This window comes from Nicotiana tomentosiformis, chromosome 11, assembly GCF_000390325.3.
Source record: "Nicotiana tomentosiformis chromosome 11, ASM39032v3, whole genome shotgun sequence".
NCBI lineage: Eukaryota > Viridiplantae > Streptophyta > Magnoliopsida > Solanales > Solanaceae > Nicotiana > Nicotiana tomentosiformis.
In genome coordinates, this window is record NC_090822.1 from 113,447,188 (window position 1) to 113,569,431 (window position 122,244).

The 122,244-nt window shown below is 36.2% G+C and overlaps 5 protein-coding genes, 2 long non-coding RNA genes and 1 pseudogene across 7 annotated transcripts; 4 read left to right on the forward strand and 4 right to left on the reverse strand.

The window, feature by feature from the left end:
* The first annotated feature begins 396 nt into the window (after positions 1-396).
* On the forward strand, positions 397-13,907 carry LOC104110165 (V-type proton ATPase subunit a1-like). Its single transcript, XM_009619609.4, has 18 exons — positions 397-810; positions 3,524-3,568; positions 4,725-4,847; positions 4,986-5,093; positions 5,672-5,785; positions 5,883-6,056; positions 6,297-6,434; positions 7,347-7,454; positions 7,577-7,684; positions 7,785-7,933; positions 8,552-8,705; positions 8,806-8,966; positions 9,872-10,078; positions 10,156-10,339; positions 10,974-11,057; positions 11,499-11,695; positions 11,787-11,846; positions 13,251-13,907. The coding sequence occupies exons 1-18, from the start codon at positions 670-672 to the stop codon at positions 13,453-13,455; spliced, it is 2,460 nt and encodes an 819-aa protein (XP_009617904.1). The 5' UTR covers positions 397-669; the 3' UTR covers positions 13,456-13,907.
* A 1,921-nt stretch (positions 13,908-15,828) lies between these two features.
* On the forward strand, positions 15,829-19,602 carry LOC104110164 (uncharacterized). The gene is made up of 5 exons (XM_018775610.3): positions 15,829-16,251; positions 17,516-17,767; positions 18,076-18,219; positions 18,299-18,985; positions 19,075-19,602. The coding sequence occupies exons 1-5, from the start codon at positions 16,141-16,143 to the stop codon at positions 19,300-19,302; spliced, it is 1,422 nt and encodes a 473-aa protein (XP_018631126.1). The 5' UTR covers positions 15,829-16,140; the 3' UTR covers positions 19,303-19,602.
* Positions 19,603-25,132: 5,530 nt separating this feature from the next.
* On the reverse strand, positions 25,133-28,036 carry LOC104091986 (protein NRT1/ PTR FAMILY 2.7-like). The gene is made up of 4 exons (XM_009597451.4): positions 27,737-28,036; positions 26,913-27,130; positions 26,117-26,661; positions 25,133-26,036 (listed from the first exon to the last, which is right to left on the reverse strand). Exons 1-4 carry the CDS (start codon positions 27,828-27,830, stop codon positions 25,202-25,204), a joined length of 1,692 nt encoding a protein of 563 aa, XP_009595746.1. The 5' UTR covers positions 27,831-28,036; the 3' UTR covers positions 25,133-25,201.
* Positions 28,037-34,026: 5,990 nt separating this feature from the next.
* LOC117280354 (uncharacterized) lies at positions 34,027-42,971 on the forward strand. Its single transcript, XR_004510886.2, has 3 exons — positions 34,027-34,199; positions 34,312-34,395; positions 42,778-42,971. It is a non-coding gene; the product is annotated as an uncharacterized lncRNA (long non-coding RNA).
* Positions 42,972-65,982: 23,011 nt separating this feature from the next.
* Positions 65,983-68,925, reverse strand: LOC104111438 (protein NRT1/ PTR FAMILY 2.7-like). The gene is made up of 4 exons (XM_033660058.2): positions 68,823-68,925; positions 68,584-68,705; positions 67,510-67,982; positions 65,983-66,994 (listed from the first exon to the last, which is right to left on the reverse strand). The coding sequence occupies exons 1-4, from the start codon at positions 68,923-68,925 to the stop codon at positions 66,328-66,330; spliced, it is 1,365 nt and encodes a 454-aa protein (XP_033515949.1). The 3' UTR covers positions 65,983-66,327.
* Positions 68,926-69,666: 741 nt separating this feature from the next.
* LOC138902040 (uncharacterized) lies at positions 69,667-72,805 on the forward strand. Its single transcript, XM_070189851.1, has 6 exons — positions 69,667-69,987; positions 70,084-70,650; positions 70,752-70,760; positions 71,099-71,294; positions 71,698-71,759; positions 71,864-72,805. Exons 1-6 carry the CDS (start codon positions 69,667-69,669, stop codon positions 72,803-72,805), a joined length of 2,097 nt encoding a protein of 698 aa, XP_070045952.1.
* An 8,153-nt stretch (positions 72,806-80,958) lies between these two features.
* On the reverse strand, positions 80,959-82,526 carry LOC104111439 (protein NRT1/ PTR FAMILY 2.6-like; annotated as a pseudogene).
* A 1,139-nt stretch (positions 82,527-83,665) lies between these two features.
* LOC117272997 (uncharacterized) lies at positions 83,666-84,942 on the reverse strand. Its single transcript, XR_004510885.2, has 2 exons — positions 84,724-84,942; positions 83,666-84,118 (listed from the first exon to the last, which is right to left on the reverse strand). It is a non-coding gene; the product is annotated as an uncharacterized lncRNA (long non-coding RNA).
* Positions 84,943-122,244: the final 37,302 nt, after the last annotated feature.

The window sequence follows — 122,244 nt, forward strand, 5'->3', positions numbered from 1 at the left end:
TTTTAAGAATTTGTCTCATAGATGTTCAGCTAAAAGTTATTTTGCTCTTCCATAATTTCATTAACACACCAAACTCTCATTTGAATATCGAAAAATGAATCTTTTTCACTTTTTCAATATCACCACCAATCCTTAGTTCAACATTTACTAACATCCAAGAGGCAAAATTCTCATCCATTACATAAGAAAATCAATTTCTACCCTGTTTTCGTGAAGGAAAAAAAAAACTCTCCAAATATAAACCTCACTAGTCATTTTAATTTTCTGCATAGAATAATATCCTTTTTTTTTTCCCCTTTTTAAGATCACATACATATGTGATATGACACCATTTGACCAACGACTAAAAGGTATAGTATATTACAATTTCATTTCTAATAATCTGAATTTTCTAATTTTTACCAGTCCATAGTCCATCCCTCTCTCCTTCTTCAGACTCAAAAAAATAAAAGGAAAAAACCGAATGGCAGTTAGTACCATTTGCCCCCCTGCAAATAAAATACGAATGAACTGAAATTCCAAAATCGGTGCCGCCATTAATAACAAAACTCTGAGAAACGTACAAAGTACGATTTAAAAAAAGTGTGAGTGTGTGTGTTTTCTGTGATCAGATCTGAAGAAGAATTAGATAGGATCTCTCTACACTAATTTTTGTTCAGTGTATGGAAAATGGAGTACATAGACAATTTGCCTCCAATGGATCTGATGCGTTCAGAAAATATGACATTTGTACAGCTCATCATTCCTGTTGAGTCGGCTCACCCTGCTATTACTTACCTTGGCCAACTTGGCCTTCTTCAGTTCCGTGATGTACAGATCTATACCTCTCTCTCGTTTCTTTGTTGATGTGATTATTTAAATTCAATTAATCGCACCAACTTTATTTATTTGTATGCTAATTTTATGTATTAAGCTGGTTATTATTGTTCCTTTGCTATGATCCATTGAGATTCAGTCCTTTGTTCTTCTCATTTGAAATTGAGAAAAATAACATTCTATGTATTTGCTCGGATTTTAGAACATTAGTTATGACATTGATATGAATTTATTCTTTGTTGGTAGTGGCGGAGCTAGCGTCTGAGTTACGGGCGCTGCCAAACCCAGTAACTTTGGTTTAAATCCTGTATTTGTAAATCAATTGAAATGTACATATTGTTAATTTAGAACCCACTTACTTAATAAAACTAGAATCCCCAACCCATAAGTTTCAAATCCTGGCTCCGCCTTTGGTAGTAGAGAGGACTTGTCATGTTGGTGCAATTGGTGATTAAGAATTGATTTAATAATTTTTTTTTTAATATTTAGACTTGATATGTACAATATGTTGTGAGCTTAAATATTGGGATTGGAGTGAGTAAGGGATTGAGGTTGAATAAGTTTTGATCACATTCTGATTTAAATGGCTAGAAATGGTGGCTACTAAGTTTCTTTGCAGTAGTCCTCTAGCTACTAGATCTGGTTGATATTGTGTTTAATAATCTTTTCATCTTTTTCAGAGTCTTCGTCTTCGTCACTACTCCTTCAGTTTTATTTTATATGACGATATTTGATTGGATACTGTTTAAGTTAGTTTGACAGAGAAACTGATAAAAAGAAGTTTCTTTTGATAGAGAAAACATCACATTCAAAGTAAAAAGTTGAATTGCTTAATTAATTGGAATTCTTGAAAGCTATGAAAGTTCTACATAAATAGAATGGTATCGCAATGGAATGAGTTCATATAAATTGGGATGGAGGGGGGAGTATTAGAAGACTGATGATTAGGAGCAAGTGTCTCGGGAGTTATGGATCAATATCTTGACCATTTCCTAGATATTTTAGGAAGAAGCATGTAACGGTCAGATAGTCCGTGCCTTCTTTTTTGGTGTAACTGTTGTACCATCTTGGTACTTTATTAATCAAATTTTACCCCCATCTTATTTAAAAAAAAGTGTCTCAAGAGTTTTTCTTCATCCTTTTTGGGCTGGTAATTAAGTTAACACCCTCCACCCACCTATAACCAGATTTTGATGCTCTCAAAGCCCTTAAATGCTTTAAGCCTCTTCACCATTGCCATTCTTTTAATCTGAACAAGAACTTTCAACCTTCCTAAACATATAACTAATGTTTTAGTGTTCAAAGTCAGCTAGATGGAAACAGCTGTAAATGGTAAAATAAGGTAGTTCTCTTTACCTTTTGCCCTCAGTAAAGTTGAGTTATGGCAGATGATAACATATTAGAGTCCAAAAAGATCTTGTAAGAGAGATCTTTCTCTTTTTCCTCGGTTGTACTCGTGATCAGGCCTCTTAAGTTGGAACAGATTGTTAATTGCTATCTTGCCTGAGCACAAGAGAAGTAGTCAGCATTCTTTTTACTTTGTTTCCTGTGAATTTGGTTTGAAAAAGCGTAGCTGCTTAAAGCTTACGAACCTTCAAGTTGTGATGATTTCTACTGTCACATCTGGAATAGTGACTACATATTGGAACTTTCTTTTGATCTCTAAGCTTGACGAAACACATCCCTATTAGCGTAATACTTATCGTAATTACTGAAATGCATCTCCAAAGGAGATAAATGAATTTTAAATTTCTTGGGTTTGCCTCTGATTATACTAATGAAAAGAGATACCAAGGAATTGGTTTACGCAAAATTTTCATCAAGGAATAAATTGATTTTCTCTCTAACTAACAACTCATTTTTAGATATTAGATGCATTATTTGTATTGCAGGAAGATAATTATGACAGGGTACAAACTTTTGTTCCAAATCGCCCTTACTTCTTTGGCCTCTGCTTCTTCCGAACAAAAAAATGTTGTTGGCAGGGTTGCTTTTTCTTTTGAAGTAGTATTTGAAAGATAGATTCAACTTTAAATCTGGGTATCTATGTGAAACAGACTCTAGTTTTTTTCTGTCTAAATGGTTTGTTGTTAAGAAGTTGCTAACCAAGAAAAGTACATGATAAAACCAACCTTTTAGAAAAAGAAAAGAAAACTACATGATAATAATTTGATCATCTCCCCAGACCCCACTTGTGGGAAACTACTGGGTTTGTTGTTGTTGTTGTTGTTGTTGTTGTTGTCGTTGTTGTTGTTGTTATACGGGTGCTTGTTTCCCTTCATTAATAAAATATTTACTACATAAAGTAAAGGTTTTGATCTTGAAGGGCCAAAATGAAGTGTATTTCAATAAAACAGACTGTAATGTCCTTCTACTGAATTGTCTTGGTGCAACGTCTGTATGGATTTAGTCAATATCTTAAAGTAACGAAAATTTCTCTATGCTTGTTTTTGCTTTTGGAGTTGGGGGGAGGATGGGTAGAATAGCCCTTTCCTTTATTCTTGATGTTTCAGGTTTACTACTAATCACATGATTTAGTCCATAAGTCTGTCATTACTATTCATCTCTCTGACTAGATTTTGGTTGTGGCAAATTGATGTCTTTACTTATGCCTTATAATACAATGTTTGGTATTTTGTGTCTGTTTCACCTTCTTTGTTATTGTTAACTGGGAAACGAACTCACTATCTATGTTTTCCTTTTGCAGTTAAATGATGATAAGAGTCCTTTTCAAAGAACATTTGTAAACCAGGTATACACTAATAGTGAATATCACATCTTTGTGTTGAATATTCTATATGTTGTTACCTCAGTGGAATTTGTCTGTGTCAATAACTTAATTTATTAAATTGTTAATCATTGTTAGCAGTATTTTTGACAAATCATAATCATTATTAACTTTGCTGAAAAACTTTGAGAGTTGATGAAAGTCAATTGCTTTAAGTCAAGATAAGAAGTACCTTTGTCCTATTTCAGCTTGTAATGGTAGTGTAAAGTTACACTGAGGTTATTGTAATAGTAGCATGCAGTGATGTTGAGGTTATATGTAGGATATTGAAAATGTTTGAAGTAAATAATGTTGTTGCTATTCTTTATCTTCAAGATTGACCTGATTTTAAGATAAACTCCTCCATATAATCCTGCATTGATGCTACTATGGTGATTGATAATTCATATTATAAATTCAACCTTAGTTACATGAAACATCTGATTGCTAAAATTCCTTTGGTGCTGAGAAAAGAGTGAAGCTCCCTAGATAGGTGTTTTCACCTTTTTGGTTGCATAATTAGTGCTAAAATATAAACGCCAACCTACCTTGATTCTTCAAGTTCTAACATATATTTGTCCCCATCTCTGCTTCCAGCTTCAACATCTAAGATATAAACTAACATAACGATAAGAGCAACTACATTGATCTCTCCACTTGTTTGACTCCATTCTCCCCTCTTTTGTCTATTATATCCATTTTAGTCTCTTTCTATTTTTTTTTTCTTCAGAAAACTTCTTTTTCAAAATTTGTTAAAAAGGATATGCTTTAAAATTTTGATGTAATATTTTGATTGACCAATTAAAGGTTATTCTGAACATATTCTAGTGTGAATAGTATTCAGATTTTGCACTTAGCAAATATTAAAAAAAGAACTGAATAGTTTTCAAGCAGTTCAAGGGAACTCTACTATTTGAGTTGCCTTCCTAAGGTACTTGACGACTACTAATTTTCCAAAGCAGCGTGATACCTCAGTGTTTCTGCTGGCAAAGAGGAGGTCAATAACTTGGACTCAGAATTTGGCATGTAATTTGGTTAACATATGTATGGAGTTACTGAAGTATCAAAAGCATTTGCAGAATTTTATGGTGCAGTGGTGTATAATTATCTTTTCATTGTAATCGTGGATGATCTTTCATAGGTAAAAAGATGCGCAGAGATGTCAAGAAAACTACGATTTTTCAAAGATCAGATACAAAAAGCTGGGCTGCTGCCTTCTCCGCGTCCTGCTTCACAACCTGATATTGAACTGGAAGAACTGGAGGTGTTTTTCTTCTTGCTGACAAACGAACACCCTACTTTCTTGTCCAAATTGTGTTTATGCTTCTTCTTTTGGATATTTTTCCTTTTTATACTTTTTTTGGTTTTCGTAAATCTCATGCAGACCTATTCTGAATTTCAGATACAACTTGCAGAGCATGAACATGAGTTGATTGAAATGAATGCTAATAGCGAGAAGCTAAGGCAATCATACAATGAGTTGCTTGAGTTTAAGCTGGTATTACAGAAGGTACAATTTAAATTCTCTTTCTTACTGTTGCATTAATGAGCTCCGTTTACATTTTGAGAAATTGGTCCATGTCTGACTAATACTGCTTTCTGGATATTTCATCACTATGTGTACGCCTGTCATGCATATGTATTTGTTATGCATACATGTGCAAGGTATTGGCTTGCATTAATGTCCATCTATTTTGCTTCTTCTATCCTTGCATTGAACTGTTTAGCCATAATTAGGGTGTAATGCTTTTATAGTTCAAAAAGCATGACAGAGGTCTGTTTTTTATTTCTAAATGCTTTAGCTCTAATCAATCAGCATTTATGCGCTAAGCTTTTAATGGCTTCTCAAGTAACGTTGTTAGTTGAGAAATTGGTTTTTCATACTTAATCTGGTGTTATTAATGCCTGACATGGTGCTTGCCAATTATGTTTCCTTCAAGCGTTTGAAACTTCAAACCACTCAACAAACTTTATAGACAAATCTGTTCTAGAATAGGTACCAAAGTCATACTTTTTCTTATGGTCGAGAAATATATGCCTTTTCAGAGCTATTCTCATTTCTGCTCACTATAACCCTGCAAATTTTAGGCTAGTGACTTCCTTGTCTCAAGTAGAAGTCATACAACAGCTCAGGAGACAGAATTAGATGAAAACGTGTACTCCAATCATAACTATTCAGATACAGCATCATTACTTGAGCAGGTAATTGATTCTTTCTTGCTGTTAGACTGATCCGGTGCATGATAATGATTATCTGTATCTATGAAGCATCTGAGATAAGGTTTCTTTCAATCTTCAGGAGATGCAACCAGAACTTTCAAATCAATCTGGAGTAAGATTTATTAGTGGCATTATCTGCAAGTCCAAAGTTCTACAATTTGAAAGAATGCTATTTCGTGCAACAAGGGGCAATATGCTTTTCCACCAGGCAGTTGCTGATGAAGAAATCTTGGATCCTACCTCAAATGAAATGGTTACATTCTTTCTTCTAAATTGTTCTTGTGTTAATGCCAGGAAATAGTTCTGTACACTGGTGCACTAAGAACTTTTTCCTAATAAAGGAAACTGTCCATGAATTATCTTCTCACTTTAGTATGATTTCATCAATACTCTAATTCCCATTCATATTCTTATTTCTTTTTCTCCTTGCTTATTGAAAATGGCTAACTATCAAGTACACTATGTGGTTAACTCTCAATTTTTGCTTCTGTAGGTTGAGAAAATAGTCTTCGTAGTATTCTTTTCGGGCGAGCAGGCGAGAACAAAAATATTGAAAATATGTGAGGCGTTTGGTGCTAATTGCTATCCTGTTCCTGAAGACATGACCAAGAGGAGGCAAATAACTCGAGAAGTATGTTGGTTAACTTTTTAATGCAATCTTTCTGATTACTAGAAGAGAGTTTCATAGACATCATCATTGAACGAACTTGTTTTACTAAACCAGTCAGTGTACCTTGGGATATACTGCTAGCCTAAGTTACTCGGACTCTTCACTTTCAGTGCCGCACCCGTGTCGACACGACGTGGGTGTGGGTATGGGTGTGGGATCCGTGTCGGATCTGGTCAACCGATTTTGGGTACTTTGACCAAAATCAACGGAGAAATTTGGGACAGATACTATGATTTTTGAAAACAAATCAAAAGCTAGGGTGATATGGAAGAAAATGGAATACCTTGTATATATAAATTTCTATGTCAGTCCTTTTCCTTTTATCTCCTAAAATTCTACTCTTGTTCAATATTTTCTCCTTCTCGGAATACCTTGTAAGTTTTTCACATGTCTCATAATTTAAACATATTTTTATAACTCTATTTTTAAATAATTGAATTATAATTAGCCGAATCCCCGCACCCGTATCCGTACTTGGATCCGTACCCCCGAATCTTTAAATTTAGATCATGAAGGATCTGACCTCTAGATCTGCACCCGTATTGGACACCCGCACCCGAGTCCGAGCAACTTAGCTGCTAGCAGGATATGGAACAATTTCTTTTTCTTCTGTCTAGTATCTTTTGTGTTTTAATGTATATCTGAGGTCATATTATGCACCGAACAAAGTATACATGGAAAAATGGCCAATATATTGGTTGTACAATCACTAGCAGTAGCACTATGTGATGTAGCTTTCACATTGCACCAGTTCGATGAGTCTAACCCTAGCTCTCTTTTGTATATTGTTATGTACGTATATTATATCGATTGTAATCATTTTCAACTGCCCTGTCCTAAAGTAAGACTAGTGGGATAACATCTTGAGTGCAGGTTTTGTCTCATCTATCTGAATTGGAAACCACTCTGGATGTTGGATTACGTCATCGAGATAAAGCTTTAACGTCTATTGGATTTCACCTCACAAAATGGATGAACATGGTAAGAGTGACGACAACAGTATAAGTTGTCACTTTTATAATATAGTTTAATTAGTGGCTTGTGAGAGCAAGTCTTTATGTGACCCTGAAATACGAGTTGAATGCTCTAACTCTTTTTTCTAGGTTAGAAGGGAAAAGGCTGTTTATGATACATTAAATATGCTGAATTTTGATGTCACAAAGAAGTGTCTAGTTGGAGAGGGCTGGTGTCCAATATTTGCAAAGACTAAGGTACTCTTCTTTTATGTTATTTATGTTAGCATTTACATATACTGTTTCCATATGCATTATTTATGATAGTATTACCACGTACATGCTTTTGACACGTTAGATACAAGAGGCTTTGCAACGTGCGACAATTGATAGCAACTCACAAGTGGGAATTGTATTTCATGTGATGGGTGCTGTAGATTCACCTCCAACATACTTCAGGACAAACCGTTTCACAAATGCATATCAAGAAATTGTAGATGCGTATGGGTAAGTAAATGTATAGTAGCATTTAGTTATCTGCGAAACTGATTTACAATGTAATGAGTTAGGTGATGCTGTTAAGTTCTGGGGATAGAATCGTTGACATTCTTCTTTACATGATTCCTTGTCGAATCTAGTGGCAGCAGCTTGTCCATCTGAAATTGATTTAACTTGGTTTATGTGTGTCTATATGATTCAGTCATTTATGGACTCATGGGTCACGTCATCTCCTTTAGAGTGTTACTGATTTTGATGCGTATATGGCTGGAATTTTTTTTTCCTCCTTTTCCTTTAGTTCAGACACTGACATTTGAAGTAAGGTGTTTATTATGCCTGAGGCAAAATGATATATACTTAAAACAGAGAGTCCTGTTTTCTCCCCTTTCTTTGTTCTTTTTACGTGTAATGCTATTAATTTGGGATGCTTCAGCTCTTCAAATAAAATTTTCATTTTCATTTGTTTTCCTTAAATCATATATGAAAAATCATTTTCCATCTCTTATACCTTTCTGGCCTGTTTGGTTAAGATCAAGTGTAGAATCTATTTTTTTTTGTCAAATTGAAATATACATGTCTTCTGTTGCTTCTGAAAACAAAAGCACTTACTAATGTCTACATTGACAGTGTTGCTAAATACCAGGAGGCAAATCCTGCTGTTTACACCATTGTTACATTCCCTTTCCTTTTCGCGGTGATGTTTGGAGATTGGGGTCATGGAATTTGCTTGCTGTTGGGAGCATTAGTTCTTATTTCTAAGGAAAGCAAGCTTAGCTCTCAAGTATGTCCTCTCATAGTTTCAACCTCTCTCTTGGAGTACTTAACATCAGTAATTATGCAATTATATATTCCTTATGTGATCAAATAAAATTTTCTGGCAGAAACTGGGCAGCTTTATGGAGATGCTCTTTGGCGGTCGCTATGTACTCCTCTTAATGTCAATATTCTCAATTTACTGTGGCTTGATATATAATGAATTCTTCTCTGTTCCGTTTCGCATATTTGGTGGCTCTGCATACAAATGCCGAGATGCTTCATGCAGGTATGAATTATAACCTTGTTAAATTTCCATTTAGAGTACTTCGCTTTGTGATTTGTCAAAAGTAATGATAATGCAATCTCTTATGTGCTTCTGGTCAAGACTGTGATTTGCATTTTTTAAGCTCCCTCACCCAGACCTTATTACTTGATTAAAAAAAGCCTCCTCGCCCAGACCTTTAAAAGGATAGCAAAGGACATTTTCAACTATGTAAATAAGAGCGAAGAAGTGGTTGCTTTGGCTACACTTTAAGTTATGTTATTAAATCCTAGATGAGAAATAAACTATTCTTTCTTCTTTTATTTATTTGTTTGGGGTTTCGGGGGTTCTAGATGGGGAAGAGTAGCTTTTGTTTCCACTTCTGCGCAGGATTTAAAATCTGTTTTTGATTTTGTGATTAAGCCTTCAATTCATTACGACCATAACAGGTTACTTATAACTACAAGTAGTCGAGGTTCTTTGGATGTTTCTAATAATTTGATCTCAGAGTCAGGTTAATGCCTCAATCGCTTGGATTTTGGGATTTTCTTAGTCAGGCTTCTTATATTGTTATGTACTTACGGTGAAGATTGGCTAAGTTTCTATTTGATTTCTACATATTTTTAAGTAGCCCCACTGCTTTCCGGTCAGGTACAAGACACTGTAGTAATGCAATCAAACAATCATTTTCTCCATATTTCTTGGACATATTCAGATATTGCTCCTCAAATAATGTTTATGATGGTTACTAGATAAAACAAAATAACGTTTATGACGGTTACATATCGTTCGTCTATACTGGCACCTTACTCTTGCCTCCCAATCGTTGAATGCACGTATAGCTTGAGTTAGATTTTAATGCATCGTTTCCAGCTAGCCTTTTTACATTTGCAATTTTTTAACTGGGATTTTGATGTTTGTATTTACAGTGACGCATATACAGTCGGTTTAATAAAATACAGTGATCCTTATCCTTTTGGTGTGGATCCAAGCTGGAGAGGTAGCCGTTCGGAGCTTCCTTTCTTGAACTCCCTTAAGATGAAGATGTCTATTTTGTTGGGTGTGGCACAGATGAACCTCGGAATTATATTAAGTTACTTCAACGCACGTTTCTTCAACAACACACTTGATATTAAGTGCGTATTCCCTTTTCTTCTGTCCCCTTTTGATGGTTTTCTCGTTGAAGTTATTTATTCCATTGATTTGTTATCAGGTATCAGTTTGTGCCACAAGTGATCTTTCTCAACAGCCTTTTTGGGTACCTGTCTCTCCTCATTGTTGTTAAATGGTGCACTGGATCTCAGGCAGATCTCTACCATGTTATGATTTATATGTTCCTAAGTCCTTTCGAGGCTCTTGGTGAAAACCAGTTGTTTTGGGGCCAGAGTGTGCTTCAGGTATGTGCCATTGCATCTCTTTCTAATCTTCTGCTCTTAGGGTTCATTTGATCTGCAGACGTGATAAGGTAAAACTTTAATACCACCGGATTACATTGTAGGATATGATGTTAATTAATGGAATATGGATAAGATTGTAACGCTTGTGTCCCATGTTTGGTACAAGGATTTTAAATCTCTGCGACGAATTTCCTTGGCATAAATGCATTAAATAACTTATAGAATAAGGATTAATTTGAAATGAAGAATTAGTCATGATAATGTATCTCTGTATATTTGTTAAAAGCTATTCGACATTAATTAAAAGCAATACAAACAAGAAAATAAAGAAAAGGTTGGTGGCAGTGTGTGGGTGGAAGGGGAGAGAGAAATCTGTGGAGTAAAAAAAAACCATTTGATATCATAGGATAACTTTTGTTTGCTTCTTCCCTAGGGATAATTTATCCAGTACTTGGGGGTGGGTTGCGGGGGTGGGAGGATTTTATTATTTCATCCATAATCGAACTCTACATAGACAACCAAACAATTGATTATCTTAGCATCCATAATCCCCCCTCACCCACAATCCATAAATGGAACAAACCCTTGAAAATCTCTCGTCCCTTGCTTCTTTGTTTAACAATTATTATTGCAGGTAGTATTGCTGCTTTTAGCACTTGTTGCTGTTCCATGGATGCTTTTCCCAAAACCTTTTATTTTGAAGAGACTTTACACCGAGGTAAGTACATTTGGTTGCTTTTGCTTTCTCACCCTTCACAATGAATTGAATAATGTACTATCTTGATGATCTAGAGGAAAGTATAAAGGAATGGATAATCAATTTTCTTTTAAAAGGGCACAAGTAATGGAATCATTGAGGATGTAATCTTGTTTCTCCTAAGAGTCAGTTTGTGGTCGTTGAGTGGAGGGAATTCTTTTGTAGAGAAGAGGAGAGGTTTGGAATTTAGGGTTCCCAATGGGCAGATTGACTAAATTGAATTAAAACAAGTTGAGTCACTAAAAGGGTCATGATCCAATCCTCCCAAAGTTTACTTGGGCAAGACTGGTTTATTCAATTTTGGCTATATAATAATTTTTTTAATCATCAAACCAGAAGTGTTTGTCTTTTCTTTTGACATTTTTCTTATGGTTATTTGGGCTACCTTATTATGATTCTCAGAGATTTCAAGGCGGAACTTATGGCCTTCTTGGAACATCTGAGGTGGATACTTATGAGGAACCAGACTCTGCGAGGCAACACCACCATGAGGAGTTCAATTTTAGTGAGGTTTTTGTGCATCAAATGATACACTCTATTGAGTTTGTTCTGGGTGCCGTCTCTAACACTGCATCATACCTTCGGCTGTGGGCTTTGAGGTATATCCTTCATTTTTACTTGTTTTTTTTTGTCATTAACAGCAACTTGTTTTACGTTTCTACCAAATTGATATCTGTGATGTTGGTGCAGTTTGGCTCATTCTGAATTGTCTACTGTGTTCTATGAGAAAGTTCTCCTCCTTGCTTGGGGGTAAGATTCCACGACTTTTAGCTTTTTTGCTGTTCAGAATTTCCTTGTTTAGACATCGCTTAGTGTCTTCATGGATGTTAATAGTAAAGTTCGAAGTTTACTTCTGTTAAAATGTCAAGTTGTTGAATCATGAATCTGGTGAATACATTTGGTTACTCAAATTTTCTTTGCAATAGTATGGATTTGGAGGTAGAACAAGTAACTCCCTCGGAACTAGCTCAGTTCTCTTATGCAATGGCTCTATCTGTTTAGCAACATCTCATCCAAACTATTCTTAGTCTTATACTGAAGTATTTTGTGTACAAGAATATCTGCTGTCTTGTACTCATTGAAGGAAGTCACAGAGGAGAGGTAAAATTGGCATTTATTTAGACTATGGTGAAAAGTGGAAGCATGAAAAATGGACAATGCATCATTCGTACGATTAATAAAGCTAGTGTAATTACCATGGTCTCTGCTCAGGTTCTAAATGCATATTTGCTACCATGTTCCACTATAAACTTACAAATCCTAGGGCTAAATTTGTTATTCTGCTTTGGTCTCTACTAAACGCCAGTATCTTAACTTTAACCCGCTATGTCCTAGATATATCTCTTTTCTATTTTGCCTAAAAATAGCTCTTTAAAATATTCTCCGCTTTTAATTATAGCAATATATGTATGCAAACAATTAAAAAATTGTCTAGACAATATGCACAGTCCTGTGCAATGCCATGATATCTGGTGCTTATATATTATTATGATGTGTGGTGACTGGACCAATGCATCAAGGTTCTTTATCTAGACAATATGCATGCTCCTGTATGTGTGTCAGTGCGTGAGGTACTTCTATGCATCAATAGGAAGCACATTTATTCCGTAATTGAGTACTAACTTGATTTGGAATCAAAAGGCTTTCTTATTCTTTTGGTACCTAAAACTAGGTCTCTCTTCTACCATGAATTGATTGATATACAATTTTGTTGAAATCTTTTTCCTTTTTAGGTGAATGTTGTGGCATTTTCTAATGAAATGACATGACAGTGAAGACCACATCAGTGCTTCTTCTTGCCCTTGTGTCTCTCTAATTTTGTTTTTCTTTTGGAAGGGGGGTGGGGCCTATGTTGCTCGGACTCTCCGAAAATGTTGCCGGGTGTATGTCGGATCCTCCAAAAGTAGTATATTGTTGGAGGATCCGACAGGGGTGCGGCAGTATTTTGGAGAGTCCACGCAACATAGGGTGGGGCAAGTTGTGGGAGAATGGGGAGGGCAAGAGCACTTCCTCATGTGTACTATGATGGTAGTGGTTTGTTTTATGCACCATAGCTAAAATATGGCTGTACAAATTGATTGTGTTGTTTAACATTTTGCCCTCGACATCATAGCTATCAAATGTACCTGAGGACTAGATGCTTAATAATTGCAGGTATGATAGCCTGATCATACGGCTAATTGGGCTGGCAGTATTCGCCTTCGCCACAACCTTTATACTACTCATGATGGAGACTCTTAGCGCATTCCTTCATGCATTGCGTCTTCATTGGGTGGAATTCCAAAACAAGTTCTATCACGGCGATGGTTATAAGTTCAAGCCATTCTCTTTTGCTGCATTAGCAGATGATGAGGATTAGTACATAACCTTTATTTTCCCTTATTTTTTTCCGGGGAATTCCACAGAAAAGAGGAGTTTCTATATCCAGGGAAAAGATTTTCGAAGGACCCAATTTTGGCTGACTATTATTGCGCACTTTCTGTTGATGAAGCAGCTGGTTTTAGCATAGAATTGTAAAGTTGGCACACATAATCTTTCAGTATAGTGGTATGAAACTGGGCTCTGCTTATGGCCATAGTTAGTTGTTAAAGAAGAGATCTGTAAATTTTTCTTTATAAATCCTTTACATATTATTTTTCAAACACGAATAAGTTAATTGTAAAGAGGAAGTCTTTATATAGCATTTATCTTAAGGGTGTCTCATTCTTTTGTGGAGGCAAATTTACAGAATCAGCAAATACATGCTCCTTGTATACATTTAGTGAGTCTCTACAGATTGTTGTAATAATAGAATTATCTCTTTGAATTTCCTTTTTTGGAATCGCCAAACTTTGATAAATGAAATGGTCAAATTTAGTAGATTTGAATTAAATAACTACTGTATTAGCTTTTCTTATTTTTCATGGGATCAAACATATTCTAGCTCGCTAATGAGGTCCATGACTCAGAAATTGAAATTTTCTGCTTGTGCATTTAGATTCTCATTTGATACTTCTTCAGAAACTAGATATCTGAATAATAAATGCAGAAATAATAAATTCGATGAATATTCATTTTTTACAGTCTAATTTAACCACCTCTTGTCGAGTTTTTTTTTTTAAAAAAAGAATAGGGGCACAATGGAAATTGACAGGAGTGTGCCACTTTTCTCTCGTAACACGAGTGTGTTTCTGAGAAATAAATTGAGCCAACATACAAAATTGAGCGATTGACCAAAACCAATTGCATTTGTGAATCAAAAAAGTATATATATATATATATATATATATATATATATATATATATATATATATATATATTATTGGCTATTATTTTTCGGAACAACTAAAAATATATATTTCTCAAATAAATTTATCAACTAGGCGTCTCTTTCATTAACTTTCCGAATATTTCACTCTATCTTTTAACTTAAGGATTCTTGAATTAAACGTTCGTAGATGAGACATAGACACGTGATTGATTTGTAAATAGATTTATGATTAACAAATCTAGAGACCGCCGATGTACTTCCCTTTTCTTTCTAAAATGACGTTTTCGCCAAAATGTTCGAAACTGATACTCTCTGGCTTTTTACCACTTTTTCAATGTGAGGAACTTTTAGGGAGTTCAAACTATTTGCCTAAAATCTCATTCTTTATTACGATTTGCATATTTGAACTCTCTAAAATTTTTTCTTAATTTGAATAATCACAACTTCGTTGATATAGAATATAGAGCACAATAGAAGACAAATTTATAAAGGTGATAGTAATTAGTTGTGATTAAGTTTCATTAATGTCGGTACATTATTTTAGGTCCAATATTGTTAGGCGTGCTAAGATTTACATACCGATTTTAAATGTAGCTTATAGTGTTAGAAGCGTCTTATATTGGAGAACTTGAAAAATAATGATTCATTGCTTAGGATTATAAAGTTACTTGAAGGTACTAGTCTACTACATGAAAAATTATGAAACAGAGAATAAAAACAAATGGTAAAACCAAGGCAAAAGCCATGTAAATCATGTTGGTATATATATATATATATATATATATATATATCAAATCATTAGTTGACCTTAAACTAGTTACGAGTTCTCAACTGAATTGTTTAGTTATAGAATTCCATCTTTAGTTAGGGTTTCGATTTAAAAAAAATGTAGTATAGGTTAATCTCTCGATTAATTTAAGTTTAAGGGAGGGTGATCGAAGGGACAAACTTTTGATCTTTTCTCTATTGCGAGAGGTTTATTTCGTATCAAAAATATGTTTGGGAAGGCCAGGAAGATTAATTGGATAAATTCCACTAGGAATCCCACGAAGCAAGTGGAAAGGAAGTGGAGATAGTCCACTTTAAATATTCCATCCTAATCACACTTTAGAAGATTATTTTTTAAATTAATATAATAATGATTTTCTTTTCTTCTGCTTTAAGAGATGCAGGCTACTTTGGATAATTTATTAAAGGAAATAAATTTAAATTTTTCGAGGATATACACCTTGAATTTAATAGCTTTAATTATATAAAAAATTTGTCTAAAATACCTTTATCTCTCTCCCATGCCTCATTTAATTTACAATAAAAAGTATGCTTCTTATTTCTTAACCTTAAATATTGGGAACAAATTAAGTTGATCAAAACCAGTAATATTTGAGATAAGATGAAGTATTAATTAAACAAACAAAAAAAAGAAAGATGGAGAAAGCGTACGACGTCGTATGAAAACTGTTGAATACCCCCGAAAGGCAAACGAAACCAGTGGTATCCTGAAAAACTACACTGAAATTTGGTGTAAAATGGAGATGTTATCTCAAAAATCTAGGCGTGTCTCATACCTGCAAATGCAATGTGTCAATTATCCAAGCGTCCCCTACTGTTACAACTTTTGCTGTTTCTCTTTTTTTTTTTTTTAAAAAGCAAACACTTAACACAAATACATATAATAATTTCCTACTAGCTTTTAAGAAAATGTCATGGTTTTAGTAATTTCTACTCTACCAAATCCCAAAACTTCAATTTCTATAGTAGAAAAGGAGTTATACACAGTAGATTGATTAAGGAGAGATGGAGAAGGTGTACAAGGTTTCTGGTGGAGATGATTTAATGGAGTTTTATAAAAGAGAAATTGGGTTTTCTCAGCCCAGAAAATTCTCTCGCCGAATTTCTGCTTCTGAGGTTTGATTTATTCCCCCACTTTTATTTCAGCTAAAATCATCATATCTTTGGATTTGTTATTTTGGGTCTGATTTTTTTTTGTTATTGGGTCTTATGGGAGCGAAAAAATGTGATTTTTCCCGCTGATTGAACTGTATATGAATACTTTCTCTAGTTTGATCAAATTCTTTTTTTTTAGTATGGTCAGGTAGCACTTGAACTCTACTTACTAATACTACTACTACTACTAACAAAACAACAACTACGACTCAGTCCCAAACAAGTTGGGTCGGCTCTGTACAACAAACAATAACAAACCCAGTCGGCTCTGTACAACAAACAATAACAAACCCAGCTAAATGACACATGTGAGGTCTGGGTAGGTTAGTGTGTACGCAGTCTTACCCCTACCCATAAAGTCAGATGCGGAGAGGTTGTTTCCGATATATCGCTTAAGGAACGGTAAAAATAAAGCAACAAGCAAAACACATTAAATAAAAATCCATTTAAACTCATCTCTTACAGATGACTATTATAACTGATTCAACTAGCTCAGAGATGAGGGCTAACTGATGTAATGGTGACATATTAAGTATTCCATCAAGCATTAAAACTTCAACTAGATTATTACCTACAATTTTTTTTTTGGGGATTGACACTGACAAGTTTATTCTTAGTTGCCACTTTCTAACAACCTAGCATTTAGTAGAATGGACTTAAGGTTTTTTTTTCTCTATGAATTTCAGAATATTTGGGGACTTGGGGACTAGAATTTTGAGTTTGTTTAATCAGTTTCCTTCCCGATAGCGATATCTGATGTGAGATTTTGGTGACTTACAGTATGCCAATATAGATAAATAATGACGCCTTTCATACTCTGTAATGATCTAGTCTCTGTTACTGCTATTTTTCGTATAAAAGTCATACTTTAATATGCAAAGTTTTAACATTTAATGTGAAGGTAATTCAGATCCATGAGGTAATTTATTCGATAAATACTGAAGATAAATATTGATACTATTTATCTTTAAATAACCTTATAAAAAAAAATAAAAATCAAAAGGATAAATAAATAACTATGCCTTTCATATGCTTTAATGACAGTATCTGCTGCTACTTATGTTCGTGTAATGTCGTACTTTTATATGCAAAAAATTTCACGTTGATGTGAAGGTAATTCAAAATCTAGGTGAAATTTTATTCTGCTTTGTCTAAGGTGTTTGCAAATTCATGAACATACATTGTGAGCCACTGAGAGAGTTCCTTTTGTATAATTGTGGGTCAGGCTATGGTCAAGCGACTGGATTTATATGGCAAGTTAACTGGTCATGAAGGATGTGTAAACACAATAGACTTCAATGCCACCGGTGATGTTCTTGTCTCGGGTTCTGATGATAGAAGAGTGATACAATGGGACTGGGCAACGAGAACCTCAAAGTTGTCTTATCCATCAGGTCACATGGACAATATATTCCAGGCAAAGTTCATGCCCTTCACGGATGATCGTAAAATAGTAACTGCATCCGCTGATGGTCAGGTATGTTTGCCATCTTACGCACTATAATATATGGAACATGCGAGACAGGAAACATAGAGCAAATGCTTTATTGAATGGTTCTGGCAATAGTATTTAAATGCGACATTTTCTTTTGTCCAAGTATAATTTTACACACATTTGTTATCTGCATATATATACATTCAGCTGTAGTTTCTGTATAATGAAGCGATACTTTAGACCTGCTGAGTCTGCTGCTTCATATCTCTAATTTGACAAAGGCCAAAGAAGATGATTGTGGCTCTGACTCCTATGTGCTTATTTTCAACGTATTGCAAGCACTGCTGCAGGTGAGGCTTGGTTTATTGCTGGAGAATGGTCGGGTAGAAACAAAAAGAGTAGGAAAGCACCAAGGTCGTGTACATAAGCTTGCTGTGGAACCAGGAAGTCCCTACATACTTTATAGCTGCGGTGAAGATGGTTTTGTTCAACACGTAGGTCGCCACGCGCTTCTTTACTTGTTACATTGTTCTCTTTTCATGTTATTTTGCCGTGACTTGCATTATTGTGCAGTATGATCTGCGCAGTAATTCTTCCTCGAAGCTTTTACGTTGCTCGTCATTTGCGGAAAACAATAAACACTCGAGCAGCATAAGGTTGAATGGCATTGTGATAGACCCAAGAAATCCTAACTACTTTGCTGTAGGAGGTTCCGATGAATATGCGCGTGTATATGACATCAGAATGTACCAAATGGATGCAAGAACCAGTTCGGATAGGCCAATCAACACATTTTGTCCTCATCACCTGATTAAGACAAATGATGTTCATATTACAGCACTGACTTACTCAAACACAAGTGAATTGCTGGTTTCATACAATGACGAACTGATATACTTGTTTCAGAAGAACATGGGATTGAGTCCGGCTCCTTTGTCTTTGCAAGGTGAAGACTTGGACAAGTTGGAAAAACCACAGGTTTATTCAGGACACAGAAATTCACAGACAGTTAAAGGAGTGAGTTTCTTTGGTCCGAATGATGAATATGTATTGACCGGGTCTGATTGTGGGCATATATTTATCTGGAAGAAAAAGGACGCCAAGCTTGTCCGCTTGATGGTCGGTGATAGGCACATTGTAAATCAGCTTAAGCCCCATCCCTGTATCCCTGTTCTTGCTACATGTGGAATAGAAAAGACCATAAAGATTTGGGCTCCCACATCCAAAGATGTTACTCCTTTGCCTCCTGATGTTCAAGAGGTGCAAATCCTAGTACTTCTGTTAAAGTTTTTATGTTTGTCTAATACCTGATGACTTATGATTTCTCCACTTTGTCTTGATCTAAGCAGATAATGGAAGCTAATAGGCGAGGCCGAGAGGACCACTCAAGGGTTACACTCACCCCAGACATGATAATGCATGTTTTACGTCTGCACAGGAGGCAAGCACTGGCTTATATTGAGAGACGAGAAAATTCGGAGGATGTTGATAGTGACGAGGATGAAGGGGGAGGCGCTTTTGTGTTAGGATTCTCAGATGGTGAGGAGGGAGAAAATTCCGAATGCAGCATTAGCTAGTCCATATGTTTCTTATCCGCCAGCACAATTTTCTTTTTCTGTTTTACTTCGTGTCCTCGCTGAGGGCCATTTTTGCTCCTATCATGGCTCGGTCAGTTCATGCATCTTATAGTGGTTGAGCATTCACATGTTCAGGGAAACATCTTTCTTTAAAGTTGGTGCTTGCTGCCATGTTCCAGCAAACATGGTTAATAAGTGGGTGGTGTAATCTGTAGCCACTTAAATCAAATTGAATAGTTCATCTGTAAATTCTTCTATCCTGTCCTGGCCAAAGTATAAGAGAATGGTTTAATCTTGAAAGTTTGTTCCTTTTCAGAATCCATCATTTACTTGGTATATGTGCTTGTAGTTCTGTGGACTTCATTATCTGGAGTCAACTCAAGTCCAAAGCTATTATCTTATCTTGCATTATCTATTTTGACATTGCACAGCAACAAAGTTGCTAACCGATAATTTTGCACCAATTTACGCCCTTTTGCCTGTATTTTCTCACTTATTTAAAGAACTCATTTGCTCTCTTTCCTAAGAGCTTATCAACTCATGTATAACTGAATAAAGCACAATATTTCACACTATGACAGATGTATATGCTTCTTAAATTATACTAATAAGTACTCCTTTCATTTACTGGGCATATCATTTGGTTTGTCGTCCATATTTTTGTACTTGTAAAAGGAAGCAACCACAAGGAAATAAATGAAGAGCCAGAAGACATTGTCCATTCTTCCATCATTGATATTGTCATGGTTGATTGTCTTTGAACCAGATCAATCAACACGTTCCCCAAATAGAACGCGATGCCAATAAACAATGAGACCATTGCAGTAGAGGTGTTCTTCAATGATGTTGGAAAATCTTGGTAAAAAAACGCGATATGTCCTGGAAAATGGAATCCTTCTTCGATTCCATTCAAAGCTAGCTGTGGCAATAGCCAAAAGACTGATAATGGAACAATAGCATCCTTTTGTCCTTGGAGGTGGTGTGATCTACCTATTCTCAGTCGCCAAGACTCCACCATAAGTGATATTCGGCTTAAAGTATGTATATTTATAAGCATATTGCCTCGCATTTTACTCATGTTTCATAAATTTCGGATGTGTAATGTAATAATTTGTTAGTTCGTGGTATTTTTATGTGTAGGAGTCATCCGGAGATAATGTGGGACGAAGGTGCACGATTTGAAGCAAAAAGGGAACAAAGTGAAAAATTTGGACAGTGTAACACCCAGGGTAGTGTGGGGCGTTATCTGTGGCGCAGTTTTCAGAATTCCCAGCGCCAGGGCTAGCGCCGCACGCTACCCTGGGTGCTGGGTGACAGGAACTTGTCCTATTTCGTTCGGGACTTGGTTATTTCGACCCAAGACGCCCCAACTCGTATAAAAGCAAGTTATAAATCTATTTTGGAGGGGGAGACACCACTTTGAGAGAAAAATACAAGTACGAAACCCTCAGGAGCACGATTGTCATCAATTCTTCCATCCTTCATTTAGTATTCATAACTTTTATGTTTGAAAACAATATTTTAATTATTGTTGTGAACATGAGTGGCTAAGAACCTCATTATTCTAGGGTTATGGGTCGTTCTTGACTATAGTAATTTGACGGTTGATTGTTTTGCTTGATTTTATCATACTAATTTGTTTATTCAATCTTGCACTTAATTATTCTATTGCGTAGCTAACAATAGAGTACTATTTACGAATTTATAGTTGAACTTGAAAGTGAAAACTATAGATTGCATATAGGATTGAGTAGAGTAAGTTCTTGAATTCGGACATCGGAGAATAGATTCACGCGCGATTAGGATAGATATATTCTAGTTGTCTGACTTGATTATTTTTTCTAGGAAATATATATGTGTTTTTGTCAAGTTTGATTCTATAGACATATAGTCTTAGGGTGGCTTGAATAGGCGAGCGAAGCGTCGAAAGAACTTTGCGATCATAATAAACTATGTTAATCAACATATTAGATAAGTCAAGTGATTACATCAACCGGAAAAACGCAATAGGAGAGACGTTAATCCCATAATTTTTTCTAAGTGTTGTTTGCTCCACTTGCGATCTTATTTTCTTACTTGCTTATTAGTTCGTAGTAATTTAGTTACAAAAATCACAATCATCTTCTTCACACTCAATTGAGCATTAAATTTATAAATAGCTTGGATTGGACAATAGTTAATCATAAATCCTCGTGGGAATGATACTTTCTTATCACTTTATTACTTGTCGATCACGTATACTTGTGTGTGCGTTTGGACCCAACGCGCTTTTGGCGATGTTGCCGGGGATATAGAAATTAACTATTTGTCTGAAATACGCTTTTATTTATTTTTGTTCGAGTGTTAATTTGTTTGACTGTTTCTGACTCTACAGGTGTTCACCTTGAATGCTAAGAAGAAGCAACAATTTGAACAACCTTCCTCTTCCTGATCCTAAATTTTAAAGACTCTTCCACAAGTTAAGGAGGGAGGCAGAAAAAAGAGCAAGAATTGCAGAGTTGGCATTGTAGTCCAACCACATCCAATCGAGATGGCAGAGAATAAAGAAAGGCCGGTGATTGAAGCCGCACGGTCTAGTCTCACTAACATGACTCAGGCTATCGTGAAGCTTGATATAACTGGGCACTTTGAGCTGAAACATTACATGGTGCAACTGATTCAATCCACAGAGCTATTTGTGGGGTTGTCAAGTGAAGATTCCCAAAGGCATATCCAATTTTTTTTTGGAGATTACGGATACATACAACTATCCGAACATCTCCAAGGACGATGTCAGACTAACTTTGTTTCCCTTTTCTCTAATGGGGGAAGCAAAGGAATGGTTAAACAAAGAGCCCCAAGCTCGATCTACACTTGGGATGATAATGGCATGAAAATTCTTAATCAAGTTTTTTTCACTAAGAAGACAAAGGCACTGAGTTTCAACAATGACATGGTGAGACTCTTCGTCAAGCTTGAGAAAGATACTAGAAACTCCGCAGAGACTGCCCAGAACCTACCTTAATGCAAGTATTAGTAGCTGTTTCTACGACCTGAACCTGTGACTTGTAGATCACACCAATACAACCTATAATAAAGGGAAAGATGTATACATATAATTGACCGTGCCATTCAAGAATATACAAACTCTAAATCCTAAATTCGACTCTTAACCAAAGGACAAAGAGACAATGGGACATACCTATAATAAAGGGGAAAGTTATCCATCCACCGTTCTTTCGACCAGAAGACGACTGCACTGCTACTTCATCAACATGACTTACTGAATTTTCCATAGTTAGCTACAAGTCAACTTGAGAGAAGAAACTATGTTTATTTCTACTTGCTATGAGTTCTTACGTTTTTTAATAGAAGGCAAAGTTTACCTTGACTTACACGCCATATTTTTACCAACCTTTTTAAAATGTTGCAAGATGAGTATATATATTATTTGGAGAATCTGGTTTAATCTGGCATCTGAAAAACGTTGTCAGAGGCGCAGCCATGATTTCAAGCTTATAAATACTGAAGTCTAATTATTCTAAGTTATTGGGCTGCCAGAATTTAAATCTTATAGATACTGAAATCTAATTATTCTAAGTTATTGGGTTGCCGAACCCGTTCTCGGCACTCTAGCTCCGCTCCTGCTTCCAGTGATTCAGTTTCTGCTTCTCCCTATATGTGACTATGATAGGTGATATTATTTGTTTAAACGCAGTCCAAATAAACAAAAAGTTAGGCGTACCTAAAGTTAGAATAAATAAAAGGAGCTGAATGCGAAATACTATATAGAATATTAAAGTGTGTCTGTTTTCAATATTTTTGGAGGACTTAGCATTAAACTATAGAAAGATGAACATGAAGTCATCTCCTAAATACAGTTTACTGTAATATTTTTCCGAGACAATGATGAGAAAATACTATCAAGTTGGGTATTTTCCACCTCATCAATGTTTAGAAAATGCTGGTGCCGTAATACTAAAATGAGTCAATTAATGCATAGAATAATCCTAGATAATTTAGTATCTTAAAGAAGTACCTTTTCAAGCAATGATGAGAAAATGTCAACTCTTTTTTTCTTATTTTTAATGATTGTTGTATCCATAATCCAAGGCGATGACAAGACATAGGCTGGCCAAGATTTAAAGGTTGTGAGTATACTTTTGTATTCAACTAGAAGGGAAAATTGCCAAATATATCTCTCTACTTTCATATATTATTTATATTTAACTTTCGTTATATTATCGGGCCAAATTTACTCTTACAATTAGCAAACTTTTAAAAATACCTGTTGATCAGTTAAGTAATTCAAAATTTCTCAAATTCCTTTTATTTAAATCACTTGTTGTTCTTCTTGATCCACTATTTTTGAAATAATTGACATTTACCTGCTTTCTGAATTAGAGAAAACAAATAAGAGAAAAAAATATTAGATAATACAACTGAATAAACAAAGTATAGTAAATTAAAAAATATAAATTAGGTAGTTTTTTAAAATTCTAAAAGTATTTACAACATTCAAATTTTAATGAATTTATTGAACCAAATGTATGAGACTTTGCAAGTACTAGTGATTGAAGTTGAAGTTCCTCGGAGGCTTTACATTGCCTAATTCAACTTTGCTTTAATTAAATGCTACACATTTTGCACTCTTAAGTTAGTCGATCGAACTCTATACTAACTAGGCAATGACAAAATTTATTTGAATATACATGAACATACATGATGATCTATGCATATAATACATAATAAATAGACCCACTAAATTCTACGGTATGTATATGATTGAAAAATAAATAAAATTTTAAACCAATTTTGTTTATTACAAAAAGAGAAATGGGTGCATTGGTAATAAAAAAAAATTATGAATAATTTGCATTGTCTAGTAACTTTAGCATTCACATTAATAGTAATTTTTGAAATTAAAATAATGGACCAAGAAGAACAACAGGTGATTTAAATAAAAGGAATTTGGGAGATTTTGGATTACTTAACAGATCAAGGGGTATTTTTAAAAGTTTATTGATTGTAGGGGTAAATTTGGCCCGATAGTATAACAGAGGTTAAATGCAGACAATATATTAAAGTAGATGTGTATATTTGGCCTTTTCCCCAACTAAAATCTGTTTGGTATATGTCACTACTAGTATATCACTATTTTTTTTAAAGCCATGTACATATGTTTACATGAAATTTTTGATGAACTTTTTGGGTGCCAGTGACCCTCTCTATACAACATAGGTCCGCCTCTAGATAGGATATACATTCAGAAAGGAGGAGTCCATTACTCAGATGGTCACATAACTATTCAAAATTATCCGGTAAACACAATTAGATTTCTCAAACTTTCGGTGGCCGAAATACCTATTTTACCCTCTAAATTATCAACATTTATCTCTTTTCTTGATTAACAGGTGAAAAAGAAAAACAATCAACTTGGACCTTCTGATAATACAAAGTTCAACCACAACATGTCTCCTGTGTCCTGATTTCAATTCACTAAACCAGGTCTGACTCAAATTCATTCATTTACTTAACATGTTCAGTTGATCTACATTGACAATGCTTAGTGACAAATCTGCTAACTGATAATTTTGTTGCAAAAAAGACACCAATTTACACCTTTTGTTAGTAAGCATTCACTCATTTAAAGGATTCATCTCTTTCTTACGGTCACTCAATGGAGACGTTCGCCTTTGTTTGGAATGAAGATGGAATGAAAACATGGAAGCGGCTTCAATTAGTTTATCAGCCTAAGGCTTCGCTCTGTTACCTGTGTCATTCAGAACCCGCTGGCTCCAGGGGGGGGGGGGGGCAGCTCCAGAGGCGCTGGCGCCTGGCTTATCAATGCTTGTAAGTTGTAACTGAAGAAAGCTATATACCATGACAACTGTACATGCTTCTTCAATTATAACAATGATCATTTACTAGGCACATCATTTGGTTTGTTGTCCATATTTTTATACTTGTACAAGGAGGAAAACACAAGGTAATAAATGAAGTTTGCTGATCCTAAGACACAACAGAGCCAGAAAACATTATCCATTCTTCCGTCGTTGATATTGTCTGGCAACCATCCTGCTAGTCGTTGAACCAGATCAATCAACCCGTTTCCTATATAGTACGCGATACCAATAAACAGCGCAACCATTGCAGTCGAGGTGCTCTTCAAAGATGCTGGAAATTCTTGGTAATAAAACCCCATATGTCCTGGAAAATGGAACCCTTCTCCAATTCCATTTAGAGCTAGCTGTGGCACGAGCCAAAAGACTGACATTGAAACAATGGCGCCATTTTGGCCTTGGAGATGGTGCGATCTAACGAGCCTCAGCCTCCTGGATTCCACCAGCGCGGAGACAGCCATGCTAACTATAGTCAGCACATGGCCTATTCCAATGCGCTGAAGTGGGGTGATAGAAAAGTGGGTGTACTTAGCTAGAAAAGGGTAGAGTAGTCTATCAATGATTGCTATCATTATACAGGTAAATAACATTATGAAGACTAACATAGAACCAGCTGGGATCTCGAAATGAGGTCCCATATGTCGATCCATTTTGAGAGCTTGAAGAATTAGCAGACTTGATTGCATGACTAGTTGTGTGGATATAAGTAAACCACTAGCCCATAGAGGGAAAAGCTTGATCAAACTTTTCAAATCTTCCACTTGCTGCACTGTACATAGTCTCCAGGGGTTCCTAATCGAGCCGTCTGATTTGGTGTCTCCCTCAGTAATAAAAGCTGCATTATTCAAGAACCTGTACAACAGGACTTGATCAGCTAATCAATTTGACAAAGAGTCTAGATAAGCAGAACGATAACGAAAATGGAGGTATACTTGAAGAACTTTGTAGGAACCGGAGAGGTTGTGATTGTGGTTGTATCACTTGGATCATGGTAGTAGCTTTGAGTTTGTTCTGAAAGAGGGACTCTCCATTTCCTAATGGCAGCGACAATACAACGTGCTAAGTTGACGAAAGGGCTGCCTCCTTGTTCCTTAACATGGCGATAGAAACGTTTCCCAATGAGAAACATTGCCAGGCCAAGGATGTTAAAAGCCAAAGAGATACCAAAACCCCATGACCAACTAATATTGTCCTCCACATAAACAATGGCCGTGGTGCTTATAGCAAAGGACGTGTAAAAGGCGAATATGTACCAATCAAAGAAAATTGCTTGATGTTTTGGATTATCAAATTGATTAGCTCCCATGGGCGCAATTGTAAAACGCGTACCTGCAACCCCTAAAGAAGCTAGTCCCATAGCCACATATAATACTGCATACTGGTGTTTTGAGGGGCTTGTACAAAGACTGGATCCATCATCACATGCTGCAGGTCTTAATACATCAATTGCTGCTGTCAATAGTAGAAACAATATACCCTGCAAATGCCATCAAGAAATCAATATGTGGTTATTGGTCTTAATCTATGGTCAAACCTTTCTATAACCATCTCGTTTGTTCCGATATTTTTGGCTGCTATACATATATTATAACATAACATAAAAATCGGTTCCAAGAAAAACTTGGCTTTTATAGTGAATGACTGTTATATATAGATGCTATTATAAAAAGTTCTGACTGTATTTTGAAGAACTGAAGATGAATCTATTGAAAGAGTTAGTTTATGTACCAGCGCGGAGATAAGAGAAGAAATCCAAATGACAGAAAAACAGCCAAGATAAGAGTCAGCAATGATTCCACCAAGAATTGGGAAAAGGGTGGTGCAACCATTGACTACATTGTAAACTTTAGCTGCTTTGATGCTCTTCATGTTGAATTCATTTATCAGAAAAACAATCAGATTGCTATTCCACCCTCCAGACGCAAGCGATAAGCCCGCCATAGTTGCTGAAATTACCAATCAAAACATTCAAGATTATCAATCTAACATATCTCAACCTGTGTCACATGGACTAAAGTATTAACAATACGGGGTAGGCAGCAAGGTAAACTAAAGTAGAGGCGGATTTAGAGTGGATTCGACAAGTTCAACCGAACTCGCTGCTTTCTGCTCGAATCATGTATACATATGTAAAAGATACTAAAAGATGTAAACACATAATAGGTTAGGCCATTGTGAATCCACGAACTCTAAATCCTGAATTCGACTCTTAATAAAAGGGTGAAAAAGGTTACTCCATTGTTTTCCTTGAAACAACCTCTCTATCTTCACAAGGTAAGGGTAAGGTCTGCGACTGCGTACACACTACTAGGGGCGAAGCTCCACTCCGGTAAGGGTGGTCAATTCAGAAAATTACACTGCATATATAGGTAAAATATTATGTTTTAGAGATATATAATATATAAAGAACACCCTTTGCCGGGGATTTTTTTTGCTTCTTTTAAGTTTGAACACCCTTGATAATTGCTGGCTTTGCCACTACACACTACCCTCCCCAAACCCAACTTGTGGTGTCGTTATTGTTATCGTAATAAAAGGGTGAAAAAATATACCTATAATGAAGGGGAAGGTTATCCAGCCACCATTTTTTCGACCAGAAGAGGACTGCATTGCTGCTTCATCAACATCTCTTTTTGATTTTTCCATTTCTAGCTGCAGGTCAACATGAAAGCAATGATATTTGTTTCTTCTTGTTATTTGGATTTGAAGTTTTAATAGCAGGCAAAGTTTATCCAAGACTTGCACGCCATACTTTCACCAGCAATTTTATAATTTGAATGATTGGGATAATGTTATTTTAAAAAAAGTGACCTAAACTAAGGTCTGAGAAGAGGTCATATATTCCATATCTTCAATGATTTAGGTCCTAGACCTACCCGTCTTTGTTCATTGCTAGTCTATTCGTTTCAATTTTTACGACACTCATTATATTTTGAAACAATGAAAAGTGTTTGACACGGTAGAGCGTGCGGGTTCGGGAACACTGTGACTTTTTTCTGGACCCTATATTTGTGTTGAAAAAGTTATTGCAGTTATATATATTTAGTACGCCAAACCTAGTAGCAAAAGAGGTATGGGTTCAGTGGCAAAGGTTCTAGGTTCACAGGATAAATACTTGGGTTCGAATCCTTAGAATTTAACAGCATTCTGTTGAATTATTTTTTTTTTAAAAACTAAATAAAAAATAGAAGAAACGACAAAGCTACAAAGTTCCGAACTACGTATGTTTCCTTCATGCTTTAGAATTACCATTCCTTTTTAATAAATAAAAACACTGTTATGAGATAAAAACAATTTAGTAAAACATGAACAAGAAATAGAGATAGAGAGAAGGAAGATTATTTCTTATTCAATTGTGTGTATTTTCTTATCTATTACAAGGCCTTTATATAGGCATGAAAAGTGAAGAAAAATATGTCATTGAATATGTCATTAATCATAAAAATATGTCATTAAGCATTTGAGAAGATCATGGAGGAAGAGTAGACATCCACCATAATTTAATTTTTCTTATAATACTCCCCCTTGGATGTCCATAGATAATGTGCCTCGTTAAAACCTTATTAAGAAAAAACCCTATGGGAAAAAAATCCTAGTGAAGGAAAAAAAATACACATGTTTAGAAATACGTCTTTTGGTTGCCTCGTTAAAAGACTTGCAAGGAAAACCTAGTGGGACAAAATCTTGTAAGAGAAAAAGAGTACAACACGTATTAACTCCCCCTGATGAGAGCATCAATTCACATCTTTGAGCTTTCGCATCCCAATCTTGTATACTAGTTTCTTGAAGGTTGACGTCAGTAGAGATTTGGTGAACAAATCAGTCATATTATCGCTTGAACGGATCTGTTGTACATTGATATCACCATTCTTTTGAAGATCATGCGTGAAAAATAACTCCAGTGAAATTTGCTTTGTCCTATCCCCTTTTATGAATCCTCCCTTCAATTGGGTTATGCATGATGCATTGTCTTCATACAAAATTGTGGGTAGTTTGTCACACTTCAAACCACATTTGTCTCCAATAAGGTGTATTATAGACCTCAACCATACACATTCTCGACTTACTTCATGAATAGCAATTATCTCAACATGATTAGATGACGTAGCCACAATTGATTGCTTAGTCGATCGCCAAGATATGGAAGTGTCTCCATATGTAAACGCATAGCTTGTTTGAGATCGAGCCTTATGTGGGTCAGATAAATACCCAGTATCGGCATAACCAACAAGATCGGGACTGCAATCATTGCCATAAAATAATCCCATATCGGTAGTCCCTTTTAGATACCGCAATATGTGTTTGATTCCATTCCAATGTCTCCTTGTAGGAGCAGAGCTATATCTTGTTAAGACATTAACTGAAAAAGTTATGTCAAACCTTGTAATGTTAGAAAGATATATTAGTGCACCAATTACACTAAGATATGGTACTTTGGGACCAAGAAGCTCTTCATTATTTTCATGAGGTCGGAATGGATATGCTTTATCCATATAGAATCGCTTTAAAATCTTTTTAGTGTATGTTGATTGATGAACAAAAATTTCATCTTTCATATACTCAATTTGTAGACCAAGACAAAATTTTGTCTTTCTAAGATCTTTCATTTCAAATTCTTTCTTTAAATAGTCTACTGCTTTAGGAAGCTCTACTGCTTTAGGAAGCTCCCTAGAAGTTCCAATGATATTTAAATCATCAACATACACGGTGATTATAACAAATTTAGATCCATATCTTTTTATAAAGACACAAGGACAAATTGAATCATTCTTGTACCCTTCTTTCAACAGGTACTCACTCAAGCGATTATACCACTTGCGTCATGATTGTTTCAATCCGTATAAGGATTTTTGAAGCTTTATTTAATAAATTTCTTGGAAACCTTAATATGCTTCAGAACAATTTAAATCCTTCAATGATTTCCATTTTACTTATATCACGTTTTTCTTATATTGCCAGATTAAAACCTGAAATGACGACATCCACCACAGGAGAACATGTCTCTATATAATCAACGCCATAATATTTACAAATCTTCTTGTGACACAAGTCGTCTTTATGTCTATCGACTTGACCTTTTTTTTCGCACAAGAACACATTTATACCTCCACTGACTTTATACTTTCAGGTATTGGGACTATCCGTCCAACTTCATATTTTTTAGGTGAAATCAATTTTCATTGCGTATTTTTCATTTGGCCAAACTGTCCAAATTTCATGAATAATTTGAGCTCAAGATCCTCGTCAATATTAATAATATTGAGCGCTACATTATATTAACAATATCGTCGACGATCATTTTATATCGACTCTACTATCACCCAATAAAGACATAACTTATTGAGATCTTTTTATCTTATTATTTTCAGGTACCTGAGCCTCTCCCATGAGGTCTTATGAAGTGTTATGTCGTGGTGCTCTTTTAGAGCACTTGGCTCCTTATTATGACCATCTTGAACATTTGCTCCTCTTCTTCTTCAAGGAGTTTTATCTTTGGAACCGATTAGTCTATTATGTTTCATGTATGCCATAGACTCTATTCATTAAGAATTTTATTTTATTTGGAGCATTAACAACGGAATATGATATTTAGCTTTGGGTCAGCAAATACGCCTGGCAATATTTTGCAAATAAATTATCACTTGAACTTCAAGTTCACATTTTCTCGTATGAGGATCTAGATGTACTCATAATAATTTATTATATGCATTACTTTTTCAGCTGCCCATTTTTTCCCTATTCTTGGGATCACCAACACATATCCCTAGCCTTATTTGGGGATCCATCTTTGTGCATTGTGGTGGAACAATTAAATCATATAGCACATTCATATTTCTAGATGAAAATTATTTAGTTCCTGACCCTGAACCGATTGTGATAGGGAGAACTTATCATAACTTGGCTAGATGCGTGCAAGTGCTGTTGTATATTAAATAATACATCACATACCAAATTTTATTTTGGCAGTTTTGTTCTCATAACCAATGATTTAGATATAATTGGAGGCATACAATTTCTGCTAAACCAACTTGGATTTAAACCAGTATTATCAAGATAAATCATCATAATTTATATTCTGAAAATGTGCTCTAATAATTTGAGCAATCAATCTTGCAAAAGCCAAACTGCAAGTTGATAACAAATGCACATGTTACCATGGAATAGATGCATCTATTAAAATCATATAATAGTAAACGGTCCACATGGAAGGTGAGTGGGCCCATATATTTATCACTTTTTATTCGTTCCAGAAATCAAGGGATTCAATCCCAACCTTAACTGGTATATCATGAGAATAAGCAGCACAATTGTTGAAGAATCTTATATTTCTTCAATATATGCCAATGTAATTTTCAATTAATTTTTCGCATCATAATTGAATCGAGATGGTCAACCGGTCATGCCAACCAATATTTATTTTAGTAAACCTCTAGTTTACTTGTGGCTTGTGATTGCATCATCATGCTTATACTTGTGTAGTACAAATAGAAGAAAAGTCAGGTAACCTTTTATATTTACCCGGTATGATTATAGTAATATAAAGATATTCAATATTTTTTTCATTTATAGTCTCAATATGCCAACCACTTTGGCTAATATATTTGTAAATTAAAATATTTCTTTTAAGATTTACTACAATATTAATATCATGAACAATTTGATTCATCTTGATAGTAACAAATTAGTTCTTTCAGAGCTCTTAAATGCTTTTGTACTACAAAATCTTTTGTCACACCATCCATATAATGAATGTCTCCTTCACAAAGAGAATCATATCATAATAATTGTCATGTTCAAAATCATCATAAGCAACATAATTTCTTGCTTTAATTTTGCTTTTAATATCTTTCATAAGGCATGACAAAATATTTTTGGCGTATCACCTGTATGCGACCAATGATATATTCATGTAACTACACAGTAATATTTATTATCTTTCTTTGTCTCAAACCTCCCTTAGAGGTGAGTTGTGGTATGTATCCAATCATGCATTGCACGTCTTTATTCATTACTTTTATTACATACGGCTACATTCACCTTCAGGAATGAGTTTGTATTCTCAATGCTTATCACAAGTCACATTCTCTTAAAAAAATAGAGTATAATTATTGTGACATGCTTTATAATTTTTTCATACCATTTTGATGGTAAATATTTCCTTCACCTTTTTGAAGGATTACATCGAGAACCCTTATTGTTCTCCTTTTATAGTTACCATAATGAATACAAATTATTATTTCGTCCCTTGCCATGTCTTCTTATATTCATACAGTCATGAAAAATTATTTTATCATTTTTCAAACTTATCATATATTGTTGCCACATTCACTTCACTGAATGGAGCATATCAAGTAGGGCGGGCTTCATGATTCTTTCATCGATACTGTGCATTGTGACTCAAATTCAATGCTTTACCCATATAAAGGCATGTTAGGCAAAATGTGTTGGGACTCAAACCCAACTCTTATCATTATAGTGCACCAGAACTTAAATATGTCTTAACTAGTTGCATAATAGGCCAAAGTACAAGATTAAATTATCAATCTTGTGGTCAGAAACATAAACAAAATTAGTTATAACAAGATTTAAAAATATAACTACTTTTTAAGGTTGTAGGACGAAAATATTTCATTCCTTCTAAGTGTTATCACTTTTAGATTTACGTGAATTCAAATAGAAGTGTATTCAAATAAATACTAGATAATCTGTTAGAACACTTACCAATTTTGTAAACTATAAACCAAATCAATAAAGTAAGAATAAAGACTAGAACTTGGAAGCATATATATAATTTATGTAGTACTTCCAGTATCTACATATGCGATCCAGTTCACATCATAATATATGGATTATAGATGATAGTCAAAGGCTAAGATTGACTGTAAATCAGAATATCTATTATGCTTACAACTATCCTGCCACAATATTATGTTTGTTTATGCATGCATTTAACCAACTATGCAGGAATAATACCAGTTTAGTTCTATTCACTAAATATTACCATAGTAACATTCATCTTAGCGTGAAAAGGGTAAAGGGCACATTGGTTGTCTGATATCTGCGCACATATATGTAAGCACTATTCAGCACGTTAAATATAAGTTAAAGAATTGAGTAGAGAGTACCTGTTTCAAAACTTAATTACAAAATATATATTCATGCATTTTGATTTGGTTCATGAATAGATCCCTTGAAGGATAGTCAAACGATAACTAAAAATTCATATCAGACGTCAAGAAAGAATAAGCAAAAACTATACTTGCCAATGCAGGGCTCGTACACTTTCAAGCTATAACAAAATGAAAATAAAATACTGAAAGCTTATTGTGAGTTATCATGGCAAAATAGAAAAATTTTGAGATTAGTGGAAGATAAAAATAAAAATATGAATAAGCTAGAAAGATGAAAACTTATCTTGTATTAGTATCCAGCCCATTGGCTTCTATTTTTATTTTGTTTGATAGCCATAGAATTATTGGTATAAGGATAGCAAACACAAAGCACAGTCTATGCCTATATGGAGGTGTACGAAAATGGGATCACAGTCGTGCTGATAACGTGTTATGAAATAAAAGCAATTTAGTAAAACATGAACAAGAACAAGTTATGAAATAAAAGCAATTTAGTAAAACATGAACAAGAAATAGAGATAGAGAGAAGGAAGAGTATTTCTTCTTCAATTGTGTGTATTTTCTTATCTATTACAAGGCCTTTATATAGGCATGAAAAGTGAAGAAAAATATGTCATTGAATATGTCATTAAACATTTGAAAAGATTATGGAGGAAGAGTAGACATCCACCATAATTTGATTTTTCTTATAATAAATACATCCCTTTTACTTTTTAATAAAGAAAAACACGAATCAAATACACATATCTTCTCTAAAACAAAATAAACAGACATGTTTCCTTCACAATTCAACAGCACTCAAATCAAACAAAGCTAGGGTATTGCCTTTCTGCCCCAATTGCTGATTATCCCCTCTACTGCGTCTTCCTTCTTCTTTTACGCGGTATATTCTTTCTCCTTCTTTCTTCTTCTTTTCTATTCTTTTTTTGCCCTATTAAATTTTATATTTTGTGTAACAATTCATACAAAATCCAATTTTTAATCATTGATTCTAGGGTTGTCCCACATTTTGATCTCTATTCTCTTTGCAACTTGTGCTTTCCAAAATTTCAAAGGCTAAGCCCCAACAAATCGACAAGGTATGTGGTCCTATTTTCTTATTTTTAGTTTCTTAGTGCGGATAATATTCTCAACAGAATGGTGAATTTAGAGATCTTCAGATTATCAACCTTTGTTTTTTAATTGATTGTTGTCATTTTTTTTTTTGATAAAGTAATTGGCTTTGGCTTTGCTAGCATCTAAATTTGGCTATCGGGTAAATTAGCAGATGGCACAATATATAAGGATAACTAAAGTAGCTTGAGTAGCTAGCCAATTAACATATCCATGGGCGAGTTGGATACCCTTTTTTTTTCTTTCTAATTTTGCATTTTTGTGTATCAATACATCTTCATAGGCAGCATATTTTATATTTCTAAGAGGCCGCAAACTTACAGTAAAGGTGGTCAAGAAATTCAAAAGGGAAAAACAGCATGAAATGATATCTCTGTTGAGCCTTAACAACTAAAGATAAATTAATATTTGTTTTAACCAATGTCTTCGAGAGATCGCCAAGCCGTTTCAAATTAATTACTCTACTGGATGCATTCTCTAATTATGTGCGAAACATGGACAATGCATTCTCTAACTTGAAAGGGCTTGGCGATCTCTCGAAGACATTGGTTAAAACAAATATTCACAAGACATAGGGTCTTATTTATTTGCTTGTGAAGTTAAGTTTGATATTACATGTGTCTTCTGCAACAGTAGAAAGTGCTTTTTCTTCAATGAAGTTTAATAAAAGTGACTTGCGAAGCAGGATTGGTGATGACTTTTTGAATGACTATTTAGTTTGTTATATAGAGGATGAAGTATTTGAAGTGTACCTAATGATGCGATTATTGATCGTTTTCAGAACATGACAAGTCGTCGAATGCAATTGAAATAATAATGTTTATATTCAAATATTATGTTTGTGTGGTTCGTTACTTTTTAAATGTATATTAAATATCAATATTCGTTCTTTAGTTTTCTTGTTGTTGTATATTAGTTTTGGGTCACCGTCCTATTTTAAAATTTAGAATCCATACACTTCAAATTCTAGCTCTGCCCTCTGTGTATTAAACTATCCAACTTTATGCGATGCTTCCTTTATCAAACTAATTTTTCTATTATTGCTTTAATATATTTCTTTCACCATCACTACTATAATATATATTGGTCAAACTAATATTGTAAACTCATGTTCAATCAAATACTGACAGATAAAACGAGAGGGACATAATATACCAGAAATTCCATTTCCTTTTTGAAAAGGAAAATTGTTAATTCTTTATCCAATAGCTTGCACATCCATAAATTATACCAAAAGTACAAAATACGGTATTTTAACTTCATAAAAATGTCATCGTGTTTGTCTTTAGCAATGAAGAAAGTCAACAAGATTGTCCAATTTTCAATCGTAAATCACACATAGGACATATATATATATATATATATTGCCTTTCTTTCTATAAACTAGTCTATGATATGATCAGTGAGATTTAAGCACCAAATATATTTTTATTAACTCAGAAGGTAAGCTTACCTAAAACCAGAATAAAGAAAAGGAGGGTGAATGCGAAATGCTATCGAATATCAAGCAAGTTGCACGATTTAGCACGTTCTCAATAATTTTGAATATAAAACATATTTTACGAAAATTTCTTCCTGAGCAATGAATAAAAAATATCAAGTTGGTATTTTACACCTCATCCAAGTCTAGAAAATACTGGCACCCTGATATTAGATGATCCAACTAATGCTTAGAATAATCTTAGATAATTAACTATTCTAAATATCTTTCTAATATATGATGAGAAAATATCAAGTTCGGTTCACTTATTTAATGACGATTCTTGTAAGTACTGCATAAGATGATTATTGGACCATACCTACCAGCGGCATAGGGCTAAATATAGTGTCGATTTATAATCTATTATCACAATTTCAATCTATATGTGAGTTTGAGTCTGGAGCTGTATAAGTTATAACTTATAAGCACTACTTCAAAATTGATATTTACTATTTTCAAGTGTTTTCTACGTTATTTTTTAGAATATATATATATATATATATGATACTCTTCAACGAAACGGTGTACTATAGGATGACACCACTTGTTGAAGGTGTCCCTGTATGGACAAAATCTACCCTAGAATATTAGGGTAATATAGCATTAAGGGAAGAGTCAGCCGAGGTCGGTCAGGGAGCAGCAAGATTCGTGGTCGAGATGTCAACAATGATCGAGGTCGAGCACCGCCGACAGAGTAGTAACAGTTAATTTTTGAAATAGGATATTAAAGAGAATATTTTAGAGAATATTCACTGAAATATTCTCTTTAGTAGTAACAGTTAATTTTTGAAATAGGATATTAAAGAGAATATTTTAGTGAATATTCTCTTTAATATTTTCTGTAAAGAGAATATTTCAGTGAATATTCTCTGCACTTGTACCTTTAGGATTTGTTAGAGGTATGTCTCAAATAAATAAGAAAAGAGAGAAAAAATAAAGGCATGTAATATTCGATTGATAAGAACACTTTTCAGAAAAAGATTTTCTGTCTCTTATAAAGATACAAAGATTATATTTTTATCAAGATTCTTGCCCATATCCGAGAAGAGTTCGAACAAATCTTGGATTTATCTGTCATTCATCATTGTGAGGAGGAACATTCATCCAATCCATCCTTTATTGGATGAATCATTCCTCTTATTTACTTAAATGCCATTTATTGTTATTTATTGCTAGTTACACCTCCATCATTGCTCATTCTTTATGAACGTTTTGTACCTATCATTGTCAACGTTTCATTGGATCTGTCCCATCACAAGCACGTTTTTAAGATTTTCATCTAGAGTTATTATCTTTAACTAGATTTAACCCATTATTACATAAATTTAATAGTTTAGCTAAAGTTACACTTTTTGGTCAAATAATTTGGCGCCGTCTGTAGGGATTATCTAGTTAACTCTTTTAGTTTCTTCTAGATCTACAACTGACACTGGTCACTAACATAAAAAAGAAGAAGAACAAGAGCTCTTTTTCCTCTACATACATAGATCTAACATGGCATATAAAAGAGAAAAAAGAATGAGAATAATGATTGACCTCCCAACCAAGCTCATGAACATCATCCATGAGAGCTCTGAAGCAGTGGACGGGGACACAACGCCCAATATCCACCCCTCCCCAGGCGAGGTGGGTCACCCCTCCCCACTGTAGCATCATAAAATCTCTTGGTAAGACAGCCTCCACATCCGCGGTAGAGGAGGCACCACCAGCAATAAAGAAGCTCCTTGAGGCATGGCTAACTGATACGCTGACCAGCATCCTCCATAAGCCCATTCAGGATACGGCCACAGAAAACGTAAGAACTTGTGTTATCCACCAGCGAACGAGCAACATGGTCAACCTCCTCCTGCCGCAATGACAGATATTACTCACAATGTTTTTAGCAATGCAGGTGACGACGCCCTCACGACCATTCTAAAAAGGATGGAGGAAATGGAAAATGAGAACAAGGTACTTCGAGACCAAATGAGAGAACACCAAAAAATGATCGATAAAATACCGGGCGCTCCTAAGCTCTTGCCGAAGAGGGATGCCGGTCGATCGTCGAGCAGCCATACAGTGACAATGATGCCCCACATTCCATACCAAAGACCTTTAAAATGTCGCCCTATCTAAAAATATACGATGGTATAACCGACCCCGAAGATCATGTGACTCACTATGTCACCGCCGTGAAAGGCAATGACCTCGCTAAAGAACAAGTATTCCATTCCGCTAAAGAAATTCGGCGAGACCCTCACGGGAGGTGCATTGACCTGGTATTCATAACTGTCCGCACGTTCCATTGAAACCTTCGAGGAAATGGTCGATAAGTTCGTAACGTCCTATGCCGGGGCCAAGAAGGCCGAGGCGAGTAAATGACATCTTTGCTATTAAACAGTCTCCGGGAGAAGGGCTGAGGGACTTCCTCGCCCGTTTTAACCGAGTAAGAATGACTTTGTATAACGACCCAGTCGGTCATTTTGAGTATTACAGCCTCGTTTCTATTTACTGCTTAATTTATACCTTACAGTTGATTTATGACTTATCGGATTAGTTGGTTCGGGTCCGGAAGGATTTCGGAGTGAAATGAGACACTTAGTCTCATAATTAAAAACTTAAGTTGGAAAAGTTGACTGGATATTCACTTATATGTAAACAACCTCGGAATTGAATTCTGATAATTCCAATAGCTCTGTATGGTAATTTTGGACTTAGGAGCATGTCCGAAAAATTATTTGGAGGTTCGTAGTGGAATTAGACTTGAAATGGTGAAAGTCGAATTTTTGGAAAGTTTGACCGGAGGATTGACTTTTTGATATCGGGGTCGGAATCTAGTTCTGAAAATTTGCATAGCTCCGTTATGTCACTTATGACTTATGTGCAAAGTTTGAGGTCAATTGGACGTGATTTGATAGGTTCTGGCTTCGTTTATAGAAATTGAAAGTTTCGAAGTTCATTAGACTTGAATCTATGTGTGAATCGTATTTTTAGTGTTGTTGGATGTGATTTGAAGACACGACTAAGTTCGTATGATGTTTTAGAACTTGTTGGTATATTTAGTTGAGGTTCCGGGGGCATCGGGTGAGTTTCGGGTGGCTAACGAATTAATTTTGGACTTGGCATTCCAGCTGAAGAATGCTAGTTTTCTGTCACGGGTTTCCTTCTACTCGATCGCATGAGAATGTCCGCGATTGCGTAGGCTAAGTTGGAGCAGTGAGATTTTGTGTTATACTATCGTGTGAAGGCATCCGCGATCGCGTAAATTTGGCCAGGCTGTGCTACGCAAACGCGTGGGAAATGTCGCGTTCGCATAGGGGAATTGGAGAGGAAGTTCGGCCACGCGTTTGCTCTTTGCGATCGCGTGAAGAGGGCTGCGATCGCGTAGAGCTGGGGACTCTATGCTTCATGATCGCATGAAGGAACCGCGATCGCGTAGGGTCTTTTCTGGGCAGTGAAAAATTGTGCTTCGCGATCGCGTAGAGCAAATGACTGGGCAGAGAGTTTAAGTTCTGAAATCCATTTTTACCGATTTGGAGCTTGAGAATAGGCGATTTTTGGGAATTTTCAAGAAAAACTACGGGGTAAGAGTTCTTAACTTAATATTGGTAAAATTACCCGAATCCATGGTTATTTTTAACATTTAATTGGTGAATTAAGTTGAAAAATTATGAAAACTCTCTTGGTTTAATTTGAAGATTTGAGGGTATATTTGATGTCGGATTTGAGTAAAATTTATATGGTTGGACTCGTGGTTGAAGGGGCGTTCATATTTTGTGACTTTTGTCGGGTTCTGAGACGTGGGTCCCACGGGCGATTTTTGAGTGTAATTTTGGATTTTTGTGGAAAAATTATTATTTGATATGGAATAAATTTCTATAATTTGTGTTGAATAAATCAAATTAATTATGACTAGATTCGAGCCGTTCGAAAGTTGATACGTGCAGAATGGAATTTATGGAGCATTGTTTAACTTGCTCGACATCGGATTCAGCTTGTTCGAGGTAAGTAACTCTTCTAATCTTGGAGCTGAGGGTATGAAGCCTGAATATACGTATTATGTGAATTGTTTGGAGGTGACGCATATGCTAGGTGACGGGTGTGTGAGCGTGCACCATAGAAATTATGATGTAATTGTTCCGTGAAATTTTGTAGTCAAATAATCTTGGCATTTTCCATGCAGTTTTATGTGTTAAAGAGATTGAGCTGAGAATCATATTAAAAATCATGTTGAGGCTATGTGCCAGCATTATTGGGACCCACAAAGGTCATATTGCTGTGAATTATTTGTTTTAAATTAAAAATTTATACTCAGTCATATTCATTACATATCATATCTTAGTCTCTGTTGTTATTTATTGATACATCATATCATCATTTTCGGGCTATTTTCATGATATTGTGAGCCCATGAGAGAGAGATTCGATAGATTGATGACTGAGGGAGGCCGAGGGCCTGATTATGAGGATATTTTTGGGATTAGGCTGCACACCGCAGCATGACATGTTGGTTTATGTGTGTGTGTGTGTGTGTGTGTGTGTGTGTGTGTGTGTGTGTGTGTGTGTGTGTGTGTGTGTGTGTGTGTGTGTGTGTGTGTGTGTGTGTGTGTGTGTGTGTGTGTGTGTGTGTGTGTGTGTGTGTGTGTGTGTGTGTGTGTGTGTGTGTGTGTGTGTGTGTGTGTGTGTGTGTGTGTGTGTGTGTGTGTGTGTGTGTGTGTGTGTGTGTGTGTGTGTGTGTGTGTGTGTGTGTGTGTGTGTGTGTGTGTGTGTGTGTGTGTGTGTGTGTGTGTGTGTGTGTGTGTGTGTGTGTGTGTGTGTGTGTGTGTGTGTGTGTGTGTGTGTGTGTGTGTGTGTGTGTGTGTGTGTGTGTGTGTGTGTGTGTGTGTGTGTGTGTGTGTGTGTGTGTGTGTGTGTGTGTGTGTGTGTGTGTGTGTGTGTGTGTGTGTGTGTGTGTGTGTGTGTGTGTGTGTGTGTGTGTGTGTGTGTGTGTGTGTGTGTGTGTGTGTGTGTGTGTGTGTGTGTGTGTGTGTGTGTGTGTGTGTGTGTGTGTGTGTGTGTGTGTGTGTGTGTGTGTGTGTGTGTGTGTGTGTGTGTGTGTGTGTGTGTGTGTGTGTGTGTGTGTGTGTGTGTGTGTGTGTGTGTGTGTGTGTGTGTGTGTGTGTGTGTGTGTGTGTGTGTGTGTGTGTGTGTGTGTGTGTGTGTGTGTGTGTGTGTGTGTGTGTGTGTGTGTGTGTGTGTGTGTGTGTGTGTGTGTGTGTGTGTGTGTGTGTGTGTGTGTGTGTGTGTGTGTGTGTGTGTGTGTGTGTGTGTGTGTGTGTGTGTGTGTGTGTGTGTGTGTGTGTGTGTGTGTGTGTGTGTGTGTGTGTGTGTGTGTGTGTGTGTGTGTGTGTGTGTGTGTGTGTGTGTGTGTGTGTGTGTGTGTGTGTGTGTGTGTGTGTGTGTGTGTGTGTGTGTGTGTGTGTGTGTGTGTGTGTGTGTGTGTGTGTGTGTGTGTGTGTGTGTGTGTTGCTTATTATCATTTTTTTTTTTGTGTGTGTGTGTGTGTGTGTGTGTGTGTGTGTGTGTGTGTGTGTGTGTGTGTGTGTGTGTGTGTGTGTGTGTGTGTGTGTGTGTGTGTGTGTGTGTGTGTGTGTGTGTGTGTGTGTGTGTGTGTGTGTGTGTGTGTGTGTGTGTGTGTGTGTGTGTGTGTGTGTGTGTGTGTGTGTGTGTGTGTGTGTGTGTGTGTGTGTGTGTGTGTGTGTGTGTGTGTGTGTGTGTGTGTGTGTGTGTGTGTGTGTGTGTGTGTGTGTGTGTTGCTTATTATTATTATTATTATTATTATACTTATTATACTTATACTTAGATGTAAGATCCTTAGTGAATTCAGATGGTATAAAGATACCTTTATGAGTAGAGTTATGGAATTACCAAGATCTATCACATATTTACCATGAAAGTTCCTAGGCTCTAATACCAAGACCATATACTATACTATATATACATCTTAAGATATATACTATACATAATATATACATCTTAAGATATATATATATATATATATATATATATATATATATATATAAAAGCTATATTCGGGGTTGCCCGCCTGCAGCAGGTCTTATAGGTTTTATATAACACGTGAGTTATCCATGCGGATCCAAATATTTATACTATAACACGTGAGTTGTCCTTGCTGATCTAGATATTTATACTATAGCACGTGAGTTGTTCGTGCAACACGTGAGTTGTCCGTGCGGTTTATAGCGCTTGGGCTGAAGGAGCCCTTCCGGAGTCTGTACACACCCCCAGTGAGCGCAGGTACCTACTGAGTGCGAGTGCCGAGCGATTGAGATGACTGAGTGACTGAGAGGACTGAGAAGACTGAGTGAAATGATACTCTGAGAGTATGCATATGGTTTTATCACTGAGTGCATCGCATTGACATGTACATTTGACATACATGCATAGAGATGCATTTTCCTCATGTTGTACGGTATCACGTCATTCATGATTTCTCACACATATTGGCATATGTGCATAGTGATGTATTTTTTTCACTAGCTATCTGGAAAGAAAATGAAACATCTTAATCATTATTGAAAGGACTTTTGGGAAAATTAATGTTTTCAAACTTATTCATATTTTTTGCAATTTCGGTAACGATTTGGGTTTTCATTGATGTACTTGGAAGGCAGAACTATTTTCAGAAATCATGATTAAGCTGAGCATTTTATCTCTGAGTTACTTCTTTTGTTACTTGCTTATGTTGTTATGAATTATTGTTGGTTATTGGTGGTGGACCCGACCTTGGTACAAGCTCGTCACTACTTTCAACCTAAGGTTAGGTTTGTTACTTATTGAGTACGTGAGGTCGGTTGTACTCATACTACATTTCTGCACCTTGCGTGCAGATGTTGGCTGCTGATGTTGCTGTATTTGTTGGGAGCTGGATCTGAAGATGTACCTGCGTTCCGGTTGTTGTCTCTTGTTCATGGTAGCCTTAGATTCATAGAACTCTGTTTATGTACTTTTCAAACAGATGATGTATTTACTTCATACCAACTTTGTAAACTCTGTTCTTAGAAACTCATGATTTGTACTACCAGTCCTTGGGGAATGTATAAGATTTAGATATTTTCTTTTACTTAATTATCTTGTTAAATTACATTGGAATTGGATAGTGGATAGTTGGCTTACCTAACGGGTTGGATTAGGTGCCATCACGACTAGTTAGATTTTGGGTTGTGACAAGTTGGTATCAGAGCTCTAGGATACATAGGTCTCATGACTCATGAGCAAGTTTAGTAGAGTCTTGTGGATCGGTACAGAGATGCCTGGTCTTATCTTCGAGAGGCTTCCGAACCCTTAGAAAAATTCCACTTTCTTGTATTCTATCGTGCGGAATTGATTCAAGTTGAAACATAACTCTTTGAATTCCTTCCACGTATTTGTGAGCGCGCGGTATTAGTTGTGCATCACCGGCTTGTGATTCCATGATCGAGATTCATGATATATATTCTGTGTTTTGGTGATGGGCCAGTCTGGAGGACTTGAGGCTAGGGGTAGATCGCAGCTTAAGTTCGGTAGCTTCAGTTGTGTGAACTTGTACATTTGGACTCATATTTTCGGTAGTGTCCCTATGAGTGGAATTTATGGCTCGATGAGCGGTTGAATGGCTATATGATAAGTATGATGTGATTGCAGGATATGTTCAAATGGGTTGAATGTGACGAATAAAGTTTACTTGTGACTCAAGAGTTTGCTATTGGGTACTTGATTTCTATCATTTGACATATAGTCTCGAATTGTGAGTGTATTGAAGGTTGTTTCACGTTGTTAAATTATGGGATAAATTAAATTCTCATATCTTATTAATAAATTTGTACTCAGAAATATTAAGTGATTGCATAGTAATTGTGGTTGCGAAAGAGTATAACAAGATGCCAATTTGAGTCTAAGCAAGTGGGTTATCCCCTGATGAGTAATCTACGTACGGGTATTCCTTATAATATTGAGTGGAGAGTTTCTTTTTTTTTTTCCAGCGGGGCGTAGGTGTTGAGACTTGAATTTGAATCTGGTTGAGAAAGTTGACTTGAATGTCGAGAGAATGAATGCGAGTTTAGCGGATGATTGAGGTATTTTATGGTTGGCGTTGCATGAGCTTGAGAAGAATTTTTGTTAAACTGACTGCGGTATTATGGATAGAGTATGGGTACTGTGAGTTATCGAGTGTTTTAATTTATGGCTTTGATCCAAGTGGGGTATCCTAGTATTGACGATTTGATTTCATAGTTATGTGTTGTACTGGTTTCGGTTTGAGACATACATGTGATTCGGTTATGACTTGCAAAGATTGATATCGAGGATGACTCGAGTAACAAAATTCCTGGATGTAGGTTATATTGCACTTTATGAGTATATTGAAATTATGGGATGAGTGAGTTGTTATTGTGAAGGATGTAGTACGAACGGAGTATGAATTTGATCGGTGGTGTTAAGGCAGGGTTACTTCTTTGGGTGTTGTTGTGCTAAGGGGGCATGTGTCTTTCGGCCCATTTGGGCGGTACAATTTGGATTTGAGCAAAGTAGGTGAATCTCGAGAGAGTTCTAATGGATTCAAAATGTATATGTGGCAATTGAAAATTTTTCGGATTCGTATATCGCTAGAATCGATTATTTACACTGGATGGTGCCGGGACTTGCGATAATTCTGTATGACTATGGATTCTACATTTCAGTGCAAGAAAGGTAAAAAGGAACAATCTTAAGTTCACATAAGGTCTTTTTAGTGTGAGGGTCTCGGTTGTGGTACTTTTGTGGTGCTTAAGAAGAATACAGTGGCTTATGGGCCTCAGTACGGTATGGTTTTATGTTAGGATGTCTTGTAGTGAGCTTTGGGTAAGGATCGTAGTATTCTGACAAGGAGAAGCGTCGACTTGGGGGTAATTCAGATGAAACTCGAAGTAAATAAGACAATTGGTAGTAGGCTAGACCAGTATGGTAATGGTATGCTCGGTTCTTTTGGGTAATTATGATGTGGCGAGACTTTACAGATATTTTGGTGGCAATATTCTTGGGTTTGGTGACCTGCGTGGCTTGGTCAAGTTAGAGGAATTCAGTTCCGATAGTTTAGTTATGTGCAAATGGTTTCAAAGTGTTCTTGATGGTTTCTACCATGGTTTGAGCCGAATATTTTCTACCGGTGTGGGGAACGTGTTGTGTATTGTGATTTCCTCCTAGAATGAAGCAAGAGGGAGATTTCTAAATAACCGGGTATGTAATTTGCTGGTGACTCAGAGTTGATAATGAGATTCTCGTGCTTGTCACATGATGGCATGATAGATGTGGTGTGTTGTGCGAGATTAAGATTTACATGTACAAGGTGGTAATTTATTCTTGAAGGGAAGGTTACGAATTCTAGACAGAATGGTCAGTTTTAAATATTTAGATTTATGTTATAACTGCTTGGTAATCCCTGAGAAGGGTGCGTATTTCAGAAGGCGCATTGTGTTTTGACTTACAGATATTCATCGGTATTGCGGTACTCACCTGGGTGATAGACTGCTGATATTCCAACTATCGCTATGCGACACAGAAGTATTTTGGAAGTATTCCTAGTGGGATGATCGTGCATGAAGGACGTGATAGTCATTCGAATGTTGGAGTTGTGATTAGTTACGATGGTTCATGTGTTCTATGAATTTGGGGGACTGGGAGTTCTCAGAAGCGAATTGGTTCAGGGTTGCGATCTGGTTGAGGTGAGTATTTTATTTAAACTCAATGGAGGTACTAATGAGTGCGTACATATGGGAGGTTTGAGCCATGTGCGGGCATCGTGGCAAGTATTCGTACTCGGAAAAATGCTTAGGCAAAGATATGCCTAGAGTTGACTGTTAAGCATAAAGTTATAACGTTTCTCGTATTCGTACCTTTGTCGAGAACTATCTGGACTACACTTGAGGTTACAAAGAAGCTAATTCCCTGAATAAATTGGGTAGTTACTATTTCTACGTTAACTTGCTGATTTGAGTAGTGATAGCACACTTTGCACCTGCCTACTCTTTGGCGTGTTATTTGTACCAGTCTAGGAGTATGAGAATCATAATTCATTTATCATATTCATGTGTACTTATTTGATTGCTCATGTATGATATGCTTGGACTGGGGGCCTGTGACCCTACCAGGAGGATTATATTATTGGCACGTGAGTTATCCATGCGGATCCATATACTGATATTATTGGCACGTGAGTTGTCCGTTCGGATCCATATACTGATATTATTGGCACGTGAGTTGTCCGTGCGAGTCCAGATATTGATACTATAGCACGTGAGTTGTCCGTGCGAGTGATGATAATGTGAGCTCTAGAATAGTTGGTTACTCTTATTAAATTCATGTGTCTTGGTTCTACTATATATAATGAGCTTATAGCATTGCAGTTGTGGTGGTGCTTGTTGAACTTGCAATACGGTTCTCTACTTTGAGACATCTTTCATATTTGGGTACACTAATTGCGCAGATGTGATTAGAGTTATATTGATGTGGCGTGTCCGTGGGATAGTTGCATTTAATAATGTAAGGTCATTGGACCTAGAATGGATACTATCATGTTTGATTACAGTATATTCGGAAGGATAATATTAAAAGTCGGCTTAGCAAGTGATTATGGTTCTGGTTGGGGCGGAAAAGCTCCATAACTTGTTGATCTGATAAGGGGTTACGAGATTCTACGTGTTTCTTTTATTATCAATAGTGTACAAAGGTGTTTGGATGATGTTTTGTTCGATATGGAGTTTAATGCTAGTACTTGGTTAGTTTGGAGTAGTTATTGTGATCAGGAATAGTGCTACGAGCGGGCGAGTTGTGTAATATGCTGGGTGGTTATATCCGTGATTATAGTTATAGCTCGATGCAACTTGTTCAGACTCTTACAATGTGTAAATATAAGATTCATGTCTTGAAAAGAAATTCTCAAGGTTGGGAATTGAATTCCAAGGTTTTTGGGCTAAGGTTAAATTAAGGATTTTTAGTTGTATTGTGTTGTCAGGCCTATGTCGAATAAGGTGATGTGGGATCACCCCCTGGTACGTGCGTTGTAAGATAGAATAGTGATTTGATGGCTTGCAAATAACTCTTGGCACGTTCAAGGACGAACGTATGTTTAAGTGGGGGAGAATGTAATGACCCAGCCAGCCGTTTTGAGTATTATAGCCCCGTTCCCCCATTTACTGCTCAATTAATGCCTTACAGTTGATTTATGACTTATCGGGTTAATTGGTTCGGGTCTGAAAGGATTTCGGAGTGAAATGAGAAAATTAGTTTCATAATTAAAAACTTAAGTTGAAAAAGTTGACCGGATATTCACTTATGTGTAAACGACCTCGTAATTGAATTCTGATGATTCCAATAGCTCCGTATGGTAATTTTGGACCTAGGAGCATGTCCGAAAAATTATTTGGAGGTTCGTAGTGGAATTAGGCTTGAAATGACGAAAGCCGAATTTTTGGAAAGTTTGACCGGGGGGTTGACTTTTTGATACTAGAAAGTTTGGTTGAGGTCCCGGGGGCCTCGAGTGAGTTTCGGATGGCTAACGGATCAATTTTGGACTTGGCATTCCAGCTGAAGAATGCTGGTTTTCTGTCACTGGTTTACTTCTACGCGATCGCATGATAATGTTCGTGATCGGGTAGGCTAAGTTGGAGCAGTAAGATTTTGTGTTATACGATCGCATGAAGGCATTCGCGATCGCGTAAGTTTGGCCAGGCTGTGCTACGCGAACGCGTGGGAAATTCCGCGTTTGCATAAGGGAATTGGAGAGGAAGTTGGGCCACGCGTTTTCTCTATGCGATCACGTGAAGAGGTCCCCGATCGCGTAGAGTTGGGATCTTTTCTGGGCAGTGGAAAATTGTGCTTCGCGATCGCGTATGTTTGTCCGCGATCACGTAGAGCAAATGACTGGGCAGAGAGTTTAAATTTTGAAAATGGGACTTCGTCCCATTTTCCAGTTTTACTGATTTGGAGCTCGAGAAGAGGCGATTTTTGTGAGATTTTCAAGGAAAACTACGGGGTAAGTGTTTTTAACTCAATATTGGTGAAATTACCCGAATCCATGGTTGTTTTTAACATTTAATTTGTAAATTAAGTTAAAAAATTGTGAAAACTCTCTTGGTTTATTTTGAATATTTGAGGGTAGATTTGATGTCGGATTTGAGTAAAATTTATATGGTTGGACTCGTGGTTGAATGGGCGTTCATATTTTGTAACTTTTGTCGGATTCCGAGACGTGGGCCCCAAGGGCGATTTTTGAGTGTAATTTCAGATTTTTGTGGAAAAATTAGTATTTGATATGGAATAAATTCCTATAATTTGTGTTGACTGAATCAAATTAATTGTGACTAGATTCGAGCCGTTCGGAAGTTGATACACGCAGAATGGAATTTCTGGAGCATTGTTTAGCTTGCTCGACATTGGATTCGGCTTGTTCGAGGTAAGTAACTCTTCTAATCTTGGAGCAGAGGGTATAAACCCTGAATATACGTATTATGTGAATTGTTTGGAGGTGACGCACATGCTAGGTAACGGGCGTGTAGGCGTTCACCCTAGAAATTGTGACATAATTGTTCTGTGGAATTTTGTAGTCAAATAATCTTGGTATTTTCTATGCAGTTTTATGTGTTAAAGAAATTGAGCTAAGAATCATATTAAAAATCATGTTGAGGCTGTATGCCAGTATTATTGGAACCCAGAGAGCTCATATTGCTGTGAATTATTTGTTTTAAATTAAAATTTATACTCAGTAATATTCATTACATATCATATCTCAGTCTCTGTTGTTATTTATTGATACATCATATCATTATTTTCGGGCTATTTTCATGACGTTGTGAAGACTGAGTGACTGGGATGACTGAGTGACTGGGAGGACTGAGTGAAATGATACTCTGAGAGTATGCATATGATTTTATCACCGAGTGCATCGCATTGACATGCACATATGGCATACATACATAGAGATGCATTTTCCTCATATTGTACGGTATCACGTCATTCGTGCTTTCTCACACATATTGGCATATAGGCATAGTGATGCATTTTTCCACTGGCTATCTGGAAATAAAATGAAACATTTTAATCATTATTGAAAGGACTTTTGGGAAAATTACTGTTTTCAAACTTATTCATATTTTTTGCAATTTCGATAACGATTTGGGTTTTCACTGATGTACTTGGAAGGCAGAACTATTTTTAGAAATCATGATTAAGCTGAGCATTTTATGTCTGAGTTACTTCTTTGTTACTTGCTTATGTTTTTATGAACTGTTGTTGGTTATTGGTGGTGGACCCGACCTTGGTACAAGCTCGTCACTACTTTCAACCTAAGGTTAGGTTTGTTACTTATTGAGTATATGGGGTCGGTTGTACTCATACTACACTTCTGCACCTTGCGTGCAGATGTTGGCTGCTGATGTTGATGTGTTCGTTGGGAGCTAGATCTGAAGATGTACCTGCGTTCCGGTTGTAGCTGCCTCTTGTTCATTGTAGCCTTAGATTCATAAAACTCTATTTATGTACTTCTCAAACAGATGATGTATTTACTTCATACCAGCTTTATAAACTCTGTTCTTAGAAGCTCATGATTTGTACTACCAGTCCTTGGTGAATGTATAAGATTTGGATATTTTTTTACTTAATTGTCTTGTTAAATTACATTGGAATTGGATAGTGGATAGTTGTCTTACCTAACGGATTGGGTTAGGTGCCATCATGACTAGTTGAATTTTGGGGGTCATGACACTTTACCAAATGTATCGGAAGAAATGGCGGTAGCAGCTTTTTAAAACAGGTTGAGCAGAAATGGTTCAAGGGCGACAATTATTCTTGTCTCTGTTCTTTTCTATGCTAGAAAGAGGAAGTAAATCGAGCCGCACGCCATCATTGTGCTATAGTCATACTCGTCCCGCAAAACCATAGGCTCTGATACCAGTTTGTTGGGCCAAACCAGTCCAATAATATACTTAACATTGTATGATATTGTCCGCTATGTACCAATGTTTGCACGGTTGGTCTCACTCCATTAAGCGAATCTCATACCTTATATGTAGCATACCAAATTTTCAACTATCAATATGGGATTTTGTTCGCATACCCAACAAAATACATTCATGTTAGATACATCTAGAAGATCATGCATATAGAATAGATCAAATGGTTATGATCAAGATGTTCCAAGACCTTGTCAAATGGAAAAGAATAAGGTATCATACTAGAGATTTGAGCAGTTTGAGAACGAAACTATTTCCTTATCAGTTGGAAACTAAAAATTATTAAGTCGACTTATGAAGTATCCCCCAACGACTTGGGACGAAATATATAACACATATTGTGCCGAAGTCCAAGCATACGAGGACGACCTCAATGGGGCGACCCATCGGCTAACCTTAGTGCAAGCATAATCCCGAAAGGATCGAAGAAATGATATCATAAGAGATCTCGCGGCCTCACGACCAAACCGGGAACGGAATCTCCCATATGTCAGAACCACCACTGTATCATCATCCCGCCATGAAGAAGGCCCACCTTGATCCTGAACAGGGACTCACCGGAATGAGAGAGGTATGCCCCATTTACTATCCACTCACAATTTTGCGTGTCACATACATAGATAGTCTACGCCTTGGAGAAGCTCGGACCGAAGGTGAAGTGGCCACAAAAGATAAGGTTAGACTCGAATACCAGAAAATCAGATGCCCTCTGCGAGTTCCGTCAAGGGCGAGGACACAAAATCGAAGATTGCATCGCCCTAAGACAGGAGGTCATAATCATGCTGCGACAGGGACATCTCAAAGAATTGTTGAGCGATTGGGGAAGGATGAACTTTGCCAGGGGACGTGAACAACATCAAGGGCCGCCGAAACCGCCCTCGCCAGCCCGCACCATCCACATGATCATCGGTGGTGGGGACGATGCTTCCACCAACAGTGTGAAGTTCACCACAACCCACAAGCTCAAACGATCGATCACCCACCAACGGTATGATGAACTCGAAGAAAGTATCATTTTTGATAAGTCAGATACCTAACAGTTTGGCTTTCACTCACTATGATGCTCTTGTTATCACTTTACGAACTTTAGATACCGACATAAGACGGGTTATGGTAGACGATGGGAGTAGCACGTATATTATCCATCCTCGAGTACTCGCACAAATGAAACTCGAGGACAAGATAGTGCCACGCTGCATCACACTAACAGGCTTTAACAATGCAGTTGATCGAACATCCGGCGAGGTTACACTCCCAGTCCTAGCGGGTGGCCTCACTTTGGAAACCACATTCCACATCATGGACTAGGAGACAACATACAACGCCATAACAGGGCGGCCGTGGATACATACCATAAGAGCTATCCCCTCCAGCTTGTACCAAGCCATCAAATTCCCAACTCCATGAGGAATATTCAGTATACTAGGGAAGCAACGCATGTCCCAGGAATACTACCGCATCGCCTTAGACTGTATGGCCACCCAACAAACAAAGGATAAATAAAAAGAGGCATAACAATCAATAGGGTCGAGGTTGGTATGCGATGGTCGAGGCCGCATGATCGACCATAGAGGACTTCGATTCGGTTCAGTTAGACATCAATGACCACAGCAAGGAAGCTTACATCGACTACAAACTTCAAGAACTGGGTAAGTTTCGTGAAGTTTTAATTGCTAACGCGGACTTATTTGCTTTTAGCCATGCAGATATGCTAGGTATCCCAAAGGAGATCGCCACACACAAATTGAACATCGATCCACTCTACCCCTGGTGAGGTAGTTTAGGCATAAGTTCAACTCCGCAATTAATGACGCAGTACGCTAAGAAGTGAAAAAATTGTTGGAAAATGGCTCCGTTAGGGAGTTGAAGTACCCCTAATGGTTCGCCAACGTAGTCATGGTGAAAAAGAAAAATGGCAAATGGCGGATGTGCGTAGATTTCACTTACCTAAACAAAGCTTGCCCCAAGAATTCATTTCTATTCCCCATATCGACCAACTCATCGACGCAATGGCCGGGCACGAGCTACTAAGTTTCTTGGATGCCTACTCGGGCTATAATCAGATCCTCATGAAGGAAGAGGACCAAGAAAAAACCAACTTCATCACCCACCAGGGGACGTACTGCTACAGGGTCATGCCCTTCACGCTGAAAAATACGGGGGCAACTTACCAAAGGTTGGTGACGAAGATGTTCAAAGACCAACTCGGTAAACCGATGGAAGTCTACATAGACGACATGCTGGTCAAATCCAAAAGGAAAGAAGATCACATCGACCATTTAAGAGAAGCCTTCGGTATACTCAGGCAATACAACATGAAACTAAACCCCGAAAAATGTGCATTCGGCGTGGCCTCAGGAAAATTCTTGGGTTTCCTTGTGTCGCAGCGAAGTATCGAGGTCAATCCCGACTAAACCAGAGCACTTGACCACCAAAAACCAGGTCCAGAAGTTGACTGGTCGTATCGCCGCCCTTTCGAGGTTCATTTCACGATCCTCTGATAGGTGCCATAAGTTCTTCAACGTACTCAAAAAGGAGAACGACCCCCAATGGACCCCTGGTCGTAGCTTGGTCGTAGCTTCATGAAAGCTTAGACCATATTTCCAATGCCACCCTATCTCGGTCGTCATGACTTTCCCCTTAAGAAACATTTTGCATAAACCCGAGATATCGGGCAGGTTGGCCAAATGGGCCATTGAAGTGTTGAACTGAGCGAGCACGATTTTACATATCGGCCGCGAACGACGATAAAGTCATAGTTCCTCGCAGACTTTGTCGCCGACTTCAGTGCAAGAATAATGCCCAAAGTCGAAAAGGAGTCATCCATGCTTCTCCCCAAACACAAGACCTCTGGGTTCTGTACACTGATGGCGCGTCTAACACGCCAGGATCTGGGATGGGACTCGTACTCGAAGTCCCAACAAGCAAAGTGATTTGTCGGTCCATAAGATGCCCGGACATGACTAACAATGAGGCCGAGTATGAGTCCGTAATTGAAGGACCAAGACTAGCGCTCAAATACGGGGCGAAGCGACTAAAACTGCGCCGCGATTCTCAAGTCGTGGTCAACCAAGTCACATGGACTTTCCAAATCAAGGATCAAAGGTTACAAAAGTACCAGACCGAAATCTGCAAGCTGCTACTCGAGTTCGACGAATGTCAACTCGACCAGATCCCCCGAGCACAGAACACTGAGGCGGACGGCCTCGCCAAACTAGTCGCAGCCACCAAAAACATTACAACTAGAGAAAGAAATATGGTCCACCTCCTCAACTCATTGATAGATCAAATTGAGGTAAGAACCATAAACCTGTCTTGGGACTAGCGCAATCGTATTGTTACATATTTGCAGGATGGCGTACTCCCCAACGATAAAAAAGAGGCCAAGAAACTGCGAATACAAACAGCTAGATACAACATTATTCATAACGACATGTATAAGAGGACATATAGCGGACCTCTAGCGAAATGCTTAGGCCCAAATCAGACGCGGCGCGTCCTTGAAGAAGTACACGAAGGCCACTGTGGAGCTCACTCCAGCAATCGAGCTTTGGTTAGATGCCTCATACTAGCAGGGTATTACTGGCCTACCATAAAAAATGAGGCCTAAGATTTTGTAAAAAAATGCGAGCTATGCTAGAAGTATGCCCCAATGATCCACCAAGCAGGTGAACACCTACACTCAGTAACTTCCCCTTGGCCGTTCATCAAATGGGGAATGGACATCATGGGCCCCATCCCGGCAGGACGAGGTAACGTACAATTTCTTTTAGTTTTAACTGACTATTTGTCTAAATGGGTAGAAGTAGGAGCATTCGCCAAAATACGCGAACATGAAGTGATCGCCTTCATATGGAAAAACATCATATGCCGTTTCAGTCTCCCCAAAGAGATCAGCTGTGACAACAGACCCCAGTTTGTTGGAAAAAAGGTCGCTCAACTTTTTGAAAAATGGCACATCAAAAGAATACTCTCAACATCGTACCAACCCGCAGGCAATGGGCAAGTGGAATCCTCCAATAAGTCAGTACTTCCTCCAATAAGTCGATACTAAACATCATGAAGAAGAAACTCGAAGACGCCAAAGGATTGTGGCCGGAAATATTACCAGAAGTACTCTAGGCCTACTGAACAATGCCAAAGACAAGCACAGGAGAGACACCATACTCATTAGTCTATGGGACTGATGCAGTAATACCAGTCGAGGTCGGGGAGTCCAGCCTAAGATACTCCACAAAAGCGGACCTTGAAACGACGACAACAGAAGGCAGGAGCTCGACGAAGTCGAGGAATGAAGAGATATGGCCTACGTAAGAATGGTCGCCCAAAAGCAACAAGAAGAACACTATTATAACAAAAAGGCAAAGATTAGGCCACTCAAAGTCAGGGACTATGTGCTTAAAGCTAAAACACAAGCGAGCAAAGACCCACGGGATGGCAAACTAGGAACAAATTGGGACGGCCCGTACAAAATCACGGCAATAATGAATAAAGGGTCATTCCAACTAGAAACGATAGAAGGAAAACGACTACCAAATAACTGGAATATTACACACCTCAAGTACTTCAACTTCTAAAAGACGAAGTGCCCCCAAAGTCGTACTCTTTTTTCCTCACTTGAGTTTTGTCCCAATTGAGTTTTCTCGAGGAGGTTTTTAATGAGGCGACGAAGGGAACACTTCGGGACTAAAGTGCGCACAGGGCGGTTAGTTCATTGATCGACCTCTCAATACCTCACCAGCTCGACCAATGAAGGGACTAGATAGACTGGGACTAGGATTGAAATGCCAGCCAACGCCCGAAAAATATGTAAATTTCTCCAAGTGTATGAACAAAGCACAAATACATGAAGTTTATTTCTATTTCCTCCGAACGTACAACCAAAGCAACGCCGCCTTAAAATCATACCGCCGACAAGTGTAACACCTAATCGGCCCTCGTCCATAATCAAGCATAGGTGATATTCGACCTCGTTCTAATCAACACCTAATCGGCCCTCGGACATAATCAAGCATAGTTGATATTTGACCTCATTTGAATCAACACCTAATCAGACCTCGGCCATAATCAAGCATAGTTGATATTCGACCTCGTTTGAATTAACACCTAATAGGCCCTCAACCATAATCAAGCTGTAACGACCTGGGCGGTCGTTTCGAGAGTTATAACCCAGTTTTCTCCATTTCTGATTCCTTTTGTACTTTTTAGTTATATTATGATATATCGGGTTAGTTGGTTTGGGCTCGTAGTGGTTTTGGAGTGAATTGAGACACTTAGTCTCTAAAGTAGAAGCTTAAGTTGGAAAAAGTCAATCGGACGTTGACTTATGTGTAAACGATCTCGGATTTGAATTTTTATGGTTCCGTTAGGTGATTTTGGACTTGGGAGCGCGTTCGAAATGTTATTTGGAGGCCCGTGGTAAAATTAGGCTTGAATTGACGAAAGTTAAAATTTTGGTAATTTTGGCCGGCAGTGAAAATTTTAATATCGGGGTCGGATTGGATTTTTGGAAGTTGCAGTAGGTTCATGATATAATTTTTGACTTGTGTGCAAAATATAAGGTCATTCAGATGTGGTTTGGTAGGTTTCGGCATCGTTGGTGAAATTTGGAAGTTTAGAAGTTCTTAGGCTTGAATCCGGGGGTAATTTGGTTTTTTGATGTTGTTTTGAGTGATTAGAAGGTTCGACTAAGTTTGTATGATATTATGGGACGTGTTGGTATGTTTGGTTGAGGTCCCGAGGGTCTCGGGTGAGTTTCGGGTGGTTAACGGAACAATTATGGCCTTTGAGAGATAGCTGATCTGCTGTTTTTTATTGTTGCTGGTTTCCTCTTACGCGTTCGCGAGATAGGTCTCGCATTCGTGAAAAGTGTTTGGAGATTAAGGAAGAATTATTCTTTGTATTTGCGAAGTAAGGGATGCGTTCGCGAAGGTTTAGGAGTAGAGTGCATCGCGGACGCGAGATGAGTAACGCGTTCGCGAAGAAGAGAAGAGGCAGCTGGGGACCCCATTCATTTGGTCTACGCATTCGCGAGGGTGAGGTCGCGTTCGTGAAGAGAAGGTTCAGTAAAGGTTCGCGTTCGTGAGTGGTAGATCGCGTTCGCGTAGAAGGGATTTCTGGGAAGAGGCAGTTGTGCTTCGCGAACGCGAGGGTACTTCCGCATTCGCGAAGAAGGAAATCTGGGGGTTTGAACCCATTTTTCATATTTTGAGCTAGAGACCACGGATTTAGGCGATTTTTGAAGGGATTTTTAGGGAGTTGATTGGGGTAAGTATTTATCATTTGATTTTGGTTAAATTCCATGATTATATCTTGATTTTTATCATCCAAATTGTGATATGAGGTGAAAAATTGGGGGAAAAGTGGAAGAGTTCCTGAGATAGAATTTTGAGGTTTTAAAAGGGATTTTTTGTCGGATTTGAGTAAATTTGGTATGGTTAGACTCGTGAGTGAATGGGCTTTCGGGCTTTGTGACTTTTGTCGGATTCTGAGACGTGGGCTCGGGGGTCGGGTTTGAGCCAATTTCGGGTTTTGAGTCTAATTTAGGAGTTTTCTTGTGGAATTGATTCCTTTAGCATATATTAATGGTATTGTACTACTTGTGGCTAGATTCGAGATGCTCAAAGGCCGATTCGAGAGGCAAGGGCATTGCGGAGTAGAGATTTGCTCTGATTGAGGTAAGTAACGGTTGTAAATCTAGTCCCGAGGGTATGAAACCCCGGATTTGTGTGTCATGTGACTATTTGGAGGTGACACACATGCTAGGTGACAGGCGTATGGGCGTGCACCGTTGGGGGATTGTGACTTGGTCCGTCCCGTAGCAACTGTAAAGTTGAACAACCTGTTGTAGCTATATGCTCCTTATGTGTTTTAGAAAGATTTGCTGTAAATCATGCTACATACCATGTCTAGGCCTTATGCCAGTATTGTTCGGACCCTTAGAGGTCGTTTCTTGCTGTCCTCTCACTGCTTTAGTTGACATCCCGTACTCAGTCATGTTTATGCATTCTTACATCATAGCTCAGTCTCCGTTGTTCTATTTGTTGCATCATGTTAATGTTGTTTGGGCTGATTTCTTTGATTTCTGAGAGCCCGAGAGACTGGAGAGGTTTATGACTGGGTGAGGCCGAGGGCCTGTTTGTGAGGTATTGTACCTCAGCACGTGAGTGGTCCGTGCAGATTCTGATATGATATTATAGCACGTGAGTTGTCCATGCAGCACATGAGTTATCCGTGCAGATATAACGCTTGGGCTGTAGGAGCCCTTCTGGAGTCTGAACACCCCCAGTGATCGCAGTTACCTACTGAGTGCGAGTGTCGAGTGCTGAGCGATTGTGAAACATGAGTGATGGTGAGGCATGAGTGATTGTGAGGTTGGAGTGATTGGGAGGACCGAGTGATGTTAGCCCGAGGGCAGCATATAATTTCATCATCCATGCTCATAGTTGCTTTGAGTCCTTGTTTGCGAAATGTTGAAAGATATTTCTAATTGATTTACTTGAACTTGATTTAAACAAGCTGATTTGACTTAAACTCTGGTTATAAAGCATGCCGCACTTTACTAAATTTTTGTGATATAAACGGTACTTGCATTTAGCTCGTCACTACTTCTCAGCCTTTATTTATTTCTGTTACTTACTGAGTTGGTGTACTCACGTTACTCCCTGCACCTTGTATGCAGATCCAAGCATTTTTGGTCATAGTAGCGACTGCTGATATTCCTGTAGCTGATCATTGGAGTTAGCAAGGTAGTTGTCTGGCGATCGCATCCCTGTTTTCTCCTTCTTTATCTCCCCCTTAGCTGTATTTTGGATTTTTCCCAGACTATGTTGGTCTTATTGTTGTCGGACTAGTTTTTAGTAGTTGCTCATGACTCAGTGACACCCCGATGTTTGGGGCTTTTCATTCTGCATTTCTATTTTTGAGTTCAACCCTTGTTTCTTTTATGAAATTCTTCTATAAAAGATGCCTTTTGGCATATCTGTGAATGAATTGTTATAGTATTGTGGGAGTCGGCTGGCCTAGTACCATCGATAGGTGCCATCATGACAGGTTGAGTTTAGGGTCGTGACACAAGCATAGGTGATATTCGACCTCGTTCGAATCAACACCTAATCGTCCATTGGCCATAATCAGCACAAGTTATACTCGACCTCGTTCAAATCAACACCTAATCGGCCTCCAGCCATAAATAGAACGATATGTTTGATCTCGCTCGAATTAATATCTACTGGTCCTCGGCCATGATCAAACTTAGGTTTTACTTCGACCTCGTTCGACCCTACTCGAGCTAAATTATTACGACTAAGGAAACCGAGGAAACCAAGCAACAAAATCAAAAAGCATTCAAACTCGAACAGAAGAAAAAAGAATTAGGTACAAATAACTAAATTGGTATTTCATATCAAGAATATGTTTTTTTACATAGGCTCGGAAAGATGCCCACAAAAGAAAAACAAAAAAAAACACGCAGAAGTCTGCAACAAAACAAAAAGAAAGAAGAGAAAAGCTACTAACTAGCCTGATCGCCTGGGCCATCCCCAGTTGCCCCTTCACCATTACCATCGCCATCAGGATACTCGTCTTCATACCAGGCGTCCTCTTCGATCTGATCCACGCCTACATCATCCTCGTCATCACCGGCCTCCGGTGTAGCAGGATCATAGTCGCAAGCGAACCGAGCTCTACGCGCCTTAACATGAGCATCCTCGAAGGCGGCCTCTGAAACGGTCCCCGCCCTCATCAGATCTCTGAACATATCCAGCTGATCCTCGGCGTGAATCCACTCCTCGTATAAGCCTTTCAGAACATCAGGGAAATCAGAAACATGGGAAGAGGATGGTCGAGCCAATAATTATGCCTTCTCGGCCTCCAGAGCGGCGACTCAATCACATAGGCCAGAAGCCTCATTCTCTAGTTCTCCAATCCGTTCATTGAGCCGCTCTTCTCTGAGCCTGGCCGTTTCCAAGGCATTTTCTTGCTCAGAACGAAGGACACGTTACCAACTCGCCCTAATCATCATGGCTCGTTCAGGTCGTCCAAACGCTTCAACCACATTATACAATATCCGCTCATCGAGCCCGCCTGAGTCCGGCCTCAATAAGCGGAGGGACTAAATGTATGAGACAAAATCTACCCTAGAATATTTAGGGTAATATAGAATTAAGGGAAGAGTCAGCAGAGGTCGGCCAGGGAGTAGCAAGATTCTTGGTCGAGATGTCAACAATGATCGAGGTCGAACACCTTTGACAGAGCAGTAACGGCTAATTTTTAAAATATGATATTAAAGTAAATATTTCAGTTAATATTCTCTGCACTTGTACCATTAGGGTTTGTTAGAGATATGTCTCAAATAAAAAAGAAAAGAGAGAAAAAAGAAAGGCGTGTAATATTCAATTGATAAGATCACTTTTCAGAAGAAGATTCTCTCTCTCTTGTAAAGATACAAAGATTACCTTTTTATCAAGATTCTTGCCCATATTATTCCATATTTTCCCACCAGATCCGAGAAGAATTCGAACAAACCTTGGATTTATCTGTCATTCATTATCGTCAGGAGGAACATTCGTCCAATCCATCCTTTATTTGGGTGAATCATTCCTCTTATATACTTACATGTCATTTATTGTTATTTATTGCTAGTTATACCTTCATTATTGCTCATTCTTTATGAACGTTTTGTGCCTATCATTGTCAACATTTCACCGGATCTAACCCATCACACACACATTTTTAAGATTTACATCTAGAGTTATTATCTTTAACTAGATTTAACTCATTATTACATAAATTTAATAGTTTAGCCAAAGTTATATTTTTTGGTCAAACAGTCCCCTCACTAATATAAAGCAATGTCCAATAGTATATTCAAAAAGATGTGTTGAGCTGAGCATGTATTATGTTTTGATGATTAACAATCCAGGACTGATTATATTGAAAAGAATCAGGTTTCATGTTCCAGAATAATACGTTATTAAACTGGTGTGCAGATGTGCGATGCATATGACGAATGAACCAGGTTCGTAGTAGACCAAAGATAGAGTGTTGATCAATCGCGGAATATTAGAATACCCATGCAAGTTGGATTCCTCAAGAAGTTTTGTCCATACTCTACAAGAATTGTATTAATTAGAGGAGTTCATGGTTAAAAAGGATTTTACAAATAAGAGAAAAACTTGCATGGAAAGAGAAGGTTAAAGAGTTGAAAAAAATAAGGAAACTAAATCAAATCAGGAGTAGTTTTCCTTAACAGAAATATTCTAGGTTTTGGAGCATTAGCTGAAGAAGATTTTCGGATAAATTTTCAACTATAAAAAGAGACTTCCTATCGTAGGTCAAGGCTAATGCTATCGAGAGAAATCACATAGAATTACTCTTGGCAATAACAATCAAGGTAAGAAGATATTCTTGAAGACTCAAACTGCTCAACTGAAGAACATGTTCCTGAAGACGAAACTGTTGAAGTTCTTAGTTGTTTAGGTTGAGTCAAATATTCTAATAACCTATTTGCTTTTGAGAAGTGTAATCATAGGTAGTGCAGAAACTTTGAGTGTTTGGTAGCTTCCTAGACTAGAGTTAGTTTAAAATGGGTAGTTATAATTAGGTTGATTTTAGGGGTTAAGGTACTAGAGTTAGTCTCCTTGGTTATAGAGTTGTAACCTAAAACTGCTCATTGAAGTTTAGTGACATTTGAGGCAAATCCTACTAGGATAGATCATGGTTCATTACTCCCTTGTACAAGGAGGTTTTTCACGTAAAAAATCACAGTGTTATTTAATATCCACAGTTATTCCTATTTGTATCTGTTTGCTTAGTTCAAAAAACCAAGTTATTTGAAATCGCAAAAATCGGGTAAAATACAATTCAACCTCCCTTTCTAACTCTAAAACAACAATTGATATTGAGCTGTCGATGGATTTTTGCCCAAATTAGATCCATCAATGCATGTTGGAGGTCTTAATTCAGTGATGACTGATGCTAATAGTAGAAGCAATATACCCTGCAAACAGAGGCAGATCTAGTGCAGTAGGTATGAGTTCATGTGAACCCAGTAACTTTTGCCTAGACCCCATTTTTGTATGAAAAAGTCCATTAATATGTAAGAATATTTAGCTTGAAAATCAGTTCATTGGTCCAATTAATATTGTATATTAATTTAAGATTGTATAGGAACCCATAAGTTTAAAATTTTGGATTCGCCTCTACTCGCAAATACAAAACTACAAATGTTTAGTGGTACTGTAAACAAGGTCTAGTGCAGGCAGTGCCGGCCTATTGCCACAACCTGAGTTTACATCAGTTTGAGTTTGGGTTTGTGGGGTTCTAAACCTTTACTGTCTCATACTCACTTTGTCTTTCTATAACCTTTGTAAGGTCTAACAGTGAAATTTTAATATTTTTATAGTAAATTACCAATATATGTATCTGAACTAAAAATTTAAGCATAAATTATTAATATTCAAATATTTTAACAATAATTGATCATTAATTTTTATTTCAAGCTTTAAAAATTAAAGAATTATAATGTTGAAGTCAAAAGCGGGACATTTTGTTAAGACCAATCAAAACAGGGACATTCTATAAGAACAGTCCCTTTTGGGAGTAAGCCACGCAAATTTCCGGTAATGCATAGCATTGAATCGCACACATTTTCACTAGAAATGGTATGTAGGTACTACTAACTAGTAAGGAGTGTTACTGCATCTTTACGCAATTAGCCAGCCGAATTTACTATTTACTATTCTTAGTTATTATACACAATTATATATAATATTCTTAGTGTACGTGCGTTGCGCGTGTCTCTCAAGGAGAATAAACTTTTAAAAATAATATAAGTATTGTTCAAAAATACGTTTGCGCTACGATATAAAAACTACTAAAAATTTCAAGCGCGAAAATAATAATCGTTTTAATTATTTTTAGGGAGTGGATCCACTCTAGTAATTTTTTCTTACATTTGTTCTAGTACTTGCTTCATTATACAAAAGTATCATAGGAGAAACATTTGATTGAAAGGTAAACGGTCGTCCAACTTTACAGGAACACTTGGATACGTACGTTGCGTGCATATTAGTAGTTATTATTAAACTTGTGTGTGATATATTACCAATAATTAAAAGTTTTTTACACACATTTACCTTATTTTATGAGAGTGCTAAAACTTGATCGTAACTTTCACATTTTATTAATAAAACAAAAAGGACTGCTAAACCTAATAAGTGTTCGACACTTCCCTAAAGTTGTATCGTATAGAAAGTAGTTATTAAAAAGCAAATTCATGCTTTTTGGTCAATATTTATTAGATTTAAAATAAAATATAAAAAATAAATGGAGTAAAAGATATTGCATTAGAAATTGTGATTCTTGCGTGAATTGGTGAAAGTAATTTTAATGTTAAAAAATATAATTATATGACTATTTGTGAAATTTACCCTTTATTTTAACTCAATTCATGTTTCTTTCACAATTTTACCCCTTTGTTAGTTAGCTCTCCTCAACTATAACTCTTCATCCTATGAATTCTAGTGAGAGTTAATTTAGTATACTAGTCTTAAGGTACGCGCTTTGCGCGTGTATCCAGATAAATAAATATAAAATCCAAAAAATACTTTCATTACGATTCTTCAAAGAATTATCAAATAATACATATTAAAAATTTTCAAATAAGGAGGTTGGGATATTTTCTATTGTAATAATTTGCTTATTTAAAAATCTTTTGGTAAGGATATTAATTTAACTCATTGGATCTTGATAAATAAATTTTTAGCTAAAATAACAAATGTTGCCATAATAAATTATAAGTTATAAGGAGAGATCTGCTTTAACATTCTTTACCTAAAATTGAAGGTCCTAAAGTTCCATCACATTTATAAGTATTAATTTTGATTTTGGGAAAATCAGTTTTGAGTTTAATTTTTGAAATAAACTATTTTTTTGTATTATTTTATGTCTGAAATGGAGATGACTTATTCATCTATTTATTTTTTGAGTAACTGCCGAAGGTTTATTATACAAATACTATATTAATATTAGTTTGATGAATTAGGTTAAGGAGCCACAAATCGATGCAAATTCTTTATTTTGTAGTTCTCTAATGATTGTTGAATTATATATAGGTAAAATGTTATTTGAGAATAAATTAAATACCTAAATATTAGAAGTTTATACATAGTTCAAATAAGGAAAAGTTTAATATCAAAGTCCTAAATATTAGAAAAATAATTAAATAATTATTTTATCCAATATGAGCTTTATTTTTAAAGGGTAAAAAAGACGAACGACATTTCGTTAATGACCTTCGTGCTTTTAATATAGTATAGATGTTTGAATCGTGGCTGATTTACTAAAACAAAAAGCTTAATTAGTTGACTTCAAAATCTTATTGAATTTTTTTATTTGATAATGGAAAATTTAAATAATAAGAGAAGAAGTTGGGAACTAAATAGAACTACATCCGAGAAGTGGGAATAGTACAAGTAAACAACGTGGTTGGTTGTATGTTAGAAAAAGCTGACTTTTATAGCTTGAAGTATGTAATAAAAGCGAGTAATAAAATGGTAAAAGAAAGTCAATGAATTCATAGGTTAGGTTTTATATACTACTTAATGCTGTTTTACCTTGTAGTTGTATAAGGTAAAAAAACAATTAATTTAAAGTTAAATATTAGGTTTTCCTACATATTAAATAAAGAAAGATTTAAATATCTAAAAAGATTAATTATTTTTAGAGTCCAAAATATTAGGAAAGTAATATAAATACTAAGTCTTTCTCTATTTTTTTTATCTTTACTAATATAATATTAATTGGTTATAATCTTATGAAATAGAAAAATTCAAATCTACAATAAGTAATAGCTATTTTTTACTTACTATCAGTGGATATTTTTCATTTTTAATATTGTTTATCTTTTACAAAACTATTTTGTTACATAATTCAATTAAGAAAATAGTTTTCACAACATATTTAATATAATGATTTTACATATAGTTCAAATAAGAAAGCATGTAATGCATAAAAATTAGTTAATTTAAAACTCATAAATATTAGGGAAAGACTTAAATTCTCGAGGAAAAAGGTATTGCTACTGATTAAAGACATCCAAAATCAAACAAATAGATACTTTTCTTAACTATAGTACGGAAAGCTAATTACCTATTAGTTTAATAACAAACTATGAATTGACTATCATAATAAGAATTTAAAAGTGCATGCCTAGCCTATGCATATCCGATTTTTAAATACGAAATATATATTACCATATTTATAAGTAGAAATATATTTGCTTTTGAATTCCTAAATATTAGGGCAATTCAAATAAGGTAAGATTTAATAACCAAAATTTTATTGGATTTACTATCCCAAAAATTAGCAAAATAATTAAATTATAATTTTATCCAATGTAAATACTATTTTTAAAGGGTAAAAAAGGCGAACGACATTTCGCTAAGGACCTTCGTGCTTTTAATATAATATAGATTATATATAAATTATTTATATATCCTCCAACTATTTTTAGTTTAAGCAGTAGGTGAGTAGCTATTTAAGTTAATTCTTCGAGTTTTTCTTCGAGTTTGTTTTAGAGAAATTTTCATAAACCATTATTGTTTAGTGGCTATTAACTCCCTATAGCTACCTTATACATTATTACTTCCTATAGCTACTATTCAGTTATTACGGTAGTGTATTCACATGTATTTGCGCTGTTGTATTCATGAATACAGCAGTAAAAAGCGCATAAAACCAGGGCAGTCCAGCTGTACGCGCATGTATTCACATGTATTCACGCCATGTATTCATGAATACAACAGTAAAAAGCGCCTAAAATCAGGGCAGTCCAGTTCGCGCATGTATTCGCGCTGCTGTATTCATGAATACAACAGTAAAAAACGCCTAAAATCAGGGCAGTCCAGCTGTACGCTCATGTATTCACATGTATTTGCGCCATGTATTCATGAATACAACAACAAAAAGCGCCTAAAATCAGGGCAGTCCTGCCGTACGCGCATGTATTCACATGTATTCGCGATGTTGTATTCATGAATACAGCTGTACGCGCATGTATTCGCGCTGCTGTATTCATGAATACAACTGTACGCGCATGTATTCACATGTATTCGCGCTGCTGTATTTATGAATACAACTGTACGCGCATGTATTCACATGTATTCGTGCCATGTATTCATGAATACAATAACGACAATCCCTTAAAAATAGGTATGTCTAGCTGTCTAAGAGAGAGGAAAAACATAAATAGCGTATTTCATGCCTCAATGGTAGTATTTACTATAAAATACTTATTTTACTATAAAATATAAAAGGTAGCTATAGAAAATAAAATTTTAAAATAATTTTGGTTTATAATAAATAGGGTGTATTGTTTTGTTATAGGAGGTAAAATTTCCTTTGTTTTATGGGCAGGTAATACTTACAACGGGCTTGTGCTTGAGAGCTCTTTCCGTTGGGCTTTTGTTTTGGATTGGGCTTGCCGGAGGTGCGGTGGTGCTGATCTGTCTAAAAGTAGCACTCAAATAATTTTAATTTGTCTTAAAAAAAAAAAGATAAATGGAAATTCAAAAAGTAGGAGATATATGAGCAGGCAATACTCAAATATAAAATGATATCTGTCCTGATTCCTTACATGGAGTCAAATAACATAATTTAACAGTAAATAGTGTTTCCAGAAGTATTTAGAGGTTAATAATGGTAGTCACATCATAGGCGGAGCCAGAATTTGAACTTTATAGGTTATTAATTTGTCACAGAACCCACGGCTCGTTTTAGTTCATGGGTTCACAATTAAATATTAATATATATTCAGTTAATTTCTTAATATACATAGTATTTAAGTAAAAGTAATTGAGTTCGATCGAACACATACCTTCATCCTTTGAACTCAATTTAAGCCTATAATTATTTTTGCACTATAGCATCGATGGCCCAAAGCACCAATCTTTGATAGTGGAAGCATCAATGCCACAAGCACTTAGCTTTGAAATATTCTCAAAACTAGCTGTCAAATGATTATATACTTTTTTAGTGCGTTCTCAAATTTCTGAGAGATCATAAAGATACTTGCAAGTAGAGTAACCCCTTATTATCCCAAACCCACTAATCTGATTAATTCGGATTTGTATCATGCTTACAGCGCTGTTAAAGGAGAAGCTCCTCGTAGGGCTGTCCAAAAAAAATTAATCAATCAATCTTTGTCCAAAATCAAAGTCTAGCAAACGACGACGGCACGAGGCTTGCCTTCTTCTTAACTCTTTAAGAGTTAGAAGAAGAGCAATTGTATATATACCCATCAAAAATCTTTTTTTCCTCCAATATGGGACAATGTCCCTTTGACAAGGAGGGAAACTCAAATATTTCATTTTACCTCCATTTCCCATTCACTCTCTTTAAGCTACACCAAGCTTAAAATTAAGCTAAACCAAACTTAAAAGCCCAACAATACACAATGGCAATGGCTAACCATGTCATGGCTGTCGAAACACTCTTTAAGGATGTCGGAAATTCTTGGTAGTACAATGCTACTTGTCCTGGAAAAAGAAATGCCTCTCCAATTCCAATGATAACTAGCTGTGGCACGAGCCATAAGACAGAAATAGGTACAATATTGGAACGTCCTTGACTAAGGTTGAGGGAATTATGTGCTACATTTAGTCTTTTAGACTCAACCAAAGCTCCCACTCCTACGCCAACAAATGTGAGAACGTGGCCAGCTCCGATTCGTTTGAAGGGCGTGACAGATTGGCTAGTTAATTTTTCCCACATGGGAAAGAGTAACCTGTCGAATATTGTTAGAAATATTGCGGTAGAGATGAGTATAATAACAGGAATTGAACCAGCAGGAATTTGAAAATGTGGTCCTATGTGTCTATCCATGGCTAATGCTTGAAGTACAGACAAACTAATTAGAAGTGCAATTGGAGTAGACAGAAATATGCTTGATGACCACAATGGAAGAGTTCTCATTAGGCTTTTAAAGTCTTCTACTTCACTTACTGTACAAAGTTTCCATGGTTTCGCGATTGAACCATCCGGCTTAACGTCTCCTTCATATTTTAGCGATGCACGGTTCAAGAATCTGCATTGCAAGTGAAGATATCCTTCAATTTATATATCGATGCTCATATTTGATCAATTATGAAACCATAAACAAGATTATGATAAAGAACAATATCTCATTGGTTGATTCCAGTACGGCTTGAACATGTGATCTATATGTCACACTATATATATCTGTGTATTATAATTTGTTGTAGCAGATAACCTGCCTTATTTTTCATGTTACTGATCGAATTTTTTAATTAATTACATGTAGTTACATTTTTGTATAGAATTTGTTATTGTAGCACCATATTGAATTAAACTCATTTCAAAAGAATTGAACTTATATGAACTTTCAATGTAAAGAACTTTTACACTACCAGTGTATTTTAAGATGTTGTAACAGATAACCTACCTTATTTTTCAAGTTAGTAATCACAAATTTGTATAGCCTACGTTACCTATATTTATCCTTTTAAGTGTAGAGAAGTTAAACTCATCTCAAAATTGAACAAGAGGAGTTACCTAAAGCTTCTTCAAGCTGAAATGGACATTGTTTCAGCAGTACTGCCATATGGTCCATGATACCAATTCTCATGTGAAGGAGAAACTGGAAGTTTCCTTTTCGAAATGGCGGCCACAATCACACGAGCTAAACTAGTAAAGGGGCTAACTTCAAACGTAGCATAATGGTAAAAGCGACTTCCAGCTAAAAAGACAACTAAACCAAGAAAATTGGCAGCTATACATACATAAAATCCAACTTTCCAGCTGATATTATCTTCTTTATCGACAATAGCTGTGAATCCTAAAACTGTCCCAATGTACATGGTGAAGAAGAACCAATTGAAGAACATGTTCTGATACTTTGAGTCGCGAAATTGGTTTGCTCCAATGGTTGCTATGTTAGTTCGCATTCCACCTAAACCAATTAATGCTAAGGTAATACCTCCATATAATAAGGCAAACTGAGATTTTGTGGGATTCATACAAAAGTCTGAATCATTTAGCATATTTGCTGAGGCCTTAGTGAATCAATTGAAGCTGTTAAAGCTAAGAGAACTATTCCCTGTGAAAGGTAAAGCAAGTCAGATGATCCCATAGAATTTTATTTTAATCGAATGAATTATCATGGTCTCGTTCAAGATATGCTTTAACTCTACTTATTGGCACTGGAGAAATTTTTACACAATAATCAGCTATAGTCGGATCCAGGATTTTTAATCTTTATGGGTTCAACGTTCTCGGTTCTTTTAAAATATGGGTGCAAAATATATTGTTTACTATATTGGTTAAAACAAAATGGTGCATACATATGTATCTAAAATGCAACCGGAAATGTCCCCTGAAAGCATAGAGTGACTTTTCAGTTACAATGGACAAAATAGAGTGACTTTTCGATTACAAAACAAAATAAAGTAACTTTTCAGTTAAAATGGACAAAATAGAGTGACTTTTATGTTACAAAACAAAGTAAAGTGCATTTCTTAAACAATTTCCGTTAGTTCGACCTTCTGAGAATTTTAACTTCAAGAAGCTTACAAACCAGCTAACTAACAACAACAAACAACCAAGTGTCATCTCACAAGTGGGGTCTGGGGAGGGTAATGTGTACGCAGACCTTACCACTGCCTCCAAAAATGTAGAGAGGTTGTTTGCGGTAGACCCTCGGCTTAGGAAAGGTAAAAGAAGGGCAACAACAAGCACACCAATCAGAAAACCGAAGCAAAGATACCAAACAAACACTACTGCAATCAGGAAGTCGAAACAAAAGCAACAAGAAACCAGCTAACTAACATGAAACCGAAAAGATCTTTAAAAACAAAAAAGGAAGGGGGGGGGGGGGAGCTGGGAGTAATACATACCAGTAGAGAGATGAAAGAAGAAATTCAGACCAGAGAAAGTGCCAAAGAAGGAATCAGCAAGAACAACAGCAATCACAAGAACAAAATTGACAGAGCAATTCATCATTGGAAACTTGAGCTGCGTCAATACTATTCATTCCAAACTCATCCAATTGTTAGCCCAGATACATCTCAGGCCCAATTGTCACAGGCCCACTCGGATAAGGGAAAGAAGAAGACCTTTTTATAGCTCTTAGCCACATTTGTTATAGTTTAAAACAGGTAACTATTTTCACAGTTATTTTTTCTTTTAATACCTGTATCTACAGAATAATAAAATTAGTTTTGGTCAATTGAATTTTGACCGACTCACTGGCATCTCTCTTCTTCTCTCAACCCTTCTAGGGTTTTCTTCCGTCATTTGTGCCATAGCTAACAAGCTTTCAACCTAACATGGTATCAGAGCAGGAATATAGATTCCTCTCGTCACAAGCTTTCTTCCGATGGTAACCCTGTTTGAAATCGTCAGGGATTGAATCTGATCAACGACGTTCAGAATACTTTCATGAAATTTGGGGCTTCCTTCAATCTCCGCGTATATTCGACTTTTATTGCTTCAATAGTCAATGATTTTCAACTTACTCGGTAGTTTCTGCTGGATTTCTCTACCTAGGGTTCATGACTGAACAAGACCTCACTGCTTCAGATTTTTCAGAAGAAGGACGGTATCGTGGTCATCCCTAATCACAAACTTTGTTATTCCTTTGTTGTTGATGTTCATTGCATGTACTTGATTTGGATTTATCTCTGATTACTTTAACATAATGTTGTAGTTTCTTAGTGTTAGCTTTAGTCACTGCTGAAAATGGGCACTGTAATAGATGATGTTAACTCTTCTTCACCTTCCAACATCTTTGCTTCGTTTTCCTTGGATCCTTCACATCCCTTCTATATTCATCCCTCGGATAATCCCGGAAGTCAACTGGTATCTGTACCATTCAGTGGTTGTGGGTTTGTGTTATGGCATAACAATATGCTCACTTCCCTCTCTGCAAAGAACAAACTCAGTCTATTAGATGGAAGAGTCAACCAACCCACTCCTGACTCTCCTTATTATCTATATTGGGAAAGGTGCAATGATATGGTTAAAGCCTGGATAACTAATTCAGTATCTAGAGAAATAGCTGTTAGTGTGATGTGTTTTAAAACTGCTAAGGAAGTTTGGAAAGATATAAATGAAAGGTTTGGTTAGTCAAATGGGTCTAAATACATCCAAATACAGAGGGAGATCAGCTCTACTACTCAAGGCTCCTCTGATATAGCTTCTTACTTCACCAAAATGAGGAATTTGTGGGATGAGCTGAATTCATCATATGTAGGTCCTACTTGTTCATGGAGTGCATTACCTAAGTTCATAGAGGATCAACAGTTGTTTCAATTTCTCAATGGTCTCAATGAGTTTTACACAACTGTTAAGAGTGTCATTATGTTAGTGAATGCTCTTCCACCAATCAGCAAAGCTTATAGTCTTCTACAGCAAGATGAGATTCAAAGAGAAGCTCACTCTGCTACTCCTAACTTCTGTGGTGATGCCACCTCTTTCTTGGTATCCCCTAGTACTCCTACTACAAATAGAAACTTCAGCCAAAATGTCTTTTGCAAGTACTACAAGAAGCCTGGCCACACTGTAGACAAGTGCTACAGACTTCATGGGTTCCCTACTGATTTCAAATTCACCAAGAATAAGAAGTATGCTTCTTGTGTCCAGACTGAAAGTCCACCTACCACTGTTGTCACTTCCACTTCTCAACATGCTGATTCTTCAGCCCATGGGTTTAACCAAGGAGCAGTATCAATACTTGTTGACCTTGTTCCAACAAGCTCAGATGTCTAATACTTCCACCTCTGATGCCTCCACTGTGAATCAATCTGCTTTTGCACACTTTGCAGGTTTGTTCAGTAAGTATATTGTAGATTCTGAGGCTCCTCATGTGTGTGCATCCTCTCAATTAGGTGTCACTCCTTGGATCTTAGATACAGTGGCTACTAATCACATGACTCCACATAAACACCTTTTTTTTAATGTCCAACCATTAATTAAGCCCTTTCTTGTCACCCTACTTAATAGATATAAAGCTAAAGTTATATCAACTGGATCTTTGTATCTTAGACATGATATAATTTTACTTCATGTTCTTCTTGTGCCATCCTTTCACTTCAATTTAATATCAATTCGTCAACTTATCTGTCAGCTAGATTGTTCAGCACTTTTTACCAAAATAATTTATTTTTTACAGGGCCCTTCTCTGAAGAGACCACTGGAAATTGGTAAAGCTGCAGGCAGGCTGTACTATCTCCATCCAGATGCTGACCTCTTTCCTATTTCATCTGGTTCTATGAATGTTTCTTCTTCTAGTAGTTTACCTAATGCTGTTTCACTTGTATATGATAAGTCCAGCCATGTTGTCACACTTGTTAATGGTACTCATGCTTGTAATCAGTCACATTGCCTTAATAAATTCGACTTGTTTTGGCATCAAAGAATAGGATATATGCCTTATCATAAAATAAAAATTATTCATTTCTTGTCTGATAAAGTATCTTCCAAGCAAAATGTTATGTGTCCTGTTTGTCCACTAGCAAGACAACAGAGATTACCTTTTCCTGAAAGTGTTATACACTCTTCTGCCCCTTTTCAATTAGTACATATTGATATCTGGGGTCCATATAACACTAGAACTTATAGTGGATTCAGATATTTTCTAACTTTGGTTGATGATTATACTAGAGCCACATGGACTCACCTTCTTTCTTGCAAGAGCAATGCTCTTTCTGTCCTTAAAGCTTTTACTGTCATGGTAAAAGTTCATTTTAAATCATCTGTTCAAACTTTTAGGTCTGACAATGCCTTTGAACTTGGTGGCAGTTCTGAAGCCACCAAGTTCTTCTCAAGCTAAGGCATTCTCCATCAGACCACTATTCCCCACACCTCTCAGCAAAATAGGATGGTTGAAAGAAAACACAAACACTTATTGAAAGTATCCAGGGTTCTTCTTTTTCAGTCTAACCTTCCCCTTAAATATTGGAGTGACTGTGTACTAACTGTCACTTACCTCATCAATAGACTTTCTTCTGTTGTTTTGAAGAGTCTTTCCCCTTATGAGAAACTCCATGGCCTCCCTCCACTTTATGATCACCTAAAATCCTTTGGATGTTTATATTTTGCTACTTCACCTAAGTTTGGCAGAGATAAATTTCAGGTAAGAGCTATTCCTTCTGTATTCTTGGGGTACCCCTTTGGCAAAAAGGGTTACAAACTTCTTAACCTCACTACTCATTCCATTTGCTTTTCTAGGGATGTAGTTTTTGAGGAACATATATTTCTTTATAAATCTGATCATCCTTCTGCCTTTCACTCTTCTTGTATATCAGATTTTATAGATCCTACACCCTCCTTCCCTTCATCTTCTCCTACTCCTGTTGTTTCCACATCCCAAGACTCTCATGTTCCATCAGTTTCTTCTCCTTCCCTTCCTTCTGCCTCCCTTCCTGTCATCCCCTCTCCTCCACCTTTGAGAAAATCCACCAGAACAGTCCAACAACCTTCCTATCTCAAAGACTATTTATGTTCTTCTATCTCTTCCCCTAATTCTCTTCCTACCTCTTCCAAGGTACCTTCTGTTGACATACACATGCATGAGCCCCAGTTCTACCAGCAGGCTGCTTCACAACCTACTTGGCAAGAGGCCATGCTAAAGGAATTCCAAGCCCTTGAGGCAAACCAAACTTGGGATATTGTCTCTTTACCCCCTCACAAGAAAGCTATTCCTTGTAAGTGGGTCTACAAAATCAAACAAAGGGTTGATGGTTCTATTGAGAGATATAAGGCTCGGTTGGTCATTAGGGGTGACACTCAAAAAGAGGACATTGATTTTACTGAAACTTTTTCCCATGTTGTCAAGTTGACCACCATCAAGTGCTTACTCACTTTGGCTGCTAAGTGAGGCTGGACTATTTTTCAACTTGATGTGAACAATGCCTTCCTTCATGGGGATCTCCACGAAGAGGTTTATATGAAGGTCCCACCTGGTCTTGATGTGTCTGCTCCCTCTTCTTCTCCTCCCCTGGTTTGCAGACTCAAGAAGTCCCTCTATGGTCTTAGGCAAGCTTCTAGATAATGGTTCTCAAAACTGTCTGAAGCCTTGCAATCCAGAGGCTACATTTCCAGCATGAATGATTATTCTTTATTCACCAAGGTCTCATCTGATTCTCTCATTGTCTTGGTTGTCTATGTTGATGACATATTGCTAGCTGGTAATGATGTTATTGAGATGAACTCTTTAAAGTCCTTCTTGGATGCTCAATTCAAAATCAAAGACCTGGGCTCAGTTCACTACTTTCTGGGATTGGAAATATCTCTTCTTCCTCAAGGTTATGTGATGAGCCAATACAAGTACACTTCTGACCTCTTGTCTGAATTTAATTGTCAATATTTCTCTCCTGTCATGACCCCTTTGGATCTTTCTGTGAAGCTGGTGTTAGACATGGATGAGCCTGTTTCTGATCCTAGCTTGTATAGGAGATTGATTGGGAAGCTTAATTTTTTACAACATACTAGGCGTGATATCTCCTTCTCAGTTCAACATTTAAGTCAGTTTCTTCAAAAGCCTCAAATACCCCACATGTTGGCAGCCTTGCATGTTCTCATGTATTTACTTAATGATCCAGCTCAAGGGGTGCTCCTCTCCAGTTCATCTAATTTGTCTCTCACAGCATATTCTGACTCTAATTGGGCTGCATGTGCCATTTCTCGCAAATCTGTCACTGGCTATTATATTACTCTCGGTGGCAGCCCAATTTCTTGAAAAAGCAAGAAGCAGCCCACTTTCTCCTTGTCCTCAGCTGAAGGTGAATACAGAGTACTTCGCAAAGTTTCAGCTGAGGTTTCCTGGTTGCTCCGACTACTACATGATCTTGGTTTGTCTATTTCCAGCCCAGTTCCAATCTATTGTGACAACCAGGCAGCTCTTCATATTGCCAAAAATCCAGTTTTTCACGAGCGCACCAAACATATTGAGATTGATTGTCATTATATGCGCACTTGCTTGCAGAGTGATCTGATTTCTTTGCACTTTATTTCCAGCTCCAACCAGTTGGCAGACATCATGACCAAAGCTCTTCCTGGTCAAGTTCATCATGGTTTACTTTGCAAGCTTGGTGTATTCTCACCCTTAAGCTTGAGGGGAGGTGTTAGCCCAGATACATCTCAGGCCCAATTGTCATAGGCCCACTCGGATAAGGGAAAGAAGAAGGTCATTTTATAGCTCTTAGCCACATTTGTTATAGTTTAAAACATGTAACTATTTTCACAGTTATTTTTTCTTTTAATACCCGTATCTACAGAATAAGAAAATTAGTTTTGGTCAATTGAATTTTGACCGACTCACTGGCATCTCTCTTCTTCTCTCAACCCTTCTAGGGTTTTCTTCCGCCATTTTTGCCATAGCTAACAAGCTTTCAACCTAACAGTCGTTGTTGCTGCAATTGTTGATAACATAATAACTTAAACTTTTAGATGAGACGGTCAAACAATTCAACAACAATATGTTCGGTTGAACTCAATATATAAAGTAACATATATACATAATATTGTAAGATTTGAGAAAGAGTACCTATTGTAAAAGGGAAAGTGATCCACCCTCCTCGTTTTCCATGTCCAGTGGCGGAGCTCGTCAATTGTGCCTATCCATCGATCATCGAAGCTGAACTTCCCATCACTAAGCTATCTACTTTGTACTAAGATACCGATAACTTCCTATAAATATAACTTGAGAGAGAGAGAGAGAGAGAGAGAGAGAGAGAGAGAGGTACATTTAAGATTTAAACTTTATGGTTCAGATTTATAATTCTACCACATCTTATCTAATTTAATGAGTTTAAAATTTATTATTTATATACATTTAATGATTTTTTGGGCAAAAATATAGGGCATGAGCGAAAGTTATATATTCAGTTGAACCCATAGCTTCTACACTGCTTACTAGGGTTATCGAATTACCGTACTGAAATCGAAAATTTTGATATTTGGTATTCGATATTTTGATATTCGGTATGATATTTGGTTTACGTTTTTAAAAAATATGGTATTAGGTATGGTATTTTAAGATGAAATATCGAAATACCGATACTGTACTGAAATATATATTATATTACACGAAACATATAATATTAATTATAACATAAATATAAAAATTTAAAATTTTTCTTTATTCTCTAAGTTCATCAATTAACTCTAAGCAAGTAAGAAGACATTTCTAATGATCAAATTTATTCCTCTATGTGTAATTTTCTCTCTCTAGGTTGATAATTGATGATTTTGGACAAACGCTTTTAGTTTTGTACTTTTGAGTCCTTTAATAAAGAATATTATAATCTATGACTTTATGCATTTGTTAGTATTCAAACCGAATAAACCGAAGTTACCGAACCGAACAAACCGAAACCGAAAGGAGAAAACCGAATTTAATTAGGTACGGTATTGGTATAGCATTTTAAGAAATCGAATACCGAAAATACCTAACCGAAATATCTAAATATCGTACCGACCGATGAATACCCCTACTGCATACGCTTCTGTTTCAAGAGGCGGAGGGTTTTGAATTTTAGAACGATAATTTTACGAGCTAGTAATCGGGTTCTAAATTTAATATTTGTACATATTTGATAAAAAATTTAACACAAATACACTAATTGAATAAAAGTTATTGAATTTCACCGAACTCGTATTTAGGCTTTTAGCTCCGCTCCGCTTGAAAGCTCTGTTTTTCTTAACGATCTTCCCTCTCAAGTAATAAACAAATAGAGTACAGGTAGATAAGAGAGGGAATATCTTAACTAACCTGATTTTAAACATTTTCTTTTGACCAAAATATTCACATTTGTTGCTGTAGGTATTTATTCCTTTCCATTCACTTTCTCGTCCACTTAAAATAAATAAAAAGACTTTAATTGGACACTAGCCGTTGGAGAAATTTTCTACTAATTTATCTTCCACATTCATTATCCCAACAATAATAACCTTGATCTTCCATATTTAGTTTTTAATGTTTGAATTTATTTATTTATTGTCTTTACTTCTTTCATGAGGATTGATCAGTAGTGGTTGAATGATTTGTCTGTTCAAATTTCATATATTATACTTGGAGTCAGCATATTCGTAATCAACAACTTTTGCCAGGTTTAGACTTTTGAGAAATTGAAATTAAAAAAAAAAAGGTTAATTAAATACAAGAGAGAGTACATATGAAAATTGAAATGGTGGCAAACATCGCTCCAAATTGCTATATAAAACTTACATTATCGATTATTTTCATATTAAACAATGCAAACACGAGGGAGCTCTAACTGATTGCAACTTTGAACTTGATTCACATGCCAATAGGATAATCATCTTATTTATATTAATCTTCTGAGTGGGATAAAATATGTAATTATAATGAAATTGACTAAATAAATAGAGAAAAAGGTAGGTGTGACGAGCCAGGTAAAGACCAATGAGTAATTCTAAATAACCACCATGGAACTCGACCTTTTTCTCTAGTTAGTCAACTACTAATTATAATTAATGACTGTAGATTAGAATCATTAACATAGATAGTGGTGCATTATTATCTATACTATATTAAAGCACGAAGGTACTTAGCGAAATATCGTTCGCTTTTTTTACCTTTTAAAATAGAGTTTACACTGAACAATATAGTCATTTAATTATTTTCCTAATATTTAAGACTTCAAAATTAGCTAAATATTTCTCATTAATTCATTCCTTATTTAAACTAAGTAGGAAGCCTCAGTATATTAGGGCATCATATTCTGATATATTTTTGCTTAATTTGAGCAACATTCTACATGTGCATTATTCATAATTTTTATGAAGTTGTTATATACTTTAAATAGTAAAAAAATAAAACCAGAGGTTTTTTCCCAACAATGAAACTCGGAGTTGTGTAATTTCGTGTCCTTTGTCTTTCTATTTTAATCAAGAATAATTTTGCCTCTTAATTTATTGTCCCTCCCAATGAAACTATTTGTTGGTCTTAAGATTTAATTCGATACATATTTATTTATTATTTGATTATTTATTTATATTTATATATTAAATGCTTTCTTATTTAAAATATATAGTAGTATAAAAGATTTGTAGTAGAAAAATCAAAATAATTTTAACCGATTAATTTTAGGTGAAAATTTGGACCATCTTCAATTTTGTTCGTCTTTTTTACCATTTAAAAATAAATTTAATACTAGACAAAATAGTCATTATAATTATTTTTCTCATATTTAGGAATAGTCATTTAATTATTTTTCTAATATTTCAAACTCTGAGTGCTTCCTTATTTAAATTGTATAAAGTATCTATAATTCAACCAATCAATATTCTCTAGAATTACTTTTTTACAATTAGTCAAACCATATTGACGTGCATACATCTAAAACAAATCTATCTATACTATATTAAAATCACGAAAACTCTTAGCGAATGTCATTCGCCTTTTTTACCATTTAAAAATGCTTTTACAAGGGATAAATTTATAATTTAAGTTAGTTTTCTACTATTTAGGATTTTGAAATCAATTAAAATTTTGCATATTAAATCTTTCCTTATTAAATAGGGAAGAAGTCATAATATGTAGGAACTCAAAATCAAAAAATATTTTGCCTTATATAGATTGTACTAATTGACAATACATCCTTCATGCAATTACTTACGGAATCAGGATGAGAACAATGGCCACTTCACTTGATTTCTAATAAAATCACATATTGAATTAAATTTTTTAATACAATAACGTCTAAATTAAAATTATTTTAATGCGAAACAATACATGCACTTTAAAAGTTCTTATTTTAATCATACAAAGTAGTTAATCCATGTTTAATTAAGCACCCAAAATAATTATTTGATGTCATATTTTATTATAATAAACCGTAAAGCCTAAATTTATATTATAAAAGCACGAAACCTCTACACTAAATGTTAATCGATTTTTTATTCTTTAAAAATCATTTTTATATTGAATAAAAATTTTGTGTAAATATTTTACTAATATTCAAGATTTTAAAATCAATTAACATTTTGCGTATTAATTGTTTTTTTGTATTTGAACTATGTAAGAAGTTCAAACATTTAGGACTTTAAAATGAATATATATATATATATATATATATATATATATATATATATATATATATATATATATATATAAAATCCAAATTAATATGATTACATAGAGTTAGTTAATTTAATAACTTTTATAGTAAGTTGTTAGCCCTATATATATATATATATATATATATATATATATATATATATATATATATATATATATATATATATATAAAAAATATATATTAATATGATTACATAGAGTTAGTTAATTTAATAACTTTTATAGTAAGTTGTTAGCCCTATTAAATTTTCATGTTTCAGTAATGTTTTCTTTGCTTATGCACATTTCGACAAAGTTATGTAAATCATCATTTTTATTTATTTATTTAAACAACTAAAACTTTATTACATGGGTAATATCGAAACTTTTGAATAGCGATAAACTGAGAAGACATAAATTTGATAATCTTTAAGAATTGTAATAAAAGCTTATGTGTATCAGAAAAATTCTAAATCTTAAATTTTCAAGGGCTTTATGCTTTTACTGAAACTAACAAGAAGGCGCGATAATTTGTGAAACTGAACATATGAATTTATAATATTGGAACATAATCTAAGGTAAATTTTTGAATAATGATTGAAGAGTTTTACAAATAAGTTTCTTTTTTTATTGAGTTTGCTATATGAAATCAATATGCATAAATTTCATAAGCGTACACTTTATTTTATAACTCAAATATAATTTTCTTACAAAAATTACTCATTGAGATGGGAACACGCGCATACCAAAGACTAGTTTGAGAGAATGAGTCTTAACTCTTGAATTTTATATATAAACATATTCAGTTGCCACTAAGCTTTTGAATAGGGAAATATAAGATTCAATCCCGATTATATAGGCGAAGTAATGGGGAAAGAAGATTCGATTTCAAAGTGTGATTAATATCAAGGGCTACTAATAATTTATGCTGGTAATCAGGAAGCGTTACGAGGGGAATCAAATTACGTTAAGAAATATAAAGAAAATCCTATGGCCAACGTTAAATAAACTTTTCTTACGCTCTTTCATTTATTTATTAAACTCTTTTATTAAAGGGAAATTACACATAAATACAACTCACACACATACATTGCAACTAAGTGGCCTATATTTAACTTTGCAAAGTTATAGCTAATAGGCTGAGATTCAACATTCAACTCCAAAAAGGTTCTCGAAATTAGTATTCAATTTTTTTTTTAAAAATATTCAACCTTTTAACTTAATCAAATCATTAATTGTGACTCAAATATTAGTTCAACAAACCAAATCCATTTGGGTGGTGAAAATTAGATTTTTAAAATAATCCACCATTGTTAGATAAGCTTAAATAAGTGAGTTTAAATTTCGAATATGGTTTTATTAGAAAGTGGATGTTGTTTAGACTTGTTAGAAATAGTATAAGGAGGTAGTATACAAAATTTGAAGTCATTTAATAAAGATTGGACTGGTCCACCATTGTTGAACAAGCTTAAATAAGTTTATTTAAATTTTCAATCTGGTTTTGTCAGACATTTGGAGTGGGTGTCCTTTAGATTTATTAGAAATAGTATAAGGAGGTTGTATACAAAATTTGAAGTCATTTAATGGAGATTTGGAATGGTTTTGAACAAGAATTGCAACTGAAAATCATATAAAAAGTTCGTTTACAGACGCTTGTATAAAAGTATATAACAATGTATAAGAGGTGTTTATACACCAATATATACTATTATACAATATTATACATCACTATACAAAAACTGATTTCGTCTTCTTCCTTGCATCTTTTCTGTAATTTAACTCAAATCTTGCTCAAATCTACTCCAAATCATTTCAAATTTTAATTTTGAACTCCTCTTGATGTTTTCAATCAATTGGAACAACACCTAATCCAAACAACTAACAAACTTAAAAAATTATTTTCAAAAGAGAAGCTTTGAATGGTCTTTAATGGTAGACTTCTATTCTTTAATTTTTTTGTCCTTCAATTTTCTTACATCCACAGTTACACACATATACATTGCAACCAAGTGATACAGTTATAACTTTATAAATCTGTAGCCCGAAAGATAATAGGAGGTTTTAAAAAAATTAATACTTCACACAATCAGATACTGTTTTCACACAAAGGTAGCAGAAAATGCAAAGCAGAAGCTCCAAACAATAATCGGGTAGCTTCCAATAACTTCTTTTCAAATCATGTACATATTGGGCTAAACTGGGTAAAAATTTGAAATATGGGCTAATTTGCGTTATGTGGTCCAGCGAACTGATTTTAAGTGTAACTGTTTAATGTGTATGCTCGACGACTCATTTTCAATTTTCCTTCGCTACGCATCATTTTCTAACTTCTACTGGCTTCCATTTTCAGCAATATTAATTAACTACATCCAATTTAACCTACTTTATGTCTTAAGTTACCAAAGTAAAGATCGCGTATGATGGAACACATAAGAGATTGACATGATCATGCACAAAAAACGGCAAGTCTATATACATATATTTCCATTATTGAGCCAGGCTAGCTGGCTAAAATCTTAATTTTTTTTTATTCTCCTCCCTTTTGATCTCCTTTGTTGGAGCTATTGCTACTTTGATGACTCGAACTCACAACTACCTTGAGGTTGTAGATGAGGGGTGCTAACCATCTGAGCAACCCCCTTGTCAGCCGGCTAAAATCAGTAATTGGAATCATCAGATGCACCCTGATCAAACACCTTCTTTCACTTTGTTTTTTTAGAACCAAAGACATACTCCTTTCATTCACTTTTACTTTGTATGTATACTAAAAATAAATTTTTATTTTTACTTGTCACTTTACGCATATCAAGAGAAGAGAAGACACATTTTATTTTCTTGTTATACCCACAGTATTTATTACTCATTTCAAATCATTTTCTCAAATCCAATAAAATATGCATCAATTAATATGGGTGTCACAGTAAATTATGCACTTCATTTATTATTTCTTAAGGGGCGTGAAAAGTCAAAACGTGCCAAGTAAAAGTGAACGGAGGAAGTAGTAAATAATAACCAAAGTTCAACACTCCAATCACAGTAAACACCCAATAAAAATTTTACTGTCCATTCTCCCCTGGTTTATGTCATTAGGCAACCAAGTAGCTGCCCTGCGAACAAGATCAATCAAAGCAGTGCTGACGTAAAACGAAATGGCAATGACTAACCATGTCATGGCTGTTGAAACACTCTTTAAGGATGTCGGAAATTCTTGGTAGTACAATATATGCTACTTAGTCCTGGAAAATGAAATGCCTCTCCAATTCCAATGATAACTAGTTGTGGCACGAGCCATAAGACAGACATAGGCACAACATTGGAACGTCCTTGACTAAGGTTGTGGGAATTATGTACTACATTTAGTCTTTTAGTCTCGACCAAAAGCTGCCAATCCCAGGCCAAGAAAAGTGAGCACGTGGCCAACTCCGATTCGTTTGAAGGGCGTGACAGATTGGCTAGTTAATTTTTCCCATGTGGGAAAGAGAAATTTGTCGAAAAGTGTTATGAGAAATTGAGGTGGAGAGGAAAATGTGGAAATGTGGTCCTATGTATCTATTCATGGCTAAGGCTTGAAGTACAGATAAGCTAAATAGAATGGCAATTGGAGAAGACAGAAATATGCTTGATGACCACAATGGAAGAGTTCTCATTAAGTTTTTAAAGTCTTCTATTTCACTCACTTTACAAAGTTTCCATGGTGTAACGTCTCCTCCACATTTTAACGCTGCGCGGTTCAAGAATCTGCTTATAACAAGCGAAAGAGATACTTGTATTTTTTAGTAAACCGTCTCTCACCCAATCTTAAACGAGTTGGGTTATATTGTTTGTTGACTTGATCCAGGTTAAATTTGAATTGAAATTTCAAAACTATTGGGTCAAACGGGTAGAGTAACACGAAAAAAACCCAACCCAAATATATAAAATCAAATTTGGAGAATGGAAATTATGTGAATTTTGGAAAACTTAAAATAATAATTTAAGAAAAAAGACATTAACTTTCACATTTTTTTGAAAAGCAAAAAAAAAAAGAGAGGGGTATTAACCTATTAGGTCATGTTGGGCGGGTTGGTTATGACCCAAGCAAACTTTCGTCAGATTTGGTCATGACCTGACCTATTTTTACTCTCAAATTGACCCAACCTACCCATTTATCACCTCTCATTCTGAAACGATAAACAAGAAAAAGATAAAGAATAGTGTGTGAATATCAAAATCATAATAGTGGAGTTAATTACCTAAAGCTTCTTGAAGGTGAATTGGCTATAGTTTTATAATACCAATTCCCAGGTGAAGGTGAAATTGGAAGTTTCCTTTTCGAAATGGCGGCCACAATCACACGAGCTAAACTAGTAAAAGGGCTACCTTCAAGTTTAGCATAATGGTAGAAGCGATTTCCAGTTAAGAAGATAACTAAACCAAGAAAATTGACAGCTGCACACACATAAAACCTAACTTTCCAGCTTACATTGTCTTCAATGTAGACAATAACAGTGGATCCAATTATTGTCCCAGTGTACATAGTAAAGAAGAACCAATTGAAGAACATGTTCCAAACATAGCTTTGGATGCCAAGGTAATACCTCCATATAATAAGGCAAACTCAGCTTTTGTGGGATTCATACAAAAGCCTGAATCATTTTTGCATATTTGCTGAGGCCTCAGTGAATCAATTGAAGCTGTTAAAGCTAAGAGAATAATACCCGGTGAGAAGCAAATGAAGGACCCGTTTGGCCATAGATTTTATCAAAATAAACTTGGGTTTTATTTGACAAATACATGTTTGGCCATAGATTTTACCTACATTTCGGCCAAATCCCAAATCCCAAAACCAATGGCCAAATATCACTATAATATTTTTAAAAAAATTGCCCCAAACTTTTGTATTTTATAAAAGAGCCCACTATTTATTATTTTGTAGCGATGTTGTTTCGCCTTCTCGGTCATCTGATAGTATATCATGTAGTTCATTATAAAAATAATAATTTTGTATCAAATTTATTTATGTTCAGGACTATGGTTTGCGATAATATAATGAATGCTATTGATAATGGTACTGTTGGGTATTTGTGATAGTTTTTAGAACTTGTGGGTATAACTCATGTTTCATGTTTTTCCAAACCAAACTTCACCCAAAACAGATGTCCAAACACATTTTCATCTTCTAACTAAACTTCACCCAAATCAGATTTTTCAGAATAAATTTGGGAATCTATGGCCAAATGCTAGCGAAATATTAGTGGTGTCAAATGGGCGAGCACGACAAATTTTGGACGGGTCAAAATGTGTTGAGTCAATAAATGGACGGGTCAAATGACCTACCCAAAAGTTACTTGGGCTGAGATGGACTGGGTCAAGATGGGCTAAAATTTGGATCATAGCCCAACCCGCCCAACTCTTACCAAACTTTAATTAATATATGTTATTTTCTTATTAATTGTATAATTACTAAATAAGATTTTTTTTCTTTTGTTATGGTCATATGTAACTTATCAAACAAAAAAAATTATTTCTAAGATATTTTAGCAAAGTTATCCATGGATTAATTTGGACTAAAAATTAACCCAACTTTAAATGGATTGGATCAAGATGAGCTGAATTAAATAAATATACAGGTCAATAACCACGGTCATTGCCCTATGAAATATCATGGTCTCAAGATGAACATAAATTCTATGCATTGACATTATAAAAAAATATTTACACAATTAGGCATAGGCCGCATAGGCGGGTGTAGGATTAAAATCTTATATTCTTATGTGTTTAAACTATAGGCGCAAAACATAACATTTATACTGAGCTGTATCAAGAATCTGGAAAACCTAATTAACATGAAACCAAGAAAATAAAGAAGAAAGGTCCGGGCAGTATGTATTGGTTGGAGTAATACCAGTAGAGAGACCAAAGAAGAAATCCAAACAAGAAAGAAAGTGCTGAAGAAGGAATCAGCAAGAACAGCAGCAATCACAGGAACAAAATTGACAGAGCCATTCATAACATTGGAAACTTGAGCAGCATCAATACTATTCAATACTCATTCCAAATTCCTTTATTAGGTGCACTGTCAGGTTGCTCATCCACCCTGCTGCTGCTATGTTCATCCCGCCGTTGTTGCTATAATTGTTGATAACATAATAATTTTGTTAGAATCAAAATAATCATGTGTCATGTGCGGAAGCTAGCAAAAGCAAATCTTCAACGACGATAAATCAGACAACAAAGAGAAATATATTAAAATAGACATAAACATTTAATGTGATTCGGTTAATTAACCTACGTCCACAGGCAAGATGAGCAATTCACTGTATAAAAGAGAGTACAAAATATTTGAGAGAATAACATCACAAAGAAACAAACACAAATGACAGGCTAATATTCGTCCCGAAATTCTCCCCCTAAATAAGACTCTCAAACCCCCATATGACTATATTGTAAATATTGTTGAATAAGAATGATGGATTGCACCTTTTCCTCCAAGAAATAGGATTAGCCAAATATGAGAGATTTATAATTTTCAATCTCAAAAAAGAAAAACTCAATTATGATAAATATATTGTCATTTATAAGAAAACTAAATATAATAAAAAAATCAGGACAAACACATAACAAACTTAAACTTTTAGACGAGACGATCAGCAAATTCAACACCAAGATGTTCATTTGAGCTCAATATAAAAGTCACATATATACATAATATTGGAAGATTTGAGAAAGATTACCTATTGTAAAAGGGAAAGTGATCCAGCCTCCTTGTTTTCCATGTCCAGCGGCAGAGCTCGTCAATTGTGCCTCTCCATCTATCACCGAAGCTGAACTTTCCATCACTAAGCTCTCTAGTCTTTTCCCGTATATAGGAAACTGATGATTTCTAATAAATGCTATTGTTTTCATTTTATAGCATTCTAAAGAAAAGCTTGAGAGCTTTGTTTTTCTTCACGATCTTCCCTTTTTAATAAATAAATCGGTTAAGGGTCATATTTGCATCTGTACTTTTTAAAAAGAGTTATATTTGCGCTTTGTTATACTTTTTTGATATATTTATCCTTACCGTTATACTTAAGGATTATATTTACTCCTCTACTCTTCAAAAATGATTACATTTGTCATTCGTTATACTTTAGGATCATATTTACCCTTCTACTCTTCAAAAAGGGTCATATTTGCCCTTCGTTATACTTTCTTGACATATTTATCCTTAAAATTATACTTTAGGATTATATTTGCCCCTCATCCGTTAGATTGTCATGTCCCACTTTTATTTTCCTACATAGCGCCTATGTGAATTTCTTTTTCTTCCAATTTAAATATGGTCACCTATTTAAGATAATTTAATCCGCCCACCCAATTTAAATAAGACACACTAAGTAAAATAAATGGAAATCCTAACCCCCCCCCCCCCCCACCACCACCACCACCACTCGTCCATCTCTCTTCTCCGGGTCAGCTCCATGTTTTTCGGAGAGCGAGAAAATTTTGGACAGTGAGTGAATGAAACTTTAGTGTTATCTCTAATTGATTTATTTAATTATTTCACCTTTGTCTATGTTAATTTATTTCCCTTTAATACTTAGGAGTTAGGAGACATGAATCACTCAATGATCTTTTGAAGTGTTTGTAGAGATACGACTCTGTAAAGTCTAAACTGGGTCAATTGACCATGATTGATCAACGAAAAGCAATTTTATGATACGGCATTTACGAAGATTGTGCGAAATACAATAGTGATATAGTAGCGGCAACATATTGGCAAACAATAACTTTAAACTCAAAATCAGTAATCTAATACAACTCATAATTATTGCAGTAACCAAAGTAAATTACGAGAAGTTGCACAACAATGGAGTTAATGAAGTCTTATTTAAATTGGGTGGGCGGGGTTAAATTATCTTAAATAGGTGACCATATTTAAATTGGAAGAAAAAAAATCCACATAGGCGCCATGTAGGAAAACAAAGGTGGGACATAGCGATCTAACGGATGAGGGACAAATATGATCCTAAAGTATAATTGTAACAATAAATATGCCAATAAGGTATAACGAAGGGCAAATATAACTCTTTTTGAAGAGTTGAGGGGTAAATATGATCCTCAAGTATAACGAAGGGCAAATGTAACCCTTTTTGAAGAGTAGAGGAGTAAATATGATCCTAAAGTATAACAGTAAGGATAAATATATCAAAAAGTATAACGAAGGGCAAATATAACCCTTTTTGAAGAATACATGGGCAAATATGACCCTTAACCGTAAATAAATTATTATTAACATAAAAGTAGAGGTAGATAAGAGAGAATATCTTAACTAACCTCATCTTTTTTTGAGGGGGCAAAATAATCATGATTTCCATTGTAGGTATTACTTCTTTTCATTAGTTCACTTACTCTTCCTTTATAAATATAAATAAAAAGGTGGGATACTAGCCGTTGGAGAAAATTGCTTTGAAGTTATCTTTGTGGCTATATTTCAAAGACCAAATGATAAATGTATTAGTCATTCTAGAAGCCTATGATAAGTGGCAAAAGAAGTATACAAAGTGGCAATTCATCTGACACGTTTTTGTCATGCAAAACAAAGCTTCATGCAAAACAAAGTTTCATGCAAATGAGGCTATAAATAGCCATTGTCAACCTCTCCTTTTAATCATTATCAATTAGGAAGATAGAAGAAATACTTCTATGGTCATTACTATGTACATCATATCATTATGACATAGCAGGGCCCGGTCCTATGTACCGTGTTCATTTGTAGGAAGCCTGTCCAAATTGTGTCAAATGGGCCCACCGGCCCAAAAGGACATTCAATCATCATATGTGCTAAATGTTGCATCTTTGAGGGTAGAAAGGTCATTTGGCGAACTGATGTTTGGGAAAGAAAGGTGAAAATGAAGTAAGAGAGAATATTGAGGGTTTTATCACTTTTAGTTTTCTTGTCCCGTTTTCTAAAAAGAAAAAACAACAACAAAAAAAAAAAGATTTCACACTTTCTTATCATTTTTCAAAAAAGAGAAAAAAATAGTTTTCCCAAATTAGTTGCATTTTTGAAAGCTTTCTCCCATATCCAATCCTCCCAAACTACGCATGCCTGATTCTCGTCTTTTAGGGCGGGATACGTAGGCAACCCACATAGGATCCGGTCTTCCTCCTCTTCCTAGTGAGTCTCAAGTTCTTGGCATCGGAGGTTGTAGCCAGGTCTTGCATGTCTTGCCACTTTTGGCTACAACGGTCTTTTTTGTAAAACAGGGCTATTTTCTCAAAGTGGCTTGTTAACCTATGTCTTAGAGTCCTAACTCCATAACAAGATGTTCTCTCAGTTTAAGGTCCATTCCTGTTGAATTTGCATGTCTAGCCACTTCTGCTCATATCGGCCATTTTGCAAAATGGGGTCATTTTTGTAAAAGTGGTTCAGTAACCCGTGCCTTAAAATATTGAGTACACAACTAGGTATCCTATTACGTTAAGGTCCGTCTTTGTTGAGTTTGCATCTCTAGCCACGTTTGGTCATATCGGTCATTTCTGCAAAATAGGTTATTTCTGCAAAGTAAAATTGAGGGTCATGATTATTGGGAGTTTGAAGTCATATAAGCCTTAGTGAGGTATTTCCATGTCTTAGAGGTCACATTTGTTGAGTTTGCACTAATAGCCACCCTTGGCCATATAGGTCATTTTGTAAAACAATAGCTCAATCATATCTTGTGTGTGTCTAATAGGAAGTGATGTGTCATATAGTGTCTTGAGTCACTAAATGTGTTCTCTTCATTCATGTATGGACCCACTAATTCGATCTAAAGTGCTGATGGTAGTGAAAATTCCGAGGAAGTTGGTCGGATGATGGAAACTGTTTTCACTATTAGAACAACAGGAGCTAATGAATAAGTTGGGCACCCTCAATTCGCTTCTTGATATCACACCTCATCCGGATTTAGTGGAGGCGATGTTGACCTATTGGGACCCGCATAATATAGTTTTCAGATTTGGAGAGTGTGAAATGACTCCTACCCTGTCAAAAATGTCTGGTCTCACTCATCTAAGTTACACAGGAAAAAATATGATAGTTCCCCGAGATCACTCTAGAACAAAATTCCTTTGCAATTTGGGCCTTAAAGACAACAAGCATTTGGGATGCCTCGAGCAGTCTTGGATATCTTTGGATTATTTGTTTGCTAGATTTGGTCCTCGCGGTGACTTAAATGTCTTTTGGGATGAGTTTTGCACAACCAACGCAAAATGGCAAAGACGTCGCAATAAAGATTTTAGCCTTGCTTTGTTGGGTATGTTGGTGTTTCCTTTGGACGAGAGGCATATTAGCACTCACCTACAATCAGTAGTGATTGCCTTATTTCATGAGAAACAACGCAAAACTGTTACCGTTGTAGCGCCCCTCTTTCTCGCGAAATCAGGATTTCGACACGTGACAACTCTTTTAAAGGAAGGTGTTAAAAGAGAGAGTCGCCACCTAACGGGTTTGAGGTGCGTTAGGGCACCTATTTGCAAATAACTCTGGTTTAACCAGTTTGCGTCACCAAAGATCGGGTAAGGGCTCAAATTACCTTGAAGAGAAGGTGTTAGGCACTCTTCGAGGTCCACAATTGTGGGTCCCGGCCGAACTTGAATTATATGAATTAGTCAAATAGTCAGAGAGAAAAACAAGAAGTTTAAAAAAAATCATTATTAGAAAGTCCTTGAGTAAACACGGATAATTGGTTTAAAGACAAGATGGGGGATCCTAAGTTTTTTAGCCTAATGGATCACCCCGTGCAATATAAATAATACTGCGTAACTCCCTCGAGGTGGGGTGTTACTCGTATTATTCAGCGGGCACAGACTATCATCCCATGCTACCCGATTACTATCTTTAAGTTTTTACCTAAAGCGCACTAGTTGATTCTAAACCGTGCCCTATGCGTGCACTACCTGTCCCATGCCTATGGACCAGGAGGCGGTTGGACCTCTATTTTGGATGGTTTATAGACTTAGCCTAGGCTGCTCAAAAATAATAAAACTAGGCGACATACAAAACAAGTTGAACTTCATGTAAAAGCAATTAAGGGCTCAAGTTAGCCTCCACATTTAGACAACAAATGCACGCGAACAAATTTTCACATTAAACGTTAGACAATTTCAAGATTGAGGCAAATTAAAGCCATTAGGCCCTATATACATGGCTTCTATGTGACCTTGGGATTCGAACATGCAGGCAGTTTCAGATGCAAGATGCCACCTTTATAGGCGTGATTTCTGAACAACTATACATTTTAGGGAATCTGGTATTGCGAGCTGATTGTTGAAATTACAGATTACAAGTGGTTAAACCTATAGACATGATTTTTAGGTGATTCGCGCAGTAGTTGGCAGTGATAACTATGGAAAATACTCAGAATTACCCAATTTGATCTTATAGGCATGCTTTCTAATAGCGGCAGAGTTAAGCAATGAAACAGTATTTGAAAGTTCAATATTAACACATTAAGCGAGTGGTATTACCCTATAAGCAGCATTTCTAACGATACATAGGAGCAGAATATGTTTGAGCAAATTAACACCTATAGGCAGGATATCTAACAACACATGGTAGCAGAACATGTTTGAGCAAATTAAACACCTATAGGCAGGATTTTTACTCGTTTCAAGCAAACATTATAATAGACCCATTTTTTCAATTTTACTAACACCCCAATTGTTATTACAACATTATTACAGGCCCAATGAATGAAATAAATTACAAAGTTATAAAACAACTATAATGGGCCTAAGACAGGCCCAAAGTGTACCCAGCCCAGCCAGGCCTTCAATTACATATCCAACAGGCTTCACCACAGCCCAGAAGTCATAGCCAATCAAACCCAGAAAAATAATTTTCATTTACACAAAATAGCCAAAACCTAGTAGCCAGAGCTGATCAACAGCCATTTACAAAAACCAATTGGTTTATTCAATAGGTGAAAAAGGAGGGGCAGAGTTGAACAATTAGGACAAAGTGGCCCAAAGAACCTTTAGACCCTAGTGTGCCAGAGTTCACAAGGGTCTCAAAATGGACCCCGAGCAATGCTCACACTAGGGAGGATGATAGAGAAGATTTAGGGGAGGAGGGCCTTGGCTTTCAGCCGGCCCAGAATTAGACTCATAACAAGAAACAATCAATGAAAAAAGTAATAGGTTGGGAAAAGTATTTGAAAACACTATAAGATAATCACATAATGAACTCAAGAAGCAAACTAACACATTGGGCAGGGTGTCATATGATAAGAAACAAAGAGCCTGGGATTGCAAAATCAACAGGCAAGGGCATTAGACTAGTAAAACCAAGTAATGCAACCAGTGTAGAACTTAAAGGATCAGATTATACCAAACTCAGGATTACACAGTATAATATAGACAGGATTAGATATCATAGAGGGTATCAGTCAAGGAGGATTAGTTTAAAGGATAACAGGTTGTTAAAGGTGCAGAATTGGACATGGCAAGAACACATAGAGTGGCAACCATAGTCATAGGAGCATACTACACTTAGAGTAAGGTCTTAAACAAGTTAAGGCATGCTAATAAGATCAATTAATCACTAGAAGTTCAGAATTAGGCAGAGAACATGGATTAAACCATATAATCAAGGCAGAACATTCGAATTATCAACAACACCAAACTAAACATGCTTCATTCTGTCTAAGTTAACTAAGTTAGGTGCAAAGACATTATTAGGCTAGCAATTATAGGCAGAATCACACATAAAGAGAGTCAAGGGAATACATTAAGTCGTACTGTTTCAAAGAAACATGCTAGCATAAGATAATAAACATTGTGAGGGTTTAGAAACTAACCAGTGATTGTTCAATAAATAAGAAAAGAACAGCAGTAAGGATCCAGAGTCTTAAATGTGTCAAGTTCCCAAGGGTTTCAAGAACCCAGGGTAGTGCTCACACCCAAGAGATGGTCAGAAAAGTAGAAATCCGATGGCCTTGGCTTTCAGCCGAACAAGAGCCAAACAAAACAGAATAGAAAACAAATACATAGTAGAAACCTCAATTTTTAGTGAGAGTTTTTAGTGACTTTTTGTCTGTTCAAAAAGGAGAAAGGGAATGGGTTTATATAGTGGTAAAAATTAGCACATAAGTAAGGAAATACAAACAATCAGACCATAAAAGGAAAGAAGAACGCATAAATCAATTTAAAATCAAATTACGAGAATAAGCCGGTAAACCCTAATTTTTTTAGGAAAAATAAATATCAACGGAATATACACAGAAGCGGTAGAATATGATGAATATAGACACAAATAATACTCAAAATTAGAGAATCAAACCAATTTTGGTTCGATTTGAAGAGATCGGTAAACCCTAATTTTTTTAGGAAAAATAAGAATCAACAAAAATGCACAAATATTCGTACTCATAATAGAACAAAGGATGAACATAGACAGAATAGCAGAAAGATCAGTGATTTGAACCTAGTTTGGTTCGATCTTGTGGAGATCTGCTTGCCATGTTTAGGCAAGCAGTATAAGAGAGTAACCAATACCCGGAGGAGGTCATATATGGCAAGTAGAATCCATAGAATCCCATATTAGACGGGATTATGAGAGGATTTAGGGGGCGACGGCTAGGGTTCTTAGGAGGGAGAAGGGAGGTCAGGGATATTAGAGAGGCGGACGGGGGAGAATGAGATTAGTGTTGGGGTTTGTTTTAGTTTAAAGGGGAGGGTTTCATATGGGTCGTTGATCTCAGAGATCAACGGCCACGATTAAAGGGTAGTTGGGTCGGGTTATTAGAAATGGGTCACGACCGGGTTAGGGGTTGGGTTAATTTGGTTTGGGCGGGGGGTAGTTTGGGCTAGTGTATTAGGCTTTGGGCCTTTGTTTGGTCCGAAAATAAGTTCAAGAGTAGGCTAGTTTTTAAATACTCAATATTTTAGCAAACAAATAATTTATAAAAGTAATTAATAAATAAATAAAATATTACTTGTGCACTAAAATGATTAAAAATAATAACTTACATTATAAAAATAAAAAGTTATTTTTTTGCATAAATAATGTAATTATACATGAATATAGGCTATTATTGCAAAAATATACAATCAGCCTAAAATGCAAATGTAATTATAAAAGATGTAGTAAAATATTTAAAAACATACATGTTGGTGTAAATGATAAGTTTGGATGATTAAATCATCATAAAAATAATTTGAAGGATAATTATTGGATATTTATACAATAAAATGCAGAAAGAAATTGATTTAAAGCCTTTAAAAATTATGAAAAATTATTTTAAAAAAGCTTGTATATGTTTATAAACTAAATGATAATGCAAATATACTATTTTGAAAGTGTATATATATTTTAAAAATATGATGAGAAAATTGGGTATCAACAATTGCCCCTTTTTACCCGGGAATGATGAAAGAGTTGTCGGATAAAGAAATGATGACCGATTTTGACCGAATGGGGTGATTTGAAAAATGGAGTCCAAAATCCGGTTTCTGAGTTGTCTACATATCCCTGATTTTACGGGAATCAAGCCGTGTGTAATTCTCGATCCAGCGGCGAACTGAGTCGATGGAGTTGTTGTAGGAATAGATAGGTTCTTCTAGATAGGACGACATCGGAGTTGTGAATGAATGAACCTTAGAACGGTTATGGGTATTTGAACGGTCATCAAGTGGAAATGGGTAACGGGTGGTGGTTGGCTGTATTTGAGGTAGTTACAGGGTGTGAATATTGAACGGAAACTGGAGCGAAGATTGCTCCCGTTGGGAGAACGGTTACCTCTTGGATTACTTGCTCCAAATGAACAACAATACTATGTACCTCCTGGAGCGAAGCCTCATTCAACACTTTCATCAATGCGTTCCTATGTACCTCAGAATTCTGCAGTAGTGATAGAATGGATATCTGAGCAGGAGTTTGGTTAAAATGATCAACCACAGAATTCTCCTTTGCTTGCACCTTTCTCCAATGATCCTTCGGGCTGGTTTCAATGATAGGCTGCCTAGAAGCGGCTTCTTTACTTGTTCCCCCCAAATGCTCGGGCGTGTAAACCCTACCAGTTCTGGTCATACCTTGTGCTGCATCAGTTTCTTCCATTTTCCCCTTTCCTTTACTTCTCGCTTCTGCAGTATAGTCACAGGGCACAGTATTGGAATTAAAGGATGGTATGGGTGCTACCGTTACGGTGAATATTGTGGTCACTTCTACTTCGAACGGAGTTGGCGTGGCTGAGGGCATTGTTACTTCAACATCGAACGGAGTCGGTGCGGCTACCTCAACTTCAATTGGTGACTGTATCTGTACTACAATAGGCATGAGAGTGACTGGAGGCATTTTGGGATCATCCTCTTCTCGAATGAGCCCAATTGACCCCTCTGGGTCCCATTCTTCATCAGTTTCTATCACATTTACCCCCTCGCCTCTATGATTCGGGAGGGGATTGTTGCGGACGTTAGGTGCAATCTCTTTTGCGTGTATAACTTTGGTATCAATCAGCGTCTGGATCTTATCTTTCAGAGTGCGGCATTCATCAATAGTGTGACCATTCATGCCCGAATGGTAGGCACATGTCTTATTCGGATTGACCCATTGAGAGGAATTTCCCATGGCGACAACGGGAATGGGAGTGATATAACCGGCAGTTTTCAATCTCTCATACAACTGGTTAATAGGTTCGGTAATAGGAGTGTATTGTCTGGGCGGCCTATGGTCGAAATTTGGCCTGGGTGTTTGGTAGTTTTGGCAGGCTGGTGGTGAGTGGTAATATGCTGGCTGAGTATTGTAAGTGTGGTAGGCGGTAGCGGGTTATTGATATCTAGGAGGTGAAGGCTGATATATGGGTGGAGGTGTTTGGTATGTGAGAGGAGACTTCAGACCTTAGGCTACCATCATAGTCCCTACTTCCTTATTTTTAGATATACCCCCCCCCCCCCCCCCGCGACTGCAAGGCTTTGTTCGTAGCCTGGAGTGTCTCGAAATTTGTTGCCATCCCGCTTTTGATTCCCTCTTCTATTCTTTCTCCCAATTTGATGATATCGGAGAATTTATGATTTTCAATAACCATCAACATCTCATAATATTACGGATCCTGGGCCCGTACAAAGAATTTGTTCATTTGTTCTTCTTCCAATGATGGCCTTACTTTTGCAGCCTCTGATCTCCACCGAGTAGCATACTCGCGGAAAGTTTCTGTCGGCTTCTTCTTAAGATTCTGGATATAGAAAACGTATGGTGCATTCTCTGTGTTGAATCTAAACCGATCCATAAAATCTCACGCCATGTTTACCCAATTAATTCACTTCTTTGGATTTTGACTGATGTACCAGGATAGGGCGTCTCCAGTGAGGCTCCTCATGAACAGCTTCATGCGGATTCTTTCATCTTTACCAACCCCTACGAACATGTCGCAATACGCCCTTAGATGTACCTTTAGATCACATGTCCCGTCGAACATTTCGAACTTAGGAGGTTTGTAACCCTCTGGCAGTTCTACGTCCTGTTAAATACATAAATCCTCATAGTTCAATCCTTCGATGCCTTTACCACCTTCAATACCTTGGACTCGACTTTTAAGCTTCTTATGTTCTTCAGCCATGTTCTTGATGAGCAGGCCCTTCTCGGCGGATTCCGGTGTATATGGGGTTTGTTGTGAAGTGTGGGGTAAGGTTTCCACGTATATGGGGTTACTTTGGTGGACTCTAGGGATTTGGGTGTAGTGGTGATCATTGGTTGTGTTTTGGGGATCAGGAGTAGGTTGTGGTGCATTTTGAGGAGTGTGGTAGGTGGTAATTTGTGGGTACTGGGTTGGATGATGATGATGCTATGGAGGAGTTGGTACTGGTGGAGGATTAGGGTTTTGGGGAGGCATGGCGTATTGATGAGGTGCGGGAGGATTTTGCGGGTGCTGGTTTTGTGTGTTTTGAGGAGGTGTTGGGTTTTGGGCATTTTGTTGGTGATGTCGGGAACATTCAGGGTAAGGGAAAGGTTTGCCAAGTTACGGACTTGCTCAAGTTCCCCTTGTTACTCCAGTATCTTTTGCTCTAACCGTAAAACCAAGTCATTCTGCGCTGGAGTACTTCGACCATCTGAAGTTTCGATATTCTCGGTGTGCGCAGCGTTGTGTTTCCTGATACCACTCATATCATACATCTTAGCTTTTCCTTTATTCTTGGGATCACTTGGAGGAGGAGGAGGTGGATGACCTCTAGATCTGGTATGATATGATGATGATACCAGTATGTACGAACCAACCTTAGGGGATGGGAATAAACAAAGAAAAGAAGAAAAACAAAAGGTAAACAAGTCAGTAAGGAGTATTAAAAGGATATTTACGATATTTAAACACGTATTGCGGAATTATAATTTCACGTCCTAATTTGGGGACCTCATCGTGCCCGAGGTAGGCCTAGCGACATATAGCTTTGGAGAAAACTCAATGCCGATAACTGAGTCATTTCATTAATATGATAAATAGACAAAATCTCTACTAAAACGACAATAATTATAAAGAGTCACTAGTGGCATTTGCCTTATTACAATTAAATTCTAAAACGAATCTAGAAAACATCATTCCTAACCTACTCGGTCCCAGAGGGACCTTCTCCAAGCTTGGCCTTCTTAGCCCCGTCAATCAGATTCCCCATGTCGTGCATGTCCAACAGCAGATACGCCCTTGCTAGATGTCCTCCTTCATTGCCCTCTGCGTTCTGACAATCCGAGACCCTTTTCCTCATCTTTCCCTCAAGTTCCATCAAACCCTGCTCTAAATACTCCAACCTTTCTGTTGATTTAGTAGTGATTCCTCTCCATTCATTGATTGCTTCCATGTCCACTTTATGTTGTTCCAAATGCCTGGCTTCAGATTCAAAGACCCTTTTGCGCAACCTCTTGTATTTGACTTGTGCTTCCGCAGCATCGTCTATGACCCTATGTCTCAAATCAACCCCCGGCTTGACCTCTTCTGCTATGTCATCGACCAACCATGATGGGTAGAAGTACATATGGCCGGCATGATACCTGTCTGGCTCGATGGTATCTTTCTCCACAATAATCTTTTGATGCCACATGTGTTGTGCCTTGAACTTGAATGGAATGGCATTCCCTTGGAAGTCTGCTTTGTAATGAACCATTTTGGAAACTCGTGGTATAACCTGTTTTCTCCTAGCTTGCCTCATGACTCTGATAGGAGCATAAGGATAGATTCCCCTTAATCCGATTAGCACTAGATGAGGAACATCTCTCGACCTGATGATGAATTCACTGCTAGGGAACCACTCGAACATCCAATGTACCTTGTCATCAGTCAAATTGCTAAAGAAATGTACCCAGCTCACAGCGTTTCCCGATTGTGCAAACCTGTCTGGGATAAAAGTCATTCTCTTCGGATGGTGATAAGCTATGTGGTCATTCCATGGTCGTCGCGGAAATTCTTGACAGTATTGTCCTCTCTGAAGGTGTTCCAACAACCATATTTGCAGCAACAGATTACAACCCCCGAAATGCCTATATCCCTTTTTGCAACGGTCTGAGGCTCGATACATCTCAGCCACGATCATTGGGACAATAGTGTAAGTTTTCCCCTCAATTCCTTTCATTAGGGTCTTAGTGACCATAGCTAGTCGAGTGTGGATCCTTTCTCCTTGTATCGGGAATATCAGCATCCCCAAAAAACAGACAATGAATACAAAAACTCGGCGGTGAGTCCAACCCAAAGAAGTGATTGCAAATTCATCATGGTAAAGATGATATGACTTGTTGTGATCATAATGCTCGTAAAGGAAGTCGAATAGTATATAAGATTTCTTCAGACAGACTAACTCATCATTTTTCTTGAAACCTATCATTTTTAGGAAACCTCGAGAAGTACGGTTTTCCAGTACCAACAAGCCAGGGCTATCCCATGGGAGCCCAGCGAAGCCTCCTATTTTCTCTAGAAGGGGAGTCATTTCTATATCACCAAAATGGAAGACGGCCCTCTTCTCATTCCAGAACATGGTGGCAGCCTCAATTAACTCATTGTTCGGCTGAATATCTAACAAAGAAGGTAAATTCCTGAGAACTCTTTTCACATGGTTTTTTTCACTTGGCGAGAGATTTTTCCACCAATCTAGCAACAAATGTGGGATATTTCGAACCATGCCGAACCTAGGGACTTCGTGCCTCATTTATGCAAAACAAATAAAGTTAGCCCTTTTCCCCTCCGGATTCGACTATTTACACATTAATAATTAGCATATCGACACGTTTTCTCCAAATAATGCACATATCATGATTGTACCCTAAGGGTGGCAAGTGGGCCGGGCCCGGTCCTAAGTGGGCTTCGCAGGCCCGGTCCTAAGTGGGTCGGTCCTAAGTGGGCCGGTCCTATGCGGTCCGGTCCTAAACGGTCCTGGGATTCACGGGCTTTTTTCTGGAATCGGCTCGGGATCGGGACCACGAACTAACGGTCCCGGGTTAAGTGGGCCCAAACGGGCCTAAACGGGCCCACACAGAAACTTTCTATTTTTAATTTCTTTTTATAGAAGTTAGAAAACAAAAATAGTAATAAAGATATATAAGCTATATTTGATTTATATACTATATATACATCTTAAAATATATATATATACCATATTATATATACATAGTATACATCTTAAAATATACTATATATACATCTTAAGATATACTATATATACATAGTATACTAGATATATATAGTATAGTATAGTAGGTCTTAAGATATATATACATCTTAAGATATATAAGCTATATATATATATATATATATATATATATATATATATACATAGTTTATAAGTCATATTCGATTAGTATACTCTCTCTCTCTCTCTCTCTCTCTCTCTCTATATATATATATATATATATATATATATATATATATATATATATATATATATACACACACACACACACACACACACTATACTATATATACATAGTATATTCGATATACTCGATATACATATATATATATATATATATATATATATATATATATATATATATATATAAGCTTATATATATACTATACTATACTATATATACATCTTAAGATATATAAGCTATATTCGATTTATATACTATATATATATCTTAAGATATATATATATATATATATATATATATATATATACACACACACACACACACACACACACTATACTATATATACATAGTATATTCGATATACTCGATATACATATATATATATATAAGCTTATATATATACTATACTATACTATATATACATCTTAAGATATATAAGCTATATTCGATTTATATACTATATATATATATCTTAAGATATATATATATATATATATATATATATATATATATATATATATATATATATATATATATATATATATATATATAACTATACTATATATACATAGTATATAAGTCATATTCGATAGTATACATCTTAAGATATATATATATATATATATACACACACTATACTATATATACATCTTAAGATATATATATATATATATATATACACACACTATATTATATATACATACTATATAAGTCATATTCGATAGTATACATCTTAAGATATATATATAATATATATAGTAAGATGTATATATATTATAGTATAGTATAGTATATACTATATATACAACTTAAGATATATAAGCTATATTCGATATACTCGATATACATATATATATATATATATATATAAGCTTATATATATACTATACTATACTATAAAATATATATACATCTTAAGATATATATATATATATATATACACACACTATACTATATATACATAGTATATAAGTCATATTCGATAGTATACATCTTAAGATATACTATATATACTTCTTAAGATATATATATATATATACACACACTATACTATATATACATACTATATAAGTCATATTCGATAGTATACATCTTAAGATATATATAATATATATAGTAAGATGTATATATATATATTAGTATAGTATAGTATATACTATATATACAACTTAATATATATAAGCTATATTCGATATACTCGATATACATATATATATATATATATATATATATATATATATATATATATATATCTTACTATATATAAGCTATATTCGAAATATATACTATATATATATATATACATGTATATCTACAATACTATACTATATATATATATATATATATATATAGTATATCTTAAGATGTATATATAGTATATATATATCTTATGAGATGTATATATAGTATAGACTATAGTATAGTATAAATATAAGATTATATATATATATATATATATATATATATATATATATATATACACTATACTATATTATACTATATGTATAGCTTAAGATATATAAATAGACAAAAATATTGTAAAGAGATATTCAAATCAATGCGTTATATTTTTATTATAGCATTAAAAATCATGGCAATATCTTTCTTAGTCTTCCTCCCCCTATGGAATGAGCACAACAAGATGCTAATACCACCATTGAGAAGAAAAAGAAACTAATCAAGATGTGCCAAAATACAAGTTACATATTAATTTACATGGTATTCTTACAAATTTCATAAATCCTTCAAGGTCCGGAGGAATTTCCGTTGGTGGTGGCGGAAATGAAGCTTGGTCATCACCGCTTCCAGGCGAAGCATCATCCTCCGCAAGTTCAGCTAGCATTTCTTCGTAAGCTTCGTCTACCTCTGGTTGTGATTCAGCAAGTCCAAAATTTCTTCTTTCCGAACGGATCCAATCTCTAAAAAGTACTGATTTTTCCAAGCTCTCTCTCATAGACGCTCTATAATCACCGAGTTGAAGTCTTGCTTGACTGAAAGCGCTCTCTGATGCCACTGTTGAAGCTTGAATAGTTAAAATATCTCGGGCCATCCTTGAAAGAATCGGAAAGTGTTTTTCTTTGTCCTTCCACCATTCCAAAATATTGAAGGAGCCGTCGGGATTCACTTCCTCAATTCCCTGTGACAAATAAACTTCAAGCTCATTTAGTTGTGAAAAATCACTAGTACTAGATCCTTGAGAACCCCTGAACCCTGCCCAAGCACTAAGTGCTCTTACTCCCGCAGTTCTTTTAGATGATTGAGAACTAGAAGAAGAAGGAGTTGGAACATTGGGTCTAGCATGATCTAATGCAACTTGATAAGCATTATAAATAGTTTGAACATTTATTTTAATTGAGGCTATTGCGTTCGGAAGTTTAGACAACTCCTCATCTTCAAGTGCTAAACCATTATAAACAGTTTCATGCCAAAATTGAGGACCTCCTAATTTCATAGTGGGATTTAATAATGCAGCAATACCATAAATAGGGGGAATAGGGAAAAAATATTTTTTAAACTTTTTTCTCATGGAATCAATAGCAAGTTGATAAATTTCCACACCCTCTAAAAAATGATCAAACAAATATGCAAGTTCTGCAATATAAACTAAACAGTTAGAAATAGTAGGATAATATTGCCCAGAAAATTTATTTGTAGCAATATGGAATTTTTCTAAAAAATCTACAAGCATTTTAACATTAGCCCAATCCGCATTTGTAAGGTGCTCATCATCATCACTTACATGAGCATTAAACGTTGAGTTTATGGGGTTTCTATATTCATATGCAACAACTAAACTTTCATACATGTAATTCCATCTAGTTGGACAAGGTTTAGGAACCTTTCTTTCTCTTAGGCCAAATTCATCGCATCTTTTAAAATATTCTCTAAGTCTACTTCTACGGTTTGAATAAAAAAGCCAATTAAGAGCCATTTTAACCTTTTCAATTTCAACATTTAAAATTCGCATACCATCACCCACAATTAAATGGTAAATATGACAAATACATCTAACATGAAAAATGTTACTAAATGCAGGACTTAGTGTAGTGGTAAGCAAGGCTACATCATTTGTGTTACTAGTAGCATTATCCATTGAAACTGACATTATTTTATCACTAATGCAAAAATATCTACAAATATCCGCAATCGTGCTAGAAATAAACTGCCCTGTGTGACGTGAATTAATTATTCTATAAGCAATAATACGCTTTTGCATTATCCAATGCTCATCAATCCAATGACTGGTAATAGTAAGGTAATCACAGTCATTACCACTTCTACCAATATCAGTTGTAATAGCAAGACGACAATTTATATGAGTAAATAAATAGCGCAAATATTGTTCATATTCATGTTTATATTTATAAATATCACTCTTTACGGTTGTGCGAGGAAAACCTTTATAAGTAGAATTATAAATTTTTCTAATATAATGCACAAAGTGTGGATTAGAAGGAAAACTATAAGGTAAGCACATAACAGTAACCATTTTTGCCAATTCTTCCCGATCTTTTTTTGGATCATAATATAAAATACCACCGGTAACAGTGTTAATTCCCGGTTGAAATTGATTTGATCCGGTACTAAGGTCAACCTGACTAGGTGCACTTGTCCCCTCAGCCAAAGCTTTCATACGAAAATATCTAGTTTTATCTTGAGGGTGCAGCAATATGTGTCTACTCAAACTTCCCGTCCCCCCACGACTTCCAACATATTGAAAAACTAACTCTTTGCCACAAGTTTTACACTTAGCCCTATTTTTTTCTCTTAGTTGAGTAAAAAATTGCCAAACAAGAGATGTTTCTGCCCGTTTAGAAGGTTGTCTAGAAAAAGTAGGGACACTAACATGAGGGTCAGACGGGGGATCATCTGGATTATTATTAGTTGGGTTAACTTCAGGAGCAGGACTAGTGGGTGTATCTTCATCCGGTTGCGTTTCATCAAAATCTATTTCTTCATCATCATTTTCATTAATAGTTGGATTATCATAAATAGCATTCTTATATTCATGGTTTAATTGTTCACCGGGTGCAATATTATGGTAAAATTGACTCTCGGTAAATTGTAATAAACTATTATCGCTATCAAGAATAGGAGGTGTAGGACGAGTAACATGTTTGGGTCGGGGAGCCGGGGGAAGTGGAGGAGGAACAAATTGGCCACTAGATTCACCACTATTCGATTTTCCCTTATTTTTACTAAACATATTTTTTAAGGAATAAGCCATCTTAATTAATCAAGCAAAATAAATAAAACAAACAAAATTATAATATTAAAACTTAAGAGTTGGAACGAGTTTACCGAATTGACGAACAACTTGTTGGAAATTGATTATCGTTGAAGACTTCAATTCACCAACTTCACAATTGTTTCACAAATTGTAACAATAAAGTAAGCAATAGTAGCAATTATAGAAGTAAATTAGAGAGAGATTGTGATAGATGGATGATTTTGTAAGAAAAAATGAAATAATGATGGGGTATTTATAGTTGAAAATAGGGAAAAAGTATAATTATAAAAAGTTTGGGATTAAAATAAAGTTTGGGGGGTTAAATGGCTATTTTATAAATAGCCAACGGCTATTTTTGACAGCCTAACGACTATTTTTGACAGCCCAACGGCTAATTTTTTTTTTTAAAAAAAAAAATAGTCGTTGGGCCTGTTAAGGGACCGGGCCGGTCCCGGTCCGGTCCCGGGCTCTGGCGGGCCAAACGGTCCCGGGCCTGGCGGGCCCAAATCAGAGGACCGGCCCACAAGACCGGACCAGGCCCGCTAAAACCGGACCAAACGGTCCTGGCCCGTTTAGCCGTTTGGCCCGTTTGGCCCGCGGTCCCGGGCCGGTCCCGGGCCTGGACCGGCCCACTTGCCAGCCTTATTGTACCCATTGGGATTTAAGAAAATCCCGACGGGCTTTGGACAAGGCTTGCCTTAGAGAGTTATTATGCGGACAGTGTTCTAACCCATACTAGGTTTAGACATGATGCATGCACAATTAATATTAGAGTGGGGATTTCTAGAAGAGTCTAGACCGGCACCCTCAAGTGGACAACTTGAGAGGGAAAGGCACGGAACCGTCGATTGCACCGCTGATCGACTAGTTTTACCGCAAATAAGCTTTTCCAAATTTAAAAGGGTGATTTAGGAAGAGCGCGGACACTCATCAAGCGCCGCTATGGTATTAATTAAGCACGAGTGGAATATGATGCGGAGCATGCTTTATGTAAAGATAAAATAACACGTTGTCAAGTATTTTGCATGATGAAGACAATAAATACAGTATTAAATGGAGCGTAAAGACATAAAAAGAAAGGAAAACAAAGAAGAAATTAGTTCGCGCAATGTGAAAGAATTGTAATAAATCAAACAAAAGGGTAGGATGGGAAAAGACATGATATAGCAAAATTTAAAAAAATAATTCGGAGCAAGTGAACATAACTGGAAAATAAAGGGAAAACGCATATTGTAACCAAATTAGGCAAAGATTTGCATATTAATATGAATTCACATAAAGGGAAAATAGGAAAAAGGATGTGCATGTAGCAATAAAAGGAAAACGGGAGTGGGATATTCATGTAACATCAAAATAACAAAGACACGCTTATCAGAGAAGACTAATTCATATAGACCAAGTTCGCTATGGTAAGAGCCTAAACAATATCCCAGCAGAGTCGTCATGCAGTCACGCCCCTCTTTCTCGCGAAATCGGGATTTTGACACGTGACAACTCTTTTAAAGGAAGGTGTTAAAAGAGAGAGTCACCACCTAACGGGTTTGAGATGCGTTAGGGCACCTATTTGCAAATAACTCTGGTTTAACCAGTTTGCCTCACCAAAGATCAGGTAAGGGCTCAAATTACCTCGAAGAGAAGGTGTTAGGCACTCTTCGAGGTCCACAACTGTGGGTCCCGGCCGAACTTGAATTATATGAATTAGTCAAATAGTCAGAGAGAAAAACAAGAAGTTTAAAAAAATCATTATTAGAAAGTCCTTGAGTAAACACATATAATTGGTTTAAAGACAAGATGGGGGGTCCTAAGTTTTTTAGCCTAAATGATCACCCCGTGCAACATAAATAATACTTTGTAACTCCCTCGAGGTGGGGTGTTACTCGTATTATTCAGCGGGCACAGACTATCATCTCCTGCTACCCGATTACTATCTTTAAGTTTTTACCTAAAGCGCACTAGTTGATTCTAAATCGTGCCATATACGTGCACTACCCGTCCCATGCCTATGGCCTATGAGGCGTTTGGACCTCTATTTTTGGATGGTTTTTAGACTTAGCTTAGGCTGCTTAGAAATGATAAAACTAGGCGACATACAAAATAATTTGGACTTCATGTAAAAGTAATTAAGGGCTCAAGTTATCCTCCATATTTAGATAACAAATGCACGCGAACAAATTTTCACTTAAACGTTAGACAATGTCAGGATTGAGGCAAATTAAAGTCATTAGGCCCTATAGACATGGTTTCTATATGACCTTGGCATTCGAACATGCAGGTAGTTTCATATGCAATATGCTACCTTTATAGACGTGATTTCTAAACGACTATACATTTTAGGGAATCTGGTATTGCGAGCTGATTGTTGAAATTACAGATTACAAGTGGTTAAACCTATAGACATGATTCTTAGGTGATTCGCGCAGTAGTTGGCAGCGATAACTATTGAAAATACTCAGAATTACCCAGTTTGATCATATAGGCATGCTTTCTAATAGCGGCAGAGTTAAGCAATGAAATAGTGTTTGAAAGTTTAATATTAACACATTAAGGCGAGTGGTATTACCCTATAGGCAGGATTTCTAACAATACATAGGAGCAGAATATGATTGAGCAAATTAACACCTATAGGCAGGATATCTAACAACACATGGTAGCAGAACATGTTTGAGCAAATTAAACACCTATAGGCAGGATTTCTACTCGTTTCAAGCAAACATTATAATAGACCCATTTTTTCAATTTTACTAACACCCCAATTGTTATTACAATATTATTACAGGCCCAATGAATGAAATAAATTACAAAGTTACAAAATAACTATAATGGGCCTAAGATAAGCCCAAAGTATACCCAGCCCATCCAGGTCTTTAATTACATATCCAACAGGCTTCACCACAACCTAGAAGTCATAGCCAATCAAACCCAGAAAAATAATTTTCATTTACACAAAATAGCCAAAACCCAGTAGCCAGAGCTGATCAACAGCCATTTACACAAACCAATTGGTTTATTCAGTAGATGAAAAAGGAGGGGAAGAGTTGAACAATTAGGAAAAAGTGGCCCAAAAAACCTTTAGAACCTAGTATGTCAGAGTTCACAAGGGTCTCAAAATGGACCCCGAACAGTGCTCACACTAGGGAGGTTGATAGAGAAGATTTAGGGGAGGGGGGCTTGGCTTTCAACCGGCCCAGAATTAGACTCATAACGAGAAACAATCAATGAAAAAGGTAATAGGTTTGGAAAAGCATTTGCAAACACTATAAGATAATCACATAATGAACTCAAGAACTAAACTAACACATTGGGTAGGGTGTCATATGATAAGAAACAAAGACCATGGGATTGCAAAATCAACAGGCAAGGGCATTAGACTAGTAAAAAAAGTAATGCAACCACTGTAGAACTTAAAGGATCAGATTATACCAAACTCAGGATTACACAGTATAATACAAACAGGATTAGATATCATAGAGGGTATCAGTCAAGGATGATTAGTTTAAAGGATAACAGGTTGTTAGACGTGCACAATTGGACATGGCATGAACACATAGAGTGGCAACCATAGTCATAGGAGCATACTACACCTAGAGTAAGGTCTTAAACAAGTTAAGGCATGCTAATAATATCAATTAATCACTAGAAGTTTAGAATAAGGTAGAGAACATGGATTAAACCATATAATCAAGGCAGAACATTCGAATTATCAACAACACCAAACTAAACATGCTTCATTCTGTCTAAATTAACTAAGTTAGGTACAAAGATATTATTAGGCTAGCAATTATAGGCAGAATCACATATAAAGAGAGTCAAGGGAATACATTAAGTCGTGCAGTTTCAAAGAAACATGCTAACATAAGAGAATAAACATTGCGAGGGTTTAAAAACTAACCAGTGATTGTTTAATAAACAAGAAAAGAACAGCAGTAAGGACCCAAAGTCTCAAATGTGTCAAGTTCCCAAGGGTTTCAAGAACCGAGGGCAGTGCTCACACCCAAGATATGGTCAGAAAAGTAGAAATCCGGTGGCCTTGGCTTTCAGCCGACCAAGAGCCAAATAGAACAGAATAGTAAGCAAATACAGAGTAGAAACCTCAATTTTTAGTGAGAGTTTTTAGTGACTTTTTGTCTGTTCAAAAAGGGGAAAGGAAATAGGTTTATATAGTGGTAAAAATCAGCACATAAGTAAGGAAATACGAACAATCAGACCATAAAAGGAAAGAAGAACACATAAATCAATTTAAAATCAAATTAGGAGAATAAGACGGTAAACCCTAGTTTTTTTAGGAAAAATAAATATCAACGGAATATACACATAAACGGTAGCATAGGACGAATATAGACACAAATAATACTCAAAATCAGAGAATCAAACCAATTTTGGTTCCATTTGAAGGATCTGTAAAACCTAGTTTTTTTAGGAAGAATAAGAATCAACAAAAAATGCACAAATATTCGTACTCACAATAGAACAAAGGATGAACATAGACAGAATAGCAGAAAGATCAGTGATTTGAAGCTATTTTGGTTCAATCTTGTAGAGATCTACTTGCCATGTTTAGGCAAGCAGTATAGGAGAGTAACCAATACCCGGAGGAGGTCATATATGGCAAGTAGTAGCCATAGAATCCCATATTAGGCAGGATTATGAGAGGATTTAAGGGGCAGCGACTAGGGTTCTTAGAAGGGAGAAGGGAGGTGAGGGATATTACGGCGGCGGACGGGAGAGAATGCGATTAGGGTTGGGGTTTGGGTTAGTTTAAAGGGGAGGGTTTGATATGGGCCGTTGATCTCAGAGATCAACGGACACTATTAAAAGGTAGTTGGGTCGGGTTATTAGAAACGGGTCGCGACCGAGTGAGAGATTGGGTTAATTTAGTTTGGGCTGGGGGTTGTTTGGGCTAGTGTATTAGGCTTTGGGCCTTTGTTTGGTCCGAAAATAAGTTCAAGAGTCGACTAGTTTTTAAATACCCAATATTTTAGCAAAAAATAATAATTTATAAAAGTAATTAATAAATAACAAAATTATTATTTGTGCACTAAAATAATTAAAAATAATAACTTACATTATAAAAATAAAAAAAGTTATTTTTTGCTTAAATAATGTAATTATACATGAATATGGGCTATTATTGCAAAAATATACAATTAGCCTAAAAATGTAAATATAATTATAAAAAATGCAGTAAAATATTTAAATATATATATGTTGGAGTAAATGATAAGTTTGGATGATTAAAGCATTATAAAAATAATTTGAAGGATAATTATTGGATATTTATACAATAAAATACAGAAAGAAATTGATTTAAAGCCTTTAAAAATTATAAAAAATTATTTTAAAAAAAAGCTTATATATGTTTATACACTAAATGATAATGCAAATATACTATTTTGAAAAAGTATATATATATATATATATATATATATATATATATATATATATATATATATATTAAAAATATGAGGAAAAAATTGGGTATCAACAACCGTTGTGCTAGTGATCTTGGAAGAGTTGTATCGAACCCTCAGTGAGGTTAGGGGAGGTGTTAGGTTTTTTGAGGGGAGTAACCTTTTTGTTGCAATTGGGAATTATGGAGCACTTACACATTGCTTCCTTACTTTGTCCCGTCGACCGTGCTTTGCGTGATTGAGTGGTATGTATTGAGCGAAGAATGGAGTCTCCTAAGTTTACATATCCAGTAGGTGTCATGGCTTGGATTGAGTTTTTAGGGTTGAGGACAAGTGGGAATGTTTTGTGGACCTGCCTTTGGCTTCCTTTAGATGAGATCTTGGTAGGATGTAGCATGCAACCTTTCTTGATATTGATAGGACTTAGGTGTGTCAGGTCATACACGCCAATTTGGGTGATGCGACAGTTGGGCAGAAGACAAGGGGAGTCGCCAACTCTGAATCTTCGGAGGCACGTCATGAATTTTAGCAAAAAGACGGCTGATGAGATCAAGTACATGCAATATTGGAACAATGCAAAGAGGATGAAAAAGAACACATTAGAAGAGGACATTGGCAGGCTCGAATGTACTCATGAGTATTTGATTTAGTTGCAGTCTATTCTACCAGGGGTCAGTACCCCATTACCAGCACAACTTAGGGGGCGAGCAGTTCAGACAGATGATTCCTAGGAGGCTTCGAATCCAGATCTTTGGGGTAGGCTTGAGTTGGTAGGGTCTCAGTTAGCAGGTTTGTTAGCCAATGTGGAGCAGTATGGTTAGTATTTGTTTAGGGTCGGCCTTCAGGAGGCGGGGTCACACGCCAGGACCTTTGTTCCCAGCATTGTTGCATCTTTACGGGGCATGTTACAGAGCTTGAGCATGACAGACGCCCCAGGACCATCCCAGCTGTGGGCACCGCATTCATTAGCTGCATGGGGAGGCTTTTTATTTATATGCTCTGAGTCTGTTTTGTGTTGTGTTTTACTTTCTAGTCTTGTCCAGTAGTACTGAGTCCGATAGGAGGTATCAGAGTCTGTCGTAGTCTAGTTGAGTTTGTTGAGTCTTTTGTTATAGTACTTCATGTTTTGTATTTGGAAAACCAAAAATAATTTAAATAAAAAAAATCCAAAAATATTGTTTTTTAGTTAGTTTATTTTGTCCATTACTTATTCCAGAACTACACTTGGTCTGATTCATGTGGAACATGATACGTAGGTAACCTACATCGAGTTCGATCGAATCATTTTTAAAATTAAAAAAAAAAGAGATGAAGTTGTGTGATGTGAGAAATGAGAGGAAAGAAAAGAATGGTAAGCATAAAGGAAAAGAGAGGATAGATCTGGAAAATACAGAAAAATCAGAGAGAAAGTTTTGGGGAATGCAGAATTAGGTTTTTTAAGAGGTTCTTCTTCTCTGTTTTTGGAGATTCCAGAAAAATACGAAAAAAAAATCAGTTTAGTCTTACTCATTTTCGGATTTCTCTTTTAGATTTTAGGTTGGTTTAAGTTTCAAAAAATACAAAAAAATTCTGCCTCTTCGCTTCAATTTCGAATGGAGTTTGACGGAGTTTGAGGTGTTCGAGTTCGAGCCGTCCGGTTGATATTTGCAGTTCGCGTCGTTATTCTTATTTGCTTGATGTTTGGATCTGAATAGTCAGATTCAATTGTACTTCTTCAAATCATCCTATTTAATTTTTAAAGAAAGCTTCTTACAAAGAGTCATTAGTTACAATAGCCCTTCCCTACAAATACATTATTTTTGGTCATTATGATCTTATCATATTCAAATGATACTTTCACTCCGGCTCTTCCCAACAAAGATACAGAGATCAAGTTTGCCCTCATAGTAGGAACATGCAGTACATCAACAAGGGCTAAAGCTTTTCCCGAAGTGAGTTTCAGGAGAACTTTACCCTTACCCAAGACTTTGGTAGTACTTGAGTCTCCAAGGTAGACCTCTTCTCTATCATCATCTAAAGGAGTGTAATAAGAAAATGCTTCTCGATTTGCACAAATGTGCCGAGTAGCCCCAGAGTTTACCACTCATTCTTTTGCACGTGCTACAATGCTTACTTGAGAAATAACAACCACAATAATATCACCTTCTTCAGCTAAGTTAGCCTTAGGAGTTTTAGTTTTTCCTTTGTCATTTCCTGCTCTGTACCTACAGTGTGAGGCATGATGGCATGGTTTTCCACAAACAAAACAAGAGCTTTTTTTTCTCTTATTGTTAGCATTTTGGGGCTTGTAACCTTGAGACTTATTCTCATAATTTTTGCGGTTGTTGTTGTTACTTTGCACTAAGTTTGCTTTAAGAGCTGTCATCCGAGCTTTGGGAGATTCTTTTCTGTTTGAATCTTCAATTAGGATGTGGGTCACAATTTTCACAATGGTGAAATTTTTCTATTTGTGCTTTAAATTGTTCTTGTAGTCACTCCATGAGTCAGACAGCTTCTCAATTAGTACTCCAGTAGCAAACTTTTCTGGTAAAGATATCCCCTCGGCCTTCAAGTCTTCTAGAAATTTTTGATATTCGTGATTTGCACATTCATCTCTTTGTGATCTCTCATCTCCTACTGATAAAATTTTTCTACCACAAATTTTTGTTTTGTAGCATCTTCAGCAATGAATTTTTTAATTAAGGCTTCCCAGATAGCTTTTGCTTCCTTATAACTGCAATACACGTCAAATAGTTCATTAGAAATAGTTTGCAATATAGTATGACAGCATACCTTGTTGGCATGTTGCCATGATTCCACTATTTTATCATCAACGTCTGCACTAGGTTGTGGATGCATCAGTGCATGTGAAATACCATGGGCATCAAGCAGTGAGAAAATACGTTCTTGTCAACGCTTGAAATTTTTATTGGCGGAAATTTCAATATTTGACACATCTGGAAATGGCCTGGCATATGGCAGTGCAACTGGGGCTAGAGCAGCAGACGTAGCGCCAATATTGGCGGTATCGGTAGTATTTTTAGTATCAGGGTTATTTACCATAGTTTCTTAGATTGTAGGGATATAACACTATAAAATAACAACAATACTGTAATAACATTATTGAGCGAAAATATACGAATTGGCTTGAGTCGTGCTGAGCACTGTCCTAAGAAACTATTTCGGCAGTATGAAATATTTTTCCAGTATTAAACAAGCTTACCTCTATTTTATTTAGAGGATACAAGAATCAAAAAAATATTAAATTATAAACCCATCTAGTTGGAAGAGAAAGAACAACTAATATGTAATGTTAATTAAATATTATAGAAAAGGGAAATAGAAAGAAAGAAGAGGGACAAATAAGAGGGAAAGAAGATGACCTACGTTTAGGGTTCACTAACAAGGAAATTTGGGGGAGTGTATGGCCGATGGTGGCTGCTCAAGCTTTCCACCCACTCCATACGCCCGACGGCCCCCTCCTAAAATAAGGGTGACTGAAAAAAGAGTTTGTGTACGCGCATACTACGAGACTTGTTGCAGAAAGAATTGACCTAGAGTTATGCAAGTGATGACAGTTATTAAGCAGTAACACAAAAAAGGAAAAATTGTAAACACATAAACAACTACCAAATAATAAAACAAAATAAGCAAAATACTAATCAAACAAAGCAAATAAAGAACATAAAAACCTCAACCGGATATACTAAAAAGCCAACAATATCAAGTACCAGCTCGAACCTGCAAATCCCCAGCAGAGTCGCCAAAGCTATCACACCCCTTTTTCACCTTTACAACCTCTTAAAATAAATATAAAAAGTAATTTTAAAGCTCAAAAGGGTTTTCAATTTGAAAGTGATAAAGTTTACGTGTTTAAAAGAGATTTTTCAGAGTCGCCACTTTACATGAATCTCGGTGTGCTAAATCACCGTTTAAAAATAATTTTCCCTTAAAAACAATTTTGACTCTAAAACATAGTCTGCACCATAAATCCAAGTTAGGGGGTTCATTTGACTCAGGAAAAAGGTGTTAGGCACTCCCCAAGTCCCGTGAAAGTCACAATTGCATACATGATCGAGTTGGCTTCTATCACGACCCAAATCTCACCTGAATTGATAGTGTCTATATCGATACTAGGCAAGTCGACAACCTCAATGAACCACAGTTTCTCTTAAGTTTGAAAACAAAATATTTACATCTAGTGGAAAAAATCTCACAAATACATATATAAATACATTCCCAAAATCCGGTGTCACTGAGTACATGAGCATCTAATATGAATACAAAGTCTGACTGATAAAACATTGTCTGAAAGTATATAACAGTACAATAACTGAAGGACAGAGAGACAAGGTCAGCGGACACCAAGCAGCTACCTTGATAGTCTCCAACTAGTAATACATTGAGGTCTAACAGTCGCTGTATCCGAAAGCACCTGGATCTGCACACGAGGTGCAGAGTGTAGTATGAGTACAACCAACTCAATAGGTAACAAGACTAACCTTTGGGCTGAAAGTAGTGACGTGCTCCGCAGGTACAGTCCAGTACATAAATAATGGTACAGAAATGTAAGCATGCTTTCAAGTTCAACAGTTAAACTCAGTACAAGCAAAATAGATCAATACTGCATGATATGAGGAATGTGACATCTCAGCGGAAAGACCTCATGTACTACTAGTCACTAATCATTCGGCCACTCGGTACTGTTTATGGCCAATCCAGCCTAGAGATATTCTATCCCGTATATATATATATTCGCATCGACTGACAGTCAGTCACTCAGTACCGTATAAGGCCAATCCATCCCTGGGGTAATTTATCTCCACATGTAAGTGATACGGACAAGATCCATGTCCGAAAAAAATTCATCACAATATAAATAAATAAGGCAAGTCCATGCCCTGGGAAGTCCATCCCGAATATATATATATATATATATATATATATATATATATATATATATATATATATATATATATATATATATATATATATATATATTATCTACGCTCATTTGGGGTGTGTACAGACTCCGAAGAGGCTCCTTCAGCCCAAGCGTGATATAAAGCCGATATGGCCTACTGCAGGCGGGCAGTCTCGATCCGTATAATAATAAAGCCTATAAGACTTGTTGCAGGCGGGCAGCCCCGATCTATATAATAGTAAAGCATATAAGGCCTGTTGTAGGCGGGTAGCCCCGATCCATATAATAATATATATACAAAGATAATATGGCATGTTGTAGGCGCGCAGCCCCGATCCCATAAATATCCTCACAATGGATGAACATGACTGAGTGTGAAATGTATATTTTTAAAACAATTAATTCAACAGCAACACGACCCCATGGGTCCCAAAATATCGGCATGTAGCCTAAACATGATCTTTAATAGGAGCCTCAGCTCAATTTCTCTAACATGTGGAGGATACACAGATAATAACTTGATTCTTTAATTTTACAACTTCACAGGATTTATTCAAGTCACAATTTCTATGGTGCACGTCCACACACTCGTTACCTATAGTGTGCATCACCTCCAAACAATTTAAATAACACTAAATTCGAGGATTCATACCCTCAGAACCAAGTTTAGAAGTGTTATTTACTTTAAACCGTATAATTTTTTACTCCGCTATGCTTTTGCCTCGTGAATAATCATACTCTCAATAACCCATCTTTACCCAAACTCAAAATTGAAGACTTGGGTTAGAAATTTTTACCTCTTTGAAGCCCCAGCAAGATCCTTGTGAAATTTTCAAACCTTGAACAAGAATTGATAGACAAATGGCTAGGTCTTCACTTTCTCTCTCTAAGATGCTCTCACATCTCTCTAAAATATCAGATGAAACCCTTCAAAATGACCCCTAATAGTGTTTTATAATAATGAGGTCGGGTTTATAAAATCAGAAAAATGAAGCTCTGAAACACACTCTGCGGTCGCATATGCGACCGCATAATGCTTCTGCAGCCCGCAAAATGGGTCGCAAAAAGACCCTCCGGAACTAGGCAACACTGTTTTAGTCTGCGGCCTTTATGCGGTCCGCATACCTGTTCTGCGATCGCATAATGCACCGCAGAACTAGTCTGCGGTCGCATAATGCGTCGCAGACCTTCCTCCAAACTTGCCCTACTTCTGATTCACTCTGCGGCCATTAATTCTTCCTCCAAACTTGCCCCAAAATTTTTTTGGGGTCGTTACATATAAGTCAATATCCGGTCAACCTTTTCAACTTAAGTTCTAAACCTTGTAACTAAGTGTTCCAAATTATTCCAAAACCTCACCGGGCCCGAACCAACTACCCCGGCAAGTCAAATAATAACCGTAAAGTACATTTGAGCAGTAAATGGGGAGACGGTGTTGTAATACTAGAAACGACCTGGCCGGGTCATTACAGCTTCAAAGAATAGTCTAATTAAGGTAAAACACACAAGAAAATAAACACAAGGAGATCCAAGGTTGTCCCCGCCTAATAAAAGAAAATGAAAAGAAACGACAACAAAAGTCCTAAACTAACCTACACTATACATCCTCCACGATGCTCGTCACGACATCCAAAATATTTACAAGTTCTTCGGGGCATTCCCCGGATAATATAATCGACTAAAGGGACAACCTCTCGCCTCAAAAGAAACCAAAACATAAACGCCTTATAAGTTTGCCTACCCAAATATAGTCGGCCTAAACATGCTACTACCGATTAAACTAATAAAGCAAAATAATTAACAATATAAATTCAACCTTTCATCCTTAATGTCCAACCCCCACGGCCCAATTCACACAAAGAAGCACGTAAACCGTGGATATGAACGAAACCAAACCAAATAGCAAGAAACATTCCATCAAATAAGCACTCAAACCATTCAAGGAAATTGGATAAATAAGCAAGCAATTAAAATTACAAAATACTAAACAAGACACAAAATGAATCAAAACTATTAGAAAAACCCTTAAAAGATTTCTTGTTACCCTAATTCTTCTGTTAGGATCGAAAACTCGGGTAGTGCGGAATTTAGCCAAACAACGGTATAATGACAATAACAAAGACAATAGAAGGTGATAATAACGGCAATTAAAGAATATAAAGAAGACACAAATTTAACGTGGTTCGGTCAAGGTGACCTACGTCCACAAGCGGAGATGAGCAATTTCACTATACCAACAAGAGTACAAAAGAGTGTACAAAATTAGAGTAAATACTCTAATTAATCCCAAATAACCCAAGAGAATAACCTCACAAGATCACTCCAAAGAAAAGGTTCACACAAGTATTTTCCAACACTCACTCTCTTACAAAATACTCTATAATGAAATAAAGGAGGAGAAAGAAAGACAAGAGTGAAAAGCTCTTGAATTGGTGTGTTTACAAATGAGGAGAAACTCCTCTATTTATAGCAAGAAATCCTTAGCTTAATAATGGATATTATGTCATGGCAAATGTCATGATCCACAAATTTGTTATAATGTATATTATGTCATGGCAAATGTCATGAACCACAAATTTGTTATAATGGATATTATGTCCTGGCAAATGTCATGAAAATTTGGCCATATTACAAATCTCCACCTTGGCCTAATTTCGTCTTATAGTAAATTTGCTCCACCTTCTCCGAAAAAACCCCAATGGGCAAAATCATTCTTCATAAATGTCAATCAAGTTCAGGCAAAGCTTGAACCTGGATACTGGAAGAGGTTTTGTGAACATGTCAGCAGGATTGTCTCTAGTGTTGATCTTCTGAACAGAGACTTTTCTTTCAGCAATGGTTTCTCGGATGAAATGATACTTTATATCAATGTGCTTCGTCCTCTCATGATACATTTGATCTTTAGTCAAGTGAATGGCACTTTGACTATCACAGAAAATGGTAATACCACCTTGGTGTAAACTGAGTTCCGCAAATAGACCCTTCAACCATAAAGCTTCTCTGATCGCCTCGGTCACTGCCATATATTCTGCTTCGGTAGTAGATAAAGCTACTACATGTTGTAATGTAGCTTTCCAACTAATAGCGCAACCCCCGATGCAAAATACATAGCCTATCAGTGATCTTCTTTTGTTAAGATCACCTACATAATCTGAGTCTACAAAACCAACCAAAGTGTTAGTATTTCTCCCAAACTCCAAACATGTGTTTGAAGTACCTCGCAAGTATCTGAGAATCCATTTCACAGCATGCCAATGTGCTTTACCAGGGCAAGCCATATACCGGCTTACCACGCTCACTGCTTGTGAAATGTCTGGACGTGTACAAACCATTGCATACATAATACTGCCGACTGCACTGGAATAAGGAACCTGTGCCATGTACCTCTATTCTTCCTCTGACTGCGGGAACTGAGCAGATGATAACTTAAAATGAGCAGCAAGATGGGTACTAGCTGGTTTAGCATCTTTCATGCCAAACCTCTCCAAGACCTTCTCCAAGTACTTCTTCTGGGTCAGAAATAGCCTGTTGGCTTTTCGATCTCTTTTGATCTCCATGCCAAGGATTTTCTTAGCTGCTCCCAAATCTTTTATCTCAAATTCACTTTTCAGCTGACTTTTCAAATTGTGAATTTCTGTTAAATCCTTAGCAGCAATGAGCATGTCATCAATATATAATAATAGGTACACAAATGAACCATCATTTAACTTTCGGAAGTAAACACAACTATCATACATGCTCCTCGAATAACCATGACCCAACATAAAGGAATCAAACCTTTTATACCATTGCCTTGGAGACTGCTTTAATCCGTACAAGGATTTCTTCAACAAGCAAACATGATCTTCTTTTCCTTCAATTTCAAATTCTTCGGGTTGATGCATGTATATTTGTTCCTCAAGTTCGCCATGTAAGAAAGCTTTCTTAACATCAAGTTGTTCTAATTCCAAATCATACATGGCAACGAAGGCAAGCAAGACACGAATAGAGCTATGTTTAAAAACAAGTGAGAAAATATCATTAAAATCAACTCCTTGTACCTGACTATAGCCCTTTGCAACGAATCGTGCCTTATACCTCGCATCTTCAACCCCTGGAATGCCATCCTTTTTCTTGAAGACCCATTTGCAACCAACAATTCTTTTTCCTGATGGCAGCTTCACAAGAGACCAAGTACCATTCTTGTGGAGAGACTCAATTTCTTCATTCATTGCAATCAGCCACTTGGCTGAGTCAGCACCAGAAACTGCTTCTGAATATTTTGATGGTTCTCCAATTTCTTCAGTTTCCTGTGCAACTGAAAAAGCAAATGCAACATAATCTCCAAACCTTAATGGTTGTTTACCTTCTCTTCTTGGTCTATGTTTGGCTATAGAATACTCCTCTTCTTCTGGTTCAACTTCAGGAATTTCAGCTTCTGTCTCAACTTCAGGAGTTTCAACTGTATTTTGCTCCAAAGTTGATGAGCTTGGCTCAGAAGGAATGCCAATCTCAATCTCCACCTGGTTCTGTGGACTCTTTCCTTTATCTGTATTACAAGAACTAGAAGACTCTTTTCTAGAATGTAACATAGAGGATTCATCAAAGGTTACATCTCTGCTAATTATAAATTTTGGTGTCGTGGGATCAAGATACCATAGTCGGTATCCTTTCACCCCAGATGCATACCCAAGGAAAATGCACTTTTTAGCCCTTGGCTCTAATTTTTCATCATTTACATGCATGTATGCAGGGCAACCAAATATCTTTAAATCAGAATAATTAGCAGGAGTACCTGACCACATTTCCTCTGGAGTCTTAAAGTTCAAAGGTGCAGAAGGAGCTCGGTTGACAATATAACAAGCTGTAGAGATAGCTTCTGCCCAAAAGGCGTTTGTCAACCCAGCATTTGAAATCATGCAACGAGCCCTTTCCAAAAGAGTTCTATTCATCCTTTCTGCCACACAATTTTGCTGAGGTGTCATTCTCACAGTACGATGTCGAGCAATTCCTTCATTCTTGCAAAATTCGTTGAATTTATCATTACAAAATTCCAAGCCATTATCTGTTCTAAGCCGTTTAACCTGTTTTCCTGTATGCTTCTCAATCAAAACTTTCCATTGTTTGAAATTTAAGAAAACATCACTTTTATTTTTGAGGAAATAAACCCAAAATTTCCTTGAATAATCATCAATGAAAGTTAACATATACCTGGCACCACCTTTTGATGGGGTACGTGAAGGACCCCAAAGATCTGAATGAATGTAATCCAAAGTACCTTTTGTTCTATGAATCGCTGAAGATTTGAAGTTGACTCTTTTCTGCTTCCCGAACACACAATGTTCATAGAACTCCATATTTTCGGTACTTTGGCCACATAAGAGGCCTCTTTTACTGAGGATGGAAAGACCTTTTTCACTCATATGCCCCAATCGCATATGCCACAATTTGGTGATGTCAGAATCTGATTTATCTGATATTGAAACTGCAGCAGCACCTGTAACAAGTAGATCCCAAAAGAGTATACAACGTACCAGATCTGCGTGCTTTCATGATCACAAGAGCACCATGAGAAATTTTCAGAACTCCACCTTCACCTGTGTACTTGCACCCAAGAGATTCTAGAGTGCCCAAAGAGATGAGATTTTTCTTCAAGTTAGGAACATGTCTAACATCGGTGAGAGTTCTCACCACACCATCGTGCATTTTGATTCGGACTGTACCTTTTCCAATAACTTTGCAGGCAGCATTGTTGCCCATCAAGACAACTCCACCTCCAATAGATTCATATGTGGTAAATAAATCCCGACTGGGACACATATGATAAGAACAACCCGAATCTAAAATTCACTCATTGTTAGATATGAAACTATTATTAGTTGCTAAAAAAATAGTTCCCTCAGTCTCATCAGCAGCTATACTTGCTTCAGCAGTGTCAATATTTTTGTGCTCATTTTTCTTTTCTGTATGCTTTTCTTTGTTTTTCAATTTAAAGCATTCAGAAATAATGTGACCTTTCTTATGACAATATTTGCACATGATATTTCTGTATCTGGATTTTGACCTTGATTTAGGTTTCTCACTACTTGAATCTTTCTTATTGGATCTACCTCTTATGAATAAGCCTTTCTCTTGGTTCCCACTAGTTTCCCCAGTAATATCTCTATCTATTTGTACTTTTGATTTCAAAATAATTTGATATCTTTATAAGAGATATTATCCTTTCCATAAAGCATAGTATCTCTTATATGTTTAAACGACTGGGGTAAGGAAACAAGTAATAACACAGCTTGATCCTCATCTTTGATTTCAACATCTATGTTACTTAAATCCATAAGAAGAGAACCAAAAGTATCAAGATGAGTAAGTATAGAGGTACCTTCAGCCATACGAAAAGTGTAGAGTTTTTGGTTTAGGTAAAGTCTATTTTCTACTGTTCTTTTCATATATAGGGTTTTAAGCTTTTCCCATATGCCTTTGGCTGAGATTTCTGTTGCAACTTCACGCAAAACCTCATTTGAAAGATTTAAAATAATACCTGCTTTTGCCTTTTTGTCTATGACGGCAAACTCCTCGTCCGTCATTTTATCCGACATCTTCTCCTTTCCTTGCAGTGCCAAATCTAAGCCATCCTGAATTAGGATAGCTTTCATCTTTAATTGCCACATTCCAAAGTTTGTATTTCGGTCAAATTTCTCAATATAAGACTTTGTTAGAGTCATTTTGGCCGGTTAAATCTGGCTCTGATACCAATTTGTTAGGATCGAAAACTCGGGTAGTGCGAAATTTAGCCAAACAACGATATAATGACAATAACAAAGACAATAGAAGGTGATAATAACGGCAATTAAAGAATATAAAGAAGACACAAATTTAACGTGGTTCGGTCAAGGTGACCTACGTCCACAAGCGGAGATGAGCAATTTCACTATACCAACAAGAGTACAAAAGAGAGTACAAAATTAGAGTAAATACTCTAATTAATCCCAAATAACCCAAGAGAATAACCTCACAAGATCACTCCAAAGAAAAGGTTCACACAAGTGTTTTCCAACACTCACTCTCTTACAAAATACTCTATAATGAAATAAAGGAGGAGAAAGAAAGACAAGAGTGAAAAGCTCTTGAATTGGTGTGTTTACAAATGAGGAGAAACTCCTCTATTTATAGCAAGAAATCTTTGGCCTAATAATGGATATTATGTCATGACAAATGTCATGATCCACAAATTTGTTATAATGGATATTATGTCATGACAAATGTCATGAACCATAAATTTGTTATAATGGATATTATGTCATGGCAAATATCATGAAAATTTGGCCATATTACATCTTCCCTAGTCCTTTAACGTGTCATACCTTAGAATTCCACCAAGCAAATGAAAATGTTGAATAAGCAGGATGCAAGACTTGGTAATTTCCATGCACACACGTAGCATTCAAAGAGACGAGCTAGAGCCCAACAGCATACTCAATACACTCAGGTCCAAAAATCCTGAATTACTAAGAATTATTTTAATGAAACTCGAATGAAGTCACAGCAGGATTGAGGTTTAGTGACACTCTTTAACAAAGCACAATGTAAAGAACCTTTAAATTTACTAATAGACCAAACTAAAGAACATACTATTATGTCTCACTTTTAATATCATTCTATCTATTTGTTCATGGAGAAACACTGTCCGGATGTTAAAAGAGGGAACTTAGGAAAACAGATTGGTCCAAAGAGTTAAAAACATGCTCCAGAACACTAAGTTAATGCATGGATCCAAATAGTAATAAATCAACTAATATTGCAAGAGCAATACATTACTATCTCAAATCAGAAAGATAAAACATATATTAACAAGACACTCAAACTAGACTAAATCAAAGAGAAGGTCAGCACCATATTATCACCAAAGAGCACAAATAAACAAAAGATGGGAAAGAAACGGACCTCACAAGAAGCTTTCTTTAAAAATTAAATAGGATGATTTGAAGAAGTACAATTGAATCTGACTATATAAATCCAAACAGCGAGCAAATCAGAACAGCGACGCGAACCGCAAATATCAACTGAACGGCTCGAACTCGAACACCTCAAACTTCGTCAAACTCCACTTATTTTGAAACAAAAATTCGAAATTGAAGCGAAGAGGCAGAATTTTTATTTTTATTTTTGAAACTTAAACCAACCTAAAATCTAAAAAAGAAATCCGAAAATGAACTAGACTAAACTGATTTTTTTTTTTTTTTGTATTTTTCTGGAATCTCCAAAAACAGAGAAGAAGAACCTCTTAAAAAACCTAATTCTGTATTCCCCAAAACTTTCTCTCCGATTTTTCTGTCTTTTTCAGATCTATCCTCTCCCTTTAGTGAATTGTCAATGAGTTTATAGTAAAAGATGAGAGTGAATGTCCGGAGAATATTGTGCATGTGATGGAGGGGATAGTGGTGATATGAGTGGGGGCGACATGAGTGGTGAAAGTAAGAGTGTGAGCGAGGGAAGTGGGAAGTTAGGTATCGGAGAGATGAGTGGGAAAAAATTCAAGCACGGTTAAAAATTAAATACTCACAAATACCATGTATCAAAATTTTCGATTTCGTTACTGTAATTCCGTATTTACCAAATTATGCACGGCCATCAACCTTGATTCCACGACTTTCCTTAATCTATTCAAATCTCCTTAATTGCTTAATCTTCCCTTATTAATGGAGGATTGTTGCAGATTACACCCCAATATCTTTATATTCAAGTTTTCCACATAATCACCGTTTCCCCATGCATTAAAAAAGCAGTCTGGTGCACAAGGTATTCCGCATTCACGCAGGGTACAGGGAAGGGTTACACCCCAAGGGATGCGACGTAGACAACATACCCTAATGCAAGCATTAATGGTTGCTTCCACCAGTGGCGGAGTCACATTCAACCGAGGGGTGTCAATCGATACTCCTTCGCCGGAAAATTACACTGTATTGCTAGAATTATTTTTTTATTTTATGTATATTTATTATACATTGATTTCCCTTGATTTTATGGTGTATTTAAATTCTTATATTTTAATACCCCTTAATGAAAATCCTGACTCAACCACTAACTTACACGGCTCGAACCTGTGACCTATAAATTTTAAGGCCCCCTTCCATTTCCTCGTGCAGTGTGATCAATTAATTCTGAAAATAACTTAAGCACATATATGATAAAATTATTTTATTTGCCACTAAGCTTTGGAATAGGTAAATATATATAAGATCGTATTCCGATTATATGGACGAGATAGTGAGAAAAGAAGATTCGATTTAAAAGTGTGGTTAAGATCAAAAGCTACTAGGACAAAAGCTACTAGGAGCAATAAAGCTGGTAGCATTATGAGGAGAATCGAGTTACGTTAAGAAAAATAAAGAAAATCCTATGGTCGATGTTGAATAACCTTTTCTTATTATTATTTTTCCACCGAGTAAGTAGTAACCCTTTTCTTATAGCTCTTTCATTTATTTATTAAGCTCATTTTCAATCAACTTTACTTCCCAAGCATCATTTTTTACTGGCTTCCATTTTCAGCAACACCTACATCCAATTTATGTTTAGTTGAATCTATATTTTTATTTTGATTAATAAATTGCCAATGCTTTCATGTTGAAGTAAGAGAAAGTAGTAATGACGTTTTATCTTGAGAAGATATCAACATTATCAGTGAATGATTTTTCTCAGCTGTACTAAATTGTGTGGCTAATTCATTACCCAAAAAATTTAAAGAGTACATTTGTTATTTATTTAATTATATCTTCATTACACCCCTACTGTGTGTGCTTAATTTTTTCATGAATTACTAATATGGATGTATTTTTATGAAGGGTGAGGATAAAACTCGACCTGAAGGGCAATGTTCGATATCTTAACTCTAACTATGTATCTCCAGCTGGAATTCTATGCATC

Excerpts from the sequence above, each read along its gene's own strand:
- LOC104110165 (XM_009619609.4), top strand. The coding sequence starts at position 670 with ATGGAGTACATAGACAATTTGCCTCCAATGGATCTGATGCGTTCAGAA. Across the intron at positions 811-3,523 it reads GCCTTCTTCAGTTCCGTGAT|TTAAATGATGATAAGAGTCC; the intron begins GTACAGATCTAT and ends TTCCTTTTGCAG. Across the intron at positions 5,786-5,882 it reads CAGCATCATTACTTGAGCAG|GAGATGCAACCAGAACTTTC; the intron begins GTAATTGATTCT and ends TTCAATCTTCAG.
- LOC104110164 (XM_018775610.3), top strand. The coding sequence starts at position 16,141 with ATGGAGAAGGTGTACAAGGTTTCTGGTGGAGATGATTTAATGGAGTTT. Across the intron at positions 17,768-18,075 it reads CTGCATCCGCTGATGGTCAG|GTGAGGCTTGGTTTATTGCT; the intron begins GTATGTTTGCCA and ends GCACTGCTGCAG. Across the intron at positions 18,220-18,298 it reads AAGATGGTTTTGTTCAACAC|TATGATCTGCGCAGTAATTC; the intron begins GTAGGTCGCCAC and ends ATTATTGTGCAG.
- LOC104091986 (XM_009597451.4), bottom strand. The coding sequence starts at position 27,830 with ATGGAAAAATCAAAAAGAGATGTTGATGAAGCAGCAATGCAGTCCTCT. Across the intron at positions 26,662-26,912 it reads CTTCTCTTATCTCCGCGCTG|GGTATATTGTTTCTACTATT; the intron begins GTACATAAACTA and ends TGGCATTTGCAG. Across the intron at positions 26,037-26,116 it reads GTTCCTACAAAGTTCTTCAA|GTTCTTGAATAATGCAGCTT; the intron begins GTATACCTCCAT and ends CCTGTTGTACAG.
- LOC104111438 (XM_033660058.2), bottom strand. The coding sequence starts at position 68,925 with ATGAATTGCTCTGTCAATTTTGTTCTTGTGATTGCTGTTGTTCTTGCT. Across the intron at positions 68,706-68,822 it reads CTTCTTTCATCTCTCTACTG|TAGTGTTTGTTTGGTATCTT; the intron begins GTATGTATTACT and ends TCCTGATTGCAG. Across the intron at positions 67,983-68,583 it reads CTACATTTTTGGAGGCAGTG|GCCTCAGCAAATATGCTAAA; the intron begins GTAAGGTCTGCG and ends TGATTCACTAAG.
- LOC138902040 (XM_070189851.1), top strand. The coding sequence starts at position 69,667 with ATGGGCACTGTAATAGATGATGTTAACTCTTCTTCACCTTCCAACATC. Across the intron at positions 69,988-70,083 it reads CAGTATCTAGAGAAATAGCT|AGGGAGATCAGCTCTACTAC; the intron begins GTTAGTGTGATG and ends ATCCAAATACAG. Across the intron at positions 71,295-71,697 it reads TGTTAATGGTACTCATGCTT|GTCTGACAATGCCTTTGAAC; the intron begins GTAATCAGTCAC and ends TCAAACTTTTAG.